Raw genomic sequence first — 144,179 nt, forward strand, 5'->3', positions numbered from 1 at the left:
AATCCCTCAAACTAGGGCTCTGATACCAACTTGTAACCACTCAATTTTCACGTCCAAAAATTTCGTTTTTAAAACATTACTTTAGAAAACATTAATAATTAAAAACATTGTTTGACCAAACCACATCACAACGTAACCCATGTCTAAAATCCAAAATCATACAACCAATGGAAATATTAGAGTATAATTCCTAGAGATATCTCGTAAATGCGGAAACCAGTGTGTGCATGATGTGCCGCTACCGCGCCAGCTCCTTCCCCTTCGATGAAGAGGTACCTGAAACTAAAACTGTAAACTGTAAGCACAAAGCTTAGTGAGTTCCCCCATAATACCTCATACCATGCAAACATATAACATACAACATTCAACTAGGAGTTACGGGCCTTGCCCACACTCGTGAAGATACATGCCCTGCCCACACTTCGCTAGCCGGGAGATACGGGCCTCGCCCACCCTCGTGAAGATACGGGCCCTGCCCACACTTCGCTAACCGGGAGATACGGGCCCCGCCCACACTCTACTATCTGGGAGATACGGGCCTAGCCCACACTCCACTCTCGGAGAGATACGGGCCTTGCCCACACTCAACCGCTAACTCATAATATACAAGTATCACACAGATAACAAGTATAGACAACTCTATCATACCGACACATATATCGTACTTAACTAAACCAAGAGATACGGGCTCGGCCCACACTCTAGTGCTAACACCTCGTCTACACGGGTCGACCTTGGTGCCTTAGACCCGTTCCTACTGGAAGGAAACTCACCTCGAAATAGCTGCTGGTCTGCGTGGGAATTGACTAACTGCTGCTGCTGCTGCTCCGGAAATCCTCCGGCTATAATTCCCACAAAACACTCAATCAAACACTGCTAATTGACCCTCGGGTAAATTGACCATTTTAACCTTGATCAAGTTAAAAGTCAAAGCCAGAGTCAACTTTAAGTTGACCTGACTCGCCGAGTTGGCTCCCCGACTCGCCGAGTCCTTATCAATCAACTGACCTGGATCCTGTCTCTACTCGTCGAGTTAGGCGTTGACTCGACGAGTTCTCCTTCCAAACTGATGTTCAAGTCCTTCATCCTACTCGCCGAGTTGTATGACCAACTCTCCGAGTTCATCTTCATCCGATGAACACTTATGCTGTGACTCGCCGAGTTGTATGAACAACTCGCCGAGTCTGATCTTGATCTAAGGAGATTGCCTTGAACTCGCCGAGTCAGGGCAATGACTTGCCGAGTTCCTTCATGGATGAGTTCGGCTTCCAACTCACTGAGTCACACCCTGTGAATCACTACTCTACTCGACACAACGAAAAGGGGACAAACTCGGAGACTCGCGAGCAGACTCGTCGAGTCAGATGAACGTCTCGCCGAGTCGTTACCGTGCAGTCTCTATATGGTCGATTTTGCTTGAATCCAGCTTATGCTATCCATAGATCTGGGCTCCTAGGGCCTGGTTCACACGTAAAGTTTCCAACTTTACGTGTAGCTCATCACCAATAAAGGTTCTAAGGCTCAAAGTGCACCAAAAGGGGTAGATCTAGGGCTTGTGTGCAATATGACTCCATAAAGGCAGTAGATCCAAGCTCCAGGGACTGAAAAGGGTCTAGATCTAAAGGCTAACAACTTGCATCAACCAACAATGCACCACCAAGCTTGGGACATGGTTCAAAAAGGACTTTAATGGAGTAATAAGCATAGAAACAGGGGGAAAACGAGTTATACCTCAAAGAAATTACTGAGAGAACACGGAGATGCTTGGCTTCCTTCCCTTCCTCTTGATCTACTCCTCTTTCGTCCCAAAATCTTCAAGGAAACACACTAAAAAGCCTCAAACTCACAAGAACAAGGGTTATACTGAATGGAGAGCTTCTGAGGGTGAAGGGGGCGGAGTTGGGGCGCAAATGGTCGTTTAAATAGGATGCAAACCCTTGGAAATTAGGGTTTCATCAGACAGCGCGGACTCGCCGAGTCGCCAACTTAACCGCGTCCCAAGTCTTGTCTCTACTCGGCAAGTCGGGCCTCCAACTCGCCGAGTCCAAGGACAAAATACAAAATACTCAGATATATCTTACATACCAGGAACCTGGTGCTACACAAGTTGGGCCCATGGTACATCGGGCCATTTAGGGTTGTAGCCCGGGTGGGAAAGGTAGCGTATAGGTTGGATCTGCCGGCCGAACTCAGCTAGATCCACAACACCTTCCACGTCTCTTAGTTACGGAAGTGTTTGGTGGACGACTCGGCAGTGGTGCCTTTGGAGGATATTCAGGTCGACGACAACCTGAATTACATCGAGCGGCCCGTGGCAGTCCTTGACAGGAAGACGAAGGACCTGAGGAACAAGAGGGTGGAACTCGTAAAGGTGCAATGGCAGCACCGGAAGGGGATCAGAGTGGACGTGGGAGCCGGTGTGAGAGATGATGGAGCACTACCCCGAGTTGTTTCAGGATTGAGCATCAGACTTCGAGGACAAAGTCTAAAATAAGTGGGGGAGATTTGTAGCACCTGGTTCTTGGTATGTAATTTCATCTAAGTATTTTGTATTTTTGCCTTGGACTCGGCGAGTTGTAGGTCCGACTCGCCGAGCAGAGCCGGGTTTTTGAGCACTTGTAAGTTGGCGACTCGACGAGTCCATATTTTGGACTCGGCGAGTCCATATTCTGGACTCGGCGAGTCCCCGCTGTCTGAATGAAACCCTAATTTCAAGGGTTTGCACCCTATTTAAGCATCCTATTGTGCCTTATGTCGGATCCTATTCACCACCAGAACGTCCCTCACGAAACCCTAACCCTTCCCTTGGTAATTTAAGTGCTTTTGTGTGAATTCCTTGAAGTTTTGTAGAAGAGGAGGAAGGAAGGACCAAAGAAGAAGGAGAAGAGCAAGGGTTTTGAATCCATTTTAGAGTTTAGTAAGGTATAACTCGAAACCCTTTCTGTTCCTTCATTATTATATCCTTAAGAGCTTAAGATAATCATTTTCAGGCCTTTTCTAGTCTTGATCTTTGAGTAATAAGCTTATTATGTCAAGGGACTTCAGATCTAGGCATGATTGAGCTTCAGGAGCTCAGATCTAATATCTTTATGGAGCCATATTGCATGAAAAGTCCTAGATATACTCTTTTAGTGCATTTTGAGCCTTCTAACCTTCATCGATGCATATATACACGTAAAGTTGGAAACTTTACGTGTTAATCAAGCCCTAAGAACCTAGATCTATGAATGGAATGAACTGGATTCAAGCAGAATCGAGTTAATAGTGATTGCATGCATAAGACTCGGCGAATCGTTCTTCATACTCGTCGAGTCGAGTCGCGAGACCCCGATTTTTCCCCTTTTGAGTTATACCGAGTGGGGATCAGTGATTTATTGGTGGACTCAACGAATCGGAAGCCAGACTCAGTAATGGAGGGACTCGGCGAGTCAATGCCCTGACTCGGCGAGTCCAAGGCAACCTTCTTGCCTCAAGAGCAGGTTCGACGAGTTGTTCATATAAAACGGCGAGTCCAGACCTGAGTGTTCATCTGATGAAGATAAACTCGACGAGTTGTTCATATAGCTCGGCGAGTCGGATGAAGAATCATTGGATATGTGAATAGAGGTGAACTCGTCGAATCAATGCCAAACTCGACGAGTAGGGACGGGAGTAAGGGCAATCGATTGATTAGGGACTTGACGAGTTAGAGGCCCAACTCGACGAGTCGGGTCAACTGAAAGTTGACTTTGACTTTGACTTGACTTGATCAGGGGTAAAACGGTCATTTTACCCAAAGAGTAGATATCAGACTCTGATAGTGTGTTTTGTGGGATTTATAGCCGGAGGATTTCTGGAGTAGTTGGAGAGTTCCCGCGCAGATCAGCAACTACTACGAGGTGAGTTACCTTCTAGTAGCGGTGGGTCTACGGCCACAATGCCGGCCCACCAGTAGAAGTTGTATGTTAGATGATTGTCTCTGTGATATTCATCTAGGTTTGCTACTACCTGTGCTATGTTTATGTGCTAGTACGATATGATGCTATGTGCTAGTGACAGCAGGGGGGATAGTCCCCAGATTACCGGTCGATAGGGCCGAAGGGGCGGTCATGCCCAACCATGCTAGTGTTGGGTTTTGAGCAATCTAACACTTCCTAAGTGTGCATGCAACCCTAATAAACCTTGGATCTATGTTTGTCTAATACATGCAAAATAATAATTTTCCAAGGTTCATAACCTATCTAACATGGCATGGGGAACATTTAAACATAAAAGAGTTAGATGAGATTACATACCTTTTGATGAGATTGATTCCTTGGAGTTTGAGAGCCAAGCATCAATAGTGTGAATGCCTCAAATGGAAATCACAAATCACCACAAACACTTGGAAAACTTTAGAGAGTGTACACACACTTGCAATTTTCGGCCACACACAAGCACACACACTAGTGGCTATTTCATGCAACATAAGCATGCTTATATAGTGTACATGGTTAGGGTGAAACCCTAATAACCCATGACCTTTCCTTTTCCAAGGATCCATGGGTTAAAAGCTCCATGGATCATCCATGGACTTCCATCCAAGCCTAGCCCATTAACAAATGAGTGTTAGCCCACACCATATAAAACCAATAGCCCATAATCTAATTAGTCTTCCTTTTAATCTCTAAATTAATTCATAATTAATTTAAGACTAAGACTAATTAAATAACATAACTTCATATTAATATATTATAACTTATAATATATTAATAAACATATGTGTATAACTCTCATAAAATTATCCATAAATAGTTCGGGTGAAGTGCAACCCAAATGGACCATGCCGGGTCGGGTCAAGTATATACCAAATAAGTTATGGACTTAGACACCTTATTCAACAGCTAGGTAGATTATGTGATATGTGTTATGTGGTAGTAGTAGGGGTGAAATAGGCCCCAGTATCCGGTCGAGTGGACCGAAGGGGAGGCCAGCACCCATATATGCTAGTCAGTATCTGGTCGAGAGGACCGAAGGGGAGGCCAACACCCAGATATGGTAGTCAGTACCCGGTCGAGAGGACCGAAGGGGTAGGTCGGGCACCCAGATATGCCTGACTATATATGTATGTTATGTGGTTAAATAGTATGTGGCACAGTGGGGGAACTCACTAAGATTCGTGCTTACGGTTTTCAGTTTCAGTTTTGGTAAGGAAACCGCACTATTGCTGTCACAGAAAATCTCCATAGGTTCCTTAATAGCTGGTACAACTCCAAGGTCTCCGATGAAGTTCTTTAGCCATATCGCCTCCTTCGCTGCTATATACTCTGATTCACAAGTCGAATTAGCCACCGTCTCCTGCTTGGAACTCTTCCAAGAAATTGCCCCTCCATTTAAGGTAAAGACCCAGCCCGACTGAGAGCGGAAATTATCCCTATCAGTCTGAAAACTAGCATCACTATACCCTAATACTCTCAAGTCATCACTCCCACTAAGGGTAAGGATCCAATTCTTAGTCCTCCGCAGGTACTTGAGAATGTTCTTTACCGCGGTCCAATGAGCCTTGCCAGGGTTCCCTTGATACCTGCTGACCATGCTCAAAGCAAAGGCCACATCAGGGCGGGTACAAGTCATAGCATACATGATCGAGCCAACAGCGGAAGCATACGGTAAGTGGCTCATCTCAGCTATCTCTGCCTCTATACTCGGACTCTGAGTCTTACTCAGTTTGGCATTGCTTTGGATCGGTAAATCTCCTTTCTTGGAATTCTGCATGTTGAACCTTTTCAACACCTTATCCAAGTAGGTACTCTGACTAAGTCCAATTAGTCTTTTACTCCTTTCTCTTACTATCCTTATCCCTAGGATATAGGCAGCCTCCCCTAGGTCCTTCATAGCAAAGCACTTCCCAAGCCAGGACTTAACCTCCTGCAAGGTTGGGATGTCATTTCCTATAAGTAGTATGACATCCACATACAGTACCAAGAAGCTAACTATACTCCCACTAGCTCTGACATACACGCAAGATTCATCTTCACTTCTCGAGAAGCCAAACTCTTTGACCTTCTCATCGAAACAAAGATTCCAGCTACGAGATGCTTGTTTTAATCCATAAATGGATTTCTCAAGCTTGCATACTCTATTAGGGTACTCTGCACTGACAAAACCCTCTGGCTGATTCATGTACACATCCTCAGCCAACTTTCCATTAAGGAAAGCGGTTTTGACATCCATTTGCCATATTTCATAATCATGAAATGCAACAATGGCTAGCATAACCCTAATAGACTTAATCTTTGCTACCGGCGAGAAGGTTTCATCATAATCAATACCTTGAGTCTGAGTAAAACCCTTCGCAACTAGTCGAGCCTTATAAGTATGCAGTTTTCCTTCCATGTCGGTCTTCTTCTTGAAGATCCATTTGCACCCGACTGTTTTACGGCCTGGTACATTGTCAACCAAGTTCCAAACTTGATTGTCATACATGGACCGTATCTCGCTGTCCATAGCCTCCTTCCATTTAGCAGACTCCGGGCCTGCCATGGCTTCCTTAACACTGCTAGGTTCATCCAAATTTACCAGTGTACTATCACTGATAAACGTATCACCTTCCGTAGTAATATGAAAGCCTTAATAAAATGAAGGTGTGTTCCTAACCCGTGTGGAACGCCTCGGAGGTACAAACTCGTCAGCTTGCTCAACAGGAGTTTCCTCCTCAGGTTGATTGCTAGTGTCTGAGGTTCCTTCACCAATTGCTTCTTGAATTTCTTCAAGATCAATTTGCCTCCCACTGTCTCCTTGGCTTAGAAATTCTCTCTCACGAAAGACCCCTCTTCTTGCTACAAAGACCACATTCTCACTGGGTCTGTAGAAGAGGTAACCGAAGGATTTCTGTGGGTAGCCGATGAAAATACACCTTTCACTTCGGGGTTCGAGCTTATCATGAGTTTTACGCCTCACGAAAGCCTCGCAACCCCAAATCTTGATGTGGTCTAAATTGGGAACCTTCCCAGTCCACATCTCATGAGGTGTTTTGGTAACCTTCTTTGTAGGGACTAGATTAAGGATATGGGCGGCAGTCTCTAAGGCATACCCCCAAAAAGAGATTGGTAGCGAAGCTCGACTCATCATAGAGCGAACCATGTCTAACAAGGTTCGATTACGCCTCTCAACTACACCATTCAGCTGTGGTGTCCTGGGAGGAGTCAATTGTGAGACAATCCCACACTCCTTAAGATAGTTAAGGAACTCGGTACTAAGATACTCACCACCTCGATCGGATCGAAGCATCTTAATGTTCCTGCCCAATTGATTTTCTACTTCCTGTTTGAATTCCTTAAACCTTTCAAAGGTTTCTGACTTATGTTTGATTAAGTAGACATACCCATATCTACTAAAATCATCAATAAAAGTCACATAATACCGATTAGCATCCCTTGTGGCGGTTTTGAATGGCGCACATCCATCAGTATGTATTAGGTCCAACAAACCCTCACCCCTTTCACAAGTTCCAGTGAAGGGTGATTTTGTCATCTTTCCAAGTAGACAAGATTCACAACTATCATCCGATTGAAGGTCGAATGACTCCAAGACTCCACACTTTTGGAGTTGGCCTATGCGTTTCTTGTTTACATGTCCAAGACGACAATGCCACAATGATGCTTTATCTAGGCTAGTAGAAGAATCAATATACAACACATTATTTCCTAAGTTGTCAAAACAATTACTTCACAAACATTAACCGGTCCTTGTGTTAAAAGTAAATAGAAAATACGAAGGATAGTTCTTGATCTCTTATTGTCGTGATTTTTCAATACATATAACAGAAAATTGGATATATAATACACACAAATCACAATCTCATACGACCGAGTCAAACAAGAAATCCTGATAAAGAAAGAAGATTAAACATATACATCCAGATATGTTTCAGTTGAAAGATCAAATGAACTAAAACCATCCCAAAATTTCTGATAACGAATTCAAGTCGGCTCTGATACCAATTGTTGGTTATTTTGATAACCAAAAACATAAATGTGGAAGCATGAACTTTGAATCTTTAAACTCAAATCTGATTAAAAGAAAACTTAAACAATAAATAACGATTATATACCTGATTTCATTATAATCTTCGGATCTGAGGAACTAGGGTTGGGTTTTCCAGTTGATCTCAAGAGCTCTCTCTAGAATCCCTCAGCAAACCCTAAATGAATTTTCATGGGTATTTCATATGTTTTGATTGCTCCTCATCACATGTATATATAGATGGAGATATACCCTAATGTGAGAGAAGGAAGGGATCTTGAGGATCTTGAGTCAAACCGGGAGCTCAACCCACAAGGTATTTTAATATTCTATAAATCGGTCCATCAATAATTTATATTCTTACCATAATAATTGGATTTAATAATATGTCGTACATATTTATGAAGTGGTCCCATAATTATCCAACATAAGAAATCTTAATTTCTAGTCCTTGTTCAAAACATGTTGATTGCTTGACTTGAAGCATATAAGTTGATGATTGATTTGCGATTCTATTCTAATGATTATGTTTTTGTTTAAACTAGAACACTTGAATTTGATTTGTGTTTGATTGGCCACTTTTATGAATTGAATTTTTGTGTAGTTAATTAAGTTTTTGGGCGCCTAATCGTTCTATTAAGTTAATAATTGGTAACAAACAATAAGTTTCTTATTGTAAAACATATATCACATGTTTTCACACTTCCGAGCATATGAGAAGAAATGGACATTGTTGGGAAGCTTGTACAAAACTTAATGCATTTTTTCAATATAATCTAAGAGCATGTTTAGGTTGAATTAGTAAAGCTAGGTGTAGTCAAAGAACATGTTTTGGTTAGATAATTTGGCAAGTGAGAGGTATTAGAGTGTGTTAATATCTTTCAATACCAACTTAAAATACCAATCATGAATTACATCAAGTTATAATCAAGTTGAACAACAACATTAAGAACTAGAACTAGAACCATTCAATCGAATTGTTTACAAGTTTATTTCATTTTCTGCATGTTTTTAAAGTAGACTGTTATTTTATTATTTTATTTTTGCAAACAAACCCCCTTTGTGATCAAAGTACCTTGCGCAAAGAGGTATATACTTTTATCCCGTGTCTCTATGGTTCGACCCTGATTGCCTTGTACTACTTTTAAGTACATTAAAGCAGTGTATTTGGAGTTTATTGTACCCCTATTATTTTTTGGGTTTGACACGTCTAACAAAGTTGATGGGGACACGGTGTTACTAATTTTTTATTCCTAGATCTTTTCGTACAGGTACACCATTGCCAATTGAATTGGAGATAGAGAACATTGAAAAGAGGTTACGGAAACAAGCCAAGCTTCGTAAGAGGCAACTGGGTTCCAAGACTTCTTCTTCATATACCCCTCCGATGATTTACTTTTGGGAGGACATACCCCTCTCAAGTGTGTCAGAAACCGAAATAGAAACCCTCTCACTCTCACCTCAACCATCCTCATCCATAAGTACCACTCCACCCTCTTCACCTATTCATAACATTTCAAACTCCACACCCACGGAAACCTCAATTCCTACTCATACCATGAGAGACAACCATGGATGGAATCAAGGTCCTCCAAATCCACCACCCAAAAAAAACCCTTCACCAATGGGCGAGGCGAGAGATTACTCAAAAACCTCTTTGCATCACATATCTGGCAGCCACAAACCTTGAACTAAAAACCAGACTCATCCACTTACTCCCAACCTTTAGAGGCCTAGAAAATGAAGAGCCTCACAAGTTCCTCACAGAGTTCCATGTTGTGTGTGTTGACATGAAACCACACAATGTCACAGAGTTCCAAATCAAGCTTAGGGCATTCCCCTTTGTAGTGTAAGACTTAGAAAAAGATTGGCTTTATGACCTTCCACCGAGGATGGTCAACACATGGGTAGACCTTGCACGCCTCTTTTTAGACAAATATTTCCCATAAATGAAAGCCTCGGCCCTAAGAAGAGAGATAATTGGTATCAAACAACACAAGAGAGAAGCCTTTCATACATATTGGGAGAGGCTCAAAAAGCTTTGTGCCCATTGCCCAAAGCATGGTATTAGTGAATATCAAATCCTCCAATACTTCATTTATGGCATGAATCCTTGGGAAAGAAGACTTCTTAATGCTTCAAGTGGAGGATCTTTGACCAATAAGACCCCAACTGAGATTTGGGATCTCATAAAAAACATGGCGGAGGATTCAAAGCATACGATTCAAGATGAAGATTGGTACACGGATGCACCCCGAGGTGTAAAAGAGGTGCACACTCCTCAAATTGAAACTTAACTATCCGAGTTGACTAAGGTGGTAATGATGTTTGCTAAGGACAAATGTGTGCAATCCATACCTCGTCATTGTGGTATTTGCACTCAAGTGGGACACCCGACTGATATGTGTCCTTAATTGCAAGAAGAAGAATATAAATAAGCAAATACTATGGGAGGCTATTCCGGAAACAATCAAAGAGCTTATGATCAACCCCGCGACAATCAAGGGTGGAACAACAACCAAAACATGGGCTATCAACAAAGAAAACCACCCCATTACCAAGCAAGGCCGCCATTTCCATAACAAAATTACGGTTGGATTAGTGTAAGTCCATAACTATAATTGTTATGTACTTGACCCAAGAGTAGCATGGTCCATTTGGGTTGCATGGCACCGGAACAATCTGAAGGATGGATAATTGAGAAGAGGTTATTTATGGTTTATTAATATATTATAAGTTCTAATATATTAATATGAAATCATATTATTTAATTAGTATTGATCAAGAATTGATTTGGAATTAATTTTGTGATTAAAAGAGACTAAATAAATATAAGGGGTTGATTTGGTAAATCATTCATTCTTATAAAGTGGGCTTATGATCCATAGTTCTTTATGTTGGGCTAAACCCATGTGGTAACCCATGGATACTCCATGGAGGTTTTAACCCATGGAACATGGGGGATATGGAAAGTCATTAGGGTTTACATGGTGTAACCCTAGTTTTCCACACTATATAAGAACCCCTCTAGCTCATGAAATTGGCACTTAAGTGATCACTAAGGAGTGACTAGTGGAAACACAAGAGGGTAAGCCGATTTTATGAAGTGCAAGTGACCTCTTCTCAAGTTCCTCCATTTATTGGTGGTGTTGTGTGATTCCATTTGAGGTGAAACACTTGGGGCACTAAACTCTTTAAGCTCCAAGCAACAAGCTACAAGAAAAGGTATGTCATCTAACTTATTTTATTACCCAAGTATCAAAGTTTTTTATTCTAGTTAGGGTAATACCTTAGAAAGATCAAAGTTTGCATGTATAATAGATAAAAAATAGATCCAAGGTATTTAGGGTTGCATGTACACCTTAGGAGTGTTAGAATTCTCAAAACCCAACAATTACCAACCGAGGGAACCGCAACCTCTTCCTCAACAAGCCGGATCCTCAAACATGTCCTTAGAAGAGATAGTTAAAAGCCTTGCCACTAGCACTCAAAGTTTTCAGCAAGCATCAAGAATGTTGAGCAACAAATGACACAACTTTCTCAATCGGTGAGAAAATGGAGAATCAAGGAAAGTTGCCTCCTCAAATCGAAAAGAACCCAAAGCATAATGCTTGTGGAATTATCTTGAGGAGTGGAAGGAAATATGATTACCCAAAGGTGCCCGAAGAAGAAGTAAAAGAGGAGTTGGTGATAGAAGAACCACCAAAGAAAGATAAAAAGAAAGAAATAATGGTGGAGAAAAAGAAGTCGTAAGAGAAAGAAGCAAAGATCACACCACCACCTTTTCCATCAAGATTGAGCAACAATAAAAAAGATAGAGAAGATAGTGAAATCATGGCAATGTTCTGGAAAGTTAAAGTTAACATCCATCTCTTATACGCGATCAAACATGTAGCTAGATATGCTAAGTTCCTTAAGGAAATTTACACATCAAAAAGAATCTGCAAGGTAATGAGATAGTGAAAGTAAGTGAAAATGTTTCTGTAGTTTTGCAGAAAAGGATGCCCTCAAAATGCAAGGATCCGAGTGTTTTGATTGTTCCTTGTAAATTAGAAAACCTTTATGTCCCCAGTGCTATGCTAGATTTAGGAGCTTCAATTAATGTTTTACCATATTTTGTTTATAAATCTATTAGCATAGGCACTTTAACAAAAATCGGGGTGATTATCCAACTTGCAGATCGTTCTATAGTGCACCTAAAAGGTGTATTAGAGGATGTTCTAGTGCAAGTTAATGAACTTGTCTTTCCAACATATTTTTATGTGCTTGATATGGGAGATGATGACTACCCAACCTCGATTTCCATACTTTTAGGCAGATGTTTCTTAAAAACAACAAGAACCAAAATTGATGTCCATAGTGGTACATTGTTTATGGAATTCTATGGGGAGGTCATCAACTTCAATATCTATGAAGCACTGAGGTACCAAAGTGATGTTCATTGTATAAATTTTGTTGATATAATCCAACCTTTGACTCAAAAGTGTTTTGAGTTGACTAACCGTGATTCGTTGGAGTTAGTTTTAAGCATGAATTTTGATAACAATTCAGTCAAAGAGATTGCAGAAAATTTCAAGTTAGATGAAGATTTGTTGGAAATTGTGGAATTCATAGAAGAAAGGAAGAAAATGAGGTATGAAAATACCAATGTGAAATTGCCCATTTCTAACACAAAACTTTTTCCTTCTATTGTGCAAGCACCTAAGCTAAAACTAAAGACTCTTCCAGATCATTTGAAGTATACATACCTTGGAGAAGAGAAGACTTTGCATGTCGTTATCTACAACAAGACGTCCATTGCAGAAGAAGATGAGTTGGTGACTTGAATGAAAAAGTATAAGAAGGCTATTGGGTGGACAATTGCCGACATAAAGGGGTTAAGTCCCTCATTATGCATGCACAAGATTCTCATGGAGAAAGACTTCAAACCAACCCGAGAGGCACAAACAAGATTAAAACCACCCATGATGGAGGTAGTAAATAAAGAAATCATGAAGCTTTTGGATGCAAGTATGATCTGTTGGATTAGGTGTCTAAGCCCATAACTATAATTGGTATGTACTTGACTGGAGAGTAGCATGGTCTATTTGGGTTGCCTTCACCAGAACAATCTGACAGGATGGATATTTGAGAAATAGGCTATTTATGATTTTCTAATATATTATAAGTATAATATATTAATTGAGAAATCATAATATTTAATTAGTATTGATCAATAATTAATTTGGAATTAATTTAGTTATCAAAAGAGACTAATTAAATTAACGGGGACTGATTATGTAAATCGGTGATATATATTGTTTGGGTTATTGATCCATGATGGGGTAAGTTTATGTATGTATCCATGAAGAGTTAGCCCACATGAGATATGGATCATAACCCAAGTGTATGGATTAGGGTTTACCCATGACTCTTGGAATCCTACACTATATATGTGTTATCACTTAGCCAAAATCGATACCTATGTATTCTAATAGAATCATAACCAATTTGAGTGTGTCTAGCCTCTCTCTCAAAGTCCTCCTTTGTTCATGGTGTTTGTGAACCATTTGAGGCATCACACTTAAGGTGCTAAGCTCTTGAAAGGCCAAAACTACAAGCTACAATTAAGAGGTATTATTGTAACTAGTTTTATGATTCATGTACCAAAATTGTATGCTAGTTGTAGGCTTCATTCTTTGGAAATTTTATTGCATGTATAACTAGATAAAACTTAGATCCAAAGCTATTAGGGTTGTATGTGCACAATAGGAGTGTTATAGTACACAAAACCCAACAATGGTATCAGAGTCATGGGTAGTTTTCTATTATATAGTTGCATTTGGAAATTGTTCAAAGTTGAAAAAAACTGAAAAAAAAACCTTCTGCCAGGCTGAACTCTCCGAGTCCACAAATGAACTCGACGAGTTCATGATGAACTCGATGAGTCCAAAGCCTGGCTTGACGAGTTACACTGGCAGATGGCAGATTTTCAGGTTTTTTGGCCTATATTGGATTAGGATCACTACCACAAACTGTTTTGCATCATAAAATCTGTTTTTTTCTTATATGGTAGTGATTATACTCATCTAATAAAAAGATAATTGTCCAAGTTTTAAGATAATTGTTGGTTATATGATAAACAAAGTTACTTGTAAATTGTTGATATGAATTATCTTGCCTTATGAGTTAAATTAGATCAATCCTAGATTATATGATAATTCTATTTATTAAAATTGATCTAAATGTTTTTTAATGACTTCCATAACTTGTCCTCAAGTTATGTAATATGAAAGGTCTCATCCATTAAAATGACATTAAGCTCATAAGTTATGGAAATGAAAAGGTTTTCAAGAGTTACAAAACTTGCCCTCAAGTTTTGGAATTTGAAAACTTTAATTAAATGTTTTAATTTGTAATATTGAATTCCAAAACATCTAGTAATTGAAAGGTTTCAAAAAGATTCATCTCTTGGGTTCATAACTTAAAAATTAATTAAATAGTTTTAATTTTGAATTTTTAATAACCTAGATGCCTTGAATAGTTCAATTACATCTTATAGACTTTATTAAATTAATTAAAGTGTTTAATTAAGATAGAAGTTTAATAAATCCAATAGAACATGCTTTAAGATTAATTAAATTAAGAGTATAATTTATTAATAGATTAAACCACCAAGTATTTTAAATGTGTAAATACACCTTTATACTATATAAAATTAAAAAGTTTAATACATTATATGTATAAGTAAAAAGTTAGTCTTACTGTTAGTAGACCTCATTCACGAAGCTGGTCTATAAGGTGGGTATAAGGTTACTGCCTATAAAATGGTGGTTTAATGTGTGTCCACTCTCACCCACCACTTCCTTGACTGGTGGAGGGTCGTTACCCGAACGGGTACGATAGGACATTAATTCTCATTAAAAGTATAATGAAAATACCAAGTAACTAAACACTTATAAATTCCCAATCTTAGTTACTTAGGAAAAATGTGAATTTGGTGCTAACCCATGAAATTGCACTTTGCACCTTGTTAAGTCGTTAATGGAGCGTGTGTGGTTAACCGACACACTAATTTGGGACTGACAATGTGTGGCAAAGGGTAACTTGATGTTAATCATGGATCAATGGAGCGTGTGTGGTTAACCGGCACATTGATTGAATGATTTGTAACATTAAGTGTACCAAGCTAATTTGGATGATTATTCACACCTTGTTTGTGATCCTCGGCATCCCAGTCATAAAATTGAAGGGCATAATCGAGATTAAACATGCCATTGAAAAGTTCAATGAATCTCAAAAGAATCTATGAATTTCAATTCATTTAAAACTTAATAATCAACTTCGTTTTTCATGGTGGAAATTGGTAAATCGTCATTTACCTACCTTCAAATATTTTACAATTGGATTACAACATCCCTCTTTCGAATTGTAGAATATTGTGTTGGATCCTAGCCTTAATATTTCATTTGTATGTTATATTAAGGACTTAAATCAACTAACTTGAATATTCTCCCATTATAGATGTCTAGGTCAGAAAACTATGGTCTTCCTGAATCTTATGGAAAAAGCTTTCCTTATGAAGATGATATTCCACAAGACAATCAAGGTGAAAGATTAATCCCTTCTTCATGTTGTAGTGGAACTTCAATTCCTCCGGCTCCTCCAATAGTTCTCCTTGACCTACAAAGACTTGAAAAGTTCAAGGTCACTCAAGCCCTATTGACTAACAAACACGAAGATGGAAGGTCTGTGTGTACACATGTCTTGGAGATGAAGTCACACATTGATAGGCTGAGAATGTTAGGAGTCATTGTGTCAAGGAATTTGGTTGTTGACTTGGTTCTTCAGTCACTTCCCAAGTCGTATAGTCAGTTTGTTAAAGACTACTATATGACAGTCCGCGACATGTCCCTTATCGATCTTACCTACTTGTTAATTGTTTCCGAATCAGCAATATTTTGGCGTACTAGTAAAACAAATTTGATTGGAAGATCTACTTACCAAACTTCCATGGACATTGCAATGGCAACATTGGAAGTCCAGAAAAGTCTTCTCATCCCAATGGGAAAGAATCAAAGAGAAAAGCAAAGTTTGTGATTTTCCCATGTATCATTCCGATAGAGTTTGTTTGTTTCTATTACTAAGAGAAGGGGCATTGGTTGCGAAACTGCTGTATCTACCTAAAGGACCATAAGGATGGTAAAGTCAAAAAGTTTGACTCTGCTTCAGGTAAGTCAACTCTCTAACTCTATTAAGTTCCTATTTGTAGATTCTTAATACATGATGTGATAAGATTACATTTTGATGTTTTGTAGGATCAAAGGAATCTTAAAGGAAAAGCATGTTGAGTCTGATCGCGAAGAGATGGATTTCGATCTTATGGTTCGATGATCGGATTTTTGAGTAGATGCTAGGAGTTATGATAGATTGCTTAGGAATATTTAGAAACATAGTTTTCATATGTACTTGCATTGTAAGGAAAGGTTTTCCACATTTTATAAATATAGAATAAAAATTTGATTTTATCTTATTTATATTTCCTTGCAATGACATTTGTGAAAATTGATGTTTGTATTTTTCTATTTTTTGCAATATGGATTTGATTCTTTCGTTGGTAGTAGTGTCAAAATTTACCAAATAAGGAAAGATTCTCATCACCCAAGTTTCAATTGGATAGAAACTTGAAATCGTGCAACTTGTATTGTATGATGAATGAGAATTTTCGTCTTTGGAAAATTAAGACTAACTCCTTGTTCACATGTATATGTGAGTCAAGTGAAGGACTACGGGATCGGGTACACTTGGTTGTGCACTGGTCAGGTTCACCACGAAGAACAATAAGGCTATTCATTATGATTTACTAAAGTTTAGTAAATATGGTTATACTTACAAATTAAGTATAATTCTGAATCGTTGAAAAAGTTTCAATAGATAGCAGAACGAATATGAAGAATCAAATTAGGCAGAAAGATAAAAGTTTCTCCAATCTGAAAGGAAAGAAGAGTACTTTAGTATCGTGTTTTATGATCATATTAATGATTATGAAAACCATATCACAATTGATCCTCTAAGGACACCTTAGTGCACTTGTATGGCTAAGAAGAGGAATCAAGAATGTTTGAAATGGTTAAATCAATTAAGGTGAATCATACTTCGTTCCAAAATCAAGTCTTAGAGTCATACTCTAAGATTGTTCCTTGAGTGACATAATCTTAAGAAATGTTTATAACACTTATCAAATGTAGAGTAAAATGTTTCTTACTCTTGTACATTTGAATTTGGTAAGTTGTGATGTCTTGGACAAGACAAAGATCAATTAAGACCGATTGTGTGAAGTGTTTTGTCTTGATAAGAAACCACACTAACTCTTGAATATTTATTTGTCAAGTAATGTTTCTTGACAAAGAGAGTCTTATATGTCAAGAGGTCAGTGTGAGTCTTAAAGATCTTGAAAAGCTTCAAGAACTAATCAAGAATAAACCTATTATCAATAACTAGCCCACGACTTGAGGTTTTAACCTATTGTGTTGACATATTCTTGTTTTCGTGCCCATTCCAGTTGAAGGTGACCATGCATGTGAGTTCTATGAGTGCTCAATTGTTTACATAACAACTTGGAAGCAGTGGTAGGCCCTTGTGCTGTCAGGTGGCAAGAAATTAAGATTGAACAAGTTCAGTCCATATGGGTTTGGATTTGTCACTAACCTTGTCTTGTGATTATGGTTATAACAAATTTGCATTGATAGGAACACATACACCATAAAATCTAAGTGTCATAAGGTTTCTCTCTAATTCATGAAAATGATTGTGAGGAAACGCTTTCACTAAGTAGATTTTAAGGAGATAACAATTGTGATATTTGCATTCTCAAATTTGATTATGATTACGACATCCCTCTTCATAGTTCGAATTGTGAGAAATGGCAAATAGTTTGAACATTCGAAACTTATTGTTGTAAGTTATGAATAGTTTAGACACACATATCAGCTTTCTAATAAAAGGTGTATGAGCTTAGATAAAGGCTTATCGAAGCATCTTGTATCAGAAATCTAAACTTTGGTAAGAAAGTCAATAAGTATTGATTTCTAGAAGTCCAACTGATTTTTGAGTACATGTCAAAGCTAGTGGGAGCATAAGTGTTATGCTAGTAAGATAATAATTAATAATTATTATGCTAGTGGGAGCATAATTATTATGATAAGTGTTGCGAGTTAGCGATGTTAATTATAGAAAACAAAGGTTTCAATTCGCAAAGTTGCAGGGGTTGAAAAGTTGTTTTGCTATAATTAAGGGAGAGGAACTTATATTTCATTTCAATTCTAAAAGTGTAGATTGAGATTTTAACTAAATTTAGTCAAGGACATATATGAATGTTATGTTGAAAAGATTCGACATAAGGAAATTCTATATATGGAAATGTTATAGCAAGAGACTGGTAAAGTATCAGGTCTTTATGTAAGACATTATGAATCATGTCCCATATGCTTCGGATATAGGATCGATTGCATGTGCTATAATATTCTCCTATTCTAATTTTCCAAATGCCTAGGATGTGACAGCCCGAAATTTCCAATTGTTTCGTCTCCGCATTTAAGCAAACCAAAAATTTGCCACATTTATTTCAAAATATTTTGGCCGGATTTAAGCCCGTTGGAATATTTTAAATAATATCCGTCAAGCGAACCAAAAATAAGGAGGTATAATTTAAAAATTGTCGTGTTTAACGAAAGTCGTGAAAAACCCCGTTTGCGGTTGGTGTTGGGTTGACCCTACCCAGGCTGTAAACTCAACCCTATATAAGGGTTGAGTGGGTTTCATTCCAACCTTTTAACACCTTAGGAGCCTCCTCTCTCTACTTTCTCTCTCTACAAATCAGGTTTTGGTCAAAAATCGCCCCTTCGAGCTTCAAAACGGTAAGTTAACCTTCCTAGCTTGTTGTTTAGCTTATCACACTTGCAAATTCGTGGCTTAATCATCCAAAAACCCCATGAACAAGAGTTTACGATTTGGGAACATCCCAAAATCGTAAACACCTTAAAAGAGGGTTTTGATGCCCAAAAAACTCTCCCAAAACCTTTCCAATGCTTAGCAAATGGCCTAGGGACTTGCATGAATGATCTAAGAACCCGAAAACATGAATTTAAGAGGGTAAACATGAGTTTACGGTTTGGGGATCTCCTAAAACCATAAACACCTCCAAAAGGGTGTTTAAATGCTTTTAACATATTGTATGGCTTGTATTTGGGTCTAGAACTTTGCATGCTTAGCCTACAACCACCAAAACACATGAAGAATGGACAAACATGAGTTTACGTCCATAAACTCAATTGTTTACGTCCATAAACTCAATTGTTTATGTCTATAAACTCAATTGTTTACCCCTGAAACAACCTTTTAAATGATTTTAATTGCTTTTATAGGGGGGAATACAAGTTGAACTGTACAGTTATTAGATAAATCACATGTGATTAATAACTGTATAGCAAAATAGATTTTTGTATATTAAACTGCTTTATCCAGCTTAAGATTTCCAAATCATGTTTTCGAATCTTGTTAAAGTAGGAATATCCCTTTTTAAATTATTAAAAGGTTATCCAAAGTTTTTCAAAGCTTGTTTACTAAAGAGACATCAAGTCGTAATATCTTGTTAAAGGCTTTCCAAAGGTTTTCTTCACTTCAACTATTTTATCAAATCATTTTCAAAAGCTTGTTTTATAAACTGAGATCGAGTCATAAATTCTTATTTGTAAGGATTTTCCAAAGGTTTTACCATAGTGTCTTCTATGCTTTTATTTCGTTAAATGCATGCCTATATTTGTATAGTTATATAAATAATGTTTAAAGGACTTAGAACGGCTAGTTCGCCCTATTTCCTTTTCCTTGTTGGGATGTGGTCTGGTGGGTATCGGTTATCCGTCCGAAGGTCGTTTAATTATTAATTATATATCATGTATACATGTATAGACATAAAGGTTTCCATCAACCAGTTCGTTTCCCTTGGGTAGCAAGGGCATCCTTCCATTCACCAATCATATACCTGAAACATTAGTAACTATTATAGGAATAGTTAGGAGATTTCTATTTACGCTTTCTAGTACGGAGAATTACAAAGGAGTCAGTTCATTCGTGAGTCTATATCATTATTCCAATACTTATAATTGAATTCAAAATACGAGATACATCCTCGGGACATGGATTCCACCGTTGTCAAGTTGGTAACCAGAGTCTCCTGGAGGGAGAGCGGGCATTGTGTGTATAGATCTATACGGGACAGACACTCCCACACCCTGACTGCTAGCTACAGTCTCGGCCAATCAAGCCAAGGGGTGACAAATGTCACATTCATTCCGACGCCAGCAGGTCATCAAGTATTCGATTGTCAATCAGTATGGTTACGAGTATCTTTATGTTTACCTTATAATTCATGGCTTTAAGGTAACAAGAATTATCACAGTATTTTTGAAACCATCTTGACCTATTTTCCTAGCTATATACTAGGTCACGTTATAAACCATTAAACCAACCCACTTAGGATTACCGGATATTTTAGACTTTGCTAGCTGTATCGTTCATTCGATACTGTCTGGAGTCTGTATTTCCTTGTTTTAGACTTTGCTAGTTGTATCGTTCATTCGATACTGTCTGGAGTTTGTATTTCCTTGTTTTAGACTTTGCTAGCTGTATCGTTCATTCGATACTGTCTAGAGTCTGTATTTCCTTGTGATAGACTGAGCCAGGCGTATCATTCATTCGATACTCTCCTGGAGTCTATGTTTTCATTTGCCTTAGTAAGCAGTATTACTGCTGAGGTATATGTTATTTTCCCTAGTATTTTACTTGTGATTCTCTAATAATTCCTTTAAGGTCAAAACCGTATTTTGGTAATGATAGTATTTTGGGGAAAATTACTCTTAAAACATAAATCTGTCAAGTCTTGGTAGAAGACTACTATTATTTAGAAAATATAGGATTTTATGGAAAGAACGCTAATACACCGTAGATTCTAAACTACTATCTGTCATAAAGTTATTTCAAATAAAATTGTGTATTTATACAAATGACACTAAATACTTATGAATTCACCAGCATTATAAAAATGTTGATACTCGCTTTCAAAATAACTTGTATCCTCAGGTCATCGATAGACAGGTACATCCTGGGAGCTTTTGCGAAGTCAGCCTAGAACTGAGCTGCATCTATGTTATGTTCTGTATTTACTTTGATGTTGCTATGAAATGTAACCTATGTAAAATTATTACTATTAATGCAATGGTTGTTGTACTTTGATTACTATACTGCATATGTTGTGATACTTGACATGACGTCATCCACCCCAGAACGTTTCCACCGTTCCGGTTTTGGGGTGTGACATAGGACATTAAGAGGGAAAAAGGACTAGAACCGGATATGAATGAAGTTGTTAAACAATTGCTAAGGACAATCCAAGGTTCGCTAAGGATTGGTCACTTGTAGGCAATTGGAAGTATAGTAAGGAATGAACCATATTAATATAATTCTGAATAGATAGGATTCTATTAAGATTGGATAGTCATATGGAAATTATGGAAAAGGTTCCATAATGGGAGTTGGATATTAAGAATCTATGAGTAAGTTAGAAACTTTTATGCAAGAAGGATGTTCAAAGGAATGTACTTTGATTATGAGACTTCGTATTTATGGAATTGTCTTGTAACAATCTCCAATGGAAAGTTTTGTAATTGGCAAAGTCTCTGTGACTTGTGTACATAGTCATTACAAAAGGATCACTGCATATAAGCTTGGAATCTAACAGATTACAACAAGTGACAAGGACTTGGTATTCTTACACTTATGATAAGGATTTGGAATTGTGAAATGAGTGTCATTGGAAATGATTACAATTGATCTATTTCACAAAGTAAGGACCATAGGTAAACATACCGTGCATGCTTGGAGCATGGGATAACTATTGTTTTAATTCAAGTATTAAGTTGATTAATCGAAACATTATACAATGAATAATGTGTAATCAATATGGTGATTAAATAAAAGGTGTTTTATTTATATTCAAAAGTTCTGAGACCATATTAGATTCGATTATTCTTGTGCTTCACTTTCCATGTTTTGAATTCCTGAGTAACTAGGTTATCCAAACTATCCACATTCGATCATACTTTGGAAGTAGGTATTGAGGAAAGACTGTCATGAATCCGTCTGTAGACTATCTGAAGTGTTTTAGACATAGAACAAGTTTGTTGCAGTGTTCATGAGTACTTCTGGAATAAGGTTCGAGTATTGGATTAAACCCATGCTCATCTGAATCACTTCATGGATTTTATCATGAGTGATTGTGAGACAATAATATCTTATATTCTTGAAACCAAGACATGTGAGTTGTAGTTTACAAGTCGGTTGCACATTGACATATGTAAACGCACCAGTAACTTGGTGTTATAAAAACATATTGTTGTGTGTGATTTGATGAGTAAGTAAAAGCAATTATTTGAGTCAAAGTTTATCCATTCCTTTTACCCAATGTGGGATAAAAGAGATATTTGCGGTCCCCTCGATGATTTAGTGATGACAACACTAAGTGCTTGGCCAAGCCTGGACTGATTTGATTTGTTCAATTAGTCGGTCATCATAAATCGGAAATCAGGAAACAATACATGGACAGAGAGAATGATTATAATCCATGTCTCAGTCCATACGATATCTAGAATGGAGGAATATATGATCCCTTATCTAATGGACTCGTCCTTTGACTAGGTCAGAGTTCGACAACGGCTTTTGAGAGCTACGATTGCTAGTCGGGATTTCGGAGTCGTACTTGCAATAATAATTATTAGACTTATCCAAGTGGGAGACTGTTGGATTAGGTGTCTAAGCCTATAAATATAATTGGTATGTACTTGACCCAAGAGTAACATGGTCCATTTGGGTTGCCTTCCCCAGAACAAGCTGACAGGATGTATATTTGAAAAAAAGGCTATTTATGATTTGTTAATATATTATAAGTATAATATATTAATTGAGAAATCATAATATCTACTTATTATTGATTAAGAATTCATTTGGAATTAATTTAGTGATCAAAAGAGACTAATTAAATTAACGGTGACTGATTATGTAAATCAGTGATATATATTGTTTGGGCTATTGATCCATGATGGGATAAGTTTAGTATCCATGAAGAGTTAGCCCTTATGAGATATGGATCATAGCCCAATTGTATGAATTAGGGTTTACCCATGACTCTTGGAATCCTACAATATATATGTGTTATCCGTTAGCCAAAATTGATACCTATGTATTCTAAGAGAATCATAACCGATTTGAGTGTGTCTAGCCTCTCTTTCAAAGTCCTCTTTTGTTCATGGTGTTTGTGAACCATTTGAGGCATCACAGTTGAGGTGCTAAGCTCTTGAAAGGCCAAACTACAAGCTACAATTAAGAGGTATTATTCTAACTAGTTTTATGATTCATGTATCAAAATTGTATGCTAGTTGTAGGCTTCATGCTTTGGAAATTTTATTACATGTATAACTAGATAAAACTTAGATCTAAAGCTATTAGGGTTGTATGTGCACCATAGGAGTGTTATAGTACACAAAACCCAACATGATTTACCCCATCTCTGATAGTAAATGGGTGAGCCTCGTTCAGGTTGTCCCGAAAAAAATCAGGGTCACAGTTGTCAAGAATTCTGAGGGAGATTTGGTGCCAACTCGTGTACAAAACGGGTGGAGAGTTTTTATTAACTATAGAAATTTGAATGCCTCATCGAGAAAATACCATTTCCCTTGCCGTTCATTGACCAAATGTTAGAAAGATTAGTGGGAAAATCTCACTACTGTTGCTTAGATGGTTTCTCGGGTTTTTATCAAATTCCCGTAGCCGTGGAAGATCATGAGAAAACCACCTTCACTTGTCCCTTTGGCACATTTGCTTATAGGCGTATGCCTTTTGGTCTGTGCAATGCACCCGCAACATTTTAAAGATGCGTAGTGAGCATTTTTTCTGAATATGTTGAAAACATCATCGAAGTCTTGATGGATGGTTTCACAATTTATAGAGACTCATTTGATGAATTTTTAAGCAATCTAACAAAAAATATACAAAGGTGCATTGACACAGATCTTGTGCTTAACTATGAAAAATGTCATTTCATGGTGGAAAAAGGATTGATTTTAGGTCATATTGTGTCCCAAAAGGCTTGGAAGTTGACAAATCCAAGATATATTTTATCAAGAGTCTTCCTTACCCGAAAAATGTTTGGGAAGTTCGTTTGTTTCTTGGTCATGCAGGTTTCTATCGATGGTTCATCAAAAGTTTTCTCAAAGATTACGGTGTCGATGTGTCAACTACTCCAAAAAGACGCTGAATTTGAGTTTACTCAGTCATGCAAGGATGTTTTTGATCGTTTGAAGGAATTTATCACCTCCGCTCCAATCATCCAACCACATAATTAGGATCTCCTGTGTGAGATCATGTGTGACGTGAGCAACACGGCTGTTCGGGCGGTATTGGGTCAAAAGGTGGATCGGGCACATCATGTCATCTACTACGCGTCCAAAACCCTTGATAGTGCACAAAGCAACTACACCACAACAGAAAAAAAGTTGCTTGCTATTGTTTTTGCATTAGAGAAGTTCCGGCAATACCTCCTTGGAACTAAAACGATAATGTATTCAGACCATGCATCTATAAAGCACTTACTTACCAAGAAAGATTCGAAGCCGAAGTTAAGATGATGGACGTTTCTTTTGCAAGAGTTCGATATTGATATCAAAGATAAAAGTGGGAAGGAGAACCTGGTCGCCAATCATTTGAGCCGAATAGTTCAACCCGAAGATGCGACACCCATTCATGACACATTCCCAGACGAGTACTTGTTTGCTATCCAGACGCCACCTTGGTATGCAGATATATGCAATTTTATGGTCACAAGGAAGTTCCCACCCGATCTCATGAGGTCACTGAGAGATAAGATCAAGAAAGATGTGAAAATATACATTTTTGATGAACCGTACCTTTGGAAACATTATGCAAATCAGGTAATAAGAAGATGTGTTGAAGAATATGAGGTACAATCCATACTCAACTTTTTTCATAGTGATGCTTGTGGAGGGCATTTCGGTCCTCAAAGAACCGCCAGAAAAAAAAATTAGATTATGGATTTTATTGGCCTCGACTCTTTCATGACTCTTAAACTTTTTGCAAAAGTTGTGAGAGATGTCAAATGACCGGTTCTTTGAGTTCTCGAAACCAAATGCCTTTGAACCCCATCTTGGTTTGTGAAATATTTGATATATGGGGTATTGATTTTATGGGTTCTTTTCCTTCATCCTTTGGGAACTTATACATCCTTTGGGCCATTGATTATGTTTCCAAATGGGTAGAGGCAAAGGCAACAAGAACCGATGATGCTAAAGTTCTTGTAGATTTTTTCAAGGCTAACTTGTTATGTAGGTTTGGAACTCCAAAATATTTTATTAGTCATAGAGGCACACACTTATGCAACAAAATCTCGGATCAGTTCTTAAGAAGTATGGAGTCCAACATCGGTTGTCCACAACATATCACCCGCAAACAAATGGACAAACTAAAGTGTCAAACAGAGAAATCAAGTCTGTACTTGAGAAGACAGTGAACAAAAATCGCAAAGATGGAGTTTGAGACTAGAAGATGCTATTTGGGCATACCAAACCGCATATAAAACTCCAATTGGGATGTCACCTTATAGACTTGTGTTTGGAAAAGCCTGTCATCTTCCTGTTCAACTGGAGCATAAAGCTTTCTTGGTTGTCAAAAAGCTAAACATGAAGATTGATGAAGCGGATGTTCACCGAAATTTAGAGGTTCAAGAGTTGGAGGAGATAAGAAATGAAGCATTCGAGAGCTCACACATCTATAAAGACAAGACCAAAGCATTCCATGATAAGTACCTCTCCCATAAGACATTTGAGATTGGTCAAAAGGTATTACTCGATGACTCTTGTCTTAAATGGTTTTCCGGTAAGTTACGGTCCCGCTGGGTGGGACCTTTTCCTTGTTACTAACATGTTCATTGTTACTAACGTATATGATCATGGTGGAGTCGAGATTAAAAGTAACAAAATGGGAAAAATGTTCAAAGTTAATGGTCACAGGTTAAAGGTCTTTTATGAAGGTTTCCAAGAGAAGGACATGGAGGTTGATAGCTTGGAATGCCCGTACTACATCGAGTAAAATCTATGGGCAAGGTCGAGCCAAAGACTTGAAACAAGGGTAAATAACCGAGAGGCAAATCAGAAGTATTTCTTTTCATTTTCTTTCTTTTACTTTATTTCATCCGTGTTGCAATGTTTTTGAGTCTTTTCGGGGGGTCAGTGCAAAATAATTTTCTTATATAAGGTTCGAGAGCAAATTGGTTTTGAATAAAATAATAAAGTAAAATAAAAATTTAGGATTACAGACGAAAACGCATGGGCATGTACAAAAATCGCATGGGATAGGCATAAAACAAACGACCTAGTTTTTTTTCCCGTGCATGGACTTCGAGGTTTTGAAAGAAAAAAAAAATTATGCACGGGAAAACTTGCAAAATGCACGGGTAAGGTCCAAAAATTGCACGACCTAAGCCTTAGACCGTGCGTGTCATCGAGGATTACAAGAAACAGATACGAAGCACACAGAGCATGCTCGAAACGCACAGACTAAATCAAAAAATGCACGACCTAGAGCTAGACGGTGCCTCGACATCGCAGATTCTCAAATAAAAAAAGTTCACACGGGCATGTATTAAAAACACACGGTTAAGAAAAAAGCATGATCCAATTTTATGACCGTGCGTTTTGAGCCACAAGCACGAGTCGTGCGTCAATTTGCATGTCTAAAAACTCACGAGGCATGCGTTTTGGGGCTGCCTAACAAAATTGACACCTTGCGTTTTATCCTCTCTACGTCACGCTCTTATTTTCCTTTTATCTCTAACCCTCACAAGCGTGCGTCTTCCCCCTCTAAATCCATCTTCGGTTGAACCCTCTTAAACCCTAACCAAAGTATCGATTTCCTTCAATTAACCCAACATTAAAACTCCAATCTATGTTATTTTTAAGTTCCTACTTAATCTCATTCATCATCTGGGTCGAATTCCTCCATTATTGGGTAAAAATCGGATTTTTCTTCAAAAACCCTAGTTTTTGATTTGTAAATTTTGAATTGATTCTTGTATTGAGTTTTAAATTCTTGTATAGGGTTTGAAGAGCAAGCTTGGGACGTATTTTAGAAGGAAATTGGAAGCTTTTATCTCCAGTTGTGCATTCCACCACTAAAGAGTTCAAGCTTTCTTAAGGTTGAAGATGAAGTGAACAATTCAAGAAAACATCACAAATTCAAGCATTTAAATGGTACATTCCTTCCATATCTCAAGTTTTATGCATTAATTTTAAGTTTGTTTGGTTATAATTGAAGAGAATTGTTATCGAGATTATGAAAGCAATTATGGTTGAATGATTGAAAAGTAAGAACACAACGAGTAGATATTAATCAGATCTTATATTGATGAAGACTGATTACAATGCTTTAAGCAGAAAGAATACTCGAGTTCAAAAGTTCTCTCTACTTCTAACCCCAGTCCCTATTTATAGGAAACCTGAGTGTACAAAAAATATACTAAGTCTATTACAATACACTTCGCATAAAACTGTGACTTAGTAAAATAACTAATATGCGAAACCCAAAAGGAAACAACCACTTCGACTTTTACAATACACAGACTCTACAATCTCCCCCTTTGTAAACAGTCGAAGCTATTCAGTCCATAAGCCTCTGAACAGCTGAGTGAATTGTCTTTCGCACTTCACCATACCAAGAAATCACTTTCTTAAGCTCCCTCTTGTCTCCTTCGTTATTTTTCTTGTAGTTATTCATACGAACAATAAAATTCGTATATTGCGAAGAAGTATATCTTTCAACTTTCGAGACCTTGAACAAAAATTTCTTGGGCTTCCCCTTCATATCTCTCCCTGAAAATACCATGCCAAAAGGTTTCAGGCATATTTCACCAACAACATACTTAGATAATGCTGACTGGGTCAAGGTATCTTCCCAGGGGACATTCACTTCCCTTCCCAAGGTCGTTGCGAGTTCTTCATCGGTTAATGCCAAACAGTCAAAGTAGTTATCAATAAAAGTCTTGACATGTGCGAAACCGATTCTAAACACTTCAGTTTCAGATCCTTTGAGCTTGTGGTCTTCCATATGTTTCAAAATAAGAGCCACTTAGATAAGATCATTGCAATTCATCAGAGGGAAGTCAGCTATATTGTTTGTTATCAGCTCGAATGACAAAGTATCGAAAGTTCTGAAGCATGTCTTCAAACATCGAATCCTTCTTAATCGTCAACACCTTTTTAAACTTCTCACTTATCTTGTACCGAGTTGTTATGAATAGCATTTCATTAATCGGAAAATCCAACTGGCATTTGTCCGAATTCGTAATGTCATAGCTCCTCTTAGGCTTTTTCTCAAATTCGTACATCTCTCTCCCCACCACTTTCGACTCTATAGTTTCATAAGAATAAAGCTTCGCAGGATCTCCTTTATTCATTGTGGGAGGATCACTTGCCCTTTGCCTCATTATGCTCTGAACTTGCCTCAGTCTTTCCAATTCAGCCTCTGCTTCAGCTTTCTTCTCCTCCTTCGACTTTTCATACGTAATCCCTTTCCCTTTTCCCACATCATCAGTTGGAGGTTTCGCACTAGAACTTCCTTCTTTTGACCCAATAGATATTCCTTTGGCTATTGGTCTTGTGGTCATTATTGTTGAGGAAATCGGCATAGTGAATATTGGAAGAGTAGTTTTGAGCTGAGTGGATATCACTTTCCCCACAGTCTTCACATCATCCTCTTTACTTGTATTCTTCTCTCCCCCTTGCACCCCTGTGAAAGCAGGTGGGGCATTCTTCGGTAGTAAAGAGGTAAAGTTCGCAATAGGAGCAAGTGCCTTCTGAATTGATTGTTCCAAAGTATTGACTTTGAGAGACAAGAATTCATGAGTGAGAATGGTATGAGATGTAGGTTGCGAAACCAAAGTTTTCAACCTAGTTATCAACTAAATCAACTGATCAAGTTTCTCCTTGTTTTCTTTCTGATTGGCTTCAAGAATAGGAGCAGGAGATGGAAAATCATTGATAACTTTGTTCAAGGCTATTGCAATCACATCAACCCTCTTCTGTACTTCCAAATTTTGAGAAGTAATATCTTGAAGCTCCTTCTCAAGTTCTTTCTTTAATTCCTCAACTTTAAAGTTGACATCCTCCTTAACCTTCTTTACATCCTATACAAAAAGAACGTGACGTTCTTTTGCAACAGTCTTCAATTCCTTAACAACACCATTAAATGAACTCGCTTTAGCTTGAATGCGAAGCTCATTATTCTTATCTGAATGATCAACTTTATCAAGTATTCTCTTTTCAACAGCTTTGATCATAGCTTCAACCTCCAATCCTGATATAGATGACGTTGTACCAGAATCAGCTTGCGACTGGATAATGGCATTCAACTTTTGATTCAGGATTTTGAACTGCTTTCCTGTCATAAGCATATGATCAGGTATCTCCTCCTCCTCTGAATCAAAATGTAAATCCTCAAATATTCCTCCAAAACCTCCTCCTTCAGTTTCATCATCGGACATGGGTTGCGAAGGTTGAGGAGTTTCAGGTGATTGTGATGGAAATAAGGTTGTGAATGGATGTTGTAGAGGATGGTCAAAAATGGATGAGATAGAAAGTGTAGGAGTTGGAAGTGAAACCGGTGGTAATGAAGTAGAGACTGTCACAGATGAAATAGGTAATGTAGCAGGTAGGCTAATGGGCAAAGTGGTTGCAACACTTGTGATAGGTGCCCCCGTATCAGATACGTTGACAACCGTATCAAAAATAGGTACCTCCTCAGAAACTGATTTGGTAGTGACTATTTCAAGTGGAATGGATAGTGGGTTTGTGGTAGAAATTTGCGAAGTAGGTGTTATTGAAACGAGTGGAATAGAAACAGTTACCGGTGTAGAAATAGGTGGAGTCTCTGGAACTACCTCTTCATCAGAAGACTCGTTGCGAATGATCAACTTTCGCTTCTTCAGAAGAAGATGAAGAAATTTAGGAGTGAGTATGTTTGTTCGTGTTACCGTATACAATGATCTTGAACCCCCTTTTATAGGTAACCCTAATCGATTTGAAATAAAAGCGGGATGCATTTAATGTTATCCGATGTGGCACCTTGATAATTAGACCATGACAGCAAAAAGGTAGCCATGCTGCAAAAAGTAGCGGTCACATCTCGTAGAAAACCGGACAGAATACCAACCATCTCGAGTACACAGCCTGTCAATTTTCCCGTTATAGAATTGGAACCGTTAGAACCCTTCGCATGGAGGCAAGGCTCTTTCACTTTTGGGATGAGAAGCGAAGTCATATGCAAAACTTGCGAAATCATCGGCCTGAGTTGGTATTACTCAGAACCTCAAGGATTTCGTGAGTGCAGTGTTCCAAAGAAATAAGATAAGAAACAACAAAAAAAATTTGGAATTCTATGATGTCAAAAAAAAATCAATTTGACACGAAGGCAGTTAAACCCCAGGAAAAGGTTGCTTCGTTAATCATCAAGAGAGAAGATCAACAGCTTGTGTATGTTCCCGTGAATTACAATCGAATACTTTTTGATAAGTATCAAAGGGCTTCTTTTGAAAGATATTTTTGGGTTGGTTTCAAATTTCATTACATATCAACCTTAACATAAGGTGAGAAATTGTAACTGAAATTACTTGTATGACCAGTGTAGTCAGTGACATGTTGGCTTTTGAAAATATTTATCATGACTAGGATTTGCGAATGAAACTCACATAGAAATCATATTCATAAAAATTGTTGTACTGGATCTTGTTGGGTAACAAACATCGTGGGTTGCGAATGTTTGATCAAGACCACACATGCGAATTGAATATGATTTGGAGTTTCGAAATTTTGGTACTGAAACAAAAGTTTCGTTAATATCTGGAACAATGTTCCCCGTCAATTCTTTAAGTGAAAAGATGTTTGGGTTTCACCTTCATCACGGACTCATGATGTCAGATCATTAACACAGAATGTTTGTATATCTAGGTCTCGATGGGTTTGATCAGAGACCTCTCGGACATACGTCTTTGTGTGTCATTTGTGTTAAGAATTTTGTGATGAAAAAGATTGGTTATTAGATCAAATGTACCTCTGTTATGTGTGGACCAAATAGAAAACTCTTAACTCATATGAGAAGAGTAAGGTAGCTCTTTTGACTAATGCGAATACAAGCCTTTTTGGGAAGAAATTTTCATGAGATGATTTCATTAAGACTTTCATTTCTCACACATAGAGTCATACGAGGCTTGAGTCAACATGCTGCCGCATGCTTCTAGGGACATCCTAACTAGTACAAATTTGAAAGAATTGATACCTTCCCATAGAAACATATAAGTATGACCTCTTCGCATTAAGCTCTTGACTAAACTCAAAACACACAATACTTGAAGAACAAGGGTAACAAAAAAAATATTTTTGTGATTTTTGAATTTTTCGAAAATAAGAACAAAACAAAAGAAAATATTTTTGATTTTTCAAGTTTTTTTTTCGAAAATAAAAACAAAACAAAAAAAATATTTTTGATTTTTCAAGTTTTTCGCAAATAAAAACATAACAAAATAAAATCTTTTTGGATTTTTGATTTTTCGAAAATGAAAATGAATCAAAAGAAAATATTTTTGATTTTTCAAGTTTTTTTTTTCGAAAATAAAAACAAAACAAAAGAAAATATTTTTGATTTTTCAAGTTTTTCTTAAAAGAATTTTAAAACACAAAATAAACGTTAAACTTACCTTAGTTATTATGTGTGCGAATGCGAAGAAATGTGGATGTGAAGCCATGCGAAGCCTCTGAATGAACAGTAACTTCTGAACGATTCTGACTCATAACTGCTGAATGGACCTTTCATTCTTGATATTTTGAAACTGAATTCACATCAATCATCCCTAAACCTGCTAAAATTCTTACAAATGATTTTTCATCAAGAGGTTTAGTAAAAATATCAGCAAGTTGTTCAGTGGTTTTAACAAAATGAATTTCAATATTCCCATCTTCAACATGATCTTTGATAAAATGATATCGAAGATCAATGTGTTTTGCCTTTGAATGTTGTACTGGATTATGACAAATGCAAATTGCACTTTGTGAATCACAATACAAGGGATTCTTTTTCATGTTTATCGCATAGTCACGAAGTTGACTCTGAATCCAGATAATTTGCGAAGTGCAAGCAGCAGCTGAAATATATTCAGCCTCAGCAGTTGATATAGCAACACAAGTTTGCTTCTTTGATTGCCAACTCACCAACTTCCCATCCAATAGTTGACAACCACCACTTGTACTTTTCCTAACCAAAGTACATCCTCCTAGATCAGAGTCTGAAAAAGCTTGAATGAAGAATCCCGATTTCGAAGGATACCAAAGTCCTAACGAAACTGTCCCCTTAAGATAGCGAAAAATATTTTTCACTGCAGTCAATGAGGTTCTCTGGGATTAGCTTGATATCTAGCATAATTACATACCGAAAACATAATATCAGGTCTACTTGTAGTTAAGTACAATAAAGACCCTATCATGCTTCGATAAAGTGTTAAGTCAACAGCAGTAGCATCTAACGAAGGAGTTAGTCTTGTTCCCACTGCCATTGGTACTCTCAGCTTCGTGCTGTTGGTCATTCCAAACTTTTCAAGCAAGTTCTTTGTGTATTTTTATTGATTGATTAAAATTCCATCCCTGTTCTGTCTTATATTCAAACCAAGAAAATTATTGATTTTTCTCATCATACTCATTTCAAATTGACTTTTCATTAGATTTTCAAATTCAATTGATAATGCTGGGTCAGTTGATCCAAAAATAATATCATCAACATAAATTTGAACAAGCATGATATGATTCCCAACTTTCTTGCGAAATAATGTGGGGTCAACTGATCCTTGTTTAAATTTAGATTGTTTCAAGAAATTTGTAAGTGTTGCATACCAGGCTCTTGGTGCTTATTTTAACCCATAAACTGCTTTGTCTAGAATGTAGACATGATCCGGATGTTCTGCATTTATAAATCCCGGTGGTTGTTCAACATACACTGTTTCTTCAAGTTCTCCATTTAAGAATGCGCATTTAAAATCCATGTGAAAAACATCAAAGTCTTTGTGAGCTGCATAAGCTAAAAATATGCGAACTGCTTCGAGTCTCATTTTTCGCACGAATTTGAGCTCTTGTCAACACACCATCTTGTGGATTCCCGATTACCTGTTCTATGGGATGATTTCTTGTCCATTTCTCAAGTGGTGGAAAATCAGGATTAAATTCCAATGGTGCATCTTCATACATATCTTCATTTTCAGATCCTGCAACAGAAAAATTATCATTTAATTCATGAAACTCATCATTTTCATCAAGATTAATTGTCTCTGTTTCATCATGCTCCCCCTCAACATGATGTTCATCTTGATGCTCCCCCTCAAAATGATGATCCTGTTGAATTTGCGAATGCTCCCCCTCAACTTGATGATTTTGTTGAGTTTGCGAATGCTCCCCCTCAACTTGATGATTCATATTTTCATTCTCCCCCTCGAAAGTTTGTTGTCTGTGTTCATTGTTAATCGTATGCTCCCCCTCCATACGAACTTCAGGCACACTTTCGCAAGATTTGAACTTGTAGTGATTGTTGAATCATCAGTATGTTTTGAGGATTCTGATGTTTGATTATCAGGAGCATTAGTTTCCAGATTAATTGCCCTGTCAGGAATTCCAAAAATTAAGTCATAATCAAAATCATTTATTTCATAATTATCAATTTGAGTATCTGAATCAACAAGAATTGATTTATTTTCAAATTTACTATCCGTTTGTTTAAGATAGTAATCATCGAAAGTTAAGTTGAAAGTTTCTTCAACTTTTCTTGTTCGCTTGTTTAACACCCTGTATGCAACTGAATTTTGCCAATATCCTAAGAATATTCCTTCATCAGCTTTAGCTTGGAACTTGGTCAGATTATCTTTTAGATTCATTATAAAAGACCTACAACCAAAAACATGAAAAAATTTGATATTAGGTTTTCGATTGTTGAGTATTTCATATGGAGTGACATTGAATCTGCGATGAATGAATGATCGATTCTGAGTAAAACAAGTAGTAGATACTGCTTCAGCCCAAAGATATTGAGGTAAGTTTGCATATGTCAACATGGTTCTGGCTGCTTCGCATAAAGACCTATTTCTTCTTTCAACAACACCATTCTGTTGTGGAGTATATGGTGAAGAGAAATTATGTGAAATGCCTTTGTCTGTGAGAAAAGAGTCCAGTGTTTGATTTTTAAACTCAGAACCATTATCACTTTTAACTCTGCGAACATTCTTTTTAAGGCTAATCTCAATCTTTTTGATAAAATCAATCATCGTGTGAGCAACTTCTGATTTTAACCTGAGAAAAAATACCCATGTGAATCGAGAAAAATCATCAACAATAACTAAAATGTACCGCTTTTTATTGATTGTAGCAACAGTCGACGGTCCACATAAGTCAATGTGAAGAAGTTCCAATGGTTCTACGATTTTTGAATCTATCACAATCGGATGACCTTTTCTATGTTGTTTTCCTTGTTCGCAAGCTGCACACAGAGTATCATTGTCAAATTTTAGTATAGGTAAACCTCGAACTAAATCTTCAGTGACAAGTTTGTTAATATTGCGAAAATTCAAATGTGACAATCTTCTATGCCAAAGCCAGCTGACATCATTAGATGCCTTTGATAGTAAACACACAGCATGTTTGCCCACGATTGGTTTGATGTCCATTGTAAACATATCACCATATCTTTTGGATTTGAGAAGTACTTCATTTGTCTTCGCAATTGAAATGATACTTCCTTCTTCATTAAACATAACTTGATTTCCAGTACCCACAACAAGTTGTGAAACACTAATCAAGTTATGTTGAAGACCTTCAACATAAGCAACCCTGTTAACTGTGAATTGTCCATTTGTGACTTTTCCATCACCCTTCACTTGACACTTGTGATTATTCCCAAATTTGACTACTCCAGCCTTTTCTAAGCTTCGATAATCTCGCAAGTTTTCCTTTCTTCCAGTCATGTGACGAGAGCAACCACTATCAATATACCATTTCGTATCATATTGCTCGTCACACATCACCTGCATTAATTGAAAATTTTTAGGAACCCAAGACTTATTGGGTCCTCCATTAGTAGTTTTGAACAAATGCTTTGAATTTAAAAACCATGTTTTCACTTTGTCTGTGACACTATCAATTATATCAACATCATCAGATCGAGATATTGAAATATAGTTGTTCAACAATTTTGGATTTTCATTGAGTTTCATCTCATCTTTCACAACATTCGCAACTTTGATAACTGGTTTCCATTTTTGTACCGGAACTTGCGAATTATAAGATGATGAACTACCAGTGGAAGAGTTATTTGCGAACTTGTCAAATGCATTCTTTATTTTTTGCTTTGAAAACTTCCCATTTTGATATTGTCTTCCTTTCCCTTCAAGCCAATGATTAATCATACCTACATCAGATTTTCCTTTTGTATACGAAACTTTGGTCGATTTTAAGACTGAAGGATTTGGAAATTTTGGTTGTTTAGGAGAAAACTTCATTTTTGTTTGAGTTGTGACATTCAAAGATGATGAATCATTTGTGAATTTGCCAACTTTATGAAACTTTTGATTTTTCACAAATTTTTGCGAAGTATCAGATTTTTGATTGTTTTCATATCTGCGAACAAGTTTATCATTAATTTTCATTGGAATTTTGTCAACAAAATTGATTGGTTTATGAAAACTTGTATCCTTTTGTTTATTTATGCTTTGAAATTTTGATGATTTTGACTTTGATATTTGTCCTTTTTCAACTTTTGATTTATCATTGGACACAACTTGCCAAAATATTGCTTTTCTTGCTTCTCTTTTTGAAACATTATTTTCTGTTGAATAATTCCCAACCATCAATTTGAATTCATAAGAATTTAATTTCACTTCAACCTTTGGTTTTTCAACTTTTTCAAAAACTTTGTTTGCTTTTTCACATTTAACCACCCATTTTTGTGATGATTTTTGTCTTTGAAAAACATAAGAATTTTGAGTTAAATTGTTTTCTACTGTGTTTTGATTTGCGAAGAAACCTTCAGTAGTTGACCTTTGATTATCTTTTTCAACCATTTTGTTGAATTCAGGGTTAATTTTCTCAGTATTCCCAGTAGTGACAAAAATTTGATTTGGAAAAATGGTGTTATCAGTGCATATAAAATTTGGATAAACCACGGTGTTAGTTTCCAACTAATGTGCACCTTTGTCACTTAGAATTTTGTCGAATTCTTTTGTATCTCCAAACACTTGATCAACCACAACTCGTGGAGGTATTTCATGTGAATCCTTCATATCTTCTTTGTTTTCATTAGTGTCATCAGATTTTCAGCTTTCAACTTCCACATTATCAAAATTACAATGTTGCGAAGTAGAGGGTTTTTCAATGTCATCTTTGACTATCGAATCAACTAAAATTTCTTTACCTTTGATCTTAGATGTGATATTAATGATTGATAATTGAGAACAATCAACCTCTTCTTCCTCTTCAATCTCAGTGATTTCACTCACATTATCTAAATTGTCATCGACATCAGCATAATTGAGTTGAGAATCAAGAGTTGAGGTGTCGGTTTTCTTTAAGATTTTCACTTGTTCATTCTTTGTCAAACTTTCATTGACAATACTAACCAACTCATCAGCATTCAAGTATTCATCAATTTTTACAATACCATATGCGAATCTATCATCAGGTATTTTGTCAAATTGAGCAATTGTGTTTTCGCAATCATAAGACACAACATCAACTTTTTCACGATCATATTCAAGAAAAGGTAAAAGTTTCCTATGTTGTTCTTTGCTAATGTCAGATGAATGATGTAAAGCAGTTAATTTTGCATACAAACGCTTAGCAGAGTTACAGTATATATTTCCTTGTGCTAGCAACAACCTAACTTCATTTCCAAAATTGTCCCTATCACAATTTACATTTTTGATTTGCAGTTCAAGTTTGTCTACTCTGCTTCGTTTTATTTCTAACTCTCTTCGTGTCTCAACTAGTTGCATATTTAAATTTTGAGCTTCATTACTAGCAGACACAATAACAAAATCAAAATAAGCAACAGTATCATCAAAAGAAGTAATTTCAGCATCATAAGCAGATAAAGGAATATTAAAAGATTCAAGAATAGCACGTACCTTGGTGGTCATTGGTGATTTGTCTGTTGATTTGGATACGAAGCACCGACCTGAAACATCCTCTTCGCAATTTTCTTCAAAGCTTGCGAACATAGCTCCATGAGTTGGATGCCTCATTTCTTCATCATCAGATCCTGAAGACCATATCTGATATGTTCCACTCTCTTCCTCATCAGACTCACCGTTCGCAACTAGTGACATTCCTTTTGTCTTTGCACGCAACTCTTCAATCTTTTCTGAATAGTAAGCTTCATCTTTAACTTTATTCTTCTTCTCCTCTTTCTTTCGCAACATGCAATCAGTTGCGAAGTGATTTGCACCATTGCAGTAGTGACAATAGATTCCAGAATCACCTTTCAGTTTCTTCACTTCCTTCGCATCTTTTTGCTTTTCATCAACTTTTTCCATTTTCTTCTTCTCCTCTCCTCCAGCTTTTGCGACTCCACTCTTCGCATCATTTGCCTTTCCTTTTGGATTAAAAGGCTTTTTGAAAAATTTCTTAACTCTGTTGTTTGAGTAGAGTGCCACAGCTTCATCATCAGAGTTCATTAGGAAACCTTCATTGTCTAAACCATCTGTTTCATTAATTTCGACTTCTGATACCTTTGAAACAAGAGCCAAAGGTCCTCCTATACTTTGTTTTGATTCATCATACATTTCTGAAACTTCACTTTCATGTATTTTTAGCTGATTGTAGAGATCATTCAAGCTGGTTGTATCAAAACTCTGTTGATTCTTAATCATCATACTCACACTTCGCAATTCCTTGCGAAGGCCCATGATGAATGTTAAATTGAACTCCATGAGAGACCTAGTGATTCCATACCTATTGCAGCGATACACAAGCTCATTCAGACGATCATAGTAACTTTCAAGAGTTTCAACATCCTTTTGTCTGAATTCCTTCAGTTCAACAAGACATTGCTTCACAGAGTTGATCTTCGTCTTTTCGCTACCTTGATACTTCTCTTTCAGAGTGATCCAGATCTCCTTGGCTGTTTTACAACTACGGATGTAATTGTAAACCACAGGAGGTAGAGCACCTCTTAGTTCCCTCATGCATCTCTTTTCATTTTTCTTCATACGGTTTTGTTGTTCAGCAACTTCAGCAGAAGTAGTAGATGGTCCAATTGATTGAACATTAGCAGGAGCTTGAACTGTTCCATTGATACAATTCCAAAGTTCTTCATCAATTCCATTTAAGTAATCCTCCATCCTATCAGCCCACTGATCATAGTATTCAGGGATTAACATCGGAATTTTGGTTGAAGAACCGAGTAAGTGAGAGAAGGAAGTCATGGTATTCATATTGAAGTTCGCCATTGATGAACACGAGAATTTCAAAAATCTTGAAAAACTTGATGAATTTGAGAATAGATCAAATGAAATGATAACAAATTGCTAATCGATCACTCGACTAAACAATTCAAAGGCAGAATCGATTCAAATCTGAAGATCAAAAGTGATTTTCAAAACCAAAATGTGCAGAAAATTTTGAGTAAAGTTACTACTCAAAAAGCAAATGATTCTAACACAAAAATCAGATAGATGCAGTTTGAATCCAGCTCTGATGCCAATTGAAGAGAATTGTTATCGAGATTATGAAAGCAATTATGATTGAATGATTGAAAAGTAAGAACACAACGAGTAAATATTAATCAGATCTTATATTGATGAAGACCGATTACAATGCTTTAAGCAGAAAGAATACTCGAGTTCAAAAGTTCTCTCTACTTCTAACCTCAGTCCCTATTTATAGGAAACCTGAGTGTACAAAAAATATACTAAGTCTATTACAATACACTTCGCATAAAACTGTGACTTAGTAAAATAACTTATATGCGAAACCCAAAAGGAAACAACCACTTCAACTTTTACAATACACAGACTCTACAATAATTATTGTGAATCCGTTCTTTTGCTTCATATAGTTGTTCATTCGTGCTTGTCTAGCTGTGCTTTAGTCTTTGGTCACCACTTGTCTGTTATATACTTGATTTTTCATCATGCCAAAACACAAGAATCCAAAGCCAAAGGAACCATTGGAATCCAAATATGGTTCCACCACCTTTGTGCATATTTTTCTTGAGCACCGTGACCGCTACCTTCACCTAAAGAACCGTGAATACTCTCAACAACAGTTTGTAGATATTCCCACTCTCCAAGAACTAGGAGTTTATGATAGTGTCTTTAGGTTGTTTAGCAATATCACATGGGAGAGTCTTCTCACTTTGGCACCAATGGAATCGTATAAAAACACAACCATTGAATTCTTACAATCTTTGGAATTCAATGACAATGTCAAAAGTCTCTCATTTCGTCTCATGCAATTGCAATTTTTTCTGAGTCTAAACGATCTTAGTGGGATTGTTAGGATTTCTACATACAATACTTATGGTCCCAAATTCGGATACATGCGATAGAAAAATACCCCTTTCAATACCCAAGCTAAAGCCTTTTGGAAGGAAATCATAGGACTTGATGTGTATGAGGCTCGATCTGCCAAAGCATCCCAAATCATTCATCCAATCTTAAGGGTGGCTCTCTGAATTATTGCTAATATTTTCTTCCCCCAAGAAGACGTTAGTAGACTCGGTAAGATGGAGCTAGAAATTCTTTGGTGCATGCTCACCGACTTGAAGAGACCATATTTTGGCGCCTTTCTTGCTTCCAAACTTCTCAAGGACCCCACAAGCGATTCCAACCCTATTCACTATTGCGGGATTATCACTTATCTTTCCACCCGCCTTACTTGTCCCGAGATTTTTGAGATCAAGTGCCCGAATCTTTATAAAATCATACAAGGCTCCAATACCATCACATCTAATGTCCTTGTAGCCTCGTCTTTCTTCCCCAGTGAAAGTGATGGTAGTCTCACATGGTTGGTGCAGGGTGAGCCCCATTTCCGAGTTCTTGTTGGGGACTTCAGTTCCCTTTAGCTCCAACAGGACATCCCTCAAACTCGGTGGTGTCTACCAAAGAATACTTCTGCAAATTCCATTCCACATGCCCCCGAGCCCATCCCGAGATCTCCTGAGCGGCTGGTCGTCGACCATGAAGACGACACTTGTGCTAATATCCCTATTCCTCATGCCCACTCCACTCCTCTCATTGCAGGGGGGTCCATTTCTTTTGCCCAAGTAGAGACCGCATGTTAGGGATGAGATTTAGAACAGGAAAATCAAACTGGAATCGGACCGGAACCAGAACCGTTAGAACCAGAATATAAAGAACCGGTTCCGATTTCGGGTTTAAAAATTGGCTTTATCCGGGTTCCGGGTAATCCGGGTTTGGGTCCATCAGGTCCGGGTAAACCGGGTCTAAAAACCGGAACCGGTGTTAGGAACCGGAACCACTTTTAGGTCCGGAACTGGTTTTTGTGAAACGTTTAAAACATGCATATCTCATTCGTTTCAACTCCGATTGACATGCGGTTTTTTCCAACAAGTAGTTTAGAGCTTGTACATGATTTTAGATAATAAATTTGCTATTTTTAGTTTTATATTCATTGACTTATAGTCCCCCAAAGTCCAAATATCAAATCTGAAAGTTTTTAGTTTTTCAGTTTTTTTTTTTTTTTTTTTTTTTTTTTTTTTTTTTTTTTTTTTTTTTATATTCTGGGAAAGTTTTAAAACATGCATATCTTTCTGTACCAACTTAGAATAACAATCATGGACAAATCCTATTACCCATCCCGTTGTTTACCATTGTACATATACATCTGAATGTTCTAAATATCTTATCTGTGCTATAGCTCCATCATAGGTACAATTTCATAAAAAAAAAGTTATAAATGTACAATAGATAGATGAGATGATGATCTATATATTCTTTAAAAATCAAATTATGATACCTTTTTATACAGTCCTTTCACATACATCTTTCCATGCCATTTTTTTTTCAAATACGATTCATACTTGACAATAGCTTCAGTGAAATCACCCACCGAATCTGTACCTCATTAAAAAAATAGTAAAAATCTCAAACCCAAAATCTAGTAATTTCACAGACCCATATGTATTGATGAAAGCAACAGGAATATTAAATAAAGCAATGAAATAAGAATGGAACATAACTATGTAAAACCTATTTACACTGAACGAAAAAGTAGAAAAAAATTATAACAGAAAAAATGTGCTTCAATCGATCTCAATCATACTTTCTCTAACCATTCACCGATGCCATCAAAAGCAACAATTGCAAAGAGTGTTAAATGACTTTTAAATAAACTCATGTAATACAGGAGTCTAACACCTGATGTTTAATAAATAAAATGGTCCCACCACCTAATGTCTCACCCTCCCCGTATATTATCTCTAACCCCTTTTAATCTCCAAGACTACAATGTATTCAACCCCTTCAACTTCAAAACCACTGGTAGGCCTAGGGCTTAACTTCAAAGATTTGCAGGGTTGAAGTATTCGAAGATGTCTTTCCATACTATATCTATCTTCTCTCTACAATCACTTCAAAGATTTACAGGTTCGAAGCTCTGTAATCTTCTATTGCAATCGGAATTGAAGTCAACACTACATAATTGATTGTTGTTTTTATTGAAATCGGAACCGAAGTCGGACCTCACGAGTGCACTAGGGGTTGGAATCTCTCTCTCTCTCTCTCTCTCTCTCTCTCTCTCTCTCTCGCTCGCTCTCTTCGATTGTCCATAAAATACATTATTAGCTTGGTGGATTTCCGATTTCATTTTTTCTTTTCTGAATAAGTGAGGAAAACTTGGAAATCATTTTTTTGTATTTTGGTTTTGTTTTTTTGGTTTGAAATCATTTTTTTAATCTAATTCATCGTGTAAGATTGAAGAGAGGGTTAATGGTGTCGGGTTGAAGATGTTGATGATGTTTTTTTTTTCTACAATTGGAAATCAATAGAGATTTTTCTAGGTTATAATGGCAAGGAGAAGTCAAAGAAGAACTTGATTATGGTGATTGTTATGGTCTCTAGATGTAAACAAGTTGTGGCCATCAAACGTAAACAAGTTGCGCCAATAATGCAGATGGTGGGTGATAGTGGAAGAGTAGAGGGGAAGAAGAGGGGGCTGAGGGCATAGACAAACCACCAGTACCACTGCTCGATTTCATATTGGAAAACGACAGTGTTCCGACTTCCCTATATCGACTTAGATCTCCGCGACTGACATTTTGATATTGCAGGGACTAGGGTGTTTATCGGATTTGAGAAAGAGGGAAATGAGATGAGAGAAACTTGATGGTGGTGTGCTCACTAAAGTTGAGAAAGGGAGATAAGAGAGTGTTCTTGGTTCATCGAAAACATCCAAGGCAATGAAACAACCATTTTGCATGTTTGCCGATAATAATCAATTCCGACTAGACCAGTCGTTGGGGGATGAATGGATGTGGGTTGGAGGCATAATCAATGTAGGTTAGTTGAAAAGAGGATGTAGGTTAAAGAAAATGTTTTTTTTTTTTTTTAAATTATTATTATTTTTTAATTTTTTAATATATAAATCATAAATTTAATTATAAAATAAATATATAAATCATAAATTTAATTATAAAAGAAATTAAGGGCACAATAATTTTTTATGTCAAACATAGACGTTAGGTTCAACAAATTTGGTATTTAAGGATTTCACATGTGGTAAATCCGACTTAGGGACTAAACGCATAAAAACACAATAACACAAGGACCATTCCTATAATTTATTCAAAAAGAATAAAAAGTAAAAACACACTATTTCTGAAAGAAAAAAAAAACCGCTTGTTTGATGTTAAGATGTACAAAACCCATTCTTAAGAGCATTGGGTGTGGGCAACGGTATGTTACACCAAATTGGTGCCATCTCATCCATAACACCAATGGGTAAATGGTGTTCTAGATGTTATATCATGTTAAGAGGTAGAGAAAGAAAATAGAGAAAATTATTTGATTAATTGATGAAGGAGATAGTCAATCATCATTCTTGTTTTATCTCGTCCTCGTTACCACAAGATCCACCATAATAAGCTTCAACGAGTTGGGGGCGGTGTTCCCCCATCATGACGCCGTTAAGGCATGCCACATCAGCCTGTTGCTTCTCGTTTTTGGCCCATACCGCATGCTCTAACAAAACAATATCTTAATTCTTAAAGATTACGGATTCTAATGACGCAATATATTTGTTGTTTCTAATGGCTTGTTTGATGAATCTTGCTGCCAATTATTTCTAGATTCTAACATATAACCAATCAATCAAAAGATGCAACCAATGCTACAAAAAGATGATCCCAATGACTCAACCTCAATCTCCTCAACTTTCCTTTATATACCAAACCAACCCTCTTCCCTCATTTCCCACTAAAACTTTCATCTCAAACCAATGGGCGAACCCATCAATTCTTTCCCCTCAGGCCTCCTACCAGACGAGACCTCGCCGGAGTGGCTAAACAAAGGTGACAACGCATGGCAGCTCACCGCGGCTGCCATGGTGGGTCTTCAAAGCGTCCCCGGCCTAGTGATCCTCTACGGCAGCATGGTGAAGAAAAAATGGGCGGTGAACTCAGCTTTCATGGCGTTATACGCCTTTGCTTCCGTTTTATTATGTTGGGTCATGTGGGCACACCAACTCTCCTTTGGCGACAAATTTACAGGCATCATGGGCAAACCTAATGTCGCTGTGACCCAAAAGTATCTACTCGAAAAACAATACGATAAAATGATTCCGGTAGCTGATTATGTGTTTTATCAGTTTGCATTTGCAGCCATAACTGTTATATTACTCGGTGGTTCATTGTTAGGGCGGATGAACTTCTACGCTTGGATGCTTTTTGTGCCTTTATGGCTCACTTTCTCATACACCGTAGGTGCTTACACGATCTGGGACAAAGGGTTTCTTTCCCGACATATTATTGACTTCTCCGGTGGTTATGTTATTCATTTGTCATCTGGAGTTGCTGGTTTCACTGCCGCTTATTGGGTTAGTTTTCATATTTGCGTACGAAAGAGTTGAAAACAAACATCTTGATGAGATATATATATGTATATATAAAGTGATATTGTAGGTGGGGCCTCGGAATCCAAGTGATAGGGAGCATTTTCCACCGAACAACATAATCCACATGATGGCCGGAGCTGGGTTTCTTTGGATGGGTTGGAGCGGATTCAACGGCGGATCACCACTGGCGGCGAATGAAATCACCGCCCTTGCGGTTCTAAACACCCATCTTTGCACCGCTACCAGCCTCTTGGTTTGGATGTTCTTCGACTTGATCTTCCACTCCAAAAGCTCGGTGATTGGCGCAGTTCAAGGCATGATGACTGGTCTTGTGTGCATCACTCCGGCTGCAGGTTAGATGGATCGATCTAGCTCTCCTATTTTTCCAAATTCAGATAGTGTTTATATAACACTAAAAACGATAAAATGTATGTAGGAGTTGTTGATACTTGGGCAGCGATGTTTATGGGAGTGTTAGCTGGATCAGTGCCATGGTACACCATGATGATTCTACATAAAAAATCGGCATTTTTTCAACGTGTTGATGATACTTTAGGGGTGTTTCATACGCATGCAGTTGCGGGTGTTTTGGGAGGTTTATCTTCGGGGATGTTTGCTAAACCGAACCTTATACGAAAGTTCTACAAAACAGAGCATTCAGAGTCGCAACAAGGTCCGGGGTTGTTATACAGCATAGTCAATGCTAATGAGGTTGTTTATGCGAAGGATGGATTCAAGCAAATGGGGTACCAGATCCTCGGAGCATTGTTTATTGCTGCGTGGAACGTTGTTGTAACGAGTCTTATATGTATATTTGTTAGTCGAATAGTTGACTTGAAGATGCATGAAGATGATTTGGATATTGGAGATGATGCGATTCATGGTGAAGAAGCTTATGCGTTGTGGGGAGATGGTCAAAGGCATCCGCCGTTACGTTCACTTACGCCTAAATTTCCTGCATTTTTTCGACGGGTATAATTAAACTAGAAATTTAAGGTTTTTCACAAGAAATTTAAGGTTTTTCACAAGAAATTTAAGGTTTTTCAGTGTACACATGCAATGGTGCCCTAAAGGCTACTTTGATGATGTATTATTTCTTATGATATTGTATGTTAACATGTTTGTTAGGGTTATTTGTATTCACACATTAATAAATGAAACTCCAATCATCGAGTCAAAACAAAATTGCGGTTTTTAATATATGGAAACTTTCTATATGCTTTTAGCTAGAATTCTAGGAAGACTCTATTAAAGAAAAAAAAAAGTTTCACAGGGGTTTGTACGGGAGAATACTTGTTTGAAAGCAAAAACAATATTATTGCCACTTCAACTACGTTATTTTTATATTATATTAATATGAAAACACATTTATAATATCGTTTTTAATATTTTATAGAAATTCTCAATCCATATCTATAAATACATATCCAACTACAACACTTAATAAATAGTTTACGAAAACCTTTTTATATTACAATGCCACGGTCAACTCATGTCTTATTTGAAATTGGGGAGCACAACTTTTGGTTTCTGTATTCGGTGGGCAGCCAGCCCAATGGATTTCACCCAGCGATTGCGACTGATGATCAGTGATCAGTATAATGACTATAATCTACAAATTGTTCAACTATATCCTTATTAATTAGAGCAGTTTTATACATTTTAATATTTTTATTAAATTTAAATATCAAGTTAGTCGCTCTTAGAAAAATCTAAACAATATTAATAAATGTATCTAAGATGTGCCTCTTGCCCAAAAAGTCTAAACAATGCTTTTGCTTATTACTATAAAAATAAAACGAAATGATATTTAACAGAGTATAACTATATTTTATTCTAATACAAACTTACCCACATATCACATGAACGGTAGCAACGTATTTATTCCTTGAATATTATTTAAACACATTTTTTTGTTATAAATAAACAAGGCTTATATTTATATTAAGTTTGTATAATACATATTAGTTTCAAGTAAAAAATAAATGCAAAATAAAATATTAAGGTCTTATAAAAATTAATGGTGAAAACATAATTTGAACATTATGTCCCGATTTAAAATATTATTAGTATTTGGTCATTTGTTGAGACGAGATGTAGTTTGCCCTTTCATTTGAATATTACTGTGTAATATAGTAGCAATATATTTTTTGATTAATTTGTTTCATTTATTTTGAATATTACTATATTTTTTATTATTTCATTTATGTTATTCTTTGGTCATATGTAATCATTGTATAATGAAAAAAAGTGTTTTACTTAGGCCGTTTGATACGTAAGTATTAATATATTCTAATAAATGAAGATCCATTTTGCTACATGTCAATCTTTCATTAGTTTTGACACTTGTCATTTTGTGGTATTTTTAAAATAAATAATATCCACATGTCAATTTTTGGGTTTTCTTTAATTTTAAAAATTAAAAAGTCATATGTTATATATGTAAAGTATTAATTGTAATAAATGTTATAGTAAATTGCAATAAATATGTTTTTATTTTTATTTTTTCTATTTTGAATATTTATTTTAAAGATATTAAAGGTTTACATTTTAATTTTTATTACTTTTGAATCAAACCATGAGTTTCACACCTAATTCAACATTATACAAATTATCTAAACAATCTTTTATTTCCTATAACAGTTATAAATTATATATCAAAACTATTTTTCAATCAACATAATAAAGACTTTACATAAATTATAAATCATTTAGAAAATATAGTATGTATCAAATGTGTAAGATAATTGTTGTATTTTATAGAACAAGTCTTTCACTAACAAACCTAATCTTTTTTATTGTTTTAAATCAACATAACATAACTTTAAAATACGTTTTGCATATATAATGATTAAGTATGTACAAAAAATAGGACAACTCAAATAATTGTATTTTACACGTTTTTCTTAGTTTGTCATAACAAACAAACATGAAGGACTAAACTGTAATTAGCTAAAAAAGGAAACCGACATGAGACATGTTGAAGAACCCACTCCCGTTGACGATTTCATTTTCGAATTACAGCTTGGAGTTGAACAATGGGCGCATATAAACAACACCGATTTCCTTTAGATGTTGATCTTTCAAAAATCAGAATTCGCTATCAATTTGTGCTCTTTAATCTCCTACAATGGCGTCGAAAGGGAGATTCTACCCTCGAGGTTCTTCTCGAAAATCGTCATCGTCAACGCTCCTCTTTTCAGTACTCACAATCTGTTCATTCTTTGTTTTAATCCTTCTTGCATATGTAACTCTTTCGATTCCGAAAACTCCATCTGATTCTCCGAAAGCTCATGAAGTCAATTCCATCGTTCATGATTCTTCTACTATTGAAAGGTCAGTTGAATTTTGTTAGAATTTGCTGCTGTCATCTGATTTGATTATAGATTTGAAGGAAATTTTTGATTTTGGTGAATGTAGGAGGGAGGACATCGAGGAAAGAGCTGATCAATGGGTTGAAGTGATTTCATGGGAGCCTAGAGCTGTTATTTATCATAATTTCTTGGTTAGTACCTTTTGATTATGTCAATGCATATCTCAATTTCATTATCATTCCAGTTTGAAAAGTCATGTTATCAACTAATTCTTCTTACATAACCAGAAATTAAGTAATTTATGTTTGCAATTCCCGAATCAAAAAGTTGGAATGCATTCTGAAATACTAATCCTGTACAAGAAGCTTGAGTGCTGTTAAGCATTATTTGTGAAGAAGCTGAAACTAGTCCCCTTAAATTAGGGGTTACATTATAAGACCGAATTATAACGGATTTTCTTCATTGATTCAAAAAGACGCATGCATTAGCCCATTTATTGATTATTTAACTAGCAAAAAGGTGTTCATATTGACATATTGAAAGCCTTAGGTTGTGTCATGTATAGTTCTTTATGAAATCTAACCAAAAGAAAGTTGATTTCACATTATTTGAAATGTTGGTGATTTTTTAATGTCATCAGTCGTTTTATGTAATTGGAATTAATAGAGTGCCAAATAGGGAGTCAAACTATGATATTATTAGAACTCTCTTTTGGTTATACATGATCTTGCTTACTTCATAGAATTTTGACATCCTTTTATAAGCAAACATGGTTTGAGATTTGAATTTCTATGCTGAATTCTAGTCCTCATTAACACACTAGTAAGATATCTTAAATCATTTACATATTCTCCAAACTAATTGTTTTTTTTTTTTTGAAAATTTTGACTATAGTCCCAGGATGAATGCAATCATCTAATTAATCTTGCTACACCTCATATGGAAAAGTCAACTGTTGTTGATAACGAAACGGGCAAGAGTAAAGACAGCAGGTCTGTATTTTCTTCATTTTCACAGTTATTATTTTTAGGGATATTGACATAAAAACCCTCGAGTTCTTTAAAAAAATAGGGTTTTACCTTAACATCACTTTTTGGTGAGAAAAAACTTGAATTTTGCAAGTTATCAAATAAAATTCGCAAGAAAACCCTCAAGTTTACAAACTTTTTACGTTTTTACTCTAAGTATTTTTTTTTTCATATGATACCCTAAGTATTTTTTTTTTCATGTTATAGGTATTCGTAATAATATGATTTTTATTATGTATAAATACTTTTTTTAGATGAATAAATACATATTTTGAGGTTTGTTACATTTTTTAGAAGTATAAATACATTTTTAAAATATTAATATGTTTTTTTAGAAATGTACATACATATTTTACGTTTGCAGAACTATAGACACATTTTTTAGAAATATATGTTAGAAATTTGGGATATAGAAAGGCTTGAAGATTCTGAGAATTGTGAAATCATTTTCAGATTAAAGTATTTGGGTGGTACTCCCAATCTTTAATCGGATAAGACTCAGAATATGAGAGCAAGAACAGAGAATGTGATTGTTATAATTTTCAAGTGTACTAGAAAATGAGACCAAAAACCGATTTATAATCTCTGTCTGAAAACTGTTATATGACAGTTTCAAACCGTCATAAAACTACCAAAACTGACATACAAAACGGGTATTTGGATAAGGGTCAAACCAAGGGTCAATTATTTAAAAAACCGAATTTCTGATGCATTTTTAATATAGCAACATAACCGAGGTCATAAAAGCTACAAGCTAGGGGCTATGCCCCTTAGACCCCGCCAGGGGCTGCCATCCCTTGGACCCGCTCCCAGGGGCGCTTCCCCCGGACCCCCGTTCGTTTAGGGGCTTCGCCCTAAATGACAATGTACTTTTAAACTTGATCAAATTTAAACAAGTGTGCACTCCACACCTCCCTTACTTGTTTAATATTTGTAAAGATCATTTTTGGTCAACAAATTAATCTTATTACACTTAAATAACATTGATGATAACAAATCACCAACAATATACATACATATTTTATGTTTGCAGAACTATAGATACATTTTTTAGAAGTATAAATTATATTTTTATGTTTTTAGGAGTATAATTACATTTTTTTATTAATATAAATACATTTTTTCCATATAAACACATTTGTTTTGATTGATATACTTTAAAATACGTAAAAATACATATTTATACTTCTAAAAAATATATTAACATTTCTAAAAAATGTATTTATACTTCTAAAAAAACGTAAGCGTACGCATTTATACTTCTAAAAATGTATCTATACTTCTAAATACGTATTTTTACTTCCAAAAGCATATTTTACGTTTTAAACCATATAAATAGCATTTAAAAAAATATAATTACGATGTTTAATTAAATATTTTTTTTGTGTAAAAATACGTTTTTATACATGAACATATATAATATCAAGAAAAAAAATATTTAGGGTAAAAACTTAAAAAATTTGTAAACGTAAGGGTTTTCATGCAAATTTTATTTCAAGGTAACTTGTAAACATGTAATAGCAGATACCAAGGGCAAAAGTAGAATAAAAAAGACAAAATTGCAAAAATGGTCCTTGTGGTTTTCAAAATTATGTGATTTTGGTCCAAAAATGTTTGGTGGTGCATCATTCGTCCAATTTTGGATACCTTGTGTGTTTTTGGTCCAAAAATGTTAATTTTAACAAGATGGCTGTAAACTTTTTTAAAATGACAATTTTAACCTCAGAGACCATTTCTGCAACCAAACTATAAGGGCCATTTATGCATCTCTTCTTTTTAATTTTATTCAATTATTATATATTAATTTTTTTAATTAATTCTTTTTTTTTTTAATTTCTTTTTATTGGATTACTTTTTTTATTGTATTATTATATATTAATAAACTTATTTTTAATATATAATATTTTATATATTAACAAATATTACTTTATTAGATTATTATTTTCATTTGATTAATTATTTTTTAATTTCCTTTTTAAGGGATTAATTCTTTTTTATTGGATGATTATATATTAATAAATATTATTTTTAATGTATAATATTTATATATTAATAAATATTACTTTATTGGATTATTAATTTATTTTAGTTTCTTTTTTATTGGATTAACTCTTTTAGTTTCTTTTAGTTAATTAAATGATTTGATGTTAATTAAACGATATTTATTAATATATAAATGAAATTAAAAAAATTAATAATCCAATAAGGTAATATTTATTAATATATTAATGTTATAGATTAAAAATAATATTTATTTATATATAATAATCCAATAAAAAAGAAATTAAAAAAGAATTATTTAAAAGAAATTAATAATCCAATTAAATAATATTTATTAATATATAATACTCCAATGAAAAGAAATAATTAAAAGAATTAATGTATAATAATTCAATAAAATTAAAAAGAAGAGATGCAGAAGTGGTCCTTATAGTTTGGTTGCAGAAATGATCCTTGAAGGTAAAATTCTCATTTTAAAAAAGTCAACAGCCAAACTTTAAAAGTTAACGTTTTTTGGACAAAAATTGGACCACTGATGCACCACCAAACATTTTTGGACCAAAACCACATAATTTTGACAACCAAAGGGACCATTTTTGCAATTTTGTCAAAAAAAAACTTGCAAAATTCCGGTTTAAAAAACTTAAGGGTTTATATGTTATAATATCCCTTATTTTTATTACTTTGTACTATTATTAATTTCTTATCCCCCTACAACTATGTTCTCATTTAGGGTGCGTACAAGTTCCGGAACATTTCTAGCCCGAGGACTCGATGAAACAGTCACCGCCATTGAAAAAAGAATTGCAGATTTTACCTTTTTGCCCTTAGGTATGCACACACCTTTGTATTATCATACAACAATTCACATATGTACATACATGTTCACTCAATTTTTCACAAACTAATCCACTTTCTATGTAACAGAAAATGGTGAAGGACTTCAAGTTTTACATTATGAAGTTGGCCAGAAATATGAACCTCACTATGACTACTTTCTTGATCAGTTTAATGCAAAAAATGGTGGTCAACGAATGGCTACAGTTCTCATGTACCTGTAAGTGATTACCTAAATTTATGAAATATAAATAACACAAAAAAAAATTTCAAAATTGGTCCCTATGGTTTACAAAAAGTCACACGTTCAGTCCCTGTCTTTTGTTTGATGTGGATGGTATATGTGGTTTCAATTCTTGCGTGGGTGATCTTTGACACATGTAAATTGACATTTATACCCTTTTTAATTTATTTTAGACTTTATTTATGTGGAACAACAGGGATCTTCTGCATAAAAAAAAGATATGTACCGAATGCGTGACTTTTTGTAAACCACAGGGACCAATCATGAAATTTTGTCTATTTTTAGTTATTGTGAGGACCTCCACAAGGACCATTGGCGTAAAAAAAAAGATGGGGACCGAAAGCGTGACTTTTTGTAAACCACAGACCAATTTTAATTGTGTGGATCAACCACACACGAAATTAAACTACAGGGACCATTCACGTAAAAATGATAGGGACTGAAAGCGCGATTTTTTGTAAACCACAAGACCAATTGTGAAATTTTGTCAACCATGCTAGAAATTGAAACCAGAGAGACCATTCGAGTAAAACAAAAAAGATAGGGACCGAATGTATGACTTTTTGTAAACCATAGGGACTAATCGTGAAACTTTGACTACTTTTAATTATTATTTACAGGTCAGATGTTGAAGAAGGAGGAGAGACGGTTTTCCCTGCTGCAAAAGGCAACATTAGTGCGGTGTCATGGTGGAATGAACTGTCTGAATGTGGGAAAGAAGGGTTATCTGTTAAGCCAAAAATGGGGGATGCTTTGCTTTTTTGGAGCATGAGACCCGATGCATCTCTAGATTCTTCAAGTTTGCATGGTTAGTAAATCTTGAATTTCAATTTAAATTTTGGTGCATAATTTGTTAAAGGTCTTTAATGTTTGTTTGTTACATAGGTGGATGTCCTGTTATTAAGGGGAACAAATGGTCGTCTACAAAATGGATTCATGTTGAGGAGTATATGGTTTAATTTTGGTTCGGTTTGTTAGTAGCAATACTCGAATTTATAACAATGCTGGTTTGCAGAATGTTAATAGAATCTATAAAAGGAATCGAATATAAGGGAATTGTAATTTGGTTAGTTGGATATGAAATTGAATTGAATTTTATTTATAACTAATGCTTATGTTTTTTTTTTTTTTTTCTTTTGTATGTATATGCTAGGCCATTGGCCCTTTGGTGCTCAAGCTTGGTTAGTGAAATGTTTGAGCTCAGCTCAAGCTCGACTCTTTTATTTAGCAAAAACGAAAAAACAAACAAAAGCTAGGCCCACATTCATTTTGTAAAATTTTAGACTTTTAAACAATATAAGAAATTTCTTTCCATTTTCTAGAAAAAATAGGAACCTGCTTTGAATTTAAAGAATGCAATATTCACCATAAATCTATCGTGGTTATAAGGTATAGTCACCACCTCATTATTCTACATCAGTTTGACACGTTAACACAACATTATTTTTCACTGCAAACTAGTTCACACCACTTCCTAGGGTGTGCCGGGTGTGATCATCACTTTCTAGCACACTAAATATATTAATTTATTTAATACAAATATTATTTACTAAAATAAATATAAATATAAGATTAATTAAAATTAAAAACATTTTATTAGTTAATAAAAATTATAATTATATAATAAAAATAGTAAAAAATGCATCTACTCGTCATTATGTTGGTTGTTTAAATGTTCCATCAAATCATGGTGAATGTTATGCATATCTTAGCTGTTGAATTTATATTAATCTTGGTAAACATTGTTGGTACATGAAGGGGTGGAAGTCGATCTTCAACGGTATACATATAAATGATTTGATATTTATCTTATAGTATCATATTATGTAATATGATCAAGTGTACATTTTGTCCTTTGTTTTTGTCACGGATCCCATGCTCGTGGCAACTTTTAAACTCTATGCCAAACGACTCTTAAGAACTCCAAATACGTAGTCCACATCTTTTTTTGCCGATTCTTGCGCCATCTTGAAAATATTTCATTTTCATCTTCAGAAAACGTAAAAGATTTGATTATTGCAGAACACTATGGATATATCCCATCAACACTTAGGTGAATTTTATGCGGTTCATGAAGAGCATCGAGATCTTCGTTGGACCAAACAACACCAAAAAAAATGCATGCCAAATTCATATAACGAATGACGTCGCTGCTTATAGTATATTGTCGGGACTCCATGATCACCTTACGTTTATTGACATCCCCAGGAATTTGGTGTATGTTTACCCACTCTCCATGCATATATTCAATGCTTCAAAGAATTCCAAGGAAGCCATGTTCAACATCATGCATTGCATATAATTGTATATGTACATGTGTGTGTATATAGGATTTTTAACACAATGTACACCCAAAACATTTCACTATTTATTTGTAAAACACATCGATGTACACATATATTAACAATCAAGCACAATTAGTTATCAACATGATCACATCAAAGAATAAAATACAATTATTTGAGTCGGGTATAACAACTTCTCTTCTATAACTCCTCGCTTCCTAATGTATTCACCTGGAATGTGTGCAATAACAGAAAGGGTAAGCTACAAAGAGATTAGTGAGTAATCCTTAACAACAAAGTACATAATAGTCATCACATCAATTATATGAACGAGTCAGCATGAACTTAATTAAAGATTTCTAAAGCCTTTCACATAACTCAAGATATATTTCTGAAAAATAACATCACATGGATACTCTAGTCACTAGGTGTATAATTACTTAATATATATTTATCAATCAAAGTTCACAACCAAACATGGTTCATGGCTACCAAAGACACCATTTCGAGTTATAGTTCTCAGTAATGAAATTACAGCTACTCTACTCAGGCTATCATTACAATCGTTACAAGGTAGTTGTTAAGTGACCTCAATTCTCTTGTTACTAGATATCACTAGAAACTCGTTATGTGATGTATTTTACTCAATAACTCTAAACAGCTATACACAATCTCGACTTTATGCTCTCAACACATAGAAAAGTTATACTCAACTCACTACAATATAGCTATACCATACTTGTTCAAAAGGCATTGCCATAAAATACTCGTTATGTGGTTTACCATACTCACAATCTCTACTTACTGGGTATTATCACAAGAAGCTCGTTATGTGACTCACAATATTCTTTCTCTATACTCATTGTCTTTCTTTCTCCACCTTTCTCCAAAAAAAAATTTCTCTCTCTCTCTCTCTCTCTCTCTCTCTCTCTCCCTCTCTTTCTCTCTTTTCTATATTCTTTCTTTTTCTCTGTCGCTTTCTCTCTTTCTCTATACTTATTCACTTTCTCTCTATGTACTATCTATCTATATCTCTCTCTTTTTTTTTTCTCTCTCTCTCTCTCTATATCTATCTATCTCTCTCTATCTATCTATCTATCTATCTATCTATCTATCTATCTTTTTTCTCACACTCTCTATTTCTCTATTTCTACTCTCTTTTATATATCTCTCTCATTCTCCTTAACTTCCCCCTCTATCTCTTTCTTTCTTTCTTTCTCTCTCTCTCTCTCTCTATCTCTATCTCTCTCTCTCTCTCTTGTTATACTCATTATCTTCATCTCACTCTATCTCTGTCTTTGTACTTATCTTCTCTCTCTCTCTCTCTCTCTTTATATATATATATATATATATATATATATATATATATATATATATATATCGATTGTACTCCTCCATACATTATGAATACTGAGAACTAAATTATAGACAATTTAGATTAACAGTGTGAATGATAGTAAGTCAGATTCACATTGTGAATGCTTAAAATTTGAATTATATATTGTTCAGATTCTCAATGTAAGTAAATTCACTTGTGAATTTATGAATAATCAAAACGTTAAAATAATATAAAATCAGAAGTAAATATAATTCAGTTCACATGTAATTGAGAATATTTATTCGAATTTAGATGTGAAAGCAAGTAATGTATTTGTAAATTGAACTAAATTAATTTATGAATGATCAAAGTGTTGAAATAGTATGTCAAGTTCACATTGTGATCGCTAAAAAGTGAATTATATAATGTTTAGATTCATAGTGTGAATCAAGAAGATCAAGGTGAAAAAAACTAATATATATATATATATATATATATATATATATATATATATATATATGTGTGTGTGTGTGTGTGTGTATGTATGTATGTATGTATTTATGTATATATGTATGTATATATATACACATACACACACACACACACACACACACACATATATATATATATATATATATATATATATATATATATATATATATTTCAAACTTTAAAAAAAAAGTCAAAGCTTTGGTTATAAAATCACTTCGGGTGTTAACCCATATTTAACAAAAACCTATCCCACAAAAACATTTACAAATTAAAACATTGGGTGTTACCATTAAGCATCAATACAACCATAACAAGCAAATATGAATTACATCAATACCATTAAAAAAGAACTTGACAAGCTCCACTCCATTCTCTATCTCTTAACATCTAACTTCCATCTATCACCTTTTCACCTTAAGTACAACATGGGATACATGACATTAAAAGAGATACGTAAGACACTAATGTCTCGTAAGCTACGTGAGTTTGTGACCCAAAACATTTATCACATTTCATCAAAACCATTTCATCTTTACAAAACATATATTTTCAAGCGTTTTCAAAGAAAACTCTTTTAAAAAATATCATAAATATTATTTCATATCTTATCATTTAATTTCAAAAGGTATTTTTCCATATTCCATTCTATATTAAAACATTTCATTAGTGATAACATAATTCAAAAGATATTTATTTTGACATTACATTCTGATATTGCCATATTTATACACATTTTAGGCAATATTTGATTACGTTTTTATATATATTTCGGTTATTTTCAAAGATAAATGGTACTTATGAGATTGAATTGATTTTTCAGCAAAAAAGGAGCAATCTAGAAGAATAAGGACCAAAAGTGACAAGTAGCGGAACTTTGGAGGTTTGAAGAATTAAAAGAAGGAAATTCCAGCGATAAGCTCAATTCACGACATGGACTTCATGATGGGTTTTGAGCATTCTAACACTTCTATGGTGTACATGCAACCCTAGATGCTTTGGATCTATGTTTTCTCTAATATAGATGCAAACATCCAAAATTCCAAAACATCATCCTAACTAGCATATAATGGAGTAACTATACTACAAAAATCTAGTTAGATGACATACCTTTTAGTGTAGTTGAAACCTTGAAGCTTTAAGAGCCTAGCACCAATAGTGTGAATGCCTCAAGTGGAACCACAAATCACCACCAACAAATGGAAGAACTTGAGAAGAGATAATATGCACTCAAAATCGGCTAGCACTCATAAAAGAACTCTAGGTGTCGATTTCATGAACCAAAGGGCTTCTTATATAATGTGGCTACATTAGGGTTACACCATGCAAACCCTAATGTGTATGACTTTCCACATTCCTCATGCTCCATGGGTTTTAACCTTCATGGAGTATCCATGGGTCACCACATGGGTTTAGCCCAACATAAGGAATCATTGATCATTAGACCACTTTATAAGAATGAATGATTTACATAATAAATCCCTATATATTTAATTAGTCTCTTTTGATCACAAAATTAATTCCAAATTAATTCTTGATCAATACTAATTAAATAATATGATTTCATAATAATATATTAGAACTTATAATATATTAATAAATCATAATTATCTTTTTCTCAAAAGTCCATCCTTCAAATTGTTCCGGTGAAGTGCAACCCAAATGGACCATGCTACTCTCGGGTCAAGTACATACCAAATATAGTTATGGACTTAGACACCTTATCAAACAGTCTCCCACTTGGATAAGTCTAATAACTATATTTGTAAGTATAACTTTAGGATCCGACTAGCAATCATGGCTCTTAAATGCCTTTGTCAATCTTAGACGTACAATTTTAGATAAGTGATCACAGAATCCTCTGTTCTCAAGATATCAGCCAGACAAACACATGGAACACAGTCAATCTTATTGTACAACAGTTTGTTTCCCGATTTCTGATTTGTTTGACATAGAACTTAATCAAACACATCAATTTAGTTCTGACTGGTCCCGACACATAAGTCAAAACATAATCATCGAGGGGCCCAAGATATCGCTTTTAATCCTCCAAGGACTAAAAGGAATAGATAAACTTCGACAGTATATGCTTGTACTAACTATTTATTAAATCAACACAACAACACATTTTATAACATCGAGTTACCGATGTGTTTTCGTACTATCAATGTACGATCAACTCATAATCAACAAATCATATATCTAGGTTTGAAGATTATATGATATTATCGTCTCACGATCACTCGAGATAAATTCCATGAAGTGATATAAGTGAGCGTGGGTTGAATCCAATACTTAGACCTTATGAGCACTCATGAATGTCATAGAAATGTCTAACCATTTCTGACAATCTACAAGCCAAATTCATGATAGTATTAATTCAATACCTACTTCCAAAGTATGATCAACTATGGATGGTTTGAATAATCCAATTATTCTGGAAGTCAAAACATGCAAAATGAAACAATAGTAAACAATTGACATGAGACAGTACCATACTAGTAAATAAAAAGCACCTTTTATTTAAGCATCAAATGTCAGTTACAGTCTATCTATTACAAGTTTCAAAAGCTATCTAATCATTAAAACTAATATCATCCCTCAGCCCAATGTGCCTAGCATGCTGTAAATGCTTAACCCTACTCAGTCCCTTCATGAGGGGATCTATCGGGTTCTCATCTGATGATACCCTCTTTGCCACGAGGAGTCCTTCTTCTATCTTGTGTCTTATGAAGTGATATTTCCTATCAATTTGTCTGGATCTGCCATGATCCCTTGGTACCTTGTCCAAGGCAACCGCACTATCGCTGCCACATAAAATCTCCACAGGCTCCTTTATAGCTAGTACGACTCCAAGGTCTTCGATGAAGTTCTTCAGCCATATCGCCTCCTTTTTCGCTTCGCTTGCTGCTATGTACTCTAATTCGCACGTTGAATCAGCTATAGTCTCCTGTTTGGAACTTTTCCAAGTAATTGCTCCTCCATTCAGGGTAAACACCCAACCCGACTGAGAGCAGAAATTATCACTTTCGGTTTGAAAACTGGCGTCAGTATACCCCACCACTCTCAAGTCATCGCTCCCACCAGGTACTTGAGAATGTTTTTCACCGCAGTCCAGTGAGCCTTGCCAGGATTCCCTTGATATTTGTTGACCATGCTCAAAGCAAAGGCCACATCAGGGCGAGTACAAGTCATAGCATACGTGATCAAGCCAACAGTGGAAGCATATGGCAATCGACTTATCTCAGCTATTTTAGCCTCGGACACTAAGCCTTGCTCAGTCTGGCATTGTGATGGATCGGTAAGTCACCTTTCTTGGAATTATGCATGTTGAACCTCTTTAACACTTTGTCCAAGTAGGTACTTTGACTAAGTCCAATTAGTCTCTTACTACTGTCTCTCAATATCCTTATCCCTAGAATATAGGCAGCTTCTCTAAGGTCCTTCATAACGAAACACTTCCCAAGCCAGGATTTCACCTCCTGCAAGGTTGGGATGTCATTTCCTATGAGTAGTATGGCATCCACATACAGTACCAAAAAGCTAACTATACCCCCACTAGCTCTAACATATACACATGACTCATCCTCACTTCTCAAAAAAGCCAAACTCTTTGACTTTCTCATCGAAACAAAGATTCCATCTGTGAGATGCTTGTTTCAATCCATAAATGGATTTCTCAAGTTTACACACTCTATTAGGGTACTTTGCATCGACAAAACTCTCTGGCCGACTCATGTAAACATCCTCAGCCAACTTTCCATTAAGGAAATCGATTTTGATATCCATTTGCCATATTTCATAGTCATGAAATGTAGCTATGGCTAGCATAACCCTAATAGACTTAATCTTCGCTACTGGCGAGAAGGTCTTATCATAGTCAACTCCCGGAGTTTGAGTAAAGCCCTTCACGACCAGTCGCGCCTTATAAGTGTGTACTTTCCCATCCATGTCGGTCTTCTTTATGAAGATCCATTTTCACCCGACTGTCTTACGACCTGGTACATTGTCAACCAAGTTCCAAACTTGATTGTCATATATGGATAGAATCTCGCCGTCCATCGCCTCTTTCCATTTAGCAGACTCGGGGCCTGCAATGGCTTCCTTGTAGTTGTTAGGTTCGTCCAGATTTACCATTGTGCTATCACTGATAAATGTATCACCTTCTACAGTAATATGGAAATCATAAAACTCAGGTGGAACTCTAACTCTACCGGAACGCCTCAGAGGTACAAACTCGCCAATTGGTTCAACAGGAGTTTCCTGCTCAGGTTTATCGCCAGTGTTTGAGATTCCTTCACCACTTGACTCTTGAATTTCTTCAAGGTCAATTTGCCTCCTACTGTCTCCTTAGCCTATGAGTTCTCCTCGTAAAAGACTCATCTCCTCACAATGAAGACAACATTGTCACTCGGTCTGTAGAAGAGATAACCAAAGGATTTCTGTGGGCAGTCGATGAAAATACACCGCTCACTCCGAGGTTCGAGCTTGTTGTGAGTCTCACGCTTCATAAAAGCCTCGCAACCCTAAACCTAGATGCGTGCTAAAGAGGGAGCCTTCCCTGTCCACATCTCGTGAGGTGTTTTGGCAACCTTTTTAGTTGGGACTCGATTAAGGATATGGGCGGCGGTCTCCAAGGCATACCACCAGAATAAGATTGGTAACGAAGCTCGACTCATCATGGAACGAACCATGTCCAACAAGGTTCGGTTGCGCCTCTCAACCACACCATTAAGCTGTGGTGTCCTAAGTGGCATCAACTGTGAAACAATTCCACACTCCTTAAGATAGTCTAGGAACTCGGTACTAAGATACTCACCACCCCGATCGGATCGGATCATCTGTATCTTCCTGCCTAACTGATTCTCCACTTCCTGTTTAAACTCTTTGAATCTCTTAAAGGGTTTTGACTTATTCTTGATTAAGTAGATATAGCGATATCTGCTGTAATCGTCAGTAAAAGTCACATAGAAGCGGTTAGCATCCCTTGTGGCGGTTATGAAGGTCCCACACACATCGGTGTGTATGAGATCCAACAAACCCTCACCCCTTTCACAAGAACCAGCGAAAGGTGACTTAGTCATTTTTCCAATCAAACAAGACTCGCAAGTGTCATCCGACCTTACGTCGAATGACTCCAAAACTCCAGCCTTCTGGAGTTGGCCTATGCGCTTCTTGTTGACATGTCCAAGACGACAATGCCACAAGGATACCTTATCCAAATCATTAGAAGAATCAATATGCAACACATTATTTCCTAAGTTGTCTACAACCATCATAGTTTCATATACACCATTACAAGGTAATGCTCTAAAATAAAAAAAACACCATTATAATAAGCATTTATTGCACCATTTTCATTATCAAACGAAAATGTGAAACCTTGTTTGTATAAACCATGAAAGGAAATAATAATTTTCACCATATCAGACGAGTAGCAACAATTTTTCAAATCTATTTCTAACCCACTACTAAGCAATAAAGAGTAAACTCCAATCTTGGTGATAGGTGGAACCTTCCTATTCCCCATGATCAAGTTTATTTTCCCGTGCTCCACATCCTTACTTTTCTTTAGGCCCTGCATATCAGAAAAAATGTGAAATTCACAACCTGTGTCAAGCACCCAAGAGTTAGTATATGTTGAGTTTTTAGATAGAATAGTATAAATACTTGCATGGGTGGGTTTAAGCTTCCCATCCTTGACATCCTGCAAGTACTTGGGGCAGCTTCGCTTCCAGTGCCCTTTTTCATGGCAATAGAAACACTCTGCTTCTTTTGGGATGGTCGAAGGAGTAGCAGAACCTCCTTTGGTTCCACTTGAAGAGGATTCATCAAGAGAATTTCCCTTGCGGATCTTGGTAGGAGCCTTCCTCTTCTTCCCGTTACCTTGCCCATTTGCCAGAACAGAGGAATTAGCTGTAGGAGTGGTTATAGTAGATTTACCTTTGAGACTACTTTCAACAGTCCTCAAAAGGCCCTGAAACTTGCTCAGAGTGACTTCCTCCTTGTTCATATGATAATTCATGCGGAAATGATCATAACATGGAGGTAAGGAGTGTGGAATAATATCTATAGCCAGCTCCTCATCAAAGTTCACATTGTATTTGAGCAGACAGTCCACAAAACTTTGCATTTTCTACAAGTGGCCCGTGATGGGTTCACCATCCTTCATCTTTTTTGTAATCATGGAGCAGATGATTTCATACTGCTCTTGACGAGCACTCTGATGGTATCTCTCAATCAGGTCCTGGTGCATCTCAAAAGAGTAGAAGTCCTAATAGGACTTTTGGAGTTCAGGAGACATGGTGGCAAGCATGATACAAGCTACCTTGGTGGTATCTTTCTCATGTGCCCTGAAATCAGCAATCTCCTGAGGAGTAGCAGCAGACTCATCGATTTCCTTAATCTCCTTGTCAAGGACATATTCCTTGTCCACATAGAGAGCGACCATCCTGATGTTCCTAATCCAATCATTGAAATTAGTCCCATCAAAGATGACTCTCCCACAAAGGTTCATGAAAGAGAAAGAGCCGGTAAGGTTTGAGCCAGAAGCAGTGTTAGAAGACATGTGAAAAGAAAGAAAGACAAAGTTTAGATTAGATAAAGAGTCCTTAATACAACACCTAAAATGAAATATTAAGGCTAGGACCCAACACAATATTTTATAGTTTGTAAGAGGGATGCCGTAATCCAACTTGAAAAATATTTGAAGGTAGGTAAATGACATTTTACCAATTTCCACCATGAAAACGAAATGTGTTAATTAAGTTTTAATTCGACAGAAATTCCTAGATCCTTTGAGATTCATTGAACAATTCAATGACATGTTTAAATCTCGATTATGCCCTTTAGGTTTGTGACTAGGATACCGAGGATCACAAACATTGTGTGAACAACCATGAAAATGTACTTGGTACTCTTAATGTCAATTATCACCTTAATCAATGTGTCGGTTAACCACACACGCTCCATTGACCTTATGATAAATATTAAGCTACCCTTTGCCACCCTTACTAGTCCAAGTTAATGTGTCGGTTAACCACACATGCTCCATCAACGACTTGGTAAGGTGCAAAGTGTAATTTCATGGATTAGCATCAATTTCACATTTTCCTAAAGTAACTGAGATTAGGAATTTATAAAAGGTTTAGTTACTTTATTACTGTCATTATACTTTTAATGGGAATTATAGTCTTTGTCCTACCCGTTCGGCTAACGACCCTCCACCAGTCAAGGAAGCGGTGGGTGAGAGTGGACACCCATTAAACCACCATTTTATAGGCAGTAACCTTATACCCCCCTTATAGATCGGCTTTGTGAATGAAGCCTACTAATGGTAAAACCGACTTGTCCTATATATATATATATATATATATATATATATATATATATATATATATATATATATATATATATATATTAAACCTATAATACTATAATAGTATAAGGGTTGAATTTTAAATTTTAAAATTCTAAGGTTTAGAATTAAAGTTTCATTTAGTGAGACTTTACAAATTCCAAAACTTGAGGGCAAGTTTCGAAACTTGTTAAAACTCTTCAAGTTCATAACATATGAGTTTAATGACATCTTTAATAGAAAAACATTTCATGTTCCATAACATCCATAACTTGAGGACAAGTTATGGAGTCCATTAAAAACATTTAAAACATTATCTAACTAACACAATAATCAAACAATTCATAGAAGATTCAGTGAAACTCATATAAACAAGACAATTCAAATCAAAACAAATTTCATGTAAGTAGCCTAACCATGTAAACTAATACAAAACATGAAACTTTTGACAATTATCTTTTAAATTGGATTAACATGATCATTACCACATCAAAAACATGTTTATAAGTTCAAAAACAGTTTAGGGTAATGATCCTAGTCCAATTCCAGCCTTAAAACTCGAAAATCTACACTTTGGAGCTCCAACTTGTCGAGTGTAGGAACCAACTCGATGAGATGGTCAGAATTGTGAAGGGACTTAGCGAGTTCCCCAGTGGACTCGGCAAGTCCACTATACAAAAAGCTGAAATTCGATTTTTAAAGCATTTCCAAGGAAGTAGCATCAAGTATATTGGAAAACAATCCTAGACTCTGATACCACTGATGAGTTTTGAGCATTCTAACACTCCTATGGTGTACATGCAACCCTAGATGCTTTGGATCTATGTTTTCTCTAATATACATGCAAACTTTCAAAATTCCAAAACATCATCCTAACTAGCATACAATGGAGTAACTATAATACAAAATCTAGTTAGATGACATACCTTTTAGTGTAATTGAAACCTTGAAGCTTTAAGAGCCTAGCACCAATAGTTTGAATGCCTCAAGTGGAACCACAAATCACCACCAACAAATGGAACAACTTAAGAGGAGATAATATGCACTCAAAATCAGCTAGCACTCATACAAGAACTCTAGGTGCTGATTTCATGAACCAAAGGGCTTCTTATATAGTGTGGCTACAATAGGGTTACACCATGCAAAACCTAATGTGCATGACTTTCCACATTCCTCATGCTCCATGATTTTTAACCTCCATGGAGTATCCATGGGTCATCACATGAGTTTAGCCTGACATAAGGAATCATGGATCATTAGCCCACTTTATAAGAATGAATGATTTACACAATCAATCCTTATATGTTTAATTAGTCTCTTTTGTTCATAAAATTAATTCCAAATTAATTCTTGATCAATACTAATTAAATATATGATTTCATATTAATATATTAGAACTCATAATATATTAATAAATCATAATTATCCTCTTCTCAAAAGTCCATCCTTCAAATTGTTCCGGTGAAGTGCAACCCAAATGGACCATGCTACTCTCAGGTCAAGTACATACCAAATATAGTTATGGACTTAGACACCTTATCCAACACTTCACTTACACGACATGGAGTGTATGTTTCTAGATGATGAGTACAGGGGAAGTCAGAGTCCTTTCCCGATAAGGATTCACCTCAATTTACGACGTGAAGTGTAATTTCACGACGTGGAGTGTAAAATCACGAAAACTATATATATCCTTGGTACTTACGATTTTGGGATTTCTTCTAGAGATTTGGAGGTTTGAGAAGATGAATTCTGAAGCCAATTAAGCCAGAGAAGTCATGTTTTAGCACCCAAGGAAGAAGAAGAAGTTGAAGATCATAACTTTCACTTTTAAGTTGGTACAACTGACTATGTTTTTAATCATTGAATTTGTGTATTTGAATTCAACCATGAGTAGTTGAATCTAGCTACTTCTATTTAGCTAGATGAAGCTTCAATTCATGGTTTGGTTTATTAGTTATGGATCTTACTAGTTGGTTAAAAGCTTGTGTTTGATTGTTAATACCTAGCATGCTAATATTTGATACTCAAATTGCTTGAATTTATGTTTTGTGTAGCTTAGTGAATATTAAATTACATGAACTTGACACCTAGTAATTTAGTGACCATTAAATTAATAGAGCTAGGATCAAAGCAATCTTAGATAAGTAATTAAAGTTATTAAATTTGGCTGTGCTGGAGAACATAGTTTATGACCATAATTGTGTTTGTTTAATCAATCTTACATAGCTCCTTTCATAATTCATAGTTGATTCTATGTTAAATTATGTGCAACTATACATAGCTCTACATGAATTAGTTAAACATTAGTATATTTGGACTTAAATTACTAATAATATAATAAACAGTAACAAATGTGAATTATCCATAATTAGTAGCTAACCATTAAGGAGAAGTGGATTCAAACTAAACAAAAGTGTTTTTAGTCATTGATTGAATTTGATAGATGTGTGAATAAGTTTGTCTGAACTTGAAAAATCGGATAAAAACCCAATTAACGTTTGCTTTTATTAGATTAATCTTTACTAGTTAAATTAGTTAATTAAAATCGTTCCCTGTGATCGATACCCGACTGTTTGTACTATTTGTGAAAAGGTACATTGCCTTTAGTCGAATAGCTAGTTAGATAGTAGGTAAAATTAGGTGTAGTAATATTTCGACATCAATTTTTTTGGCGCCGTTGCCGGGGAATGACTATTTAGTTTAAAATTTATTTGCTTTAGGTTAATAGATCCTTTTGGTGGGGTAAAACCTACAAAAAGTTAATTTTGAGCATTAGTTTTTTTTAAGAACCGAAAACACGGCGTGGGCCTGAAGCTCACGATGTAAATTCGGTTATTTCACGTTTGTTTTTGTTTTTTGTTTATGCTTAGGATTTCTGCGACATCATGACGTGGTATAATTAGCCACGATGCGGTGAACGTTCATCGTGTCTTTTTTAGTAGTTTTAGTTCAATTTTACATTTTTATTTTTGTTTTTGTTGCAGTAGTAGATGACCCGTGGATCCAACACACCTTTGATAACACCACTTGAAGATCCAGAGTCAGCCCTTCACAAAAAGACGGATAAATACGTAGGAGAAACCAACATACCAAGGAAGTCACCTTTCATAGACCTTAAATCAGTTTTAGGAAAGAAGAAGGGGAAGAATGTGGGTAAATCAAGCAATTCTGCATAGAACGAAAGCAAGTTAGAAAGCTTTGAGCAAATCCTAATCTTCACGAATCTGATTCCGAATCAGAAAATGATAAAGAAGAAAGCGAACCTGAAGACGAGCCAAAAGACGAGATGATGAACATTGCCAACATGTCCATGGAGGCATATAAGAAAAGAATCCAAGAGGACACCGGTCCCGATCTCTCGCAACCTGCAATTCCTGTCACAATAGCATTCAAGCTGAATGGACATATTCTTTTCGTGCTTAAGGAAGTCCCATTTTCTAGGAAAGATCAAGAGGATGCTTACAATCATCTTGATGAAGTCAATGACATAGATGATTACTTAATGTTCCAAGAGAGATAGTGCTTTTGAGAGTGCTTCCCGTTACTTTTAAGGGAGCTGCTAAGGATTGGCTAAAGGCGTTACCACCCAGTGCAATTACTAATTGGGCGTAAATGCGTGAAAAATTCCTAGAACATTTTTTCCCACCTTCCAAGGTTGCTAAATTGAATAAAGCTATAGAAAATTTCAAGCAACAACCGGGTGAGTCACTCTACGAGGCATGGGAGCGCTGCAAAGTATTGATAAGGAATTGTCCCCAAAATGATTTGAATGAGCAACAAGAAGTATCAGTCTTCTATGATGGGGTAAATGGGATGACAAGGAACTCCTTGACTCTTAAGGACCATTAACCAAGAAAAATCCGGGTGAGATTAAGGAATTGATTGAAGAGTTTTCCAAGAATTCACATGAATACCATAATCCAAGACATGAGAGGGTGAAAGGAATTGGGAGTGGCACCTCTGAAGACATGGCTGCTATTTTAGCTATGTTGAACACTATGGAGTGAAGGATGACAAAGATGGACCAATCCATACATGTTATTTGAGTTGGTTATGAAAGATGCAATGTTCTACATTTGAACAAAGATTGCTACTTGGATGAGAACGAGAAAAAGGTTCAAGTTTGCTACTCTAGTGGAGACAAATACGATGAATATTGGAGGAAAACAAAGAAAGAGTGGTTGCCATATGATGAATATAGAAAGCAAAAAGAAGAAAATTTTAGGCAAACTGGCTGAGACTTTTATCAAAAAATGCAACCACCTGAAAAAAAGGTGGATTTATAGTCCATGCTCACTAGATTCATGGAGGCTTCAGAAAAAGACATGATGAGATCGATGCGGTGATAAGAGACCAGCAAATTCTCATGAGGGACCAGCAAGCTTTGCTAAGGAATCATCAAGCATCAATTTAAAACATCGAAGCTCAACTTGGACAATTAACTACTTTGGTTAATGACTGACTTTCTCCAAAAATTCCTGACAAAAAGCCTCAACCGCAAGTTATGGAGATCGAAACTGATGAAAATACCATCTATGAATTCCTTGAAGCCCTTGAAGTTAAGCCACATCAGCCTGGACCACAGCCGAAGAGGTCAAAATTCGAAGAAAAAAATAATGTTGAAATCACGAGACTACGACGTGGCGATTTAACCTCCACAACATGGAGACAGTCTGAACAACAAAAGTTTGTTGATACTCAAGTTTTCCATCCTCCGCTACCATTTTCATCACGAACTAATATTCACCTGCAGGAGCTGGAACATTTGAATTTTATAAAGCAAGTAAAGGATATTCCAATTAAAACTCCTTTTACTAAATCATTATCCCAAGTTCCTGAATATGCTATGTTTTTGCAAGACTTGCTCGATACTCGCCAACAATTAGAGAAGAATTCCAAGGTGATCCTTAGCGAGCATATTTCTAGATTAATAATGGGCGAATTACCAAAGAAGATGACAGATCATGGACACCTCACTCTTCCGTGTGAATTTGCAAATAACATGAAGACTTATGCTTCAGCTGATTCTAGGGCAAGCATAAATTTAATGCCTTAATCGTTCTATCAAAAGCTAAATCTTTCGGATTTAAAAGCTACTAGAATGACGATTCACATGGCTAGTCGTTGAATGACTCATCATCGAGGCATAGAGGAGGATATTTTGGTGAAAATTGGGAAGTTTGTTTTTCCAATTGATTTTGTTGTATTGGATATGAAAGAAGATACCAATGTCCCAATAATTCTTGGGCACCCTTTGCTCAATACTGCTAGAGCTTTGGTAGACATTCAGGAGTCTAAAATTACATTAAGAGTTGGAGAGGAAGACGTTAACTTTGGAGTGGCGGATGGATTTCAGAATGATAATGCCAAGGTAAAGTTTTCAACATAGATGAAGAAAATGAACTTGGGGAATTAGAAAAGTTAATGGAAGAAGAAACTCACTCAATTCAACAAGTCAAACGTACGAAGCCAAGAGCATCCATTCCAACAGTTTTTGAAGTATTTGCTTATAAAACTCCAACATCTTGGGTGAGTAAGGGGAGTGAAGAAGGCTTAGTATCGAGTGATGAGGAAGAGGTTACTTTAGATGAAAAACGACTAACTTCGAACAAGAAGGTGGTACCTATGGAGCTAAAGAGAGTAGAAAAAGTGGGACATAAACTTGTGGTAAATAAGGGAGTGAAAAGAAAGCTTAAAGAGGGTGATGCTAAAGGTAAAAAGGAGAACTCTAAAAAAGCTTATCTTAGAAGAGTTCAAGCATACAAGAAACGATGGAAGGTTCAAAAGCTGAAATTGGTGATGGAAACTCCAGAAAATTCAATGTGAGGCGGCACGGAGTCCGACTTATGACTCCAACAAAAAGAAGCACTTCTCGGGAGGCAACCCGAGTTTGGTTTGCAATTTTTCTTTTCGTTTGCTTGCATTTTTAATTTAATTTTAGGATATTAATCATCAAGTCATCTAAATTAGTTTAGAAAATTGTAAAAATTAAGTGTGGGGTTCATAAGTATTGAGTGGTAAATAAATTGAAGCTTTAAGAAAAAAAATTGGATTTTTGATGAAAAATCGCGACAACAAGTCGTGGGTTCAAGGCCTACCTCGTGTTTCTTTTGATTAGGCCTGATTAGTAGTCTAGTAGACAACAACACGACTTGACTTCCAATTCAGGATGTAAACTTTAAAAGTCACCGGGGGGGGGGGACCATTTTATACCTATGCTTTGACCAAACCATAACTTACACCACTCATACGTACGAACAAACACGGATAGCAACCCAATCCAAATTTTTTCATTTTTCGTCCACATTTTTTTGATTTACTGTCTCATATCTACATTTGGTAAGTTTTCCAATCCATGTTCTTGTTAATTTATTCCTATTATATGCATTTAGCATCTAGGGTTGTTCTTGCAGTTGAAGTGCCAAAATTGAGTCAATTGGTTGATAAATTCTGATTGCATGTGTGATATAGAGCCTTAGAATTACAGATTAGACAAACTCCAGGTAAAAATTTTAGTTCGTTTTGATCCTACAATGACCGATCAGAATCACGTTGTCACACCCCCGAAAAAGACGACGGAAACGTCTGGGGATTGGGTGACTTCATCTTGTAATATCATCACAGTGCATATAATTGAAAGAAAACATCATCATCATCACACATGCAATATTACAAATGTCATTGTTTACATCGAGTATTGTATTTCAATATTACATGTCAAAGTATCCAAAATATACAAAAAAATATCCAGGTATTCTTGCTGACCAACCTGCTCAACGATTTCCTGAGAATACAAGTTAATTTAAAAATGTCAACATAAAAATGTTGGTGAGTTCATAAGCATGTTTGAGTAAAATGTTTTGTATCACTTGGTAAACACCAGAAAATCCGATATTTTCTAAAAAATGGTTTAAAATGTTTGTGTCCGATCTCGTATTAATACACGTGTGTTAGTATTTGTAAGTATATGAAGTGAATGAATCCCATACAACCCGATGTTGTCTGTATATAAAACGTTGTGATTTCAACACCCTAAAACTGAGTACTAATGCGTGTAGGTTCCCGTATTATCAATAGATGTTGTATTCCGTAAATTTTATAATGGTGTTAATTCCTCTAAGTGAGTCGTTATAACCATACTGAGTACTGACGATTCCGCCTGTCATGACATCTTTCGGACGCCGACGTGTTTGAGGTAAGGTTTTTGTCACCCTACATTGGCCTAGTCTAACTGTAGCGAGCCGCTCAGGTGTGGGGTGTCACCCCCGTATAGTACTATACACAAACTCTCACTCTCTCTCCAGGAGACTCTGGTTATAACTACAGACTACGATTGTGCACTCGATAGGTGCCAATCGAAATGTCTCACTAGATTCTTAACCAAATTTACACGAATGAGCATGTAAGGTATATTCCAGGCCTAATAAATATGTAAGAGGACAACTAAATCCCACTAAACATGTAGATTATATTCCAGACCCATTAAGCATATAAGGTATATTCAAGGCCCAATAGACATGTAAGAGGACAACTAAGGCCCACTAAACATGTAAATTATATTCCAGGCCCATTAAGCATAATAGGTATATTCCAGACCCATTAAGCATAATAGGTATATTCCAGACCCATTAAACATGTAAGAGGATAACTAAGGCCTAATAAACACATAAATTTATATTTCAAGCCCAATAAGCATGTAAATGACGTAATTGATCTGTTTGTTGTTGCATTAGTTGTTAAGTTTAGTTGTTTACCAAAATGACATAAGAGGACCACTTTTTGTAAAAATGACATTTTTGGTCCTTAAAACCGAAAATTTACAATTAAGGCACATTTTTGGTAAAAATGACACTTTAGGTCCTTTATGACCAAACGTTTACATTTAAGGCTAGTCTCAAGTAAAAATAACATTTTTAACCCAATTTTGTCAAAATATCATTTTTTGCCTCAATTTTATGAAAACTTTCATTCTCGGCCCCATTTATAAATAAATTTATCTTTTTGGCCAAAGATTTAATAAATTTACATTTTTAGCTCTTTTTTTTTTATCGAAAATCTACATTTTTGGCTCAAGTTTGTTAAAAATGACACTTAAGCCCACAAAAGTCCAAAATTTTACAATTTTGGCCCAAAAGCAGTGGAAGCCCAAAATGAGGCCCATTTGTGATAATTTACACTTTTAGCCCTTTTAAACTTACAAATGCCATAAGGATTCATATTTATTAAAAATAAACCCTTTGTGGTCCCTTAAAGTTGTGAGTTATATAAATAACCTCACATTTGATTATTTTGTCATTTTTCGCCCTCTTATGCAATTTTTCTTAGTTTTGAACAACTTTGAAGTGTTTTAAACCTTTTCTTTCCATAATAAGTTGTAATAAGTGTTATGTTCTATAAATATCATCATAAGTTGGTATATTTTCAAGTTTATGAAGTTTATAACACATAATCACACTTATATCATGAAAAACACACAAAATCATGCATATACACATAGATCTACACACAACAACTTGTATTCTCCCCCAAAACATAGTAAAAACTGAAAATAGGGGGGGGGGGGTATGAACTCAACTTGGGAATGGATTCGGTTTTTGAAGAAGAATTGAAGGAGATTGAAGGTGTTTTCGGTCTTCGATGCTTTCTTGGAAGAAGTTTCGAAATTTAGATGGTTTAAGATGATAATACTTGATGCAAAACCCTTGAAGTCCCACACCAAGGCCACGGAATTTGCAAGAGGTAGTGAGTGAATTTCCTTGAAGTTTTGTGAGGAAATTAGGAGTGAAATGTGGTTGGAGAAATTTTTGTGTGAGGTGAAATAGCTATTGGCCAAGAATTTCTAAGGAGAAAGGGGAGAGAAGATCAAGTGGTTAATACATGGTGGATTAGTTTCAAATTTCCTAGATATTTGGTGGTTATTGCATGTATTACCACCATGCAATATGTAGGTGTCACCATTAGTATTTCCCATATTATCCCTCTTTTTTTTACAATGTTTGTATATATATATATATATATATATATATATATATATATATATATATATATATATTCAAATAAAAACAGTAGATAGTGTGAGAACGTAAAAACACTTTTTAATGTTATTATTCTACAATGAATTTTGTATCGACAACTTTATGTGATTATTCAACAAAGAATAAATGAATAGTCAAATGTTAAAACTAATATTAGAATTTACTACAAAAATGCACGTATATATATATATATATATATATATATATATATATATATATATATATATATATATATATATATATATATATATATATAACCGAGAATGGGGTGAGGATAAAGGAAAACATGGCTTTTGGGTTATTATCGAATATATTCGAAATTATAAGGCCCAATGTGGAAGTTTTCGGCCCATTGGTCCCATATGAGGGTTTACGACCCAAAATGATAAAGGAATTGGGTTTTCGGCCCAATGAAGCCCAAGAAGATTGTTTATGACCCAATAGGGCTTATGAAGATGAAGTGAGACATTTTAGGTCCAATAAGGCCCATAATGCAATAACTCAATGAATGTAGGTCCATTTAAAGCCAAAAGAGAGCTCCTTGGCCCAAAATAGCTAAATTGAAAGTTTACTGGCCCGTTAGGCCCAATAAATAATTCCTGGTCTGTTAGAATGTTTGAACCGGGAAATTAGCGTTACAAACCCACAGTTGAGTATATAAGATGTATTGAATTAGGTTTTGAACTTCATGAGTGAGTTTTGGTTCAAATTGTTGTTTTTGGAATGAGCATTAGTACATAACATTAACTTAATTTACAAGTTACACAAAAGTTGAGTATATGAGGACATAATTTTCTAGCCAAAAATGCTAGTTGTGACATCATCCCCCCATTAGAGGAAATTTTGTCCCAGAATTCTTTTGAAAGGTAGAACTACGAACGAGAGAATAGGTGAGGGTACTTCTACTTCCTATGGTCTTCACGCTCCCACGTGAATTCCGGTCCACGCTTAGCGTTCCATCAAACCTTCACAGTCGGAATGCGGCTTTGTTTTGTATGCTTCATTTCCCTATCCATTATCTATACCGGCTCTTCGACAAATAGAAAATTCTTGTTTATCTCGATCCCATCCAAGGAAATGGTGAGGGTTTTATCTGATAAGCACCTTTTTTATTTTGACACGTGGAATGTTGGGTGTACATTGTTAAGTTTTGAGGGTAGTAGTAGTCTGTAGGGCACCGGACCGATCAGAAAAAAGAAGCTCGAATGGCCTGATATATCGTGGGTCTAGCTTTTACCGCTTTCCGACTCAGGTCTTCCTTTTTCCAGGGAGGGACCTTTAATAGCACCCGATCTCCGACTTGAAACTCTAGAGGCTTTTATCGTTTATCAACATCACCCTATTGTCGTTCCCGCGATGCTAGGGGTCGTGACTTGACTTTATTTGAACTATTTTCTCTGTCGTTTCCCGAATGATCTCGACGTCTGTAAGAGTGTTGTTCGATGCCTGTCCTCTTGCTAATTGGGTGCTGGTCATCTCAGCCCAACACAAAGGTGTTCTGCCTTCACGTCCTCTATGGTGAGGTGGATTGATGGTCATGGTTAATGAGGATTGTCTACTGGATGTCCCAAAAGTAGTACCTCCAAACCCTAAGGTGAACACTATTATCGTTAAGGTTATGGTCATGTGATGTAGTTGGCCTCCTACTGTTTAGGTTGCCATTGGAGTTTCTTACTGTGGGATTCTAAACTTAGTAGGATGTTGATCTTTGCTTGTTTCTGGGGGAAGGTCGAGCAAGTCTTCATTTCGGGATAGGGGATCTCGATCCTTAAAGATGGGTTCGTTTGATTCTTAGTAGTCAGTGGTCCTATGGATACTTAGCCTTTCCTCTTTATAAGTTGGATAGGTGTTCTCTGAGGTTCCAGTCTTGGTTTGGTAACTCTCATACTTACTAGGTCATTCCCTTGACCGGATGGCTTCGGTGTTCTTGCTGGCACTTAGTATCCTTGGTGGTTTGGCTATGGAAATGGCTTCATTAGTTGAGTCAATTTCTGAACTCAACTTGCCACGTATAGATACAATTTCTGAAAGGACTTCTGGAATCCACTTCGGAAAGATTATAATTCTCTAGGTTACCCTCGATGTCCTTTGCTTCTCGTTTCTTATCTCTAATGTGGCATAGGAGCGAGCATGGTATTTCTTACATAGGTACTTAGGAATCTAAATGCCAGGAATGATTCGGGGATCTGTCCTTATAAGCTGTAGGGATTTCGTTAGTCGATTGGTTAAGGCGTAGGGTCTCTACATGAAATTTTTATGGTGAGGATCTAGCTAGCCTCTGTCAAGTGTTGTTGTTGGGTTCCTTAGAGTTTGTGGTAATAGATGTTGGATTGACATGGAAGGGATGGTTGTTCGGAAATGAGAGTGTGTTTCATGTATTCGTTTGTGGTGATAGTTTGTGGTAATGTTCCCGGTTTCATCCTTGTTATCACTACCGCAAACGTTTTTGTACCACGTTTAGTGAGTATTAGCAGTATGAGTGTTTCGATTATTAGCGATGAAATTGGATAGTATGGTCCTCACCAGGTCTTTCTATAATCGCTTGGCGGGTAAGAAGCATGTATAGTTAAGAATGGAAAGCTGTAAAAATGAGGGGCTCTGTCCTAAATCTATAACCACACAAGGAACAGAAGATTGAACGGGATCACGCACACTAAACCGTAGATGGTCGGTGGGTCCTCCTGCTCTACAGGCTAGATTGGTATTACTCCCGATGGGTAAGGCTCGCTAAGGATTCCTCTGGTGCTGCGGGATGGTCTTGTATCATCTCTGAAGAGTGAGGTTCGCTGGGGACTTCCTCAATGTCCTCCATTTCTTCCATCTCCTCATAGGATTTCTCGTACTCATAGTCTGTCTCCACATACTCCTCATGTCCTAAACCTGGATCTGCCCCTTGAATCATACCAGGTTCTCCTTCGATCAACCCATTTACCACCAGGGCCTGATAGTAAAGGACACCCTGTTGGAACTCTTTCATGATGACTGCGCAAGAAACGGAGGGGTGAGAAGTATGTCAGGGGAGTGTATGTAGATAACATTCTAAATACTCCTATAGTATTTTATTTGTTTATGTTTGAGTTCCTTAAAGCTTTTTGGATACAAGGTAAGTTTCTAAATTCATTGCCCACCATGATCACTCCCAAACACATGTTGGTTGTATTTTGAATAAATATAGTTGATCAGGCTCTATTTATTCCCAATACGACTACATAACTGTCTGGGTTTAACCACGGTGTTCAATTTCCTCTAGAGACTTTTAGTGTTATTGTATTAATTCACATGTCCTAGGTATGGATTTTAATTATTTTGTTCAGAGTAGTTTAGTCCCATTGTATATATAGTTGCATATCTTGTATGATTAGATATGCTAGTTCACTATAAACAATGCCCTGATACTAAGCTGTCACACCCCCTAACCAGACGACGGAAACGTCTGGGGGCTTGGGTGACTTCATCTTGTAATATCATCACATTGCATATAATTGAAACAAAACATCATCATCATCACACATGCAATATTACAACTGTCATTGTTTACATCGAGTATTGTATTTCAATATTACATGCCAAAATATCCAAAATATGGTGATGACAAAATACAACAAAATATCCAGATATTCTTGCAGACCAACCTGCTCAACGATTTCTTGAGAATACAAGTTAATTTAAAAAGGTCAACATAAAAATGTTGGTGAGTTCATAAGGATGTTTGAGTAAAATGTTTTGTATTACTTGGTAAACATTAGAAAATCTGATATTTTCTGAAAAATGGTTTAAAATGTTTGTGTCTGATCTCGTATTAAAGCATGTGTGTTAATATTTGTAAGTATATGAAGTGAATGAATCCCATACAACCCGATGTTGTCTTTATATAAAACATGGTGATTTCAACACCCTAAAACTGCGTCCTAATGCGTGTAGGTTCCCGTATTATCAACAAATGTTCTATTCCGTAAATTTTATAATGGTGTTAATTCCTTTAAGTGAATCCTTATAACCATACTAGATAATGACGATTCCGCCTGTCATGACATCTTTCGGATGCCAACGTGTTTGAGGTAAGGTTTTTCTCACCCTACACTGGCCTAGTCTAACTGTAGTGAACATCTCAGGTGTGGGGTGTCACCCCCGTATAGTACTATACACAAACTCCCACTCTCCCTCCAGGAGACTATGGTTATAACTACAGGCTACGACTGTGCACTCGATAGGTGCCAATCGAAATGTATCACTAGATTCTTAACCAAATTTACACAGATGAGCATGTAAGGTATATTCTAGGCCCAATAAATATGTAAGAGGACAACTAAAGCCCGCTAAACATGTAGATTATATTCTAGACCCATTAAGCATATAAGGTATATTCAAGGCCCAATAGACATGTAAGAGGACAACTAAGGCCCACTAAACATGTAAATTATATTCCAGGCCCATTAAGCATAATAGGTATATTCCAGACCCATTAAACATGTAAGAGGATAACTAAGGCCCACTAAACACGTAAATTTATATTTCAGGCCTAATAAGCATGTAAATGACGTAATTGATCTGTTTGTTGTTGCGTTAGTTATTTACCAAAATGACATAAAAGGACCACTTTTTGTAAAAATGACATTTTTGGTCCTTAAAATCGAAGATTTACAATTAAGGCACATTTTTGGTAAAAATGACACTTTAGGTCCTTTAAGTCCAAAAGTTTACATTTAAGGCTAGTCTCAAGTAAAAATAACATTTTTAACCCACTTTTGTCAAAATATCATTTTTTGCCTCAATTTTATGAAAACTTTCATTCTTGGCCCCATTTATAAATAAATTTATCTTTTTGGCCCAAGATTTAATAAATTTACATTTTCAGCTCTTTTTTTTTTTATCGAAATCTACATTTTTGGCTCAACTTTGTTTAAAATGAGACTTAAGCCCACAAAAGTCCAAAAATTTACAATTTTGGCCGAAAAGCAGTGGAAGCCCAAAATGAGGCCCATTTGTGATAATTTACACTTTTAGCCCTTTTAAACTTACAAATGCCATAAGGATTCATATTTATCAAAAATAAACCCTTTGTGGTCCCTTAAAGTTGTGAGTTATATAAATAACCTCACATTTGATTATTTTATAATTTTTGGCCCTCTTATGCAATTTTTCTTAGTTTTGAACAACTTTGAAGTGTTTTAAACCTTTTCTTTCCATAATAAGTTGTAATAAGTGCTATGTTCTATAAATATCATCATAAGTTGGTATATTTTCAAGTTTATGAAGTTTATAACACATAATCACACTTATATCATGAAAAACACACAAAATCATGCATATACACATAGATCTACACAAAAAAACTTGTATTCTCCCCCAAAACATAGTAAAAACTGAAAATAGGGAGGGTATGAACTCAGCTTGGGAATGGATTTGGGTTTTGAAGAAGAATTGAAGGAGATTGAAGGTGTTTTCGGTCTTGGATGCTTTCTTGGAAAAGTTTCGAAATTTAGATGGTTTAAGATGATAATACTTGATGCAAAACTCTTGAAGTCCCACACCAAGGCCACGCAATTTGCAAGAGGTAGTGAGTGAATTTCCTTGAAGTTTTGAGAGGAAATTAGGAGTGAAATGTGGTTGGAGAAATTTTTGTGTGAGGTGAAATAGCTATTGGCCAAGAATTTCTAAGGAGAAAGGGGAGAGAAGATCAAGTGGTTAATACATGGTGGATTAGTTTCAAATTTCCTAGATATTTGGTGGTTATTGCATGTATTACCACCATGCAATATGTAGGTGTCACCATTAGTATTTCCCATATTATCCTACTATTTTTTACAATGTGTGTGTGTATATATATATATATATACACACACACACACATAACTGAGAATGGAGTGAGGATGAAGGAAAAACATGGCTTTTGGGTTATTATTGAATATATTCAAAATTATAAGGCCCAAAGTGGAAGTTTTTGGTCTATTGGGCCCATATGAGGGTTTACGGCCCAAAATGTTAAAGGAATTGGGTTTTCGGACCAATGAAGCCCAAGAAGATTATTTACGACACTATAGGGCTTTTGAAGATGAAGTGAGACATTTTAGGTCCAATAAGGCCCATAATGCTATAACTCAATGAATGTAGGTCCATATAGAGCCCAAAGGGAGTTCCTTGGCCCAAAATAGCTAAATTGAAAGTTTACTGGCCCGTTAGGCCCAATAAATGATTCCTGGCCTATTAAAATGTTTGAACCGGGAAATTAGGGTTACAAACCCACAACTGAGTATATGAGATGTATTGAATTAGATTTGAACTTCACGAGTGAGTTTTGGTTCAAATTGTTATTTTTGGAATGAGCATTAGTATATAACATCAACTTGATTTACACGTTACACAAAAGTTGAGTATATGAGGACCGAATTTCCTAGCCAAAAATGTTAGTTGTGACACACGTCACACACTCACTTCACGAAGTAGACTTGACGTCCACGACGTAAAATCTGGGTGAACGGCCTTCTGTTTTGGGTTATTGATTTTATTTCTTGGTGTTTTGATTGTTTTGTTTGCTATTTGTTATTTTTTTAGGAATAATAGGGCCTCATCGAGCAGTTCCACAAGAGCAAGATCACATTGACGTGCCATCCATTTATCCGTTCTACGAATTCCCTCAAAACATCTCTCAAGCAATGTTAAATAATTATATGAACTGATTGGGTTGGTTGTACAACCGGGTGTTTGTGACTGCTCCGATTGTGGATTGGGCATGGCTATGTGGGGTAGGAATGGTTGCAGAAATGGAGAGACATTGGTCTAAGTTATTTGTTGGAGACAGATTTTCATTTTCATGCAACAGATGGAGGAATCTTTTCTCTTTTCAAGAACCCTTTTATCGGGAGTTATTAGTCGAATTCTTTGCTACTGTGAACTTTGAAGACAAAACTACCGATCCAAACTACAAACAAGCTCTGGCGTTCCGATTGGGAAGTGTATACCGAGGGTGTAGCCTTTGTGAGTTTGCGTGGCGAATGGGGATTTATACCGAAGAAGAGACGCAATCACCTCATTTTGTGTTTTTCTTACAAGGTTGTGTTCAGGATTTTATATTGGGGTTGGTTGATGTTCAGTTTTGGAGGAGCATTTTGAATCATGAGTACAATTCTCATGATGCATATGAAGGGAAAATTTGGTCTCCCATTTATCGGTTTCTACATCGTCTTATCACTTTCTCAATCTACCATAAACATCCTGGGGACAAGGTGCCTACTCAAAAATTATTTTATCTATGGAGTATCATTACACCCAGAGTTTTTTGCGACCTTCCTTATATGCTTGCATGATTTTTGGGAAAAAGATGCTAGTTCTCGGCCCGGTAGTCCTATTACGGGTGGACATTTAGTCACCCGCCTGGCCCTATCTTATGGTATTGTGAGTCCTATTTTTATTAGGAACCTTACACGCTTCAAGGACAATGATTTGACGGTCCAATTCTTGAGTGTTATGCGGGTGGTGGTGAACACGAGTGGAGGATTTGTTATACCCCCGGAAGATGTTGAGCAACCCATTGGTCAACAAGAAGAGAAACCACGTCCAAGGGGAAGGAGGAATGCACGGGGGCATGGCGAAAGAGGAAACCAGTGCATCAACATGCACCAGTGGGAGCTGCTACTTTTGGCGAGCATAATATGGTTGGTTATTTTGATCAAATGACTTTGAGCATGAATTAGATTGGAGGGACGATGGAGAATATGGTCCGACACTTCAACGTTACACAACCACCACATTTGGGAGATCACTATCCGGTTTGTCCGACATGGAGTGAGTATAGGGAAAGACAAGGGGATGGAGCTGGAACGAGTGGAGCCCAAGGAGATGAGGATGATTATTAGTTTTATCTTTTACTTTTTATTTGGTTTTTAAGTTTGTTTTGTTTTTACTTGGTTTGTTTTGAACTTGTAACCAAATATGGGATGGTTGTTTTCTTCTTTCCATTATTACTTGCTTTGATGCAGATTTCGTGAACTTTCATGATCAGGATGATGAAAGATTAGAGATAGGAGCGTTCAAGTGAAACTGTGTCATTTATAGTCAAGATTCGAGACCCACAATTTTTAAGTGTGGGGTTAATTTCATAAGAGTAAAGAAATAAAGGAAGAGTCAAAGAAATCATAGAGTTTTGGAAGGGTCTAAAAGCATCTATATAATTAGGTTGCACTTGACTTGATTCAAAGTGTTATTATGCAATTACCTACTGTGCAACCAGTTTACACGACATGGAGTTGAAGTACATGTCGTGAATTTAGAACCCATCATGGTATCAGAGACGATTTCAATCGACAACACGTCGTGTACTCTAACACCGCGATGAGATCTGGATAATTGGAATATTCTCTTTCTTTTAACAATAAAATGTGGTGTATGCTTTCCCACATTGATACTTTGAAGATTTACTACACTACATTTACTAAAGATTCAAGTCTCAGATTCAAATTTTGCCGGTGCATTCACATATCGCTTAAGATCCAAGTTCCATTCTCCATATTTGAAGATATCCGTATTCAAGATGTTCAAGTTTTCACACACGTTCAAAATTCGATGTCACCGCTACTATCCCAGGGGAGTATGTTCCTTTTACTCCCTTTTATTTCTTTTAAATTATTTTATGCATAGAATGAGGGCATTGTATGTAATAAGTGTGGGGTAGGGGGTCGAAAAAGTAAATTGTTAGGAAAATTTAGGAAAACTTAAAATTTAAAAATTTTAATAGATTTGAAATAATAATCTAAAAATTAAATCTAGTAATAGTTTGAACTTAAGTTTCTAGTGTTATATGGGATGATCTGATGTGAGCTCAAATGTTTTATTGAGCCAACATATGTTATATTATATTTGTTGCTTCCCAAGTTCTAGTGAAAAGTCATAAGATATGAAAGGGAATTTGATAGTTTATATGGCATAACATGTTTTGCAGCCTAAACCTAAAATCTATCTAGGAGAAGTTATGTAGTCATTGCACTTAGACTAATATCTCTAACCAATAAAGGTTGAAGCTAAACTCCCTTGCTTAAGCATATAAGATTTGAGCGAAAAAGTGAGTTATATAAAAAAAGAGAGAAATCACCAAAAAGTTGTAAGAATTTTTAGAGCTATCAAAGTATGAAGATCAAAGATCAATAATTCTAAAGAATAAAAAGTTGAAAAATACTAAAAATCAAACAAAAAGATGGTGAATTCAAAGAAATCAAAGAGCAAATATCAAAGAAATGAAGAATTCCAAGAGCTCCATTATAGTATCAAAAGTTGTAATTTTTTTAGATTATGTATGCTTGGGTAGCTTAACAAAAATACCTTGAGGTTTAGAAAGATTTCTAAGAATTGATTCAGAGGGTTGCAGAAATGAGTGTCGTATAAACTAAGGGGTGAAGGTTCATAAGAATTGTGAGTATTCAGGATTGGGAAGTTTTTAGCAACCTTAGACACTAATATGCGCATTGAGGTCTTGGTATAATGGTTGAGTTCAAAATAGATTGTCTTATGTGATATTGGTGATGATAGTTTGACTTAAAATTAATCAGATTTGCCTCGAGGGAAAGCAAAAGATAAGTGTGGGGGTATTTGATATTGCCATATTTATACACATTTTTAGGCAATATTTGAATAAATTTTTATACATATTTCGGTTATTTACAAAGATAAATGGTACTACTATTCATTTAATTGTATTTTGCAGCCAAAAGGAGCAATCTTGAAGAATAAGGACCAAATGCGACAAGTAGCGGAACTTTGGAGGTTTGAAGAATTAAAAGAAGGAAATCCCAACAATAAGTTCAATTCACGATGTGGACTTCACTTACACGGCGTGGAGTAGGTGTTTCTAGAAGATGAGTACACGAGAAGTCAGAGTCCTTGCCTGATAAGGATTCACCTCAAATCACAATGTGAAGTCTAATTTCACGATGTGGAGTGCAATAATCACGAAAACTATATATATCCTTGGTACATTCGATTTTGGGAGTTCTCTTGGAGATTTGGAGGTTTCAGAAGATGATTTCTGAAGCCAATTAAGCCAGAGAAGTCAAATTTTAGCACCCATGGAAGAAGAAGAAGTTGAAGATCATAACTTTCAATTTTTAAGTTGGTACAATTGACTATATTTTTAATCATTGAATTTGTGTGTTTGAATTCAGCCATGAGTAGCTGAATCTAGCCGCTTCTATTTATCTAGATGAAGCTTTAGTTCATGGTTTGGTTTATTAGTTATGGATCTTACGAGTTGGTTAAATGCTTGTGTTTGATTATTAATACCTAGTATGGTAATATTTGATAGTTAAATTGCTTGAATTCATGTTCTGTGTAGCTTAGTGAATACTAAATTACATGAACTTGACACCTAGTAATTTAGTGACCATTAAATTACTAGAGCTAGGATCGAACCAATCTTAGATAAGTAATTAAAGTTATTAAATTTTTCTATGCTGGAGAATATAGATTATGACCATAATTGTGTTTGTTTAATCAATCTTACATAGCTCGATCCTTTCATAGTTCATAATTGATTATGTATTAAATTATGTGTGACTATACATATTTCTACATGAATGGTAACCAACGTGCATTATCCATAATTAGTAGCTAACCATTGAGGAGAAGTGGATTCAAATTAAATAGAAGCGTTTTTAGTCATTGATTGAATTTGATATTTGAGTAAATAAGTTTGTCTGAACTTGCAAAATCGAATAAAACCCAATTAACTTTTGCTTTTCTTAGATTAATCTTTAGTAGTTAAATTAGTTAATTAAAACTGTTCCCTGTGATCGATACCCAACTGTTTTTTTTATACTATTTGCGAAAAGGCACACTTCCTTTAGTCGGATAGCTAGTTAGATAATAGGTAAAATTAGGTGTAGTAATATTTCGACATCAAGTTTTTGGCGCCGTTCCCGGGGAACGACTATTTAGATTAAAATTTATTTGCTTTAGGTTAATAGATCCTTTTTGTGGGGTAAAACCTGCAAAAAGTTAATTTTGAGCATTAGTTTTTTTTAGAACTGAAGTTACGGTGTGGGCCTTAAGCTCACGACGTGAATTTGGTTTTTTCATGTTTGTTTTCGTTTTTTGTTTCTGTTTAGGATTTCTGCAACATCACGACATGGTATAATTAGCCATTACGTGGTGAGCGTTCAACATGACTTTTTTTACTAGTTTTAGTTTAATTTTACGTTTTTTTGTTGCAGTAGTACATGACCCGAGGATCCCACACACCTTTGTACCACCACTTGAAGATCCAAAGTCAGCCCTTCACCAAAAGACAGACAAAAACAAAGGAGAAACAAACCCACGAAGGAAATCACCTTTGAAAGACCTTAAATCAATTTTTGGAAAGAAGAAGGGGAAGAACATGGGTGAATCAAGCAATTATGCAAAGAACGAAAGCAAGTTAAAAAGATTTGAGCAAATCCTAATCTTCACGAATCCGATTCCGAAGAGCAAACGCGAAGAAGAGCCAAAAGAAGAGATGGCGAACATTTCCAACATGTCCATGCAGGCATATAACAAAAGAATCCGAGAGGACACCGGTCCTAGTCTCGTGCAACCTGCAATTCCTGCCACAACAACATTCGAGTTGAAGGACGTATTCTTTTCACGCTTAAGGAAGTCCCATTTTCCGAGAAAGATCATGAGGATGCTTACAAGCATCTTGATGAAGTCAATGACATAGCTGATTACTTCAACATCCCTTTTGTTCCAAGAGAGACGGTGCTTTTAAGAATGCTTCCCTTTACTTTTAAGGGAGCTGCTAAAGATTTGCTAAAGGCGCTACTACCCGGTGCAATTACTACTTGGGCGAAAATTCATGAACAATTCCTAGAACATTTTTCCCACCTTCCAGGGTTGCTAAACTCAAAAAAGCTATAGCAAATTTCGAGCAACAACCGAGTGAGTCACTCTATGAGGCATGGGAGCGCTGCAAAGGACTGATAAGAAATTTTCCCCAAAATGATTTGAATGAGCAACAAGAAGTATCAATCTTCTATGATGGGGTAAACGTGATGAAAAGGCAACTCCTTGAATCTCAAGGACTGTTAAACAAGCAAAATCCCGGTGAGATTAAGGAATTGATTGATGTGACAACCGTCAATTTTCGGTCAAGTCAAAGTCAACTAAAGTCAACAAGTCAAACCGGTCAACTCAATTTTCCCGTAGGTACTATAGTTTACGTTATGTAATTTCTAAACAACTCTCTATTCTAATGAGAGATCATAAATCGAAAAGTGCGTACATCTAGATCTCCTTAACCTAAAATTGTGGTACGTGGCGAGCCAAACCGATAAAACAATGTTGCATACTCATCGGGAGTATGCAAGATCCTTAAACAAGACTTAACGGGGTTTACGGACCTTGCATTGCGAAGCCGGACACTCACATTCGTCACACACAAAACCGCTCTCAATCGTTTTCACTCTATCTCTTCTTATCGAGAATCTCTCCCAAATATCTCTTTGTATGAGAAATCTCTCCAAGAATGTCAAATCTCTCCCAAATCTCTCTAAGTATGTGAAATCTCTCCCAAATATCTCTTTGTATGAGAAATCTCTCCAAGAATGTCAAATCTCTCCCAAATCTCTCTAAGTATGTGAAATCTCTCCCAAATATCTCTTTGTATGAGAAATCTCTCCAAGAATGTCAAATCTCTCCCAAATCTCTCTAAGTATGTGAAATCTCTCCCAAATATCTCTTTGTATGAGAAATCTCTCCAAGAATGTCAAATCTCTCCCAAATCTCTCTAAGTATGTGAAATCTCTCCCAAATATCTCTTTGTATGAGAAATCTCTCCAAGAATGTCAAATCTCTCCCAAATCTCTCTAAGTATGTGAAATCTCTCCCAAATATCTCTCTCAAAATCTCTCTCAACTTTCTATAATCACTCGGGGCGTCCCGACCCTTGAATTTGGCAAAAACAGCCCAAAAGCGGAAGTCTACGCGAAAAACGGACTTGAGGAACCGAAACCCCTCTTAGGACCCGCAAGTCCTCTTAGGACCCGAACCCTTCTGAGCTGACGGCTGCTGAACCGAACCTCACTCAAAGAACCGAACCCAAAGGCTCCTGGAACCGAACCTCGCACATCACCCGAACCCGAACGTTCGGTACATTTCGGGTCTGATCACCTTCTCTTCTGAAGACCGAAGACCGAGCCTTCGCTTCTGATGACCTACCGAGCCCTCGCCCCTTCGCTTCCTCGCCCCCTTCGCTTCACGCCTAGCAGCATTAGGGACCGAACCCAGCCTCAGGAGGACCGAACCTCGGCCAGGACCGAGAGGTCTCGCTGGGAAGCCTCTTTTCTCCCGGTTTTCGACTAATGTTGCGTTTTAGGCCCGTTTTTAATTGTTTTAACACGGGATTTTCACCCAAAACTTTATTTTAACATATAAGGACCCTTAATTATTAATTAATCATGTTTTTAAGGATAAAACCTTATCCAAAAGAGTGGGTGAAGTATATAGGTAGAGTGTTGACTTTACTTTATTCTATGACACAAGCAACCACTCCCATACCCACTCCATGTCACTATTCACCATCAGCCCATGCCTAGTCACTTCATAAGTCTTTTCTCATTATTTTCAGCCATTCCCAAGCTCTTAGAGCTGGAACATCCACCCTCTCTCCTCACACTTTATTCATTCTCTCATTCTTCCACCAAGAACCACACTCCAAACTCTCTCATCTTTCTCTCTCAAATTCGAGAACTTCAAGGCATACTCCAAGACTTTTCTCCTTCATTTAGTAAGTATCATCATCTTTCTTATGATTATTACACATCCTCCTACTCAAAATCATAGATTGCTTACACAAACATCATCATCTTCTTGTTAGATCTTCGAATCTTCAAGTGATTCATCAAGTGTTCTTGAGTTGAACACTTCTCTTCTTCAACACTTATCTACTGAAATCACTCAAAGTGAGTTCATACCCCTATATTTTCATGTTTTCTCGAGTTTTAGGGGGGAATACAAGTTAAAACACCAAGAACATAACTAAATTTTTCTAACAGCTTTCATCAGGAAAGTTGAACTCCATTCACGGACTGTTTTGGACAACTTAAACATTTTTTTTTGAAAACCTGTTTTAGTTGTAAGTAGTTCCAGTTCTTAGCTTTAAAATGACTACTTTCACATCTCCATACGATTTTTCTACAATTTATGGTGATTTTTACAAACCTGCCTATCATTTCAAACACCAATCCGGACCAGTCTGTGATTATGGACTATTTCACCCAAGTTGGAGATCATTAAAAATCATGATAAAAATTATGAGTAAACTAGACACATTTTGGGAACTCTCAGAATGTACGGATTTAGTTCTTGACTTTGTATGATTTTTCTATGACTTTTCTAAAACAGCACAAAAATGTTAAATTTAGTTAACAACATATAACTTTCATAACACTTTGTATTATGTTGAGCAAAGTGTATAACAATAAGATTTAAGTATTGAATGTGTTTCCTTGTTAGTTTATCATCATAAACTGAAACTTAGTCATTCATGATAAGATTATTCATTCATTTAGAACACGTATACTAAGCTATAATGAGCATAGTTTATGGATTCATAACACAAATATGTTTTCATAAAAGAGTTCTTATACATTACAAATGTTTTGGATAAACTATAATAGGTATACTTTATGTATAAATTACTTTTCAAACTTATTTATCAAAGGTTTTTCAGTTTAGTTCACGTAAATCTGTTAATGAATAAATTTGTGAGTCATTCACTTCGGGTTACTTCCAAAGTAACAAAGTGAAAAAGTCCTGTAAATTGTAACCAGAGTCTCTTGTAGGGAGAACGTGATAGTTGTGTATAGATCTATATTGGGTTTGACAAACCCACACCAGAGCTGCTTGCAACAGCTAGACCGGCAGGTCTGTGGTGACAAGTGTCATTTAACGGCGACGCCTGAAGAATGTCGTATTACGAGGCCGTCTATGTCAAGTATGGTTATGATAGCTCACATGTGGTATTAACAATCATAAGATTTACGGGTTCTAACTTTAAATTAGCGAGTTATGTCTATTTAGCTCACTGAAATTACTTTAAGTATGGAAAAATACTTGTACGCCTTCATATCAACAAAGGTTTTATGTCGATTTAAAATCACTTTTTACATCAACAATTACATACTTTATTGTATACTTTCGGTCTTGGTATTTAAGACTACACATCATTCATTACGGGATGTTTCTCACATCAGAAAGGGTTTTATGCCGATTTGAAACCACTTTTATATCTTTAAGTATGACAAATATTTGTTCATTTTCGGTCCTGGTATTTAGGACCACTTTAACTTTTGTAAGGAAAATATTGGATTTTTCTTGGTAACATACATCTCTTTACAAAGACCGATTTTCAAACTCTTACTGTCAAAAGCTTATGAACTCACCAACCTTTGTGTTGACACTTTTCAAAATTACTTGTATTCTCAGGAATTCAGTGAAACAGGAAATCAACCACGTTTTGAGGATGGGACGATAAATCGTCAAACAGTTCATTTTGTATCATAATGTAATTGATTTGAATCATGTAAACATATACTTTGGTGTAACTTTTTCAATTATATTTATGATGGTTGTATTTACTTTGAGCATTATTATACTCGTTGTTGTGATACTCTACATGAAGTCCTCCACCCCCGGACGTTTCCGCCATCCTTGGTTTGGGGGTGTGACAATTGAAGAGTTTTCCATGCATTCGCGTGAATACTACAATCATAGACATGACAGAGTGAACGGAATTGGGAGTGGCACCTCTGAAGATATAGTTTCTGTTTCAGCTATGGTGAACACTATGGACCGAAGGAAACAAAGATGGACCAATCCATACATGCTACTCGAGTTGGTTGTGAAAGATGCAATGGTCCACATTTGACCAACGATTACCACTTGGATGAGAACGAGAATAAAAAGGTTTAAGTTTCCTACTCAAGTGGAGACAAATACGATGAAGATTGGATGAAGAAAAAGAAAGAGTGGTTGCCATATGATGAATATAGAAAGAAAAAATAAGAAAAATTTACTCAAACTGGTCTAGGCTTTTATCAAAAGAGCAACGAATTGAAAAGAAGGTCGATTTAGAGTCCATGCTCACTAGGTTATGGAGGCTTCAAAAAAAAATACATGATGCGGTGATAAGAGACCAATAAATTCTCATGAGTGACCAGTAAGATTTGCTAAGGAATCATCAAGCATCAATTCAAAACATCGAAGCTCAACTTGGACAATTAACCACTTCGGTTAATGTACGACTTTCTTCAAAAATTCCCAACAAAAGCCACAACCTCAAGTTATGGTGACCGAAACTGAAGAAGATACCATCTCTGAATTCCTTGAAGCCCTTACTCGTTCTATTAGATGCTAAATCTTCTGGATTTAAAGGCTACTAGAATGACGATTCACATGGCTAATCATTTAGTGACTCATCCATGAGGCATAATGGAGGATATTTTGGTGAAAATTGGAAGGTTTGTTTTCCCAATTGATTTTGTCGTATTGGATATGAAAGAAGATACCAATGTCCCAATAATTCGTGGGCGCCCTTTACGTAATATTGCGAGATATTTGGTAGACATTTGGGAGTGCAAACTTACATTAAGATTTGGAGAGGAAGAAGTTACCTTTGGAGTGGCGGATAGATTTCAGAATGATAATGCTCAAGGTGAAGTTTTCAACATAGATGAAGAAAATGAACTTGAGGAATTGGAAAAGTTAATGGAAGAAAAAATTCAGTCAATTCAACAAGTCAAACATACGAGGCGAAGAGCATCCATTCTAGTAGTTTTTGAAGTATTTTCTTATAAAACTCCAACATCTTAGGTGAGTAAGGGGAGTGAAGAAGGATTAGTATTGAGTGATGAGGAAGAGGTTATTTCAAAAGAAAAACAACTAACTTGGGACAAGAAGGTGGTACCTATGGAGCTAAAGAGTGAAGAAAAAGAGGGACATAAACTTATGGTGAATAAGGGAGTGAAAAGAAAGCTTGAAGAGGGTGATGCTAAGGGTAAAAAGGAGAACTCTAAAAAAGCTTATCTTAGAAGAGTTCAAGCATACAAGAAACGATGGAAGGTTTAAAAGGTGCAACTGGTGATGGAAACTCCTGAAAATTCAACGTGAGGTGACACGGAGTCCGGCTTATGACTCCAACAAAAAGAAGCGCTTCTCGGGAGGCAACCCAAGTTTGGTTTGCAATTTTTCTTTTCGTTCGCTTGCATTTTTAATTTTTTCATTTTTAATTGAATTTTTGGATATTAATCATCAAGTCATCCAAATTATTTTTAAAAATGGTATAAATCAAGTGTGGGGTTCATAAGTATTGAGTGATAAATAAATTGAAGTTTTAAGAAAAAAATTGGATTTTTGATGAAAAATCGCGACAACACGTCATGGGTTCAAGGCCCACCTCGTGCTTCCTTTTATTAGGCCCGATTAGTAGTCCAGTAGACAACATCACGACGTGAATTCCAATTCACGACATGAAATTTAAAAGTCACCGGGGAGGGGGTGGGGGGATTTTATACCTAAGCTTTGACCAAACTATAACTTACACCACTCATACTCACGGACGAACACAGATAGTAGACTCAATCCGTATTTTTAGACTTTTCTTCCACAATTTCTTGATTTAGTGTCTCATATCTACATTTGGTAAGTTTTCCATTCCATGTTCTTGTTAATTTCTTCCCATTATAGCATTTAGCGTCTAGGGTTGTTCATGGAGTTGAAATGCCCAAAATTGAGTCAATTAGTTGATAAATTTTGATTGCATGTTTGATATTGAGCCTTAGAATTACAAATTAGACAAATCCCAAGTGAAAGTTTTAGTTTGTTTTGACCCTACAATGACCGATCAGAATCACATCACAAATTCACTTCACGAAGTGGACTTTACGTCCATGACGAAATCTGGGCGAACGACCTTCTATTCTAGGTTATTGATTTTATTCCTTGGTGTTTTGTTTGTTTTCTTTGCTATTTGTTATTCTTCAGTAATAATGGGGCCTCATCGAGCAGTTCCACAAGAGAAAGATCACATTGACGTGTCAAGCATTCATCCGCTCTACCGATTCCCTTAAAACATCTCTCAAGCAATGCTAATAATTATATAAACTGATTGGGGTGGTTGTACAACCGAGAGTTTGCGGTTGCTCCGATTGTGGATTGGTCATGGTTGTGTGGGGTACGAATGGTTGCAGAAGTGGAGAGACATTGGTCTAAGTTATTTGTTGGAGACGGATTTTCATTTCCATGCAACAGATGGAGGAATCTTTTATGTATTCAAGAACCCATTTATCGGGAGTTATTAGTCGAATTCTTTGCTATTGTGAACTTTGAATACAAAGCTACCAATCCAAACTATAACCGAGCTCTTACATTCCGATTGGGAGGTGTATACTGAGAGTGGCCTTCGTGAGTTTGCATGGTTCCAAAAATATCTCACTAAATCTATTAAGTGCTCATTGAAAACTTTAAGAACATTATGATCTTAAGGTTGTAAAAGAAAGGTTAACTAGTCTATTATTCAATTTCACATTCCAAAACTCACATATTTTGTTCCTAACTAATTGAATACTCAAATGAAAGTTGTCAAATAGATAAAACCATCATTAATCTCATTGTAAGTACATAAATTAATTATGGAATCCTTAATTCCATTCCATGCTTCCCAAATTGTCCTTTGGGCCTATTATGATATGGACCTTGAACTTAACACCGCCACTTGCTGATTTCGGTTGGGTTGAGCCCTATAATCACAACAATGAAGAGATAACATCAGTCGACGTCCGGAAGGTGATCCCGTGACGAAGCTCTGACGGTCGAGTTAGTGTATGTTTGAGGATATGGTAATTAGTGATGGGTTTTGTATACTACAACATTCTATGGTGCACATACAACCCTAAATACCTTGGATCTATGTTTTCACTAATTATACATGCAAAGGTGTTTCCAAGGTATTAAGCCTATAACTAGCATGAAATTTTCATATATCGTGCAAGTGACTAGTTAGGGTAACATACCTTTTGTGTAGCTTGAAGTCTTGATGTATTTGGCCTTAAGAGTTTAGTACCCCAAGTGTTGCACCTCAAATGGAATCACAACTTGTAACAACCGAAAAATACAACCAATTTTAAATTTTTCAAAACAGCTCGATTTCATTAAATCTTTGCAAAAATGTTTTCAATACAAAACATTTAACGTATTCCCAGAATCACATTACTACAAAATCGCGAGGAACGGTACGATCACGCCTTCGCCTTGCCACAGTCTCCTGAGGAACCTGAAAAACATGAAACCACAACTGTAAGCCCGAAAGCTTAGTGAGATATTCCCAAAATACCAACCACTAACACCATACACGCATAACATGCCACAACATATCAGATCATAGAACATCCATGCACTTCGGGTCTACTGTGTGACTGGTCCGCCGCACCGGCCTATAGTCCACCTGGTCCACCCTCTAAGTCTATCCATATACATCGAGTCTGCAGTGTGATTGGTCCGCCCGCTCCCGGGCCTTCAATCCACCTGGTCCACTCTCTGAGTCTACAGTATGACTGGTCCGCCCGCACCGGGCCTTCAGTCTATCTGGTCCACTCTCTGTAACACCGTAAATTTTCAAAATAAATTTTCATTTTCAAAATCACATAATGTATCACATCACAAATCAAAATCCATAATCAATTCTGTTTTCAAAACAATCCCAAGATCTCTACATATAAAAATCTCCATCAGTGTGTGTGTACGTGTCAAGCCGTCGCCTTCCCATGGTCCTCGCTGGTACCTGAGACATCAAACATAACAACTGTAAGCATAAATGCTTAGTGAGTTCCCCAAAATACCACATACTACAAATACGCCACTCGAGGCTAACCCGACCCTCTGGTCAAGATGTCTCAGCGGGACCTTCCAGTCCCGCAGCTCGTCGGACCCTCTGGTCCAGTCATAGCTCATTGGGCCCTCTGGCCCGATCTAAATCGTTGGACCCTCTGGTCCGGTCTATATAGTCATACAACATACAAATAACACATAGCATACAATCTCATAAATAGCACATAATCTCATACATAGCACATAAGACCCTTTGGTCAACTCATAATACCACTCAAGGTAACGTATAGTGAGAAGACTCACCTCGCGTGTCTCGGTAACTCGTATAGCTCTCAACCACTAGTGCTCGATCTCCCGAGCTATCATCCTCCTATAACACAGGTGTATTTTTACTTAATACTACTTGACTCTGGCTGACTAATACCACGAAGTCAAACCAGTCAACACTGGTCAACGGTCAACCCGACTCGCCGAGTCTGGCATGGACTCGCCGAGTCCCTACAGGAACCCGATTCCCTCTGAATCTCTTCCAACTCACCGAGTCACTCACCCGACTCGGTTACACAGTCCCTGGTCCGAAGTCTCAGAACAACCCGCACCAACTCGCCGAGTCTGGGATTGGACTCGGCGAGTGCACTCCATGCACAACCTCAAACAACCTTCTAAGGTCAGATCCACTCTAGTAACTCATAGATCCAGTCCCCTTAAGCTTAATGACCACGTAAAGTCCGAGTCTTGGTGCTCATTAAGCATCAAATAGCTCATTAATGGAGGTTTAGCCTCAAATACATAGATCCCAATCTAAAACCTCCATGGATGCACATAAAGCTTGGGCAAGGAGGTGCTATGGACCTCTATGGGTCTAGATTCAGAGCCATAACTCGCCAAGGGACCATGATGATGCTAGATCTAGCCACAAATGGGTTCAAAAACCCTAAATCTATATGAACATCACAATAACAAAGAAGGATTCGAATGGTACCTCAGATGTGATGTCCTGGACCTTAGCTCTTCAAGAATCCACCCCTCTCTTGCTTCCTCTTGGCTAGATAACTCCAAGAATCAACAATGGCTCCTTCCCTCACTTGAATCACTCAAATGTTCTAGGGTTTCACTCTGGGGACTAATGAGCGCAAATGACGGCCATAAGGCCCTTTAAATAGGCCACAAACCCGAGAAATGAGGGTTTCATTAAACGACGCAGACTCGCCGAGTCCACTAAGGCGACTCGCCGAGTCCGAGCATCAATCCGGATGAGAACCCGCGTCTTAACTCGGCGAGTCTACGCACCAACTCACCGAGTACCTTCTTAAAACTCATAGTAAAAAGATTAATTAATATACCTGAAATCCCGGATGTTACAATTCTCCCCCACTAGAATCTGACTTCGCCCTCGAAGTCTCATTCCTAAAATAACTCTGGATGCTGCTCCCGCATCTCCCGCTCAGGTTCCCAGGTCAACTCGGACCCCTTCCGATGCTGCCACTGAACCTGTACCAGAGGCACTTCCTTGTTCCTCAGAACCTTGATCTTTCGATCCACAATCGCAACTGGTCTCTCTGCGTAGTTCAGGCTCGCATCCACCTGAATATCCTCCAACGGTACCACTGCCAACTCGTCGGCAATACATTTCCTCAACTGCGAGACATGAAAGGTATCATGGATCTGCCCCAACTCAGCAGGTAGGTCCAACCAGTAGGCTACCCTGCCTACCCTAGCAATTACCCTGAAGGGTCCAATGTACCGGGGTCCCAACTTGCCCCTCTTCTTGAATCGTATCACTCCTTTCCAAGGAGAGACCTTTAGGAGCACAAGATCACCGACCTGAAACTCGAGCTCGGACCTACGCATGTCCGCATAACTCTTCTGGCGACTCTGCACGGTCAACAACCTCTACCTGACCTGCTGAATCTGCTCGGTCGTCTGGAGTACAATCTCCGTGCTACCCATCACCCGCTGCCCCACCTCTCCCCAGCAGATGGGGGCGTGACACCTCCGCCCATACACCAGCTCAAAGGGTGGCATACCAATGCTCGAATGATGGCTGTTGATATACGAAAACTCTGCTAAAGGTAGGTAGGTGTCCCAGCTCCCTCCAAAATCCAGAACACATGCTCGGAGCATATCCTCAAGCGTTTGAATCGTTCGCTCGCTCTGTCCGTCCGTCTGCGGGTGGTATGCAGTACTGAAATGCAATCTTGTACCCAACTCCTCATGAAACTTCTTCCAAAACTTGGAAGTAAAACATACATCCCGGTCTGAAACAATCGACATCAGAACCCCATGCCGCGATACCACCTCTCTCACATATAATTCCGCCAATTTCTCCGCAGAAGAGCTCTCGCTGATGGCTAGAAAATGAGCGCTCTTCGTCAATCTATCCACGATCACCCAAATCGCATCAGCTCCTCTCGAAATCCTTGGCAATTTGGTGATAAAATCCATGGTAATCTGTTCCCACTTCCACTCGGGAATCTCCAACGGTTGCAGCTTACCATGTGGATGCTGGTGCTCGGCCTTAACTTGGCGACAAGTTAGGCACCTCTCGACGAACCAAGCAACATCCCTCTTCATACAGGGCCACCAATACTCCTTCTTTAGGTCCAAATACATCTTGGTAGCCCCAGGATGGATCGAGAACTTCGATCGATGTGCCCCTCCATCAAAATGGTATGCGTCCCGCCCACAAAAGGTACCCAAATCCGACCCTGAAACGTCAAAAGTCCCCGACCATCGGTAACGAATTCCGATACCTGACCAACCACTCACTCCCTCTTTTGATTTTCTGATCTCGCAGCCTCAGCCTGAGCCCCTCGGATGGTGTCCAAAATCAGAGTCGTCACCGTCAACCTCAAACAGATGTCTCGCAATGGGGCACTCTCTGCCCTACGACTCAGGGCGTCGGCTACCACATTAGCCTTGCCCGGGTGGTACAGGATCTCGCAATCATAATCCTTTACCACATCCAACCATCTCCTCTGCCGCATATTCAGATTTGGCTGATCCATCAGGTACTTCAAACTCTTGTGGTCCGTGTATATCGTACACCGAACCCCGCCAGATCTTGAGGGCGAAGACCACAGCCCCCAACTCCAGATCGTGGGTGGGATATCTCGTCTCATGAGGCTTTAACTGCCTCGATGCATACACGATCACATGCCATCTCTGCATCAACACCGCTCCCAACCCTGATATCGATGCATCACAGTACACCACAAAATCCTCCATCCCTTCCGGCAATGCAAGCACGGGAGCTTCGCACAATCTCTGGCGAAGAGTCTCAAATGAGGTCTACTGCTCCGGACCCCATGAGAAAGTAACACCCTTCCGGGTTAACTTGGTAAGTGGCACAGCAATTTTGGAGAAGTCCCTGATAAATCTCCGATAGTAGCTGCCAGCCCCAAGAAACTGCGGATCTCCGCAGGTGACCTCGGCACTTCCCAACTCATCACGGCCTCGATCTTGGCCGGGTCAACCAATATCCCATTCTGGTTAACGAGATGCCCTAAGAACTGGACCTCCCGTAACCAAAAATCGCACTTGGAGAATTTGGCGAATAGCCTCTCCGACCTCACAACCCCAAGGAGCTCCCTCAAATGCTCCTCATGCTGCTCTCTGGTCCTCGAATACACCAGGATATCATCAATGAATACAATGACTGAACGATCCAATATCGGCCTACACACCCTGTTCATGAGATCCATGAATGCCGCTGGTGCATTGGTGAGCCCGAATGGCATCACCACGAACTCGTAATGCCCGTAACGAGTCCTAAACGCCGTCTTCTGGATATCCTCATCCCGAACTCTCATCTAGTGATATCCCGATCTCAAGTCAATCTTGAAGAACCAAGACGCCCCCTGCAATTGATCGAATAGATCGTCGATCCTCGGCAACGGATAACGGTTCTTGACCGTCAACTTGTTCAACTCCCGGTAATCAATGCACATCCGGTGTGAACCATCCTTTTTCTTGACAAAAAGGATCGGAGCTCTCCAGGAGAGCTACTGGGATGGATGAACCCTTTCCCCAACAGCTCTTGCAGCTGTGAGGATAACTCCTGCATCTCTGGCGGTGCCAGCCGATATGGCGCCTTAGCGATAGGCGCAGCCCCGTGAATCAAATCGATACGAAACTCCACTTGCCTCTCGGGAGGTATGCCCGACAACTCCTCGGGGAACACGTCCCGGAACTCACGCACTATCGGCACATCATCCACTGAACTTGGCCTCTCAACGGCCTCTCGTACATCCGTCTCATAGGCCACGAATCCCTTGCAGCCCTGCTGCAAACTCCACCTCGCTCTGGCAACCGAACAAAATACCGAACCACCACGAGTCCCCTCTCCATAAACTGTCAGCACTCCCCCACTAGGATCTCGGATCGTCACCAACTGACGCTCGCAATCTATGACAACCCCGAAACGGCTCAACCAATCCATGCCTACTATGACACATACATCCCCCATAGCAATTAGAATCAAATCAATCGGGAACTCCACCCCGAAGATCTCCAGCACGCATCCACGTATCACCTCGGTAGCACATACCTCACGCTCATCTGCTATGGAAACCCGCAGAGGTCGACTCAACGTCTCTCTCGGAATACTAATGTGCCGACTAAAAGCTAAAGATATGAAAGACCGACTCGCACCCGAGTCGAATAAAACCAATGCAGGTACAGAACTCACAAGAAAAGTACCTACGCATAACATATAGCAATTACAATAGCATAAACTCAACATAAAATAGATAAAGATTACATACCCGCCACGACGTCAGGTGCTGCGCGGACCTCCTCCGCAGTCAGCTGGAAGGCTCTCCCCCTAGCCTTCGGTGCTCCAGCCTTCACTGGCCGGGTCTCGGTAGCTCGAACCACAGGTGCAGATCCCTGCGCTGATCTTTGAAGCTGGGGGCACTCGGCCTTCCGATGGCCAGTCTGGTTGCAATGGAAGCAAACCGAGAACCCCTTCGGACAGTCCCTCGCAAAATGTCCTTCCTTCCCGCATTTGTAGCATACCCCAGTCTTGCACGGCCCGTCATGGCTCTTGCCGCACTTCCCACAAGTGCAGCCCCTCGAACTGCCTGTCCTCGAATCAGCGGGCTTTGCCCGCTTGGCGGCCGGCTGCGACTGTGCCGGTCGCCGATCACCCCTCTGCAACTCAGTCTCCTCCCTCGCCTGTGTCTCAAGCTCGATCTCCCTCTTCCTGGCATTTGCCTGGAGCTCGGCAAATGTCTGATAAGTCGAGTTCGCCACGAACTCACGGATGTCCCTCCTCAAGATGCTCAGATAACGGCTCATGCGAGCCTGCTCAGTGGACACCAACTCCGGGCAAAACAACGCCCGCTCATGAAACATCCTCGTAACCACGGCACCGACTCGGTCCCCTGTTTGAGGGTCAGAAACTCCTGAGCTAAACGTTCCCTCTCCACCTGGGGAACATACTCGTCACGAAACATCGTAGTAAACCTCTCCCAGGTCACTGCAGTCAGCTCAGCCGTAGAATAGTTCGCGGTCACGAATTTCCACCAGTCCTTCGCCCCCAAGCGAAGCTGGTTGAGTGCGAATCGCACCCTCAAGTGCTCTGGACACGAGCACGTATAGAAACACCCCTCCATGTCTGAGATCCACCTCATAGCGGCAATCGGATCCTGTGTACCATCGAACTCCGGTGGTTTCGTGTTGCTGAACTCTCGGTACAGCAACGAATCACCACCCTGGGGTCTCGCAGCGGCAACAGCTGTGGTGGCTGCAGCAACAACAACATCAGTCAAAGCAGCATAACGCTCGTCAAACGTCTCGATCAGTGTGGTCTTAATAGACCCAAACATCTCCGGAATCTCGGCTCAGATGGCAGCGGCCACCTCCTCATGGATGATCCGACGGATCTCCTCATCGCTCACCCCACTGTTCTCGGGGTTGTAGCGTGTCCCAACCATGATCAACCTCTGAAATACAACATAAGAAATATCAGGAATACTCTTGAGTATACTCACACTCGATAACTCAAACATCCTCTCTCCTGGTACTCCCAAGGATTCTTACTTGGACTGCGCACCAATCCGGTGTCTTCGATAGTACGGGCCCAATACTATCGTCCACACCGAATCGATATACAACCCAAGTCCTCCTCCTAGGATCCCAAATCGTAAACACTCTACTCTCGCTATGCACTGGATACTCTCAATAGCCCTACCCTGAGCTCCTCACTGCTACCTACTCACTCTCTCAAAGTGTCTCCTAGCAGCAGCGATCTGCTAAGCTAAGGCATCACAAATCAGGCCCACTCTAGTCCTAATAGGAATACCTAGCCTCTCTAACATGCACCACATAATTATCACATAACTCATAATATATAATGTAAAGGTATTTTGGGGATTCACCGTTCGGGCGCTGGCTGACCGTACACACCTTCCACTCTGCTCGTTTCCCAAAACCTCTTTTTCTTTTTAGAAATTTTTTGTTTTATTTGAAAATTTCTCAAATCCTCGGTTTGAGTTCAAATACGCCCGAAGGTGCATCCGAATCCCTCAAACCAAGGCTCTGATACCAACTTGTAACACCGTAATTTTTCAAAATAATTTTTCATTTTCAAAATCACATAATGTATCACATCACAAATCAAAATCCATAATCAATTCTGTTTTCAAAACAATCCCAAGATCTCTACATATAAAAATCTCCATCAGTGTGTGTGTACGTGTCAAGCCATCGCCTTCCCACGGTCCTCGCTGGTACCTGAGACATCAAACATAACAACTGTAAGCATAAATGCTTAGTGAGTTCCCCAAAATACCACATACTACAAATACGCCACTCGAGGCTAACCCGACCCTCTGGTCAAGATGTCTCAGCGGGACCTTCCAGTCTCGCAGCTCGTCGGACCCTCTGGTCCAGTCATAGCTCATTGGGCCCTCTGGCCCGATCTAAATCATTGGACCCTCCGGTCCGGTCTATATAGTCATACAACATACAAATAACACATAGCATACAATCTCATAAATAGCACATAATCTCATACATAGCACATAAGACCCTCTGTTCAACTCATAATACCACTCAAGGTAACGTATAGTGAGAAGACTCACCTCGTGTGTCTCGGTAACTCGTAAAGCTCTCAACCACTAGTGCTCGATCTCCTGAGCTATCGTCCTCCTACAACACAGGTGTATTTTTACTTAATACTACTTGACTCTGGCTAACTAATACCACGAAGTCAAACCAGTCAACACTGGTCAACGGTCAACCCGACTCGCCGAGTCTGGCATGGACTCGCCGAGTCCCTACAGGAACCCGATTCCCTCTGAATCTCTTCCAACTCACCGAGTCACTCACCCGACTCGGTTACACAGTCCCTGGTCCGAAGTCTCAGAACAACCCGCACCAACTCGCCGAGTCTGGGATTGGACTCGGCGAGTGCACTCCATGCACAACCTCAAACAACCTTCTAAGGTCAGATCCACTCTAGTAACTCATAGATCCAGTCCCCTTAAGCTTAATGACCACGTAAAGTCCGAGTCTTGGTGCTCATTAAGCATCAAATAGCTCATTAATGGAGGTTTAGCCTCAAATACATAGATCCCAATCTAAAACCTCCATGGATGCACATAAAGCTTGGGCAAGGAGGTGCTATGGACCTCTATGGGTCTAGATTCAGAGCCATAACTCGCCAAGGGACCATGATGATGCTAGATCTAGCCACAAATGGGTTCAAAAACCCTAAATCTATATGAACATCACAATAACAAAGAAGGATTCGAATGGTACCTCAGATGTGATGTCCTGGACCTTAGCTCTTCAAGAATCCACCCCTCTCTTGCTTCCTCTTGGCTAGATCTTCTCTTCCCTTGCTAGACAATAACTCCAAGAATCAACAATGGCTCCTTCCCTCACTTGAATCACTCAAATGTTCTAGGGTTTCACTCCGAGGACTAATCAGCGCAAATGACGGCCATAAGGCCCTTTAAATAGGCCACAAACCCGATAAATTAGGGTTTCATTACACGACGCAGACTCGCCGAGTCCACTAAGGCGACTCGCCAAGTCCGAGCATCAATCCGGATGAGAACCCGCGTCTTAACTCGGCGAGTCTACGCACCAACTCGCCGAGTCCCTTCTCAAAACTCAAAGTAAAAAGATTAATTAATATACCTGAAATCCCTGATGTTACACTCTCCGAGCCTTCGGCACGTCTGGTCCGCCCTTTCGGGGCCTACAGCCTATCCGGACCGCTCGCTGGGCCTTCGGGACAACCGGTCCGCCCTGGGTATCTTAGCCTACAGCACACAGCAGGACCCGCCTCAACCCAACTCTAGTCCAAACAACCATGTGCACATATACATACAATCATATAGCAATTCACAGTCAACAAGCAGATCAAACAGATCACATAACATACCACCATCCTAACCAGGATACCGACCTAACAGATCACTAACACAGCATCTCCCTATCTCTCAGGATACCGATCTCAATCAGGTCTCTAACATATACCATCCTAACTCACAGGATGCAAACATATCAAAGCAGAAACATAATAACAACTACCCAGATCTCAATCCGATAAGGGCCGACCTTGGTGCCTTAGACCATGTTGATATAGTGAGGATAACTCACCTCGAAACTACCGGCTGAAAGGATAAGATCCCGCTGCTCCAAGCTCCGACACGAACTCCTCCACTGGACACCAACACACTCACTCAATAAATACCCTTAATCACCAAAATACCCCTGAAAGACAACTGGTCAACCCTTGGACAAGGTCAAAATCAACCCCTGACTGACTCTACTCGCTGAGTCAACCCGATGACTCACCGAGTCCCCATACTCAGAACTTCCCTCAATCCGCGACCTAACTCGCCGAGTCACCCCGAGACTCGCCGAGTCCAACAACTCTGAGTCCACTCGCACACAACTCACCGAGTCATCCCTTGACTCACCGATTCTCGACTCGACCAGAAAATATTGGGTCTCTTCGACAAGACTCGCCGAGTCTAAGAACAGACTCGCCGAGTCTAAGGCTATCTTTAACCTACTCACCGAGTTGTTCATACAACTCGCCGAGTTCCAAGCCATCTTCATCCAACTCGCCGAGTTGTTCTTCCAACTCGTCGAGTTCCAGCTCATCTTCAAGCAACTCGTCGAGTACACACATGTGACTCGCCGAGTACCACCGGTCTGAATCCATACAGAAGCATTCTAGGCCATGCAATTGATCCAAAACATAGATCTAGCCTCCTACAACTCATCCATCACGTAAAGTGGCAAACTTTACGTGAATCCAAAGAGATCTATGCATTTTGCACATTAGGGCTAAGGTTTGGGACATGATGGCTTCATCCAACACTCAACACAGGGACTTTCATGCATTCCAACTCTTCTCCATTCCAGATCTGAGGTAGCAACCTCAGATCTAACCTCTAAACTCCAACACATCCAAATATATAATCTCTAATACCCCCAAAATGATGCACCAAGGAAATAGCAGCTCAAAGACGAGATATTACCTCAAAAGAACGCCCCAACTGCAATGAAACTTGAATCCAAGCAAAGCCCCTTGCTCCAAGCCTCTCCTTCTCTAAGATCTGTTCAACAACCACCTCTCCAAGATCCAATTTGCTCAACAATGGGGTTTCTCCACAAAATTAGGGTTTTTGGGACTCAAGGGGGGGGGGTGATAAAGAGGCTGGGAAGGAAACATAATGTTCTTTATATAGGTCTCAACCCCGAGAATTAGGGTTTTCTCCACTCAGCGCCTACTCGCCGAGTCCACCTCATTGACTCACCGAGTGGGCTACTTAACACGCGACCCAATCGCGACTCTACTCGCCGAGTCCATCCATGGACTCGCCGAGTCACTCTTTCCCAATTTACTCTTTTAGCCCTTCAACTCTACTCTTGATATTTTGGGATGTTACACAACTCACCTAAAACAAAGATGACTATTGACACAAAATTCCTTCCACACCTAAATCAACTCCATGAGCTCCAAGAACTAGAAGTGGCGATGTTGGCTATGGAGTGACCTATTTATATGTAGGATTCAAAAGGTCATGGGTATAACCCAAATCCATACCCATGGGTTTTATGATCCATGGTTCATGGGGCCTAACACTTTATGTATCCATACATAAACTTGGTCCAACATGGATCATAAGCCCAATACATATAAATATAACTAATTACCATAATTAGTCCCCATAGATTTAATTAGTCTCTCTTGATCACTATATTAATTCCAAATTAATTCTTGATCAATTCTAATTAAGACATGTGATTTCATATTAATATATTAGAACTTATAATATATTAATAAATCATCATATATAACCTTTTCTCAAGAGTCCATCCTAACAAATTGTCCTGGTGTTATGCAACCCAAATGGACCAGGCTACTCTCGGGTCGAGTACATACCAATAGGATTTATGGGCTTAGACATCTAATCCAACAGTCTCCCACTTGGATAAGTCTAAAACTATTATTGCAAATATGACTCCAAGATCCCGACTAGCAATTATAGCTCTTAAAAGCTGTTGTCTAACTCTGACCTAGTCAATGACGTGTCTATTAGAAAAGGGATCATATATTCCTCTATTCTTGATATCATGTGGTCTGAGACATGGATTATAATCATTCTCTCTATCCATTTGTTGTTTCCTGATATCCGATTTATGACGACCGACTAATTGAACAAATCAAATCAGTCCAGGCCTGGCCGAGCACTTACCTTTGTCATCACTAAATCATCGAGGGGCCCACGGATATCGCCTTTATCCCTCCAAGGGTAAAAGGAATGGGTAAACTTCGACCCAAATGCTCGCTTGTACGTACTCATCAAATCACACCCAACGATATGTTTTATAACAAACAAGTTACTGGTTGCGTTTACATATGTCAATGTGCAACCGACGCGCGACTACAACTCACACGTCTCCGTTTGAAGAATATAAGATATTATCGTCTAATGATCACTCATGATAAAATCCATGAAGTGATTCAAATGAGTGTGGGTTTAATCCAATACTCGAATCTCATTCCAGGAGCACTCATGAATGTTGCAACAACTTTTGCTATGTCTAAACACTTTAGAAATCTACAAGCCCAATTCATGACAGTCTTGATTCATACCTACTTCCAAAGTATGATTGACTGTGGAGAGTTTGAATAAACTAGTTATTCGGGAAGTCAAAATATGCAAAGTGATACACAAAAATAATACTAATCCTATATGTCCCCAAACACCTGTGAGAGTAAATAAAACACCTTTTATTTAATCACCATATTAATTGCTCATTATTCATAGTATAATGTTTCAAATAATCAACTTTATACTTGAATCTGAAACAATAGTCATACCATGCTCCAAGCATGCACACTATGTTTGTCTAAATAGCAGTTATGCCATACTCCAAGTATGCACACTATGTTTGTCTATGATTCCAATGATACTCATTTCACAATCCCAAATCCTTATCGTAAATGTAAGAATTCCAAATTCGTGCCATTTACCGAAATCCGTTGGATTCTAAACTTATATGCATTGATCCTCTTGTAATGACTATGCACAAAGTCACAGAGACTTATCAATAGATATTACATAGTATTCCAAATTAAGATCAATTCCATGGAAACGAAGTCTCAAATTCAAAGTACATTCCTTTGAACATCCTTCTTGCATTAATTTTTCTAATCTTACACAGATTTAAAGAATAACTTCCACCTATGCAAACATTTCCACATTTCCATTTTGACTATCACTTCTAAACAAGAGTTGCCTTTTTCAGAATATGTCAATATGGTCCTTCCAAAATTAACACTATACTTCCAACTGTCCATGAGCAACCAATCTTTGGTAAACCTCAGATTATCCTCGACAATTGCTTAATCATTTTAGTCATACCTAGTTCTAGTCCTTTTTCCCTATTAATGCCCTAGGCATTTGGAAGATTTAGAACGGATAAGTATTATAGCACATGAATTGATCCTATATCCGAAGCATACAAGACACGATTCATGATGTCTCACATAAAGACATGATACTTTACCAGTCTTTTGCTACAATATTACTTATAATTTGCCATGTTTTTATAATTCGAATTATGAAAAGGGATGTCGTAATCATAATCGAATTTTAGAACGCAAATAAAGTAATCATGACTAAATTTGATTAAAATCTCACAATCTAAGCTTTTAGATTTGAAATGATGTATAATTTTCTCTCCCTTAATTATAGTGAAACAACTTTTCAAACCCTACAATTTTGAAAATTGAAACTTTTGTTTTCTATAATTAACATTGCTAACTTGCAAAACTTAACATAATAATCATGCTCCCACTAACATAATAATTATTAGCATAACACTTATGCTCCCACTAGCTTTGACATGTATCCAAAGTCATACACCTTTCCTTAGATAGCTCACATGTGTGTCTAAACAATTATGAAGAGGGATGCCGTAATCATAATATCACAATTGCTATCCACTTAAAATCTACTTAGTGCCGGTTAACCATACACTCTCCACTAACGACTTTGAGAATGCAAATATCACAATTGTTATCTACTTAAAATCTACTTAGTGAAAGCGTTTCCTCACCATCATTTTCATGAATTTGAGAGAAACCTTATGAAACTTAGATTTTTATGGTGTATTTTTTCCTATCCATGTGAATTTTTCATAACCAGAAGAGGAGGTTAGTGACAAATCCAAACTCATATTGAGTGAACTTGTTCAATCTTAACTTCTTGCCACCTGGCAGCATAAAGGCCTACCATTGCTTCCAAGTAGTTATGCAAACAATCGAGAACTCATAGAACTCACATGCAAAGTCACCTTTAACTAGAATGGGCATAGAAAAAAGAATATGTCAACATGATAGGCTACAAACCTCAAGTCATGTGCTAGTGATAAACAATAGGTTTTATTCTTGAAATTTTTCAAGATCTTTAAGACTCCCACTGACCTCTTGACAATAACCATTCCTTGACAAAGCAAATATTCAAGAAGTAATGTGGATTCTTATCAAGATAAACACTTCACACAATTGGTCTTAGTTGGTCTTTGTTTTATCCAAAACATCACAACTTACCAATTTTAAATGTACAAGAGTAAGAAAACATTCTACTATACATTTGAAAAGTGTTATAAACCTTCTTAAGATTATGTCACTCAAGTTACAATCTTGGAGTATTACTCTAAGACTCAATTTTGGAACGAAGTATGATTCATCTTTTGATTTAACCATTTCAACAATTCACGATTCCTCTTCTTAGTCATACGAATGCACTAAGATGTCCTTAGAGGATCAATTGTGATATAGTTACATAATCACTAAGATAATCATAAAACATGATACTAAAGTACTCTCCCATCTTTTCAGATTGGAGTATGACAACCGTCACTTTCTGGTCAAGTCAAAGTCAAAGAAAGTCAACAAGTCAAACTGGTCAACTCAACTATTGCTAATATGTTAGGGATTACTTCATGTTTACTAATGTATAACTCTAAATCTTAATGCAATGTAACACTTGAATGTTTCAACTGTTCAAAATTCTAAACCCTAATCAGATTGAGGGAAATAACAACTTTATAAAACACTATACGTACCCTTCGGGGGCATATAAGACTCACAATGGGATGTAACTAAGCCTACAGTCTTTGATCTATGAAGAAAAACATTAATAAAGACCCCCAACAAATTCTCTCTCAATCTATCCCGTTGTATCTAAATCTCTCCCAAATCTCTCCAAGTATGTGAAATCTCTCTAAGTACCTTCCTCAGTCGAAAACAACCCAAAACAAAAGGAGAAAACCCAAAAGGACCCTCTTACTCTGGAACCCTCATGGTCCGGAACCCTCTTGGTCTGGGCTCCTCTTGGTCCGGAACCCTCTTAGTTCGGATACCTTATAAGAAACCAAGAAGCTTCCCACTTCAGATCTCCCTTAGTCCGGACTATCCTCCTGCTTCGGAACCTTCTTCTGACTCCGGAAAATGTGGGGCGGTTCGGACCTCCAAGCTGAACCGGACAGCTTTGCTCCAGACCTCGGATCCGAGAAGAATGCTTCGGACCTCGCCCAGTGCCTCTGAAACTTCTTGCCTACCCACTTCGGACCCTCACAGCCCTAATCCTCTCCTCCGAAAATTGGGTTATCGCTCTGGAATGCTAAAAGCAGCTTCAGAATTTTTGCTATGGCTGCGGATTTCACCCCTTCGCTCCGGATTTTTATCAGTTTCAGACTTTTTAGTGATTTTAAGTGATTTTTACTCCGAAAATTTCCTCAGACTTTTATTTTTCATCCTTTAAACACTCCAAACTCATATTTTGATTTATAAGACCCTATATTATCATATTTTAAACTATAGTTTAGGAGAGGAAGTTAAACCAAGGACAATATCTATTGGGTGAGATATTGTGTTAGAGTGTTGATTTCCCATAGAGTGTGACACAAGCTATCCTCCATACCCACTTAGGACAACCCCCAGTCACTATTCACCCCTACCTAGTCAACTATTTGTCCTCTCACACCTCTCCTCCAGCTGGTAACTTGATCAAAAGTTGGAAATCCCCATCTCTCCTTCCACTTTACTCACACTCTCACCAAGAAACAAACACTTCTCTCTCATTTCCCTCTCTAAGAACTCGAGACTCCAAGGCTGCCTTTGAGATTTTCACCCTCGATCAGTAAGTATTCTCATCCTACATTGAAAATTATTCACTCCTTCACTTCGATTATGAATCTCTTATAATAAAGGTCACCATAATTGTTCTTAGATCTTCAACTCTCCAAGCTTCTACCAAGTGATCTTGACTTAGGAACCCTTTCTCTTCAGCATTAATCTAAGGAAATCAATCAAGGTGAGTTCATACCCCTACATTTTCATGTTTTCTTCAAGTTTTAGGGGGTGGGGGGAATACAAGTTAACACAACATAAAATAACTCAAACTCATACACCAGCTCTTCACAGAAAAGTTGAGTTCTATTCACGGACTGTTTTGACTATCTTAAACTTAATATCTTTCAAAACTATTTCATATGAATGTATTTCAGGTTTATACCTTTAAAATGACTATTTGCACATCCCCATAAGAATTTTCCACAATTTATGGTGATTTTTACAAAACTGCCTATCATTTCAGAAATGAATCCGGACGAGTCTGTGAATATGAACATTTTCACACAAGTTTGAGACTTCTAAAAATCATAATAAAATTTGTGAACAAACTAGACACATTTCCTAAACTCTGAGAGTTCACGGATTTGGTTTTCGACTATGTATTATTTTTCCATGATTTTTCTAAAACAGTGCAGAAAGGTTAAAAACTAGTTCATAGCATTCAACTTTCATAACACTTTGTAACATGTTGAGCAAGGTGTTTGTCTTTGATGACTTCATATTTTACATATGTTTTCTGTTAAGTTATGTCACAACTGGAAATTTTGTGTCATGTAATCTATACACTCAAGTTAATGTGAATCAAAAACTTAAGAGCATGTGTGATACCTACTATTATGACATCAAAAACTTCAATCAAATACATCATACCAGTGCTACAAATAGTCATCAAACAATTGGAAACCCTAGAAGTTCTTATTTAGGTCCACATTGGACTAGGACTTCCTTGTTGGACTCAATGGACCAATAAGCTTCCAATTTGACTATCATGGGCTTAGAACCCTTAATTGGGCTCTAATTGGACCCACATTAATTTATTTTCACATTTTGGGCCATGTTGGGCCTAGAATGAAATAAATTAAAAGTTTTGAACCATGATTAACCAAAACTAGCCCAACAAAGTGTGAAAATCATGTTATATTTCTTTTGGACCAACAATCATCAAAACTTAGCTATAGCATGGGCTTAAGGGCAAAAAGCCCAAAAATCTCCTCACACCCTCCTCATTCTCGGCCCAAGCCCAAAAGAAGAGAGGGTTGACTTTGTGTGTGACACCTCACCATTACCCAAGGGATTTCCATGCAACATATCACATACCTCCATGCAAGTATCACTTCAAAGATCACTTCTTCTTTTCCCTCCTTCACTCTCGGCCATCTCAAACACACACACATCTCACAAACTCTCTCAAGAACACTCAAGAAAACTTCCTCCCTCTCCACTCAAAGATCTCGAAATTTAAGAAGCTTTCAAGAGGATATTTCCACAAATTCTTCATCTAAGGTAAGGTTATACTTGGATCTATGACTTAGATTTTTTTTGTCATCAAAATCTTTTCCTAATCCATGCCAAAACCGTGATCTTACCTCTTAGAAGCACATCAAACTCGAGATCTTCAAGAAAAGGGTGCTAAGGCCAAAAATCACCAAGTTTTCTTCCATCTTTTCTTCAAAAACCGAAATCACACCCTAAGGTGAGCTTCATACCCCCTATTTTCTTTATTTATGAGTTTTGTGGGGGGGGGGGGGGGGGGGGAATACAAGTGAAAGTGTAGATCTATATGTGTTTTGTATGCCTTGTATGATTTCTATGCTTATATGTGTGTTTTTGTGTGTTTATAATGTTGGATCTAGTCATAAACCCCTAAAAATCGAGATATACTTTATGTTAAATGACACTAGCATCAAATATATTTCTACATATAAAGTGTTCCAAGAAAAATAGCTAAATGGCTTAGTAACATTTTCTTTGGGCTAAAAACTCAATTTTTGGACATAAAATGTTAAAAATATAAAGTTAAAGGGCCCAAATTGAAATATTTCGAAATCTGATGGGGGAGATGAGTCAAAACAGTTTCCATAATGTATTTTCTGAAAATATACTTGTTGGAGGATTAAAAACATAAATTTCAAGCTTAATGGGCTAAAAATGACATTTTCGGCCCAATAAGACCCATTATGCGAAATTTCTGTTTTGGAGGGCCAAAACTGTGTTTTTCTGTAAAACAGTGGACTACTAGTGTTCCGAGTACTTTTCAAAGGTTTAAAATGCGTTTTAAATTTAAAAAGGACCAAAGTTGCAAAAATTTTCCAATTTGGGCCAAAATTGTCAAAACTGCGAAAAAGAGGGGTTATAACCGAGAAAACTGCATTTTCAGGGACTTAAACTGTTTTCAATGAAAAATATGCTGAAAAATATTAATTTCAATAATTTTTGGTGTTAAAATGTCAAGAAAAATGATGTAAGGACCAAACCGGAAAGTTATTTAATTAGAGGGTTGAAAAAGTAAATTTTACAAACAATGAGTGGCTGAAAACAGAAAACTTTCAAGGGTAATTCAATACACGCAATTTGATCAAATAATGGCACCGCGACTACCGACGAAATACAATACATAACAATACCAAAAGTCGTTGTTAAACGAATTGTTTCGGTCTCGAACCAATAAAAATCCGAAACTACTAACGCGACGATACCTCGATTCATACAAGTAACATTTGGGAATTCAATATACACGTGAGAGTGCACAGACATCTACGCACTATCTTTGGGCCCCAAAAGTGTAAAATCTTGTTTGTTGGGCCTAGCTAGCCCAATGACATGATCTTAAGGCCCGAAGACTTCTACCTTACGAGTTGTTGGGTCTTACATGATCTAACACAACGTAAAAGGACTTTCAATGGCTTGTATACTATCGGTCCCCAAGGGTCCTTTGGTATTGCTAGTAAAGTCGGTATTTCATGCGAGGCGGGTCAGGGACCCCTCGTACCTTTTTTTATCCCCAACCGGTTAATGGAGTCATCGGGGTCTTCGTGTCCTCTTTCTCTTCGGATGTGGGATTACTCGAAGTCAGGGCGGTCGGATAACGTGATTAGTACGGACGACGCCTACAGGATCGTTAGTATAGTTATAAACTGGTCGTTTGTGTAACGCGTGTTTATAGCAACTAATCATGCTCAAAAATAATCCGACGCCGCCTGGAATTGATAACTTCACGTGTTGCAATGGTTTTATTTTAACTTCATGGAATTCAAAGAATTAGGAAAACATCGGGTTTTCCTAGGGTTTTTTTTTTTTATACACAGGGTTTTCAAAACGTACACAAGCTTGATGAACATTTTCTCTACAACTATAGAAACAAACAAGCATACTTATGGATCTTCACAAATGTTTTCAAGAACTTTTTTAAGAAAATATCGGATTTTCTGGTGGTTTTCAAAATGATACAAAACATTGCTTTTCAAATACCGCTTATGAACTCACCAACATTTCACATGTTGACGTTTTTCAAAATACTTGTATTCTCAGGGAACCAGTGAATCAAAGGAAAATGTACTCAGTGATGGCTTGCAGTTTACTTATTAACGAATCGAACAATTTATTTTTGGGAATGTAATGTTTAAACAGTGTACTTCATGTAAACTTTATTGGTTGTACTATATTAATGCATGGTGACGAATGTTGTTACGTTTCATATATATTCAATGTTATGGTATTCAATTAAGTCACGACAGCCCTCGGACGTTTCCGCCGTCTGGTTCGGGGGTGTGACAGGTTGGTATCAGAGCTTTGTTTATAGTGAACTAGCATGTCGAGCCACACATTGATATGCAACTATAAACCAAAAAGAGGGACTAACATAACTCTGAACAAAACAATGTAAATAAAACACTCTTGCTTGCATTAGGAATAGGAACATAACGCCGAACCAAACACAATAATGCTAGTATCTCGGTTAATTCGGGACTGTTCTTAGTGATACCAAGGAGTGGATGTAGCCTGATCAACTACATTCTCTCCAAAGTAAAACTAACACACGTCTTGATGAGATCGGGATAGCTAGGGAACCTAAAACTATACCTTTTATCACCAAAAAGAGAGCGTCTAGTTAGCATAAGTCATAGTCAGAAGAGTGACGATAGTTTGTACTTTTCCCCAGTCGTCATGGAGGAAGAGCAGCAGGGTATCCAGTTCCATCAGGGCCTAGTAGCTCACGGGATGCTTGAGGATGAACCGGGAGAGAATCCAGGGGAAGCACACGACGTCGGACCCGACGAATACGTAGACACCGACTACGAATTTGGGGAGATCGACAATGACGACGGGGAAGGCCAGGTCGAGGACCAGGACCCCGTCCCGCCCTATGAGAACGAGGCACAACCAGACCACCCCACTCCACCAGTGAACCCCCAAGGGGGAACCGTTCCCCCGAAGCTGAGATCGCCGCACTGCAACAACAGCTGTATGCTATGGAAGCTCGGGCAGTGCGAGCAGAGCATGAGAGGGACGAGGTTATTGGTGACATGGCAGAGATGGCGCAGTTACTGGCGCAACATTTCGGCATATGACCTCGGCACCACCTCCGGATGCAGCTCGTCACGGTTAGGGATAGACTTGTCTTAGTAGGTTGTTAGGAACTATGCTATGTACTCCGACTCTATGTTTAAGTGACTACACTACTCATAGAGCCGTTATGCTGTCGAAATAGCGTCACTTATGTATGCTCTTACGAGCAAAATTTTCTTGTATTAAATGCGGATAATATTAATGAACTTTTGTGTGCTTTACTATGATATTACAAATTGCTATGTGTTGAGAAGTTATGATTGTATGTCCGATGGTAGTAATGTCTAAGTCCGTACCATACCCCTAGTTAGTAGGATCACAACCTCACCGAAACCACATACACTCAACATCTTTCCGTTTCGTGACAGAAAGATGCCTCTCCGACCTACTCGCGGAAACCCAGGACCAACCCCACCTGAGATTGACTCCACTGCGTTCCAGGCAGCCGTGTCTGCTGCGGTCACTGCAGCTATGGCACAACTCCATCAGGGGAATAATGGAGGAGGCAACGGGCAAGGGGCAGGAAGTTCGAACAACGGGATGAACCAAGGATCTACCAAATCATGTACCTACAAGGACTTCACGAACGCTAAATCACGAACTTTCAACGGCACTGGAGGGGTGATCACTCTGAAGCGATGGATTGAAAAGGTGGAGTCGGTATTCGAGATATGCGATTGCCCCGAGCAGATGAAGGTGAAGTTCGTGGCCTGCACTTTTGTGGACCAAGCACTTACTTGGTGGAACGGACACGTAGAAGCTATGACGCTCTCTGTAGCCAACTCTATACCATGGGCAGAAATGAAAGAAATGTTAATGGCTGAGTACTGCCCCCGAGGCGAAATACAGAAGATGGAGCAAGAGCTATGGAACCTCACTGTGCAGAATGCGAACATTGATGCCTACATATCGAGATTTAGCGAACTATCTCTGCTGTGCCCGGGTATGATCACATCAGAAGGAAAGAAGATTGAACGATTCATCTGGGGACTAACATCACCCATTCAAGGGAATGTGATAGCTATGAACCCTGAAACGTTTGACAGTGCGAAGAGATTGGCGAAGAGGTTGTATGATCATAACAACAAGAAGGGCGAGAAGCCAGTGGAGACTGAAAAGAAAAAGGAGGGTGATGGGAGGAAAGGGAAGAACAACAAGAGGAAGGGACGTCAGGGCCCCGAGACCTCTAAAAAGCAGCAGACAGTGGCAGTTAACGCTGTCACCGCACCGGTTCCAGCCACACCACATGCTCCAGCCTCAGCTGCTTCAATTGCTTCAAGACCCTATTCCGGTAATCTTCCCAAATGCAATAAGTGCGGTCTCCATCATCACGGCGAATGCAGGGAATTCCATTGCACCAGTTGCAACAGAAGGGGACACACTGTAAGGTTCTGCAGGACTTATCCTCCTCAGAACCAAAGTCAGGGAAACAACCACAACAACAACAACAACAACAACAACAACAACCACCGCAATAACCACAACATCAATGCCGGCGGCAACAATGCAGGGCCTAGCCACACCTGCTTCGGGTGTGCAAGGACGGGGCATTTCCGCCGAGATTGCCCTAACAACAACAATTCAGGAAACAAAGGAGCAGGAAGGATGCTGACTATGGGTCAGGGTGAGGCAGTTCAGGACCCCGCAGTTGTGACCGGTACGTTTCTCCTAAACCACACTTATGCATGCATCTTATTTGACACCAGAGCGGAGCGAAGTTTCGTAAGCGAGAAGTTTAAACACTTATTAAAACAACAACCCCAAAAGCTAAATGAAACCTATACGGTGGAAATGGCCAATGGGAAAACCGAATCCACTGGGGAAATCTACATCGGATGTACCCTAACCCTTAACCAACACGTCTTCTGAATAGACCTAATGCCAGTATCAATTAGGAGTTTCGATGTGATTATCGGCATGGATTGGTTAAGCCCCCACCATGCTGAGATTATGTGCCACGAGAAGGCCGTTCGCCTTCGTCTTCCAAATCACGAAACCCTAGTAATTTACGGAGACAAACCCAGCACGAATCTTCGTCTCATCTCGTGCATCAAGGCACAAAAACATCTGTGAAAGAACAATTTGGCGTTCTTGGCTCACATAGTGGATAAGACCAAGGAAGAAACTAACATCCGAGATATTCCGGTAGCGTGTGAATTTCCAGACGTGTTTCCTGAAGATCTTCCGGGAGTACCCCCAGAGAGACAGGTTGAGTTCCGAATCGACCTTGTTCTAGGAGTAACTCCTCTCGCTAAATCACCCTATCGGTTGGCTCCTACTGAAATGCAGGAATTGTCCAGCCAACTCAGTGAGCTTCTGGACAAGGGATTTATCCGACCTAGCTACTCGCCATGGGGAGCTCCGGTGCTCTTTGTCAAAAAGAAGGACGGATCTTTCAGAATGTGCATCGATTACAGAGAGTTAAATAAACTCACTGTTAAAAACCGCTACCTACTCCCACGAATCGATGATCTATTCGACCAGCTCCAAGGAGCTAGTTATTTTTCTAAAATAGACCTACGGTCCGGATACCACCAACTCAAAGTCCGGGAAGAGGATATTCCTAAAACCGCTTGCCGAACCCGCTACGGACATTATGAATTCATTGTAATGCCCTTCGGTCTAACAAATGCACCTGCCGCATTTATGGACCTAATGAATCGAATCTGCCGACCGTTCCTCGACAACTTCGTCATTGTATTTATCGATGACATTCTCGTCTATTCTCGAAGCAAAGAGGAGCATGGCCAACATCTCCGACAAGTCCTAGACACTCTGCGATCGGAAAAGCTTTACGCCAAACTCTCCAAGTGTGAGTTCTGGCTCCAGAGTGTGAATTTCCTAGGCCACGTAGTTAGCCAAGACGGAATTCATGTGGATCCCTCTAAGGTCAAAGCTGTGGAAGGATGGGCAACTCCGACCACGCCCACTGAAATTCGTCAATTCTTAGGCCTAGCGGGCTACTATAGGAGATTCATTCAAAACTTCTCTAAGATCGCCAAGCCACTTACCTCGCTTACACAAAAGGGCGTACCATTCAAATGGACAGACAAACAAGTGATTGCGTTTCGAACCTTGAAGCAAGCTCTCTGTAGCGCTCCCGTACTATCTCTACCTGAAGGAACTGGAGATTTCGTAGTCTACTGCGACGCGTCGAATCAGGGCTTAGGTTGCGTTCTCATGCAACGTGGAAGAGTGATAGCATACGCGTCCCGCCAACTAAAGACGCACGAAGTAAATTATACGACCCATGACCTAGAATTGGGAGTCGTGGTCTTCGCCCTGAAAATTTGGAGGCACTACCTGTACGGTACGAAGTGCACCATCTTCACGGACCATAAGAGTCTCCAGCACATCTGAACCAGAAGGAGCTGAACATGAGACAACGAAGATGGGTTGAATTGCTAAACGACTACGAGTGCGAAATCAAGTACCACCCAGGCAAGGCCAACGTGGTAGCTGATGCATTAAGTCGGAAGGAGTACTCTAATCGCCGTACAAAAACTCTCTCGATAACCATTCAATCTCATCTGGCCACTCAAATTGCATCAGTCCAGTTGGAGGCCATGAGGACGAAAAACAAGGCAAGCGAAGCATTGCGCGGGATGGAGAAGAACCTAGAAGCAAAGGAGGATGGGGTATACTACTTCATGAACCGTATTTGGGTCCCAAAAATCGGAGGATTTAGGGAGGTTGTTATGAAGGAAGCCCACAAGACGCGATACTCCATTCATCCTGGTTCATACAAGATGTATTTGGATATTAAACAACACTATTGGTGGCCTAACATGAAGGCGGAAATCGCGACCTACGTTAGTAAGTGCCTTACATGCGCCAAAGTAAAGGTGGAATACCAGAAGCCCTCAGGATTGTTACAACAACCGGTAATCCCTGAGTGGAAATGGGAGGGGATTTCTATGGATTTCGTGACCAAGCTACCCAAGACGTCGGACGGACTGGACACCATATGGGTAATAATCGACCGACTGACGAAATCTGCCCATTTCCTGCCAATCAAAGAATCCTACAAGATGGAGAGATTGACGCGTTTGTACCTACGAGAAATTGTGAGACTCCATGGAGTGCCAAAGTCTATTATCTCGGATAGGGACAGTAGGTTCACATCGCGCTTTTGGCAATCACTCCACAAGGCAATGGGAACTCATCTCGACATGAGCACCGCGTATCACCCACAAACGGACGGCCAAAGTGAGCGAACCATTCAAATGCTTGAAGACATGCTTCGTGCATGTGTGATAGACTTTGGGAAGTCTTGGGATACCCACCTACCTTTGATCGAGTTCTCGTATAACAACAGTTATCATTCGAGCATCAAGGTGGCTCCTTTCGAAGCACTGTACGGGCGTAAATGTAGATCACCGTTATATTGGGCTGAAGTAGGTGATACCCAGCTAGCAAGAACACATATGTCGGACAAGGCACTAACGGGACCGGAGATCATTCGCGAAACCACAGAAAAGATCGTTCAAATCAGAGCTCGATTGCAAGCATCGCGTGACCGATAAAAGAGCTACGCCGACAAACGGCGAAAGCCCTTAGAATTTCAGGTCGGCGATCGAGTACTATTGAAAGTCTCACCCAGGAAAGGGGTTATATGTTTCGGAAAACGGGGAAAGCTGAACCCGCGATACATTGGACCTTTCGAAATCGTCGCCCGAATAGGTCCGGTAGCCTACAGACTACAACTACCCGCAGAGCTAAACGGTGTACACCCCATGTTTCATGTCTCTAACTTGAAGAAGTGCCTATCAGATGAAACCCTTGTCATTCCTCTTGACGAAATCGAAATCAATGAGAATCTCCTGTTCGTTGAAGAACCAATCGAAATCATGGACAGGGAGGTGAAGCGTACTAAGCAAAGTCGCATCCCGATCGTGAAGGTACGGTGGAACGCAAAGCGTGAGCCAGAATTCACGTAGGAACTCGAAGACCAAATGAAGCAAAAGTACCCTCACCTATTCTAACATTCTCAAATCTAGCTTTCAAACAGAATTTCGGGACGAAATTCCCTCTAACGGGGGGATGATGTCACAACTGGAAATTTTGTGTCATGTAATCTATACACTCAAGTTAATGTGAATCAAAAACTTAAGAGCATGTGTGATACCTACTATTATGACATCAAAAACTTCAATCAAATACATCATACCAGTGCTACAAATAGTCATCAAACAATTGGAAACCCTAGAAGTTCTTATTTAGGTCCACATTGGACTAGGACTTCCTTGTTGGACTCAATGGACCAATAAGCTTCCAATTTGACTATCATGGGCTTAGAACCTTTAATTGGGCTCTAATTGGACCCACATTAATTTATTTTCACATTTTGGGCCATGTTGGGCCTAGAATGAAATAAATTAAAAGTTTTGAACCATGATTAACCAAAACTAGCCCAACAAAGTGTGAAAATCATGTTATATTTCTTTTGGACCAACAATCATCAAAACTTAGCTATAGCATGGGCTTAAGGGCAAAAAGCCCAAAAATCTCCTCACACCCTCCTCATTCTCGGCCCAAGCCCAAAAGAAGAGAGGGTTGACTTTGTGTGTGACACCTCACCATTACCCAAGGGATTTCCATGCAACATATCACATACCTCCATGCAAGTATCACTTCAAAGATCACTTCTTCTTTTCCCTCCTTCACTCTCGGCCATCTCAAACACACACACATCTCACAAACTCTCTCAAGAACACTCAAGAAAACTTCCTCCCTCTCCACTCAAAGATCTCGAAATTTAAGAAGCTTTCAAGAGGATATTTCCACAAATTCTTCATCTAAGGTAAGGTTATACTTGGATCTATGACTTAGATTTTTTTTGTCATCAAAATCTTTTCCTAATCCATGCCAAAACCGTGATCTTACCTCTTAGAAGCACATCAAACTCGAGATCTTCAAGAAAAGGGTGCTAAGGCCAAAAATCACCAAGTTTTCTTCCATCTTTTCTTCAAAAACCGAAATCACACCCTAAGGTGAGCTTCATACCCCCTATTTTCTTTATTTATGAGTTTTGTGGGGGGGGGGGAATACAAGTGAAAGTGTAGATCTATATGTGTTTTGTATGCCTTGTATGATTTCTATGCTTATATGTGTGTTTTTGTGTGTTTATAATGTTGGATCTAGTCATAAACCCCTAAAAATCGAGATATACTTTATGTTAAATGACACTAGCATCAAATATATTTCTACATATAAAGTGTTCCAAGAAAAATAGCTAAATGGCTTAGTAACATTTTCTTTGGGCTAAAAACTCAATTTTTGGACATAAAATGTTAAAAATATAAAGTTAAAGGGCCCAAATTGAAATATTTCGAAATCTGATGGGGGAGATGAGTCAAAACAGTTTCCATAATGTATTTTCTGAAAATATACTTGTTGGAGGATTAAAAACATAAATTTCAAGCTTAATGGGCTAAAAATGACATTTTCGGCCCAATAAGGCCCATTATGCGAAATTTCTGTTTTGGAGGGCCAAAACTGTGTTTTTCTGTAAAACAGTGGACTACTAGTGTTCCGAGTACTTTTCAAAGGTTTAAAATGCTTTTTAAATTTAAAAAGGACCAAAGTTGCAAAAATTTTCCAATTTGGGCCAAAATTGTCAAAACTGCGAAAAAGAGGGGTTATAACCGAGAAAACTGCATTTTCAGGGACTTAAACTGTTTTCAATGAAAAATATGCTGAAAAATATTAATTTCAATAATTTTTGGTGTTAAAGTGTCAAGAAAAATGATTTAAGGACCAAACCGGAAAGTTATTTAATTAGAGGGTTGAAAAAGTAAATTTTACAAACAATGAGTGGCTGAAAATAGAAAACTTTCAAGGCTAATTCAATACACGCAATTTGATCAAATAATGGCACCGCGACTACCGACGAAATACAATACACAACAATACCAAAAGTCGTTGTTAAACGAATTGGTTCGGTGTCGAACCAATAAAAATCCGAAACTACTAACGCGACGATACCTCGATTCATACAAGTAACATTTGGGAATTCAATATACACGTGAGAGTGCACAGACATCTACGCACTATCTTTGGGCCCCAAAAGTGTAAAATCTTGTTTGTTGGGCCTAGCTAGCCCAATGACCTGATCTTAAGGCCCGAAGACTTCTACCTTACGAGTTGTTGGGTCTTACACGATCTAACACAACGTAAAAGGACTTTCAATGGCTTGTATACTATCGGTCCCCAAGGGTCCTTTGGTATTGCTAGTAAAGTCGGTATTTCATGCGAGGCGGGTCAGGGACCCCTCGTACCTTTTTTTATCCCCAACCGGATAATGGAGTCATCGGGGTCTTCGTGTCCTCTTTCTCTTCGGATGTGGGATTACTCGAAGTCAGGGCGGTCAGATAACGTGATTAGTACGGACGACGACTACGGGATCGTTAGTATAGTTATAAACTGGTCGTTTGTGTAACGCGTGTTTATAGCAACTAATCATGCTCAAAAATAATCCGACGTCGCCTGGAATTGATAACTTCACGCGTTGCAATGGTTTTATTTTAACTTCATGGAATTCAAAGAATTAGGAAAACATCGGGTTTTCCTAGGGTTTTTTTATACACAGGGTTTTCAAAACGTACACAAGCTTGATGAACATTTTCTCTACAACTATAGAAACAAACAAGCATACTTATGGATCTTCACAAATGTTTTCAAGAACTCTTTTCAGAAAATATCGGATTTTCTGGTGGTTTTCAAAATGATACAAAACATTGCTTTTCAAATACCGCTTATGAACTCACCAACATTTCACATGTTGACGTTTTTCAAAATACTTGTATTCTCAGGGAACCAGTGAATCAAAGGAAAATGTACTCAGTGATGGCTTGCAGTTTACTTATTAATGAATCGAACAATTTATTTTTGGGAATGTAATGTTTAAACAGTGTACTTCATGTAAACTTTATTGGTTGTACTATATTAATGCATGGTGACGAATGTTGTTACGTTTCATATATATTCAATGTTATGGTATTCAATTAAGTCACAACAGCCCTCGGACGTTTCCGCCATCTGGTTCGGGGGTGTGACAAGTTACAATTAAATAACAGAAGGTACTTTTTATATGGTAAGATTCCTTTAGCATTACAAATATACAAGATGGAACATAAGAACCGTAGTTATGAATTACTAAACATACTACACGTAAACTCGTTATCGGAAATTATGAGACACGTCTTCATTGTACTCTTAGAGTATGGATTAAAATTCCTGTAAGTTATAACCAGAGTCTCTTGTAGGGAGAGTGTGAGAATTGTGTATAGATCTATATTGGTATTGACACCCCACACCTTGCTACTAGCTACAACAGGACTTGCAGGTCTACGAGTGACAAATGTGATAACAAATTCTAAACGTCTAACAAACGTTGTTGTAGGTCATCTAGTCACAGTATGGTTATAGCGAGTCACATAGGGAGTTAACAACACTTCAAGTTTACGGGAAATTCTATTTTAAAAAGGGTTTTATCTATTTAAAACTGCATACTTCGTTAAAATTTCGAAGCACACATACACTCGGTCTTGGGATTTAAGACTACATAACATTTATCAAGGAAAATAAGGGATTTTTCTTTGGTATACAATACATTTACAAACAAGTGATTTCAAACTCTTCATCCAAAAGCTTATAAACTCACCAACTTAATTGTTGACACTTTTTCGAAATTACTTGTATTCTCAGGAAATCAGTGAAACAGGAAATCTACAGCTTTTGAGGATGGGATGTTAAATCGTCAAACATTTCATTTTTGGTCATCATTGTGTAATTGAATTTCAAACATATAAACTCATACTATGGTGTAACTTTTTCAAATATATTTATGATGGTTGTGTTTACTTTGAGTACTATTATACTCTTGTTGTGATACTATACATGAAGTTCTCCACCCCCGGATGTTTCCGCCATCCTTGGTCCGGGGGTGTGACATGGAGAAATGTTTATCTTTCTGTCTAATTTGATTCTTCTCATTCGTCCTGCCATATATTGAAACTTTTCCAATGTTTCAGAATTATACTTAAACTTGTATGGACAACCATATTTACTAAACTTTAGTAAATCATGACGAATAGCCTTATCGTTCTTTGTGGTGGATCTGACCAGCGCACAACTAAGTGTACCCGATTTCCTAGTCCTTCATTTGACTCACATATACATGTGAACAAGGCATTAATCTTAATTTCCCAAAGATAAAAATTCTCATTCAACATACAATACAAGTTTCATGATTCCAAGTTTCTATCCAACTGAACCTTGGGTGATGAGAATCTTTCCTTATTTGGTAAATTATGACACTACCACAAACGAAAGAATCAAATCCATTTTCTAATGTTGCTATCAATGGAATCATATAAAAACCAAATTTTCACAAATGTCATTGTAAAGAAATTTAAAATAAATAAAATCAAAACTTTTCTTTTATTTAAAACTTGCGGGAAAACTTATCCTTACAATGCAAATGCATACGAAAAACATGTTATCTATTCCTAAGCAATATATCATAACTCTTAAGTAGCAGCTCAAAATTCTGATCTTCAGGTCATGCGATTGAAATCCATCTCTCCACGATCAGAATTAGCTTAGTCTTCCTTTAAGCTTCCTTTCTTTGATTCTACAAAACATCAAAATGTGACCTAGTCACATCATGTAATAAGAATCTCCAAATAGGAACTTAATAGAGTCAGATAATGAACTTTACCTGAAGCATAGTCAAATTTGTTGACTTTTACCACACTTATGGACTTTCAGGTTAATTGGACAGATTCGCAATCAAATCCCCTTCTTTTGGAAATAGAAACATATGGACTCTTTGGTAATGGTACATGGGACTATCTCAGACTTAGCCTTTCTCTTTACCATTTGGCCTACTGGTTTGACTATGGCCGATCCCTTTCCATTTGGAAGAGGAGACTTTTCTGGACTTCTAATGTCACGATTGTCAATGTCCATGGAATTTTGGGAAGTAGATCTTCCAATCAAATTTGCTTTACCAGTGCCCTAAATCATTGTTGATTCAGCAGCAACAAGCAAATAGGTAAGATCATTAAGGGTCATGTCATAGTCTGTTACATAGTAGTCCTTAAAGAACCCACTATGTGACTTAGGAAGTGATTGAAGAGCCCAGTCAACAACCAACTTCCTTGAGACTTTGACACCCAACTCTCCCAGCCTGTCAATATATGACTTCATCTCCAAGATGCGAGTGCACATAAACTTGCCATTAGGTCTTGAGTGACCTTGAACTATTCAAGTCTTTAAACTTGTGGGTTAGGGAGAATTATTGGAGGAGATGGAGAAAGCTTGCTCCAAGAGATTTGGAAAGATCCTAGTTGTCTGAACCAGACATCTACAATAGGAGAAATTCAAGTTAGTTGATTCAAGTCCTTAATATAACACCCAATATGAAATATTAAGGCTAGGACCCAACATAATATTTTATAACTTTGAAGTGGGATGTCGTAATCCAAGCTATAAAATATTTGAAGGTAAGTGAATGACGATTCACCAATTTCCACCATGAAAAGAAGGTATCGGGTCTTAATTGGATTGAAACTCCTAGATCTTTTGAGATTCATTGAACTTTTCAATGGCATGTTTAAAACTCGGTTGTGCCCTCTCAAGTTTGTGGCTGGGATGCTGAGGATCACAAACAAGGTGTGAATAACCATGCAAATTAACTTGGTACCCTTAATTTTTATCACCTAATCGATGTGTCGGTTACCCAAACATGCTCCACCAATCTATGATAAACATTAAGTTATCCTTTGCCACTCTTACTAGTCCAAGTTAGTGTGTCGGTTACCCACACATGCTCCACTAACGACTTGGTAAGGTACAAAGTGTAATTTCATGGGTTATGTAACGCCTGTGTTTCCGGGCTTGCCACTTTTAGCAATGTAATAGTCTAGGTTAACCTTTGTAACCCGTTTTGAAATAATAAGATTGTATTATTTGAGTATTATGTGTTTTGGTGCTTAATTGCTTAATTATGTGGTTTGATTAATTAAGAGTAAAAATAAGCGTCAAAATTTAAGTGTAAAATAAACTTAATATCTTTGAATAATGTTGTAGTTGTTGAAACGAGGTTTCCAAATATATATAGAGCGCCCAAATCTGACTTCGTATGAGAAAGTTATGATTTATCGAAGTTTCGGCTTAGCGGTGTGCAGCCCGAAATACTCGATTTGAGATCAAGCGGTTTTTAGCCGAAGCAATCTAAATGAGAATCGAAGATCTCATTGTTGGTATCGAAGCGATAAAAAGTTAGGCGAGAACGGACGTCAAATGAAGAAGTTATGAATTTATAACGAAGTTTTTCTGTCGTGGCCAATTAAAAATAAATAATAAAAATAAATTCGAAATTAGCCGACAGAGTCTAAACGAAAGTTGTAGAGCGTAGTCTCACCTTCGCGTGGATATAAAGAACGTCAAAAACGGAGTTTGTATGAAGAAGATATGAATTTCCGAAGTTTATTAAATAAATTGTATTTATTTTTAATCTTTAAATCCGGCATTATCCGAAGGCGAGTCACCGGTCCGATCCGACGTACGCAAGAACGCCCCGCATACTCCGAAGAGTGTTGACACTTCGGATGACGCATGCAGTGACGATTTTGGAAGCAGTACGCGCTGTGTACTGCAGTACGCCCCGCGTACTCCGAGGCTCCAGCCTCCTATAAATAGGATCCGAAGGCAGCCGAGTCTTTTGCCAATTTCTTCTCTTCTCTCTCCCGTTTTGCATCGTTTTGCGTGCCAGAAATATCCCGAAGCCCCAGTATCATACTCTAGCCCCGAGGCAAGTCCCGAGATCCCGAAGATCCCGAGAAGTGCGGTTCCCGAGCCGAAGCTCTGCCCGCGAGAAGTTCGATTTTTGTGAAGATCTTCCAGATCTGCTGAGGATTACTACTTCTGCAAGTCGTAGTGCTGTCCGATCATCTTCTGATCAAGTGAGTGTATACTACCTTTCATAAACATGATAATAATACAAGTATGGTTCGAGTGTATTAAGTATATTGTTGTTTATATGTGTGAATGTGTATTCACTTTCTTCTAACTCATAGATATGATTTATTCTCTATGAGATATGTGTTATGTGTGTGTATGCCTCATCTGTTATGTGAAATATGTGTTGAATAAAGCATGCTATACAGGTTTTTAAACTATGTATACAAATGTATATTTTTTTATCTACTAATATGTTGGGTAGAACATGGGTAGATAGTTGGTGTGTAATAAACAGATGAGAGGCCTCGTTGTTGTTTGATTTAGTCATCTAGCGGAGTTTAGATGACGACCACATACATTTCTAGATAGTCTTGTGGAAACATTAGCAGGTTCACCACCTGTAGGTGTTAATGAACTTGGGTGTTCATTCGCTGTACTCCATCCCCCTCATAGTTGCCTTATTTGACTTATATTGCTGAGGTACCCCCAAAGCATGTGTTGTCGCCCCGATGAAATATTCTTAGACTAGGTCCCTTATGTTAGTTGTCTTAGGGACATAAAGTGAGAATAACGAGAATGGGTAATTGGGTTATTGTTGGTTGGTGAAAATTAAATATGATTATTTATTGTGGGTTGAAAACCCTATATGCTCACCAGGCTCCCAAGCCTGACCCACTCAGTTTTAATTGTATTACAGGAAGTGGCACAAGGGCATGAGATGGATGAACCATCAGTTGTTTTGATTACAAGTCTGTATATGTATATATTTGTTGAATGACTTGTAATGTTATCGTTTATGCTTATTAGTCTGTATCGGAACATGACACCCCGAGTTTTGATTATAATGAAAATACATTTCTTTTATGAAATGCTTTGGTAAACATTGTTTTATCATGTTTTGTTTTTGGGAACAAATTCCGCAACTCTTTCAAATCAAAAGGATTTACTCTGAAAATATTTTAAAAGCATAAATGAAAATTGGTCTTTTCTGGCCGAGATTTTGGGGATGTCACAGTTGGTATCAGAGCATTAGTTTAAGCGAACTAGGAATTTGTAGGATTTCTAGACTTAAACTTAGAATGCTAAGTGAAGTTTTGAGATGTGTGTCTATTATGTTTTAGACACGAGCACTAGTTTATTTTAGGAAAGTTGCCTAAAATGCTTTATGTGCTAAATGTTATATGTTGCTATGTATGATATTATTTGTTCGGATCTATGGTCTGTTGCCGACCGGATCTAGAAACCTTATGTGTGTAGGATTCTAAGCGTGCGTCTACGATATTAGAACTAGCATGTAAACGTTTCGGAGTGATAAGGATGATTTGAATATCTATCGTGATTGAGGGTCTAATTTCACCTTATTCAGTGTGTAGATCAAAATGGTGAGAACAAGAAGTGGAGTTGGAAATGCTGACGAAAACAAGAATCAACCACGAGTGATTGAACAAATACCTGTCGTAGCAGCAGCACCTGAGCCAATAACCATGGCTGGTGTGCAAATGATGATTCAGACGATGTTGGATCGTCAGATGGATGAAACTAGACGGTTGCTTCAACAGAATCGTGAAGAACTGTCAATTCGTGTGGAAGAGCCTGATTTAAATGAAGGGCACTCGTAAGGTGGAAACTTCAGTGGGTCTGTTGGTCCAGCCAACCCACCGATAGTTAGGCAAGATAACCGTGATGGGAGAAATGATGGAATGGGATGCAAGTACAAGGAATTTTTAACTTGCAAACCATCGACCTTTAATGGAAAGGAGGATCCAATTGGGGTTATGGATTGGATCTCCGAAATGGAGCTAGCCTTTATGACTTGTGGCTGCAGAGGCAAGTTGCAGACTATCTACGCCGTGCGTCAATTCCGAGGTGGAGCCGTTCGTTGGTGGAACACTCTAGGGAAGATGTTAAGCCCTAATGAGCCACTGCAATTGTCATGGGCAGAGTTCTTGGTGCAGTTCAAGTGCAAGTTCTGCTCGGCTCAAAATCTGTTGGAACTAGAGAACAAGTTTCTGACATTGACGAAAGGCAGCATGTCAGTTGATGAATACACCAATAACTTCACCGATAAGATGGAGTTTGCTTTGCGCATCGTTCCAGATGAGCTGACAAAGGTGGATCGGTATGCAAAGGGACTCCCATGGGAGTACGAGGTGCCAGTACGTCAGGCACTTTCTCTGGAGGCAGCTATCTGGGCTGCCAAGTCTGTTGAGAACATGATCAAGGGGAGAACCACCGACAAGGTTGATGTTGGTGAGAAAAGGAAGTTTGAGGGAACGTCTGGTTCCGGTAAGAAAAGCAAATTTTCGAAATCTGATTCGAAAAAGTTTGGAGGAAAAGGAGGCGAAGCAAAGTGGTGTGAGAAGTGTAAGAAAAAGCACTTTGGGAAATGTAGCGAGGATGTGACCTGCTACAAGTGTGGAAAGGTTGGACATTTTGCCAATGAATGTCCGAACAACAAAAGGATGTGTTTTGGGTGCAATGAACAGGGGCATATTTTGAAAGACTGTCCGAAGAAGAAGGAGGCAGCTAGGCCCAACATTCCACCAAAGCCGAAGGCGAGAGCCTTCCAGATGACACTTGAGGCTGCTAAAGATGAAGCTGATGTCGCTTCAGGTACCTTTCTCGTAAACGAATTACCTGCTCAAATATTGTTTGATTCTGGAGCCAACTACTCCTTTATTTCGCATGAGTTTGGTAGAAAGCTAGCTTTGCCTGTTGATAGACTAGATAATGCTTTATTAGTCGAAGTAGCTAGTGGCAAGTTTGTACCTGTTAGCCATCATATGAAAGACATCTTAATCGACCTTAATGGGAATAAGTTTCACGAGGAATTATTACCCATCGATCTTAATGGTTTCGACATCGTGTTGGGAATGGATTGGCTTAGCGCCAATGATGCCGAGATTTTATGCAAGAAGAAGATAGTTAAAGTAAACCTGCCTGGTAAAGATTCATTTATGGTGTATGGGGACAAACGTAGAGTGAATTCTGGAATCATTTCTCTAATGAAAGCCAGAAAGTGTTTGACCAAGGGATGTACATCATATTTAGCGTTCGTGATTGATGCTAAGAAAGAAAAGAAGGTAATGCAGAGTATTCCAGTGGTGTGTGATTATCCGGAAGTATTCCCCGAGGATCTTCCTGGATTACCACCAGATAGACAAGTGGAGTTCAGAATAGACTTGTTACCAGGAACCACGCCAATAGCAAAAGCACCTTATCGATTAGCACCGACGGAGATGAAGGAGCTGATGATGCAACTTCAGGAGTTATTGGACAAAGGTTTCATTAGACCTAGTTCATCGCCTTGGGGAGCTCCGATGTTATTTGTGAAGAAGAAAGATGGAAGTATGAGAATGTGCATCGATTACAGAGAGCTGAACAAGGCAACAATAAAGAATAGATACCCGTTGCCGAGGATTGATGACCTGTTTGATCAATTGCAAGGTTCGAGCTATTTCTTGAAGATCGATCTTAGGTCAGGATATCATCAGCTGAAAGTAAGAGAGCAAGATATCGAGAAGACTGCATTCAGGACTAGATATGGACACTACGAGTTCTTAGTTATGTTGTTTGGACTAACCAATGCTCCGGCAACATTCATGGATTTGATGAATAGGGTTTGTAATCCTTTCCTTGATAAATCCGTGATAGTGTTCATAGACGACATTCTGATTTACTCGAAAAGCCAGGAGGAACATGGCAGACACTTGCGAGAAGTGTTGGAAGTTTTGAAGAAGGAGAAGTTGTATGCAAAGTTCTCCAAATGTGATTTTTGGATTCGTGAAGTCCAATTCTTGGGTCACGTGGTCAACCAGGAAGGGATAATGGTTGATCCAGCGAAGATCGAAGCTGTGATGAAGTGGGAACAACCGAAAAGTCCCACGGAGATTCGAAGCTTTTTAGGATTAGCCGGATATTACCGCAGGTTTATCGAAGGTTTTTCCTCGATCGCTACTCCATTGACAGCTTTGACCCACAAAGGACCTACTTATGCTTGGAGTGATAAGCATAAAGAAGCATTCGAGAAGTTAAAGAAGAAGCTATGCAAGGCACCGATACTTTCTCTACCCGATGGAGTTGAAGACTTCACTGTTTATAGCGATGCGTCTGGTGTTGGATTGTGTAACAATTGGTAAAAATAGGAATGATCGTGCGATGCTATGTTTTGATTATTAAGCAATATGAGTATTTTATTAAGAAGGGTTGAAGGAATTTAACCTCTTTTATTTAAATAAGTTATTGTGAAATATAAAACAAGTAACTATTGATAAATTTCGTTATGATGTATGACTACGAACCATCACCGGTTTGTGAAATTAGCATATAACATCATTTAAACGCAACAAACTTAATTTTTGTATCAACATGTCTCTAGTTGGTAAGTAAGTTAGGTTCTATGTAAAACGTTTGCTTAATAGATGTGAAGGATCTAAATTTGACAAATATACGAACCAAAGTGACAAAACGTGTTTAACGATATGGTTAACCGGTTAAATGTCACGAAATTATACATTACTCAATAAATTAAAATATAAAATGAATTATTATAAGGTATAATTAAAATGTATTTAAGTGTTTTTGAATAAAAAGAATAAAACATAAACATTAAAGTTCAAATACACAAAAACTACATTGTTATTTTATACTAAGTATACATGTATGTATTTGTATATATGTATTATTATCTAGTGAATGACTAGTTATGGGTCATGAATTAAAGTGATTTCATGTAAGTTTTATGATGTCTAAATCAATTAAGATAAGAGAATTGGTGGAGATAAGTGCCAACTTAACTAATAAGTGCTTAATCACTTAAGGCATTTTACTAAGAATGCTTATTAATCCATCTTCTAATTTTCGAGATTAAGACCTTCCCTCTCCTTAACTAGAACTCCTAACTAACTAAATAACTAGTAGTTAGTTATTTAACTAACTTTATCTCTAAGCAACCACCCAAGCAAGTGGCCAGACAAGATCACATCACTTAAACTCACATCCCATCACAAGCTAGTCTAGGTTTTGTCCCCTTATCCTCTTCCACTCTTTCCTCCTTCATAATCACGAAATTTCATCTTCATTTTACCCTCATTTGACCAGCCAATACTCCAGGGAATTACTCTCAACCTTCATCTCATTTTCAAGCACAAGAACTTCCTTCCAAAGCCATCAAAACCATGAACTAAAGGGCTGCTGTCCCTTTTGTGTTTCAGCCACCATTTCACCCATCTACACCTTCCTTTTGCTTGATATTTTTACCACCAAATACCCCTGGAAGTTACTTGTTATGATACTCAAAAGTATTGATTCAAAACAGTGAGTAAACTACCCTTTTTCTTGCTCTTTTGCTGTGAAATTTCGTGACAGCAACATAGCCAAAAGAGTGGCTGTTTTGGAGCATCAAACCAACAACCAAAAGTTCATCTTCAACCTTCCATTCTTCAAGTATTCACATAAGGTGAGTTCATACACCTACATTTTCATGTTTTATTCAAGTTTTAAGGGGGGGGGGGGGGGGGAATACAAGTTAGAACACTAAACATAACTTAAATTTAAATGACAGCTTTCTACAGAAAAGTTAAGTCCTGTTCACGTACTGTTTTGACCATCTTAAACTTAATATCTTTCAAAACTGTACAACATGCAAATAGTTCAAGTTTATACCTTTCTAATTACTACTCGCACGCGTTCATACGATTTTTCTACAATTTATGGCGATTTTTATAAAATTGCCTGTCATTTCAGAAGTGATTTCGGACTAGTCTATGAAGATGTTCATTTTCACACTAGTTTGAGACCACTAAAAATCATAATAAAAATTAGGAACAAAGTAGACTCATTTTATAAACTCTTAGAGGTGACGGATTCAGTTTTTGACTTACGAGGATTTTTCTATGAGTTTTCTAAAAACAGGGACAGTAAAGGGTAAAACTGTCAAAAGTGGTTTATAGATTTATTAACACCTTCTAACATTTTTGAGCAATGTTTATATATTAAGGAAGTTAAAACACAATCATTTAAATATGTTTAATTACCATTTTTACAAAAGTGATAAGTACAAAAAGGTCTTTAGTATCAAACTTAAGGATTATTTCATGCAAAGTTTCTAATAAAAACGTAAGAATATGAACAACAATTACGAAACATACCAAATCATCTTTTAAAATTTATACATACATATATATATATATATATATATATATATATATATATATATATATATATATATATATATATATAACCATATACATATATATGTTTTGTTTACAAACTTTTCTTCTACATCGAAAATATACATATATATGTTTTGTTTACAAACTTGTCTTCTACATCAAAAATTACACTTTTCATAACAAGTGAACATTTTACTAGGGATTACTATGCAAACGAGACACATTTTTAGAAAACTATAATAGGTATAGTTTTACGAGAGCATTACAAACTTTTACATACTAGAAACACTATTTCAAGAAGTTTACTTTCATATACAAGAACAAACGAACATTTTTTTTCACGTAAATCTGTTTTATACTAAGTTTTGTGAGACATCAACTTCACATACGTTCGAGTACGCATTTCAAGTAGTATATTATATACCAGAATCCCTTGGAGGGGGAGCATGGTGTTTGTGTATAGATTTATACGGGCTTGACAACCCGCGCCCTGACTGTTAGCTACAGTCCACCATTTGGGGTGACAAACGTCAGAACATTCCAACGCCTGAAGAACGTTGTGTATAGGAATTTCTAGTCAATAGCATGGTTATAAAACTCACATGGAGTATTGAAAACACATTGATTTACAGGGTTTTTTAGACGTATTGGAAATTTTATACTTACATACATTTTTAGAAACAAACATTGGTCTTGAGAGAAGGCTACATTTATACTAGTAGAAAATATAGGATTTTCTAGAAGCAACAAACAAGAACAAAAATTTTCATTTCATACAAACATTGTCATTTAATACTTATGAAACTCACCAGCTTAAATGCTGATCTACTCTTTCAAAACTACATGTATGTCCCAGGGATTCAGTAATTACAGGTAACAAACAGCTTTTGAAGAAGGGACGCTGCGGCGCCAGTTTAAATTCATATTTTGGCATCATATTGTAATTGGTTTTGAACCTGTACCTTTTAACAATGTAAACTTTCAATTATATATATGATGGTTGTATTGCCTTCTTTACTATGTATTCATTTGTTACGTTACCACATGAAGTCATCCGCCCCGAACGTTTCTGCCGTTCCGGTTTGGGGGTGTGACAGATTGGTATCAGAGCCATGTTTATAGTGAACTAAGTATATCGAACCACATAAGATATACAAACTATAAATGCTTAATGGACGAATACTCTCTGACAAAACATTTTTCTTTTTACGCTTAAACAGCGTTACGCTTAACTTAAATTGATAGTTCACTTAAGTACAACTACATGCATACAACAAATTATTTTCATGATATCTAACTATACAACAAGTATTTAGACAAGTTGACACTACGATTAAGACTCTATATATGTAATCAGATTTTGGACAAATATAGCGTGATCAACTATATTTGCCCGAGATTGGACCAACGTATATCGAGGAATGATCGTAGTAAGCAACAAGTCAAAACTTACCAAACCGTTACTAGAATCAAACACAAGAATTTAAAATACTATAGGAGTATTTTGCGTTACAATAGAACCACACACTTAGATTCTTCATATGCTTCTTACCCCTATTCTCGCATAGGCATCTCAGCTAAACTTCGTCTCCACATAGACCCCTACTATCCTGCCACCGAAGCCAATAGATGGATCAAGAAGGATCCAGAAGAAGATTTCGAAGAGTACCAATAGATGAAATACGAGGAAGAAGATTTCCTAGAAGGGACCAGATGGTGAAAGAAGTCCGGGAGATACCATCAATAAACCTTACCCTATCAAGAGGGGTGTGAGAACCTCCACCTCTCATTTCAGGAAGCAACCCATAATTAACTACCTAGCCACACATATAGACTGGAGAGGACAACCGATGATCCACAACCGACATAAACTCACTGCACCGTACTTAGGGCCATAGCACCCATAGACCGGCAAGCAGATCAAGAGAACAATATAGATCACCTACACTCCTTAGAAAAGGAGATAGTCGTTATAGGACAAAGAACCCTTACAGCTACAACCTGGACAGTCATCACAGAACTGAGAACAGAGGAGGCCACTCGCGAAATAGAATCATGCCGACACATGAAGGTAATCAGCATACTGGTGCAACACTAGTTCTATAAATAGACCCTACAACATTTCAAATTGCGGTAACAGCCGTCGTGACAGCAGTCATGGCACACCTCGGCGCTAACAACACAAATAAAAGCGGGAACGACGCTGAAAGTTCCAATCGTAATAACAACCAGGGACACCCCGAGTATGTTCCTGCAACGACGCCCCAAATCAAGGATCTACCAAAAGACAACAAACAGTGACATTCCATACCACCACCATCCCTACTACCTCAGTGCCAACAAGACCATATGTTGGAAACCTGCCAAAATGCACCAAGTGTAGCTTTCATCACAAAGGAAAGTGCAGGGAAATGCACTGCAAGAACTGTAATGAAAAAGGCGCATACCACAAATTTCTGTACGGTGCCGGCTCAACAGACCAACCAGAACACAAAAGCTGGGATGAGTCGGACTTGCTACAGATGTGGAGAAGTAGGGCATTTCATAAAGGAGTTCCCAAAGACTAAAAACAAAGATTTCAGGAGCGTCGGAAGTGTTTTAGCAACAGAGTGTGGGAAAGCAGTAATAGACCCCGCTGAGATTCTGGTACGTTCATTCCCGATAGCACATATGCATGGATACTATATAATAGCAACGCGGAGAGGAGTATTGTGAGTCGTAGATTTAATCAATTTCTCAACCAAAAACCTCAAAAACTTAAACGAAATATTTACAGTAGAATTGGAATAATCAAAAGCACTAGAGACGTGTACATAGGGTGCACTCTAACACTAAATCAACCAATTCATTCAAATCATCCTAAAACCGGTCACAATAAAAATTTACGAGATTTTCATTTAACCAACGTATTAGTTAGTTTCCTCACCATACCGATATCATATATTACGAAAAGTCCATTCGCCTAAACCCATCGAGTAATAGAACCCTCGTTGTCTATGGCGACAAACCGGACACAATCCCCTGACTCACCTTTTACAACAAGACTCAGAAGTACCTACACATGAGGTACCATGCCGTCCTAGCCCGTGCTGTGGATAAGAAACAAGAAGAGAAAAACATCATGGATGTTGAAAAAGCCCATAACCTTCTCGATATATTCCTAGAAAATCTCCTGGGAATACCATCCGTACGGCAACCCGAGTTCAAAAATCAACCTAAGTGCAGTAGTTGCGGAAAAGGGTTGTTGTAAATGCCATCTCACCCAAGTTAATCACCCCACTCAAGTAGAGACTATGGACCCATACTAATGAATCTATGATTACTAAGTGTATATATTGGAGCCCTATATAATTAAGATTCTACGGACTTAGGGTTGGTAATTCCGCTTTAAATCCTTTTCCTTGTTTGCATGTGGGCTTAGAATAGAATCACCGATTCGACTGTCTTTTCAATCTTAATTATATACGACTTATAAACACAAAGAGATGATAGATGAATCAGTTATGAGTCATACCATGAACTCCATGGCAAGTTACCCAAGACAGTGGATGGACATGCTACCACTTGAGCGATCGTAGACAAATCAACCAAACCCACACACTTTCTACCGACCAAGGATACAAAGAAAAATAGAAAAGCTGACAGGAGCATATCACAAGAAAATTGCCAGACTGCATAGTATACCACTATCTATCATTTTGGATAAGGGACAGGCGATTCGCCTCGTGTTTTTAATAGTCGTTAAAGAAGTCCTTTTTATCACCCTCAAAATGAAAGACAAAGAGGAAGAACCATTCATCGAATCCTTATACAACATCAACTATTACATTAACATCAAGGTCGCGTCATTCGAAGCTCTCTGCAGAAGCAAGTGTAGATCACCTCTTTGATGGGATGAGGTAGGTGACACACAAATAGCTAACAGGCAAGTTCCTAACAACACTCTCACCAGCCCCCAGATCATACGAGAAACTACAGAGAAGATTGTTCAAACCCGTGAATGATTAAAGGCATCCCAGGATCGGAAGAAGAGCTTGTCTGATGAGACTCTTGTTATTCCACTGGATGAAATTGAAATCAACGGGAGTCTAAACTTCATTGAAGAACCGGTAGAAATCATGGATCAGGAGGTCAAAAGGACGAAACAAAGCCGCATACCCATAGTGAAGGCCCGTTGGAACGCCAAGCGAGGACGTGAATTCACTAGGGAACGCGAGAATCAAATGAAAAAAAAAGAAACACCCCCAATTGTTTAGTGATATCCCGTCTACAAGTTGAATTTCGGGGCAAAATTCTTTTAACGGGGGGAGAATGTAACAATTGGTAAAAATAGGAACGATCGTGCAATGCTATGTTTTGATTATTAAGCAATATGAGTATTTTATTAAGAATGGTTGAAGGAATTTAACCTCTTTTATTTAAATAAGTTATTGTGAAATATAAAACAAGTAACTATTGATAAATTTTGTTATGATGTATGACTACGAACCATGACCGGTTTGTGAAATTAGCATATAACATCATTTAAACGCAACAAACTTAATTTTTGTGTCAACATGTCTCTAGTTGATAAGTAAGTTAGGGTCTATGTAAAACGTTTGCTTAATAGATGTGAAGGATCTAAATTTGACAAATATACGAACCAAAGTGACAAAACGTGTCTAACGATATGGTTAACCGGTTAAATGTCACGAAATTATACATTGCTCAATAAATTTTATATTTAAATAAATTAAAATATAAAATGAATTATTATAAGGTATAATTAAAATGTATTTAAGTGTTTTTGAATAAAAAGAATAAAACATAAACATTAAAGTTCAAATACACAAAAACTAAATTGTTATTTTATACTAAGTATACATGTGTGTATTTGTATATATGTATTAGTATCTAGTGAATGACTAGTTATGGGTCATGAATTAAAGTGATTTCATGTAAGTTTTATGATGTCTAAATCAATTAAGATAAGAGAATTGGTGGAGATAAGTGCCAACTTAACTAATAAGTGCTTAATCACTTAAGGCATTTTACTAAGAATGCTTATTAATCCATCTTCTAATTTTCGAGATTAAGACCTTCCCTCTCCTTAACTAGAACTCCTAACTAACTAAATAACTAGTAGTTAGTTAGTTAACTAACTCTATCTCTAAGCAACCACCCAAGCAAGTGGCTAGACAAGATCACATCACTTAAACTCACATCCCATCACAAGCTAGTCTAGGTTTTGTCCCCTTATCCTCTTCCACTCTTTCCTCCTTCATAATCACGAAATTTCATCTTCATTTTACCCTCATTTGACCAGCCAATACTCCAGGGAATTACTCTCAACCTTCATCTCATTTTCAAGCACAAGAACTTCCTTCCAAAGCCATCAAAACCATGAACTAAAGGGCTGCTGTCCCTTTTGTGTTTCAGCCACCATTTCACCCATCTACACCTTCCTTTTGCTTGATATTTTTACCACAAAATACCCCTGGAAGTTACTTTTTATGATACTCAAAAGTATTGATTCAAAACAGTGAGTAAACTACCCTTTTTCTTGCTCTTTTGCTGTGAAATTTCGTGATAGCAACATAGCCAAAAGAGTGGCTGTTTTGGAGCATCAAACCAACAACCAAAAGTTCATCTTCAACCTTCCATTCTTCAAGTATTCACATAAGGTGAGTTCATACCCCTACATTTTCATGTTTTATTCAAGTTTTAAGGGGGGGGGGGGGGAATACAAGTTAGAACACTAAACATAACTTAAATTTAAATGACAGCTTTCTACAGAAAAGTTGAGTCCTGTTCACGGACTGTTTTGACCATCTTAAACTTAATATCTTTCAAAACTGTACAACATGCAAATAGTTCAAGTTTATACCTTTCTAATTACTACTCGCACGCATTCATACGATTTTTCTACAATTTATGGCGATTTTTATAAAATTGCCTGTCATTTCAGAAGTGATTTCGGACTTCCGATTTCGGACCAGTCTGTAAACATGTCCATTTTCACACTAGTTTCAGACCACTAAAAATCATAATAAAAATTAGGAACAAAGTAGACTCATTTTATAAACTCTTAGAGGTGACGGATTCAGTTTTTGACTTACGAGGATTTTTCTATGAGTTTTCTAAAAACAGGGACAGTAAAGGGTAAAACTGTCAAAAGTGGTTTATAGATTTATTAACACCTTCTAACATTTTTGAGCAATGTTTATATATTAAGGAAGTTAAAACACAATCATTTAAATATGTTTAATTACCATTTTTACAAAAGTGATAAGTACAAAAAGGTCTTTAGTATCAAACTTAAGGATTATTTCATGCAAAGTTTCTAATAAAAACGTAAGAATATGAACAACAATTACGAAACATACCAAATCATCTTTTAAGATTTATACATATATATATATATATATATATATATATATATATATATATATATATATATATAACCATATACATATATATGTTTTGTTTACAAACTTGTCTTCTACATCAAAAATATACATATATATGTTTTGTTTACAAACTTGTCTTCTACATCAAAAATTACACTTTTCATAACAAGTGAACATTTTACTAGGGATTACTATGCAAACGAGACACATTTTTAGAAAACTATAATAGGTATAGTTTTACGAGAGCATTACAAACTTTTACATACTAGAAACACTATTTCAAGAAGTTTACTTTCATATACAAGAACAAACGAACATTTTTTTTCACGTAAATCTGTTTTATACTAAGTTTTGTGAGACATCAACTTCACATACGTTCGAGTACGCATTTCAAGTAGTATATTATATACCAGAATCCCTTGGAGGGGGAGCATGGTGTTTGTGTATAGATCTATACGGGCTTGACAACCCGCGCCCTGACTGTTAGCTACAGTCCACCATTTGGGGTGACAAACGTCAGAACATTCCAACGCCTGAAGAACGTTGTGTATAGGAATTTCTAGTCAATAGCATGGTTATAAAACTCACATGGAGTATTGAAAACACATTGATTTACAGGGTTTTTTAGACGTATTGGAAATTTTATACTTACATACATTTTTAGAAACAAACATTGGTCTTGAGAGAAGGCTACATTTATACTAGTAGAAAATATAGGATTTTCTAGAAGCAACAAACAAGAACAAAACTTTTCATTTCATACAAACATTGTCATTTAATACTTATGAAACTCACCAGCTTAAATGCTGATCTACTCTTTCAAAACTACATGTATGTCCCAGGGATTCAGTAATTACAGGTAACAAACAGCTTTTGAAGAAGGGACGCTGCGGCGCCAGTTTAAATTCATATTTTGGCATCATATTGTAATTGGTTTTGAACCTGTACCTTTTAACAATGTAAACTTTCAATTATATATATGATGGTTGTATTGCCTTCTTTACTATGTATTCATTTGTTACGTTACCACATGAAGTCATCCGCCCCGAACGTTTCCGCCGTTCCGGTTTGGGGGTGTGACAGATTGGGTTGTGTTTTGACCCAAACAGAAAAGGTGATAGCATATGCGTCTCGACAGCTGAAAGAGCACGAAAAGAATTACCTGACTCATGATTTGGAGTTGGCAGCGGTAGTTTTCGCTCTGAAAATATGGAGGCATTACCTCTATGGCACGAAGTGCAAACTTTTCACTGATCATAAGAGTCTCCAATATCTCTTTAATCAGAAAGAAGTGAATATGAGGCAACGACGCTGGCTAGAATTACTTAAAGACTACAACTATGAGATACTTTACCATCCCGGTAAAGCTAATGTTGTTGCTGATGCTCTCAGTCGGAAAGTCAATCTTGAAAGGAAAAGGCCTAGAGCGTTGAGAATTTGAAGTTGTCTCGACCATTGTGGAAAGTATAAAGAAAGCTCAAGAGGAAGCTTCTGAGAAAAATGACCGAAAGGAGGACCGTTTGGGTAAAACGTTCGTGTTTGGTACAAACGGTCATGGACTGAAGGTATTCCAAGATCGTATTTGGGTACCTAAGTCAGGAGGAATTAGGGATCTTCTGATGGAAGAAGCTCACAAAACCATGTACTCAATTCATCCGGGTAGCACTAAAATGTATAGGGACCTGAAACCCTACTACTGGTGGCCGACAATGAAGCTTGATGTTGCAAAATATGTGGCCGAGTGTGTGACTTGTGCGAGAGTCAAGACACAACATCAGAAACCGTACGGGAGTTTAGAACCATTGCCTGTGTCTATGGGTAAGTGGGAAGACATTGCTATGGATTTTGTCACTAAACTGCCCAGAACGAAGAATGGTCATGACATGATTTGGGTGGTCGTTGATCGATTCACTAAGAGTGCGCATTTCATAGCAACCAAGGAGAAATGGTCTATGGAAAAGCTTGCGAATTCTTACATGAAGGAAATTGTGAGGCTTCACGGTGTTCCGTTAACGATTGTATCGGATCGTGATAGCCGTTTCACCTCAAGGTTTTGGAAAAGTCTACAAGAGGAAATGGGTACCAAGTTATGTTTAAGCACATCTTACCATCCGCAGACTGATGGTCAGAGTGAAAGAACAATACAAACACTTGAAGATATGCTGAGAGCATGTACCTTGGAATTCCTAGGTAATTGGGATGAACATTTACCTTTGGTAGAATTTTCCTATAATAACAGTTTTCACTCGAGCATTAAGATGGCACCTTATCAAGCTTTGTATGGACAGAAGTGTCGTACGCCGTCTTGTTAGCTTGAGGCTGGGGAAAAGCGGTTTATGGGACCAGAGATGGTTCATCAAACTGCTGAAAAGTTGAAAATAATTAGGGAAAGAATGTTAGCAGCTCAGGATCGTCAAAAGAGCTATGCTGACAAAAAGCGAAGACCGATGACTTTTGAGGTTGGAGATTCGGTTTTGCTTAAAGTCTCGCCGTGGAAGGGACTTATAAGATTTGGTAAAAAGGGAAAGTTGAGTCCAAGGTTTATTGGACCGTTTAAAGTTCTTCAGAGGGTTGGGAACCAAGCTTACAAGCTCGAATTACCCGAAGAACTGAATAGAATTCACAACACTTTTCATGTGTGTTATTTGAGGAAGTTCACGGGAGAAGTTCCCGACATAATTCCAATTTCTGAATTGAAAATTGATGAGAACAAAAGGTTGATTGAAGAACCAGAGGCAATTGTTGACCGAAAGACTAAGAAGTTGCGACGCAAAATGGTTGGATTAGTGCTTGTCCGATGGAAACACACGAATGGGCCGATTCTCACCTGGGAGACGGAGAGTGACATGTTGAGTCGCTATCCGCATTTGTTTGTTGATGTGTGATTCCGCGGACGGAATCATTCTAAGGTGGAGAGAATTGTAACGCCTGTGTTTCCGGGCTTGCCACTTTTAGCAATGTAATAGTCTAGGTTAACCTTTGTAACCCGTTTTGAAATAATAAGATTGTATTATTTGAGTATTATGTGTTTTGGTGCTTAATTGCTTAATTATGTGGTTTGATTAATTAAGAGTAAAAATAAGCGTCAAAATTTAAGTGTAAAATAAACTTAATATCTTTGAATAATGGTGTAGTAGTTGAAACGAGGTTTCCGAATATATATAGAGCGTCCAAATCTGACTTCGTATGAGGAAGTTATGATTTATCGAAGTTTCGGCTTAGCGGTGCGCAGCCCGAAATACTCGATTTGAGATCGAGCGGTTTTTAGCCGAAGCAATCTAAATGAGAAACGAAGATCTCATTGTTGGTATCGAAGCGATAAACAGTTAGGCGAGAACGGACGTCAAACGAAGAAGTTATGAATTTATAACGAAGTTTTTCTGTCGCGGCCTATTAAAAATAAATAATAAAAATAAATTCGAAATTAGCAGACGGAGTCTAAACGAAAGTTGTAGAGCGTAGTCTCACCTTCGCGTGGATATAAAGAACATCGAAAACGGAGTTCGTATGAAGAAGATATGAATTTCCGAAGTTTATTAAATAAATTGTATTTATTTTTAATCTTTAAATCCGACATTATCCGAAGGCGAGTCACCGGTCCGATCCGACGTACGCCCCGCGTACTCCGAAGAGTGTCGACACTTCGGATGACGCATGCAGTGACGATTTCGGAAGCAGTACGCGCTGCGTACTGCAGTACGCCCCGCGTACTCCGAGGCTCCAGCCTCCTATAAATAGGATCCGAAGGCAGCCGAGTCTTTTGCCAATTTCTTCTCTTCTCTCTCCCATTTTGCATCGTTTTGCGTGCCAGAAATATCCCGAAGCCCCGGTATCATACTCTAGCCCCGAGGCAAGTCCCGAGATCCCGAAGATCCCGAGAAGTGCGGTTCCCGAGCCGAAGCTCTGCCCGCGAGAAGTTCGATTTTTGTGAAGATCTTCCAGATCTGCTGAGGATTACTACTTCTGCAAGTCGTAGTGCTATCCGATCATCTTCTGAACAAGTGAGTGTATACTACCTTTCATAAACACGATAATAATACAAGTATGGTTCGAGTGTATTAAGTATATTGTTGTTTATTAGTGTGAATGTGTATTCACTTTCTTCTAACTCATAGATATGATGTATTCTCTATGAGATATGTGTTATGTGTGTGTATGCCTCATCTGTTATGTGAAATATGTGTTGAATAAAGCATGCTATACAGGTTTTTAAACTATGTATACAAATGTATATTTTTTTATCTACTAATATGTTGGGTAGAACATGGGTAGATAGTTGGTGTGTAATAAACAGATGAGAGGCCTCATTGTTGTTTGATTTAGTCATCTAGCGGAGTTCAGATGACGACCACATACTTTTCTAGATAGTCTTGTAGAAACATTAGCAGGTTCGCCACCTGTAGGTGTTAATGAACTTGGGTGTTCATTCGCTGTACTCCATCCCCCTCATGGTTGCCTTATTTGACTTATATTGCTGAGGTACCCCCGAAGCATGTGTTGTCGCACCGATGAAATATTCTTAGACTAGGTCCGTTATGTTAGTTGTCTTAGGGACATAAAGTGAGAATAACGAGAATGGGTAATTGAGTTATTGTTGGTTGTTGAAAATTAAATATGATTATTTATTGTGGGTTGAAAACCCTATATGCTCACCAGGCTCCCAAGCCTGACCCACTCAGTTTTAATTGTATTACATGAAGTGGCACAAGGGCATGAGATGGATGAACCATCAGTTGTTTTGATTACAAGTCTGTATATGTATATATTTGTTGAATGACTTGTAATGTTATCGTTTATGCTTATTGGTCTGTATCGGAACATGACACCCCGAGTTTTGATTATAATGAAAATACATTTCTTTTATGAAATGCTTTGGTAAACATTGTTTTATCATGTTTTGTTTTTGGGAACAAATTCCGCAACTCTTTCAAATCAAAAGGATTTACTCTGAAAATATTTTAAAAGCATAAATGAAAATGTGTCTTTTATGGCCGAGATTTTGGGGAAGTCACAGGTTAGCACCAAATTCACATTTTCCTAAAGTAACTAAGATTAGGAATTTAATAACGTTTAGTTACTTTATATTTATCATTATACTTTTAATGAAGGGAGAATTATAGTCATGTCCTACCCGTTCGGCTAACGACCCTCCACCAGTCAAGGAAGCGGTGGGTGAGAGTAGACACCCATTAAAATGCAATTTTATAGGCAGTAACCTTATATCCGCTTATAGATTGACTTCGTGAATGAGGCCTACTAATGGTAAGACTGACTTACTCTTATACATACATATATATATATATATATATATATATATATATATATATATATATATATATATATACATATATATATATATATAAATATTAAACGTATAATATTTTAATAGTATAAGGGTTGAACTTTAAACTATTTAAAATTCTAAGGGTTGGAATTAAAGTATTTATGGGGGGGGGGGGGGGGGGGAACTTTACAAATTCCAAAACTTGAGGGCAAGTTTTGAACAATTCAAAAATTTTTGGTTTCCATAACCTATGAGTTTAAAGTAGTTTTAATGAAAAAACTCTTCAAGTTCCATAACTTGAGGACAAGTTATGGAAGACTTTAAAACATTTAACAATGAGACTCTTCATTTTCATAACTTATGGAAATCTTATGAGTTTAAAAATCATAAATGAGACTTTTCATATAACTTGAGGACAAGTTACAAAAACACATTTTATGAACAACTTTTAGATCAATTTGGATTGAAAACAAATTATCACATAATTTTTCTATTAATCTAAACTAACTCATAAGAACAAGATAATTCATATCAAACAATTTTCATGTAATTAGCCTAATCATTAAATTAATACAAAACATGAATCTATTGACAATTATCTATTGAATTGGATTAGCATGAACATTATAACATCAAAAAACAGGTTTATAAGTTCAAAAACAGCTTAGGGTAATGTTCCTAGTCCAATTCCAGGCTTAAAAGTCAAAAAACTGCACTCTGGAGCACCAACTCGTCGAGTACAAGAACTAAATCGGCGAGTTGGTCAGATTTGTACTTGGAATCGGTGAGTCCAAGGCAAAATGCATGCTAATCGACGAGTCTGTCAGTGGACTCGGCGAGTCCACTGTCCAGACAACCAGAAAATTAATTTTTTTTTAGCAATTTGCATCAATTATAACTGAAAACAAGCCCTGCCTCTGATACCACTGATGGGTTTTGTATACTGGAACATCCTAAGGTGCACATACAACCCTAAATACCTTGGATCTATGTTTTCACTAATTATACATGCAAAGGTGTTTCCAAGGTATTAAGCCTATAACTAGCATGCAATTTTCATTTACCATACAAGATACTAGTTAGGGTAACATAACTTTTATGTAGCTTGAAGTCTTGATGTATTTGGCGTTAAGAGCTTAGTGCCCCAAGTGTTGCACCTCAAATGGAATCACAACTCACCTAGAACAAAGATTATTCTAGAGAGAGAATTCCTTCCACACCAAAATCAACTCCAGAGCTCTAAGAACTAGAAGTGCCGATTTTTGCTATGGAGTGACCTATTTATATGTAGGATTCCAAGGGTCATGGGTATAACCCAAATCCATACCCATGGGTTTTATGATCCATGGTTCATGTGGCCCAACTCTTTATGTATCCATACATAAACTTGGTCCAACATGGATCATAAGCCCAACACATATAAATATAACTAACTACCATAATTAGTCCCCATAGATTTAATTAGTCTCTTTTGATCACTAAATTAATTCCAAATTAATTCTTGATCAATACTAATTAAGACATGTGATTTCATATTAATATATTAGAACTTATAATATATTAATAAATCATCATATATAACCTTCTCTCAAGAGTTGTTAGGGCTTAAATGTTGTAATAGTCGAAGTGTCGGTTAGATTGTTACGAAGTTTATTTTGTCTTCGTAAGAAGGAGTCTTCGGATGTAATGTTATTTGTACTAAGGCATTATAAAGAGTAGTCTTAATGTCTAGTCCTTAGTATTGTTATGCTTTTGTTCTCCTATAAATATGGGTCTGTACTAAGTGAGTAGAATAACTTTTTACTCAGTCTTTACAGATTATTCATTGTACTCTGTAAAATCAAAAGCATAATATGAGCCGAACAAATATTCTATTTACTCTTGTATTCATCGTTACTATTCTTCCTAAATTCATACTTGAATTGATTTTAAACTCGATTACAAATCTCATCAATTGGTATCAAAGCAGGAATCCTTTCTGTGATCTGATTTTCATACATTCCAAAAGATTTTTGAATCTACTGTTTGATTCAAAAATTTTCCGTTCTTTTTTAGTGTGAAAATTTATTCTTGATCTAAATCTAGGATTTGATTCTGCGAACATATTTGTAAATCGAGTGTTTGTTGTTTGATTCTAATTTGAAAAATACAAATTGATTTTAATATTCTCAAAGTTTTTGTATCATCTTGAAGTTTTTGTCCGTACAACAATGGCGTCATTCAATCTGAATTCGATGACATCATATTCTCATTTGCTTGGTTCATCCACAAAGATTCCGATGCTTATTCCAGAATATTACGATCAGTGGGCAGATCGTATGCAAGATTACTTGAACGGATTGGATGAAGAATTATGGAAATGCATCTCAGGAGAAATCAACCAACCTGCACAAGTTCAGCCAATCGGTACGTCTTCAAGCAGTTCGGAAGTTGATAATCAATCCAATCATTTAAAACAACTGGAGAAGAAATGCATGAGAGAATTAAGAGGTGCCTTACCTCCTATTGTGTAGAATTATGTCAGAACATGCACAACAGCTAAAGAAATCTGGAACAATCTCAAAGACAAATTTCAAGGAAGTGAAAAGACGAAGATGACATCTGTGAAACAATGTCTGGTGGAACTCAAAGATTTCAAACAGAAAGAATCTGAATCCATTGAAGTATACTATGATCGGTTCAACGATCTAATCTATCGTTGTAATCGTTATAGTATTACAAGGTCATCAATGGAATATAACTTGATATTTGTAATGGGACTTCGAAAGGAGTGGAGGAGTGTGAGTATGATGGTGAAAAATCAACAGAGTTTTGATACATCGACTTTGAATGACTTGTACAATCAATTAAAATCTCATGAAAATGAAGTTAATGAAATAGCTGAGGAAGCGATTGCAAGTCTTGGTGGACCATTGGCACTTGTTTCGAAGGTTTCAGAAAGAGAGAATGAAAAATCGAATTCTGATGAAGAAGAAGGTTTTCTGATGAATTCTGATGATAAGGCTGTTGCATTTTACTCAAACAATCGAGTAAAGAAATTTTTCAAGAAACCTTTTAATCCAAAGATGAAGTCATCAGATTCGAAGGGTAGTTTTGAGAATAAAAATAAAGTGGATGAGAAGAAGAAAGA

General features: G+C 37.6%; 3 protein-coding genes and 2 non-coding genes across 5 annotated transcripts; 3 read left to right on the top strand and 2 right to left on the bottom strand.

Annotated features, from left to right (window-relative positions):
- The first annotated feature begins 25,676 nt into the window (after positions 1-25,676).
- Positions 25,677-26,175, top strand: LOC145095570 (uncharacterized). Its single transcript, XM_079033421.1, has 2 exons — positions 25,677-25,962; positions 26,045-26,175. The coding sequence occupies exons 1-2, from the start codon at positions 25,677-25,679 to the stop codon at positions 26,173-26,175; spliced, it is 417 nt and encodes a 138-aa protein (XP_078889547.1).
- A 15,473-nt stretch (positions 26,176-41,648) lies between these two features.
- LOC145092961 (ammonium transporter 2 member 3-like) lies at positions 41,649-45,393 on the top strand. The gene is made up of 3 exons (XM_079030970.1): positions 41,649-44,216; positions 44,302-44,587; positions 44,671-45,393. The coding sequence occupies exons 1-3, from the start codon at positions 43,620-43,622 to the stop codon at positions 45,210-45,212; spliced, it is 1,425 nt and encodes a 474-aa protein (XP_078887096.1). The 5' UTR covers positions 41,649-43,619; the 3' UTR covers positions 45,213-45,393.
- A 1,877-nt stretch (positions 45,394-47,270) lies between these two features.
- On the top strand, positions 47,271-52,767 carry LOC145092962 (putative prolyl 4-hydroxylase 10). Its single transcript, XM_079030971.1, has 7 exons — positions 47,271-47,570; positions 47,655-47,739; positions 48,443-48,540; positions 51,311-51,408; positions 51,505-51,634; positions 52,279-52,466; positions 52,544-52,767. The coding sequence occupies exons 1-7, from the start codon at positions 47,365-47,367 to the stop codon at positions 52,615-52,617; spliced, it is 879 nt and encodes a 292-aa protein (XP_078887097.1). The 5' UTR covers positions 47,271-47,364; the 3' UTR covers positions 52,618-52,767.
- A 14,003-nt stretch (positions 52,768-66,770) lies between these two features.
- LOC145096470 (small nucleolar RNA R71) lies at positions 66,771-66,877 on the bottom strand. The gene has a single exon (XR_013703877.1). It is a non-coding gene; the product is annotated as a small nucleolar RNA R71 (small nucleolar RNA).
- A 17,129-nt stretch (positions 66,878-84,006) lies between these two features.
- Positions 84,007-84,113, bottom strand: LOC145096377 (small nucleolar RNA R71). The gene has a single exon (XR_013703785.1). It is a non-coding gene; the product is annotated as a small nucleolar RNA R71 (small nucleolar RNA).
- Positions 84,114-144,179: the final 60,066 nt, after the last annotated feature.

Source organism: Lactuca serriola, chromosome 3, assembly GCF_051521515.1.
Source record: "Lactuca serriola cultivar US96UC23 chromosome 3, Lser_US96UC23_V15, whole genome shotgun sequence".
NCBI classification, from domain to species: Eukaryota; Viridiplantae; Streptophyta; class Magnoliopsida; order Asterales; family Asteraceae; genus Lactuca; species Lactuca serriola.

Bases quoted from the DNA above. Each gene is read 5' to 3' on its own strand.
- LOC145095570 (XM_079033421.1), top strand. From the start codon at position 25,677: ATGTCACCTTATAGACTTGTGTTTGGAAAAGCCTGTCATCTTCCTGTT. The intron at 25,963-26,044 runs GTAAGTTACGGT...ATCATGGTGGAG, and splicing joins TTGTCTTAAATGGTTTTCCG to TCGAGATTAAAAGTAACAAA.
- LOC145092961 (XM_079030970.1), top strand. From the start codon at position 43,620: ATGGGCGAACCCATCAATTCTTTCCCCTCAGGCCTCCTACCAGACGAG. The intron at 44,217-44,301 runs GTTAGTTTTCAT...GTGATATTGTAG, and splicing joins GTTTCACTGCCGCTTATTGG to GTGGGGCCTCGGAATCCAAG. The intron at 44,588-44,670 runs GTTAGATGGATC...AAATGTATGTAG, and splicing joins GTGCATCACTCCGGCTGCAG to GAGTTGTTGATACTTGGGCA.
- LOC145092962 (XM_079030971.1), top strand. From the start codon at position 47,365: ATGGCGTCGAAAGGGAGATTCTACCCTCGAGGTTCTTCTCGAAAATCG. The intron at 47,740-48,442 runs GTTAGTACCTTT...TTTTGACTATAG, and splicing joins TTATTTATCATAATTTCTTG to TCCCAGGATGAATGCAATCA. The intron at 51,409-51,504 runs GTATGCACACAC...TCTATGTAACAG, and splicing joins TTTTACCTTTTTGCCCTTAG to AAAATGGTGAAGGACTTCAA.